This window comes from Urocitellus parryii, chromosome 13 (genome assembly GCF_045843805.1).
Source record: "Urocitellus parryii isolate mUroPar1 chromosome 13, mUroPar1.hap1, whole genome shotgun sequence".
Taxonomy (NCBI): domain Eukaryota; kingdom Metazoa; phylum Chordata; class Mammalia; order Rodentia; family Sciuridae; genus Urocitellus; species Urocitellus parryii.
The window spans coordinates 68692514-68836692 of record NC_135543.1 but is presented as its reverse complement, the minus strand read 5'-3'; the positions used below and the strand labels follow the sequence as shown (position 1 = coordinate 68836692).

Sequence of the window (144179 nt, the reverse complement as noted above, 5' to 3'; positions counted from 1 at the left end):
CTGAGGACAGGCCAGTGGGCAGCGAGGTCGCAGACTGGAAACAGCTGCTTCTCCATATACAAATACCAGCCAGTTTGAGGGAGGAAGAAAAGAAAGCGTGGAATAAAGGAAGGAAAGATGGAGGGAGGGAGAGAGGGAGGGAGGGAGGGGGGAGGGGAGGGAGAGGGGAGGGGAGGGAGAGGGGCAGGGATGGGACCAACTAAGGCAAGGCAAGTACACAGGATGCCAAACTTAAGGAGGCTTGGGTGTCAGGGTCACATGAGTGAGGGTCCACTTGACTTCCCAGCACCTCGGTCTGGTCCTGTCCCCGTGGTAGGGAATAGAACCAATGGGAGGCGAGATCCTGGAGCCAGCCTGGCCTGGGGGCCGCACCTCACTGGGTTTTACAGAGACAAAAAGCCCAAGTGTGTAAGTCATGAGTCAGTGCCCGGCTATTTCAGTGGGGGTTGGTGTCTTACTATATTAGTGCATCACTGTATTCACGGGAGAAAGATTATTCCCAAGTAGGGTTAGGACAACTGTCATACCATGAAGAAAAATAAAGAGGGATCACTTTCTTTTTTAAACTCTTTTGCCAATTCCCTTACAAATCAATTGTATTCCAACAAAAAGTCTTGGAAGGCATATGGGCATCGGGTCCATCAACACAAGACTGGATAGAAAAAATGACACTGCACCCACACACTAACATGTCAATCAGACATTTTTTCAATGAGGCAATAAAGAGCCACATGACATCTACTGCTATCAGTTCTTTGAACGAGTCAGGTGGCAATTCAGTCCCATTCTGGCCAGGGAGAAAGGCAAGACACACAAATGAGATATCATTGATAGTAGCATCAAAAAAATAAAATACTTAGGAATAAACTAAGAAGGCAAAAGATGAAGGCTTGAAGAAAATTGAAATGATGCGTTCTGTGCCGTCACTGCAAATGCTGACTCACGGAGTCATAAAGTCTTAATCTTGAGGATCTGTATTTACCCAGAATAACCAGGGCTTTCTATGTGAAAGATAAAGGAGTCAGGATCTGTGCTTTCCTAGCCAGGCTCCTCCCTGTTCCTCCACAGCCAGAAAAAAAAAAAAAAAATTGTATTTTTGCCCCTTTAGATCCTCTGCCTCCCATCCACAGGAGGAATTCTCTGGGCCCCCGAGTCCCAGCACCAGGAAATGTAGAATCCAGGGAACAAGGAAAACAAAGCAAATTCAACCAGAGAGACTAAAACATACTGCATAACAAGGAGTTCAGAGAGAAAAAGAGCAGGGTAGAGCAACGTGGCTAGGCCCCAGGGACCCGGCAGAGGTGGGACTCCTCACTGTGACAAAGCGCCTAAGGTTTGTCCAGCTTGAAGAAGGACAGCTTTCTATTGGCTCACGGTATCCGAGGTTTCCGCTCACAGTGGATCAGCTCCACTGCTTGGGGTCCCCTTCAAGGGCACATTCCAGTGACCTAAATCCCTCCACTGGGCCCCACCCCCAAAGGCTCCACCTCCAATCGCACCTTCCTAGGAACATGCCTAAGCACATGCCTTTGGGGACCTTCGAGATCCAAACTCTAGCTACCTGGGGAGGTTTTTGTTTTTGTTTTTTAATTGGTGCACTCCAATTATACATAGTGATGGGATTCATTATGTCCTATTCACACCTGCAGGTGACATAAACTTATCAACCCCCTCCCCAAGTACCTTCCCTTTCCCTCTTCTCCTTCCTCCCCCTGACCCTCTCGCTCCACTCCCCGGGCTCCCCTTCTACTACTATCATTGTTACTTTTTAATTTGTACATTACAGTTGCATAGAAACACGAAATTCATTGCAGAGTATTCGAATATGGACATGGCATAATGTGGCGGTCTTCCTTCCTCAGTGTTTCCCCAAGCCCTCTCCTCCCCCTCCCCCTCCATCCCCATCTTTTACTGCTGTTCTCACAAGATTCCTTTTTTATTCTCCTTTTTTAAATTCCTAACTCCCTTTATAGGTAGGAATATATGACCCTTGACCCTCTGAGTCTGGCTCATCTTGAGCATGATGTTCTCCAGTTCCATCCATCTACCAGCATATACATAATTTCACTTCTTTTTATTAAGTAAAACTCCATTCCGTATATATGCCACATTTTCTTTATGCATTCATCTATTGATGGGCACCGAGGCTGGTTCCATAATCTGGCTATTGTGAATGGCACTGCTATAAACACTGAAGTGCATGTATCACTACAATATGCAGATTTCAGGTCTTTTGGAGGAGAATGTCTGAGTGATATGGTGGTTCTATTCCTAGTCTTTCAAGGAATTTCCGTTCTGATTTCCACAGCAGTTGAATTTTCAGTCCCACCAGCAATGCACAAGTGTACCTTTTCCCCATATCCTCATCAGCATGTAGTGTCCTTTACATTCTTGATGACTTTGCCATTCTATCTGGAGTAAGAAAAAACTCAGTGTAGTTTTGATTTGCATTTCCCTGATTGCTAAAGATGTTGAGCATTTTTTCAAATACTCGTTGACCATTTGTATTTCTTCTTTTTGAGAAATGTCTGTTAGGATCACTGACCCATTTATTGATTGGTGATTTGTTTTTCGGGTGTTTTTCTAGTTCTTTATATATTCTGTATATTTATCTCCTGTCAGAAGAATAGCTGGCAGAGATTTTCTCCCATTCTGTAGGCTCTCTCTTCACACTCTTAAATGTCTCCTTTGCTGTTCAGAAGCTTTTTAGTTTGATACCATCTCATTTAAACGATTCTTGTTTTTTAGTTCTTGAGCTTTAGGGGTCTTATTAAAGAAGTGGATGCCTATATCAATAGGTTGGAGGGTTGACCCTGTTTTCTTCTAAGGTTGCATGTTTTTTGGCCTAATTCCTAGGTCTTTGGCTCACTTTGAGTTGATTTTTGTACAGGGTGAGAGACAGGGATCTAGTTTCGTTCTACAGGTGGACAAGCAGGTTTCCTACACCATTTGTTAAAAAGACTGTCTTTTCTCCAGTGTTTGGTTTTGGCATTTTTGTCAAGGATCAGATGACTGTATCTGTGTGGGTTTGTTGCTGGGTCTTCTATGCCATTTGTCTTCATATCTGTTTTTATGCCAACACCATGCTGGTCTTGTTACTATAGCTCTGGAGTATAATTTGAGAATGGGCATTCTGATGTCCCCAGCATTGCTCTTATTACTCCAAATTGCTTAGAAAATCAGGGGGAGATTTTAATGTGGAGCCACAAATAGTGGGAGGGATCTCCTTAGTGATTTTTCAAATTATGAAAATAATAATTGGATATATGACTGCACATATAGTGCAATACTACATCATGTACAACCAGAGAAATGAGAAGTTGTGCTGCAATTGTGTACAATGAATCAAAATGCATTCTGCTGTCATATATACCTAATTAGAATAAATAAGTTAATTTATTTTAAAAAATAATAACTGGAATTCCTTTTTTAATTGCTTTTATTTTTTTTTATTTTTATTTTTTTTAAATTTTTTAAATATTTATTTTTTTTTAGTTTTCAGCAAACACAACATCTTTGTTGGTATGTGGTGCTGAGGATCGAACCCGGGCCACACGCATGCCATGCTTTGAAGGTGATACTGGGCCCCATGGAACACTGGAGTATGGATCAGTTTGCTTAGGTAGAATTGGGTAATCTAGGATTTCAGGCCCAAGATTCACAGCTAGCTGCAAATAAAACAATCCTTTTATATCTTCATCAGAGGCAATTTTGCCAAGCCTTCCCATCTATGCGTTGGGTTCCATCAGTACAATTGTTATCATTCTCATCCTCCTATGACAAAATCAAAGACATATTGTAGAAATAACATTGAACTTGTAATTACAACTGTAGAGGCATTGTAAAGGTTAGGGATTCGTGTTTAAAGCAAAAAAAAAAAAAAACTATAATCACATGGCATTTTGTGAGTTCACTGAATTAAATACAGTTCTAAAAAGGAATCTTCCTTGTTACATTGCAGACAAAATTAACTTTCTACCACAAAAAGGTAAATAGGCAGTTTGAACATTTGCATTTACTTTCACTCTCTAATAAAGTAATTAAAATAACTTCAAAGGGATTTTTTTTTTTTTAGGTTATGGAAAAACAAAAGAAGAAACAAGAACAAAGACTCATACAAAGGCTCTGTAGACTCACAAACTTGACCTGAGCTGACACTGGGAACAGCAAAAACCTTCTGGCTTATACCACGGGATCTGTGTCTACAGACACCCCCTTGAGCACAGGCTCACATCAGGATGAGGGCAATCCGTTCATGAAGTGGTCAGATCTCTAGATTCCCTCCCTTGTGCCCTGAGTGAACTGACCTTCACCATTCCTGAGGGGGCGAATGGGGGCTGTCTTGGGAGAGACGTAGCTGAAGGTAGGATTGCCAAAATGAACTTTCATTTTCGTGAAAATATATGTGCTCCCTTTGGCTCCCAGAATGCCAACAGAGAGCCATTCTGAAGGGAGATGAGAGGTTGTTTCCTGATAAATATTATCAGCCCAAGAGAGAATTCTCCCCAACCAAATGGCCCGAGCAAGATCATTCTGTAGTGGAGCTCTGAGTCACCAAACCCTGCTGACATCCTACTTAGTCCTTCCCAAAATAAACAGGAGGGAGAAGTAACTTGGGAATAATATAAATCATAATAATATAATAATGTGGAAAGAAAACATTTTAGGAATCCTGTTAATGTCCTTCAAGAGGTATGAGAAAATGTTGCTTTTATGGAACTAGAGCAGAATGTTTTTGAAGCAGAGAGGAAAGGAGGGAGGGAGAGAGAGACGGGGAGAGAAACTGATTCAGAAACCCAGGAACCCTTCAGATTAAAATTGTGACAGCTGATAAAAGGGATGGAAGATAATTCTGAGGAAAGATTCAAAAAAAAAAAAAAAAGGAGAACCAACATAAAAAGAGAGATGGCCGGTAGAACAGAGCCATGTAAGGAAGTTGGAGGGCTGGCCCAAGATGTCCACAACATCCAAACAGTAGGAATTCCAGAAAGACAAAAGGTCACCCTGCAGCCAGACCTGTCAGCCATCTCAAAGAGACAAGAGAACTATGGAGCAGGACCTTAAAATTACTGAAGAAAAACGGCTTCCAACCTGGAATTCTACACTCAGCCAATTATCCATTCAGTATGGGTTGAATGAAGAAGGTCTAAAAGACTACCTCCCATACACCTCTTCTCAAGACGGTATTAGAGGATGTATTCCAACAGAACAAGGAGGTAAGCCAAGAAAGAGAAACACAAGAGAAGCTCAACTCCAGAGAGAGCCGAAGAGCACCCTCGGGGTGATCCCAAAGGGCAATGTCAGGTTGACCACTGGGCTCCGTGAGGAGGCTGGAAGTCTCCGGAGAGGTTTCCTCAGGAAGATGGAGTGGATATGCTACCTGGTACATCTGAGTATCTCCAGAGCAGACATCAATCAGAGGAGGCTCGGATCACCAGGGGAGGGTTCAGGTTAGATGATCTATAGGTTCTGCCTTAGTCTCTTCAGCTGCCAGAATAAAATACCACAGACTCGCAGTTCATAACCGTAGACATTTTCTGCTCACAGTTCTGGAAAGCGGAGGTCTAGAATCAACGTCCCAGCATATTTGGCGTCTGGCGAGGGCCTTCTTTCTGGATTGTATCTGGTGCTTTCTCCCTGTGTCCTCACGTGATGGAAGGGGCCAGCGAGCTGTCTGGGCCTCTTCCAAAGGTACTGGTGTCATTCAGGGGGTGGCACCCCCCATGCCTGATGGCCCCCAAGGCCCCACCTCCAGATCCACTCACCTGCGAGGGGGACGCTCTGACACTTGGACTTGGTGGGCACACACAGAGCACAGCAGGCATGTGGCAAAGGAGCGGGAGAAAAATGCCCACCACCAAACAAGTTGATTCTCGACCAAAAATGCAGGAGAGAAAAGAGCAATCCCAGAGTGACCCCAGGGCCAGAGGCGCTGAAGAGTTCACAAGTGGAGGGGACTCTGCACAGAAGCCTTTCAGCCCAAATAGCATCAGACACCCTGTTGGGAGGTGCAGATGTGGACAGGGCCAGCCAGTGCCACCCAGTGCCACCCAGTGCTGTGGGATGCTGTGTGTGCACAGCCAGCCCCAGAGCACCCACCTCCCTACTGACAAGCCCTGTTTTCCATCTTCCCTCCTCTGGGGATCTGTGTGTGCGCTGTGTCCTATGGTAGGGTGTGGCATGTGTATTTGTGGTGTGCGTTTGCTGTGTGTGTGTGGTGTCTGGTGTGTAGTGTGTGATGTCGTGTGTGTAGGTTGGATGCTATGGATACGGCTGTGTGTGCTGTGTGTGCGGTCTCTGTGTAGAGTGTGCTGTGGGTGTGCAGTGGTTCCTGTGGTGTTTCCTGTTACAATGGCAACAGCGGCTGCTTTCAAGTCACCGTGACCAGCACTTCCCCGAGCGTGTGCTGCAGGGTCCTCCTGCGGTTCACCTGGGACCTTCAGGGAGAGGAGCGGCGCCTGCCCCCAGGACTAGGGCTCAGGGAGCAGCCTGGGTTTTATTTAAAATGCCATCACCCAGGACTCAGTGGACCGACTCCAGCCGTCTGCCCACAGGACAGCTTTGGGGGACTCTGACGTCAGGGCCCTGCCCCCCGGGCAGTCTGGGCCAGATGCAGTCTGCATTTCTCACCACGCTGCCCGCCTGCTGGCCTGGGACCCCACCAAGGGTGGCAAGTCATGAAGATGACAAGCAGGGCACACTCCCTGAAAACACAGTGGCTGCCCTCGTGGAATAGAGTGTACCAGGGCACCCACCGTGGCTCTCCTGCGGGGGACAGGGTGTTTCTGTTTTTCGCGGTGGGGACACACGGCTTTTGTCACACAAGTCACACGTGGCACTTTCAGGAACAGCACCAAGTTCTACAACTTTCTGAGAGAAGGCAGGATATTCAGGAAAACTCGTGGCTAGGGACGGTGTGTTGAAGGATGTGTCTTCCAGTCACAGCACTTTAAACGGTCCATCACTCTCCCGGCCCAAGCCACGGCTGCGGGTGGAGGGTCCATGCCCTCAGGGTGGCTCAGCCATGGCGGCCTCTCCCTGGACACCTCCTTCCTTCCCAGAGCCTCAAAGCCCACAAAGAGGCCCCAGCAGAGCTCCCAGGTCTGCAACCCACGACCATCAGCACAGCACTTGGCTCCCATAGGGCAGTTCACTAAGAGGAGGATGCTTGGTTTTGGGGTTTTTTTTAAGTCTGGTTGTGGTACACAGAGAGAGAGAGAGAGAGAGAGAGAGAGAGAGAGAGAGAGAGAGAGAGCGAGCGCTTGGACATTCTACATACAAGAGATGCCCACTCGCAAGAATATGTGACCCAAAACACTGTAATTGAACTGGGTGCGGTGGCACACGCCTGTAATCCCAGCAGCTCAGGAGGCTGAGGCAGGAGGATCACAAGTTCAAAGCCAGCCTCAGCAACTTAGCAAGACCCAGTCTTAAATAAAAAGGGCTGTGGATGTGGCTCAGTGGCTAAAGGCCCCAGAGTTCAATGTCCAGTGCCAAAAAAACAAAAAAACAACAACAACAACAAAAAACACCGATCATAATTAAATGAACATGCTATTTCTTGGTTTGGAAGACACAATTTATTTTGGAGGAAAATACTGATCACGTTAGCTCCATCAAGTAGTCAACACTGGATCCACCGGATCCCAATGAAGCAGCATCTCGGTTTCCAGTGGAGAGAAGTTAACTGACAGAGCAGAGTTGAGAGGTGGAAATGAGGCTCAGAGTCCTCGCCTGTCCCCAGCTGCACCGTGCGCTACCACACACACCGCGGCCCAGAGTAACCCAGCACATTCCTCACTCCCCGCTCCTGGTCTGGGAATGCTGGGATTCCTGGGTCCAAGCCAAGGGAACCCACTGGGCGACAGTGGGCATCCGGTATCCTCTCAGTTCCAATCAGTCGGATCAAAATGAAACTGGGAAAGAACAAGAACGGCTACGCATGAGGCCAGGCAGCAGGCGGCCGTGGGGGAGCTGGGATCTGGACCACGGAACCACGGACAGCTTTCCTCTTACTGGGGGGGTGGGGGGGTTAACTAATGGATTAGAATCTTTCAAGAAATGTTGAGATTTAACCTCGAATACAGCGGAGCGTGTTGCCCAATGACAGGGACACACACGGGAAAGGCACTGCTGGGCAATTTCATCACTGTGCCAACATCACAGACGTCACCGGGGAATAGGAACTCCTTCACCCCATTACAATCTTATGGAACCATCATCATCTGTGCTGCTCGTCACTGACTGGAATCTTATGAGTGTATGTCGCCTTGGACATTTCATTCGTTCTAGGTATTTACAATGTTATTAAAAGTCAGTGTGAGAACGTGCAAAGGGAAGAAAATTATTCCAGGAAGGCACATAATTAAAAACTACCACCTCTGACAAATAAACTGGTATAAGGTTCGGACTCCCTGAATAACTCACAACATTTCTTCAAAGATTCTAATCCATCCAGTTGCTACTTTTCTACTTGGTTTGGAATAAGAATGAAATTTCTCAGGTATAAATATTTGTTTATTAAAGCTCACAGTCAGGCTGGGGATGTAGCTCAGTGGTAGAGAACTTAGATCTAACATGGGTGTTAGACAAGTTCGATCCCCAGGACTGCCAAAAATAAAACAAGAAACCATATTGTATGCAAACTTGTGTTTAATAATAAATAGAGTTGTGAAACCATATAACACACATCATCACAATGATAGACGGCCAGAAAAAATTCATCCATAAACTGATCATTTTACCTGAAGAGACTTGTACAAATAAAATGTCTGCATAGATTTCCAAAGCTAGGCAAAGAATAAAAATAACTGTCACGTAGCTACAGGATCCAAAAGGAGCACGAGGTATTTTTGCTTGTTTTTTTTTTTTTTTTTTCCTGAGCAACATTTACTTTCTGCCACGGCTTAGCACTTCTGCTCTGAAATAAAATCAGATGCTGCTTAGAGAGAAAGAAGAAAAAATGGGCTCCTCTTTCCCCTCGGGGGTCTGCACTGAAGGAGCCGCCCCGTCCGGGCTCTGTCCCTTCTCCCAGTTCAGCCTGAGAAGTTCTGGAAGACCTCGGCTGCCTCCACCCAGTTCTGGAAGCAGGCCAGCCCCCGCTCCCGGATCTGCTTCCGCCCTTTGCTGGTGATCACCTCCCCGTTGGGTTTCAGGATCACCAGCCTGGGGATGGCCGTGATGTCATACCTCCTCTTCAGCTCGCTGCAGGAGAGAACAGGGTTAGCAGAGGTTAGCACTTCTGCCCTCCTGCACCGACATGGGAAGGAAGGGCCCCACCCAGGGGACTGGCCGGCAGGACAGCCCGCGGCCAATGAGACCCCCTGCTGGGCTGGCAAGTAACTTTTCTACTGGTTGTGACATTTCTAAGCCAGTCCAGACCTGGAGAACCACCCATTTGCAGAACTGTTCTGGATCTGTGCAGCCCAACACAGTGGCCACCAGCCGTGTAGGCAGAAGGGTGGCAAGTCAGAGGGAAGAGCAGAACTTCTCGTTTGGATTCACTGCTAAATTTAGCTGTCCCCCTCCCCCACACCCAGTACTGGGGACTGAACCCAGAGCCTGGCTCCATCCTAGGCAAGCACCAGACCACTGAGCTTTGCCCCGGCCCTGTTCATTGAAATGGAAGCAGCTACAGGTGGCTGGTGGCTACAGCATGGGACAGTTCAAAATGCACAAGTAAACCCAGCAGCGTTTTCTATTCTTCTCTCAAGAGAAGGAAAATATCAGGTACACATCAGGGTAAGATAAAATCCGTCGAGTTCCAAGGACATCCGAAGCCTGTCGGACTCTACACCTTACAAATTCAGTGATGCATCAGCTGATTTGGTGGTGGACGGAACATTTCTCACTCCCCTTCACCATCACCTCCAGCCCTGTGAGAGGCCTTTGTACAACATTATTTGTGTTCATTTAGGGAAAGAAGCATCAGCCTCCCTAATTCTGCAGGGGTCCCCTCATCCTTCACAGGGATTACCTCCCTCAAGACAGGGGGCGGGCAGGGGATCCCACCCCTGTTCTCCAGTCAGGCCAACAGTAATGGGATTTCCTTCATCTGCAGCCCCCGGGGTCAGGAGGCTGAGAGGAAGCCAAGGCGCAACTGACCTTCCTATCACCAAGCCTCCCAGTGGACACTTCTAACAAGGCTGCCAGGACCCTCCAGGACCAGGTCAAAGGTCAACCTTCATTCAAGCATAAAAAAATACACATCCCTCACACTCCAAGAGAGGGTACACATTGTTTTCAAACACCTGTGAACCTGGGAACCAACTGTATTCTCAGCCACAAAAGTGGTCTCAACAAATTTCAAAACATCGATGAATCGGACGATCGTGTAATGGACTTGAAAACCAGTAAGCAATCACGATTAAGAAGGAGTTTGAAAACTAACCATAAACGGGGGCCGTGGCCCGCACATGTGATCCCAGCAGCTCAGGAGGCTGAGGCAGGAGGATCTCAAGTTCAAAGCCAGCCTCAGCAACTTAGCAAGGCACTTAGCAACTCAGTGAGACCTCTTTCTAACGAAAATATTTAAAAAGGGGCTAGGGATGTGGCTCAGCGGCTAATTGCCCCTGTTCAATCCTGTTACCAAAAAAAAAAAAAAAAAAATTAAAAACTAACTATATATTGTATGTGAAATAGCCATTTAGATTAAAAAACATTTATAACAGTATCCAAAGGCTTCTCATCTATGGGTTGAGCCAGACTTGAATTGAAAATATTCCTAAAAAAAAATCACATCTGTGTTGAACATGTACATACTGTTTTTCTTGTCCTTAGTATTTTCTAAACAATATAACAACTATTTACAGAGCATTGACCTTGTATTAGGTTTTGTAAGTAATCTAAAGATGATTTAAAATCTACTGGAGGATGTGTGTAGGTTATATGCAAAGTGTCCCCCTCAAAACCTCATGTGTGAGAGAGTGAAAAACAATTTAGAGGTGAAACGATTGGGTTATAAGAGGTTTGACCCAATCAGTGCAGTAACCCACCTGAATGGATTAACTGGGTGGTGACTGTGAGCAGGTGGGGTGTGGCTAGAGGAGGTAGCGAGACTTGGGGGGGGTTATATTTTGTCCCTGGTGAGCAGAGCTCTCTCTGCTTCCTGATGGCCAAGTCCTGAGCTGCTCTCTTCCTCCACACCCTTCTGCCACCATGTTCTGCCTCACCTTGGGCCCAGAGCCCTGAAGTGGTTCTCTGTGCATTGAGACCTCTGAAACCGTGAGCCCCCAATAAACTGTTCCTTCTCCACATTGCTCTTGTCAGGTCCTTTGGTCACAGTACAAAGAAGCTGACTAAACACAAATACCATGCTACTACAACATTTTATACAACGAATCTGAGCATCGTTGGATTTTAGTACCTTTGGGAGTTTCTGTAACCAATTCACCCTGGATACCAAGGTACAACTATACAAATGCAAACTGTATACACAAGCAAACACACTTAGGAAGCTGTACCTTAGATACACTTATCCAAAACTCATACAGCCTGGAGTCCCAGGTACTTGGGAGTCTGAGGCAGGGGGATCACTTGAGCCCATGAGTATAAGAGCAGTCTGGGTAACACAGCAAAACTCAAATGAAAAATGCAAAGCTCACATATCGATGAGTAATGTATTTAAACTCAAGAAGCTGAATAACGATGGAGGAAATGCAAAGAAAACAGAAAAAAAAAAAGGCAAAACGAGAAATAAGTGAAATAACAGAAATAACCGAAAAAAGAAATGAACCCATGAAAGTCAATATGGGGTTTAACCTAAGAAGTGCATTAATCCACTTGAATAGATTAACTGGGAGGGGGTGTTAAGCAATAAAACCCCACTTGATTCTTTGGAAATTCTAAAATGTGAAACGAATCTTTACTGAGACTGAGCCAGAGAAAAGGAGAATACCTAAGAAGGTCAGGAGTCGGGCAGGTCGGCTCGCACATGGGCCCAGCACGGACTTAACCCTCCTCGTGGGGGTACTGACAACAGGGTCCTGGCCTGTCCTGGGGTGGTGTCCCAAAGAAACAATTCACACAGCCTTCACCCCAGTCTCTCTAGGAGCCCTCCCCTGTAATGTCCATCAACTGACTCACAGAAGGAAGAAACAGCAAAGGTGGGAGGAAGAAACATGTCAACTCTGTGGAACATTGGCCTGTAGGCTGAGAAAGAGGAAAGTGTGAGGAGGTAGTGTGAGACATGGCAGTCATTCTGCCACCATGAGGAAAAACTCAATTTGCCAGCCAGCCACTGCCTGTAGAGGACACTGTGCTAAAACTGCGTTTGCAAAGATGAGACACGAAAGCCACAGACACAGAGCAGATGCAGATTCATGTCAAACTGCAGGTCAGAAACAGCCTGTCAAACTGAAACCCAGAAACCTCAGAATAATGGGGCCTGCAGAGATCCCAGAACATGCTGTGGGCAGGAGAGATGTGGCAGGGGGCATGACCCTCCCCAGTGTTTTAAGAATTCTCTGTGATGCCTGAAACTTGAAGTCTAAGGAACCCACTTTTCTCAAAGGTATGAAATTTTTTAAAAAATGAAGAGAAACAATCCAAAAAGCTTTTTTATACTTTTTTTGCATAAAAACTACAGCAAGATGGTAGTTTTGGCAAATGGGTTTTCTTAGTACCTGTACTTTGGGTAGCAGGACTGGGCAGGGCAGAGTCCACCAAGTTTCAGAAAGGGACTGAGGTCTGGCCTCAGCCAGACCTGGCAGAGCTGGGACCCCAGGAACTTGGGACCTTAGCCAGGAGTACGCAGCAAGCTTTTGGTGGGGGAATCAGTCAGTTAGGGGGAGCAGCATCTTCCCTGCAGACCCCCGAGCCCACTGAAGGGTGACCCAGCACCTGCGTTCCTGACTGGTTCCTGGGTTACCAACAGCATGACCTGCTTTTCTCAGTGGGGTCCCGGGGCAGAGCCTCAGGAAGACCCAGGGGCCCATGACAACTTCAGTCTCTGTGACCCTGAGGGGCTAGCATCGGGGTTTGAATAGCCCTGGTGGCTCACCTGGGTGTGCTCTGGGCTGCCAGCCCTGCTGGTCTCTCCCAGAACCTTCTGCATCCTCTCCACCAGAGTGGAGGGGGGAAGAGGTGGTAAGGTGCTGAGGACAGTGCCCTTGACAGTGTACGTAGTCGTGGCCTAGAGTTCGCTACTGGGCATCCTGACCTCCTCCCTCTGCTTTCTGGCATGGACCAGCTGTGCGGCTGAGGCAAGCTAATTAGCCTCCCTGTGCCTGAGATTCTTCATCTGCACCAGGGGAATAACTGAACCTGCCTCCTAGGGTTGTTGTGAAGATTAAATGAATAATATGTGAACAGCTGAACAATAAATGGGGTTCCCCACACCATAACTACTCAATAAACACTTCCCACATTGCATGGGGAGGATCTAACTCCAACTCCAGCTGGGCCGACTGCTCAGTGAACATGTCCCTTGGTCCCAACAACTGGTACAGAAATGAGTAACTAGTGGACAAAGAATAAGTAAGGCTCCATAGAACATCTGCCTGTGTGCTGAGAAAGAGGAAAGTGTGAGGAGGTCGTCTGAGACACGGCAGTCCTTCTGCCACCATGAGGAGAAACTCAAATTGCCAGGCAGCCACTGCTTGTAGCCTGAGCTCAAAGAAGACATGGTAGAAGGCAACCCATGAAGCTGGATCCTCAGCGGCCTCCGGCCTCCTGAAAGACTAGCTCCTGCCTCTGAGTTTCATTTATGTCAGCCCATAACTTTTTTACTTAAGCACTGTTATTTGAATCACCTGCAACACTAAACCAAGTTCTGGCGCAATCAAAGGGACGTAGCTAGCTTTGAGGAACAAGGAGCCTAAGGCGTCTTGCCTCACTTCGAATCCTCACCCTGGCAGCCTCTCCCTGGAAACAAACAGAACCTCGGAACCAAAGAGGAGAAGCAAACAGCCACTTTCCCCTGAAGTCATCTCCATCCCTCGGGCGCTGCGCTGTGTCCACAGAGAACAGAAGGGCTTGGCACAGGAAAGCACCGCAGACATAACTCAGGGGGATTTTCAACCATCTGGGCAAATCCCAGAGCCCCACTTGTCCTGGTCCTCAGTGCTGCTGCAACGTCTGTCCCTCCTGCACCTAACCCAGCCACATCCTTGTCCCTGACCTACGTGCTTCTGGTTGCCATGGCGACACCTGACTGACGTTTCTTTCCATCTTGGCCGGCAGCAGACTGTTGCCGGGCGAATCTCTCCAGAGCACCCTCTTTTGCTCACTTGTTTCAAACACCCATCAGACGTGCACCCTGTGGGTACCAAGCACTGAACCAGGTCTGGCTTGGTCCCGCTGCAGGCAACGGAAATCAGGAAACCCCGAGGGCTGGAGGAAGCTCCTGCTGGGCCAGAACTATCTTTGAACGAAGAGCCATTTAGATGGAGGACAGCAATCAGCGGACACTGTTAACAGTCCAGTGTCTGAATTCAGGACACCTGGAGAAGGCTTCCGGAGAGGAGGACTCAATGGATGCCCTGAGTCTAGAGGACCAGGACTGCACACAGGGCTGGAGGGAGGCAAGGGCTGGTGACAGAATCAAAACCAGGCTGCACAGGCACTAACTCCCCCCATGGCTCTACCCCAGCCACTCTCCACCCAAGACAGGAAGCCCTGGCCAGTGTGATTTTTCCATCAGAGAAGCTTAGCCTGCAAGGTGAGGTGCCCGAGAGCCAGCCTGGGAGGCAGGGGCCAGAGGCTGGGCTCCCTCCAGACCCCGGTGGGGTCCGCTCCCATTCTAGTTCCAGAGGCCGAGCAGAATGAATCTTGTCATGAGACGATCGGATCATTATAAAATCCCCACAGATCAAGTGTCTGGTGGATGGCAGCCTGCAGCAGGAATCCCTGCTGGTGAATGTAAACTTACTCCTTTTTCCTTGAGTTTGACCCATAAACTTAGTCACAAAGAAAGGAAGAGGGTGAGGTGGGATGGAACCTCATCCTGAGGAAATGCCTCCAGGGAGCAATGGCATCTGTCCCTGGTGCCTTCCTCTCAGCCACCTGCCTTAGCACTGGCCAGGGAAATGGGCACATGGGCAAGGAAATGGGCCCAGAACTCCACGCCCCCCAATACTAGCAATAAACAGCTACTTCTCTGGACTGCATATGTAACCTCAGGGAAAATGTCGGGGTTCTAGGCATTTTCTCCCCTCCCTATAGGTGCACCTGCAGCTGTAAGAGGGGAGACGATGTCTAGAACCAATCACACCAAAGGGTAACCCCAAGGGTGCCCCACAGTGATTTCCTTAGAAGCCTCAAGTTTTCTTCTCCTCTATCTTCTTGAGGAATTCTCAGGAATTGAGTGGACATGGTGATGAGCTCAGGCCCTTGGGAAAAGCAGGACAAGGGCTACTCCCCCCTCATCTACCAAGTGGAGCTTGTGACATCAGTGTCCTGGCCTCCTCTCAAGGGTACCAACCACGGGCACTGCCTACTGCACACATTAACAATTTCTCCCAATACCTCTTGGATGCTTTGTGCATTTTTAAGTTTTTCTTGGAGGTGGCTCTTTCCATATGGCTCATGACCGGGTTTCATAAGTCCAGGTTGGGATCAGCAGAATTTAGGGCATGGCTCCAACAATGCCCACAGAATGTTTACTTGGCTTCACAGTCAATGAATGCATGGCTATGCCAGGGTCGGGGGTGGGGACAAAATGCTAAGTTCACAGAAAGAAAAACCCCTCTGAGCAGGAGGGCAGACCAGGCAGAGATGACCAGAGCTTGGGGTCACCCTTACTCAAGGTGGCTCATCTGTCTGCAGCTAGAGCAACAGGCTCTGATCAGTGACCAGGAGTCAGATAATGTTGCATGGCCTCAAAAGTGCTGCCCCTCCGGAGCCCATCTGGGTGCCCCTGGGTGAAGCATTCATCACCTTCTAGGAGAGGAACTGAGTCAGGGCAGAAAGAGGGCCCCCAGACCCTGGAGAACTCTGTGCCTCGGTGACATGTTGTAAATGACATGGACCAGAGTGCTGGTCCGTAACCAGACCACTTCCAGGGGCCTTTTAATGGACCAGGCACTGCACTAAGGGTGTCCTTCAGCTCGGCAGTAAGACTCCCAACCTTCCCCCTGGGTGACACCAGAGCAGTGCTCTACGGGGCCTGAGCTCTCTGCCTGATGACTAACACCCTCACCATCTCACCCTCCAAACAACTGTGTCCTTTCAAAAGTGTACAGCTGGGGCAGGAGGGAAGTCCCATCAGACGAGCTGCTTGAAGAGATTCTCTAATGAATCTCCGTGGGAGGTTAATCAGCCATCATGGAGACACTGTCATCAAGATGAGTCCTCACCCACCTCCAAGGCTGGCTTCCTGCCTGGATCCTCCGCTTCATGGGGAATCACCAAAGAGCGAGGATTTGGGAGAATAATCAGACTTCCTCTAGTTGAGTACACCTCTCCCCGGACTCCCCGAAGTTGACTTCCGTTTTTCCAGAAAGAATATCATCTCAGAGTAAGTAAGTTAGGGGGTAACTTCACAAATGAATGAGTAACCCAAGGGGACAGTTTCGAGCCACAGGGAAATATTCACATCCGTACTAGGAAGGAGGAGGGTTAGAGCCATGTGCTCTGTGACCTGTGTGATTTAAACCTCCATCTAGACTCTCACATCACAGGAGACCACACAGGCAGGACGGTCAGTGCCCTGCCATCTGCACCTCCCCAATCCCCTGACTCCCTACTCCTCTCCAGTGCCCCTGCTGATCTAGTCAGAGCCTGTGAGCTCCAGCTGCAGGCAGGGGAGCCACTCTGAGCACGGGTGGCCGGCTCTGGTCATCTCTGCTTGTGAAGCGTCCAGTTCCTTCACAAACTCAAACATCCAGCACAGAGGAGAGGATCTCAACAAGGGCGTGGGGGAGGGGGCAGGTCCCTTAGGAGAGCAGATTGTCGCTTCCAACATCTGCCTCCTCCAGATTCTTCCAACATTCACAGCCACGAAATTTACAGTAATGAATCCAACACCTTTTGAGATTCCTTCACCAGCACCCGGGCTCCTCCAACCCTGGTTCCCCGCTTCCCACACCCACAACTGCTGCTCTGCGGGCACCGGTCACCGTTTGGACCTCCCGGGTCACACCCACCTGCCCCCAGACCCAGGCTGTGGTCCTCCACTGGCGGGGAGGAATGAATGGACACCTCCCCCCCACCCCCGCAAGCGTCCGCACCAGCTGGAGCTCCTCCAGAGAAACTCAGAGCCCCCAGCCCCAGAATCCGCGAGTGCACCGCGTTTTTGAATCTGGGGAAGCTGAAACAGACTTCAGTGTGATTTACCTGAACCGGGACCTGGACAGGAAGGCGGGGAGGGAGGGAGAAAAGGGGCGTCTGGAAAAGCCACCGGGTGCCGGAGAGGTGGCCAGCGGGGACCCGGGCGACGGCGGCGGCCCCAGCCCCAGGGCCCGCACTCACTGCCGGTAGGGGTCGTGGAAGGGCAGCGCCAGCCAGGCGCCGTGCTGCTGGCGCATGAAGTCCAGCATCTCCTGCGCGCTGCCGTCCGCCGACACGAACACGACCTCGAAAGGCGCCGGCTGCCGCGCCGCGCCCACCAGAGCTGAGTAGAAGTCGCCGAGCAGCGGCGTGAAGTCGCGGCTGGGAGCGCAGCGGCCCGCCGCAAAGTACAGAGCCACCACCTTGTTCTGCAGCGCCGCCTCGGCCTCCACCAGCGCGCCCTCGCGGGTCACCAGGCGCCGCCCGCCCAGCACGTCCACCATGGTGCGGCCGGCGGTCACTGGCGGACGGGGGACACCTGCGAGCCGAGAACTTTGGCGGGGCGGATGAAGGGTCACTGCAGACGGAGAACACCCGCCGGCGGACCGTCACTAGCGGGCAGGTGGGTGGGAGCGGCGGCTGCGCTCCGCCTCTCTCCGCACGGCCGGCTCCCGGGAGGCACAGACACGCCCCAGGGACTCCAGGACCCAAGGCGCCGACCGAACCCCAGCCCCACCTCTGGCCTCGCTTCTGGCTGCAGCAGTGGACGTGGCGCAGGGGGAGGGGGATTCACACCCACCGGCGACCCCAGTGGCAGCTGCCTCGGCGGCTGGAGCGAAGCACCAGCCTCCAGGAGCGAAGTCTGCGGCGCTCGCTCCACATTCCGGCCACACCCTCACTGCGCCCTGCCCCGCCCACTGCGCCACGCCCACATCCCTGTGCCCCGCCCCCAGGGCACACCCCCAGCCCTACGCCTAGGCCGGCTCCTCACCCCACCTCCCACCCGCAGTCTTACAAACCGGTCCTGCCCACCTCTTCCGGCGCTTCCCCAGCTCCCGCGCCGCGTTCCACCCAGTGAGCGCACCTTGGCGCCACCTTGAACTCCTGAGAGCCTCCTTCCGTCCCCCCCCCCCTGCTCCCCGCCCTAGCGCACCTGAGCCCTGCCTTGGAACTCTGGCCCTAGCCCTGCGCCTTGGAAGGAGGAAGAAGCTGGGAGGTTGAAGGCGACACGAAGGCGCAGGGCAGTGGAGAGGGAGAGGGCAGGCGGCGAGGAAGCCTGCGCTCCCTTCTTTCTGGTGGTTTACCCCGAGGTGCGTACTGGCTGGGAGGGTTCCTGGAGTCCAGGAAGAAACGTGGGGGTGGATCTCAAAGAATGTTTCACTTGGAGGAGACACTGGCCAGGGAGCACGGTGTAAGAGCGCTCCCCAAAAGCTCCGTAATCCGTTATAAATAATGATTAACTGCAATATTTTAACAATTCGAAATTAATGTTAAAAGCCCACGATGGACAAAATATTAAAAATAACAGCATAGACAGCGAAAGAAACCAAAATAAGGCGCCCCAAAATATGCTGCCTTGGTCTATTTGTGGCTTTGGTATATTGGTCATTTTGAGCCAAAGGCACTTGAAGAACAACAAACGCTGGGAGAAGCTTCCGCCTAAAGACAAGATTCTCCAATAGGAATGTCACAATCCTCCTCTCAGAAATCTCACCAACTAGGAAATATGGTCGACCCAGGCCAAACAAGCCATTGCCACCTCACCCACCCACCCTTTGTCACCATCTCTCCCAACTATTCCCCCAGGGATCTATAAAGTCAGTGTCCATTTCCCCTGTTCCAATGGAATATGCACACTTAAAATCATTGCTTTTATGGGTATTGGGGTTTTGGGGTTTTGTTCTGACAGCCCTCGTGCAAGTTATGTTTAAAGTTAATGAATGTATGTGCCCTTTCTCCTGTGAATCTGCCAGTTGTCAGGTCCTGTAACAGACCCAACTATGGATCCTAGGAGGCTCCTGCGAAGGCTCTGCGCCCCTACAACAGGTTCCACCCCACGCAGACTTTGGAAACCCACCGCTCCAGCCCCCTGGGTTCCTCCCTAGAGCTTACTTTCCAGTGCCCAGGAAAAAAAAAAAAAAAGCATATAATGAAGCGATTTTGTAAGCGCTGTAGAAAGCAAAGAAATGAGCAGGAGAGAGAGGTATAATTTAAATCCAGTGATCAAGGAAGTCCGAGATTGGAGCGTCCCTAGCCCTGGCTCCCTCCTGTCTCACCGCTAATTGAAACGGAAAGAGACGAAGGTTGATCACTGCTGGCCCAACCGGTCCGTGGGTTGTGGAAATGCACTTAGCCAGTGGAGACCGACAGCACTGATGGATGCTGCTCCGCCAGGCAGACTCCAGAGTCTCCATTCATTGTCCTCTCGGAAGGCCAGGCAGATGGTCAGTGGAATCGGAGGGGGTTAAAACAAATTGAAAAGAGCTGTGAGCAGTTTCCGTCTTAACGTGGAATCCCGAGTTCTGTTAAAACTCAGAAAGATGTAGGAGGGAGGGAAAGAGGATGGACAGGGGTACAGGGTACAGATGAAAAGGAGGGAGGACTTCCGATGTCCTCAGTAGGATAAGGGTGGTTGACATCGATTAATTGACTATTTCAAAACAACTAGTAAATAGGATTATGAAAATTCCCAGCACATTGAAATGAAGTGTGTCTGAAGTTAGGCCAGTTACCTTGATCTGTTGCCACACGCTGTATGCATGAATTGAAATGACACGCTGTGCCTCATAAACACAATTACTATGTGTCCACTAAAAGTAAAGAGATTTTAAATTGGAAATATGGGTCATGAAATGCAGCTAAATTCTAAATATCATTGATTTGTGTGGCTTTTAATCTTTGAACATGACCAGTGAACCAAAGCAGAGCGGGGCATTTCTTTTAGTTAACAGTACCACTCACCCCTGAAAATCCCCCACCCCTTGTATAAGTACTGCTTGCCCTCAAGGTGCTGTGGGAGAGGTGGGTGCCCACTCCTGGAAAGTGACCCACCCAGAGGTCGTGGTGAAGGGAAGGAGCCCCCCAGGGAGGTGTGATTCTGGGGCATGGTCAGCCACCTTCTCCCCGGCAGACCCTATGTGTGTCTGCAAACCAAGAAGAGCCCCCTTCACATTTCTGGGAACAACTCAAAGGATTCATTCAGTTCCACTTCTGAAGGGCATTCACCAGGTCTGGGGAAAACCTGGGGCAGTTTTCAAAGGGAGTTTCCTGATGCCTTTTCTCTTGCTCACTCGCCGACTTCCCAATTAGAATGGAGTTGGGCTGCAAAGGACCCAGGCAGAGTTTTCCAATCCCAAAGAAAGAACATGGAGGACTCAATGGAGAGGTTTTGGACCTTTGATTACTCATATCCTCCTTGGCAGGGAGGGCTGGGATACCATGGAGGGCTGCCCCACTCCTGCAAGCAGGGGCATTGTATAGGATGGGGGGCACATCGGTCCTCTGCACTTGTGCAATTCTTCAGCTGTTTTGTGTGCATCCTTTTACTTGACAACCAAGGTCACTCTGCTTTGATTCTCACCTAAAGGTTGGAGACAGGAAGTGGCCAGCTCATTCTTTAGAGTCACATTCTTCAGAGTTCTTATCTCATGGCAAGTTTTCCTAAGCACTTAGTAGTGTTAACTCCAAGTTCATACCAAACTTCCCTCCAGGACAGATAAAGGTGGCCAAGAGTGGCCATCCAAGACCAGCTTTACCTGCCCTGGGCAATCCCAGGGAACAGCAGCAAGTCCTGCTCAGATGCTGGCATGGTCACCCCCAGCCAGGGCCCTGCAGGCCTGCTCTCCCTGGGCCCCTCTCCCCCTTATCCTTCCCATGACTTTAAAAATAGTTTGTGACTTCTATTTTACTTTATCATACGTTCCCCACCACCTTACTCCATTTTCTGTTGTCAGAACACAGTACCACAGACTGGCTACGATATAGAGAAAAGATGTTTACTTGGGCTCACACTTCTTAAGTTGCAATGAGGAAGCTGGCATCCGGTGATGGCCTTCTTGCTGGCAGAGTCCCAAGGTGATGCAAGGGATCCACAAAGCAGGAGACAGGGAGGGTGCACGTGTATCCTCTGGCCACTGTCCTTCTTCTTACAAAGCCACCGGGATTCAATCAGGTGCCCCCACCTTGACGACCTTATGGTTGGATTAAGTCTCTACCCTCTTAATACCTCACCTTGGGGATTCAATTTCAGTACATGAAACCCGGGGGGACACACCCAAGCCATGCCCAAACCACGCTGCCCTCTCTAGCTGAAGGACAATCTTCTGCATTTTCTCCGGTCTGACCTTGGCCAGACTTTAGGCAGGATCTTCCAATACTGTTTTCAGCTAGGCCACTGCAGCCCCCGCCCTGGGCCGGCCTAAACCAAGAGTCCTGCTCAGTCCACCCCTCCCACCCTGCTGTCTGACTGCCCTGGCCTGCCTTTAGCAAGAATCCCCTGGTCCTGACGTTTCCTCTGAGTTATTTTCCATCTTCTGCCCGCCTTGCCACTGGGGCCCCCACCCTGCTCCTCGGCTGTAAGTCCCACTTGTCTTTGTATTTGGAATTGAGCTCAGCTCATTGCAACAGGACTAAATAAAATCTGTCTTATTGCCTTGACAGGGTTCTAGCTCTCATTTTGGGCCATTATCAAAGGCCGTGAAGCCAGGCACGATGGCACCTGCCTGTCATCCCCGCAGTTTGAGAGGCTGAGGCAGGAGGATGGGGATTCAAAGCCAGCCTCAGCAACTTAGTGGAACTCAGTGAGACTTGTTTCTAAAGAAAATACAATAAAAGAGCTGGGATGTGGCTCAGTGGTTAAGCACCACTGGGTTCAATCCCCAGTACCAAAAATAAATAAATAAATAAAAGCTGTGACACTTAAGTCTGCAGCAGTGACATGGACCTCAGGGCAGAACACTTCCAGAGCTGACGATATTGACTGGTGGGCAGGTCTTCCAAGACCCTTGGGGAGAAAGACCCTCAGGGGATCCTGACTCTGCCTTTCCCTACTCAGCATTCCAGCTCCACCTGCTTCTAACGCAGGGGGCATTTCTCATTAGAGGAAGTCCCCTGAGTGTGGGTGTTGGAGAGGCTCTTGGACCAGTTCCCCCTTCTCAGTCCTCTTTGTTGACACACAGCAAAGAGCTTCTCCATCACACAGGAGGATCCTGTGAAGAAAATGTGACCCTTGGCTTCTTGAGTGAAATTGACTTTCTTCGCCACTAAGATGTGCCTATGATGATCACGATGAGCCATTTATTTCTAGCACCACTTATGAATAGACAAATATCATTATGGAAATTTTTTTTTGCTCTTATCAGCATAGCAAACAAATTAGACATCCCAGAGTGCAAATACAACATTCTGGATTTGCCGGTTTTAAATATTCATGCTTGAATTATTTATTCTCCTGTATTGATACAGTATTTGTACTTAGGGATTGACATAGTCAGGTCTTCATGAATTATTTTCAGATTAATAGTCAGTCCATCACAGAAAATCACATAGAAGAGAGAATCAGAAGCCAGGGTTTGCCAGTAGGGTCCTCAGGCAAGTCCCCCCAATCGGCCTCTTCTAAGGATGCTTTATGATGACTCTAGAAGCAGCTGGTTTGCTTCCACTAGATGGATTTGAACAGAAAGTACAGGCATGGAGAGAAGATGGCAGTTTGTATTAGTCAGCTCAGGCTGCTATAACAAAATGCCACAGACTGGGTTGTTTAAATGACAGGCATCTATTTCTCATCATTCCCGAAACTGGAAGTCCAAGGTCATGGTACCAGCATGGTCAGGTTCTGGTGAGGGCTCTTTCTGGTTTGTAGACGACTGACCACTTTCTTACTGTAGCCTTACTTGGTAGAGAGAGCTCTGTCAGATCAGGGCTCTGTCCTTATGAACCTCATTGAACCTTAATTCTCCCAGAGGCCCCATCTGCAGACACAGTCACATTGGGGGTGACTAGGGCTTCCACATATGAACTTGGGGAAGATACAGTTCAGTCTACCACACAGTGCATTCCACAGTCCTCCAATTGCATTCCATACCTGGGTGTAGTATGCATTGGTTCCTTGGAGCTGCTGTAACAAAGACACCCCATATGACTTAAAGCAACAGCAAGGCATTGTCTCCCATTTCTAGAGGTCAGCGGTCAGAAGTCAGGGTGTCTTCAGGGTGGCACCTACAGAGGACTCTTTCCTTGCCCTTCCTGGTTTCTTGTGGTTGCTAAACTCTTTGGCATTCCTTGGCATGCGGCCGCATCTCTCTGACCACCCCCCATCCTCACATTCACTCTCTCTGTGTCTGGGCTTCACCTGGTTTTCTTTGTATAAGAATGCCAGTTATATTGGATCAGTGGTTTGGGTTTGGAGGTTCAGGAATGTCATCTGAACTACATCTGCAATGACCCTGTTTACCAATAGAGTCATACTCTGAGGCTCTAGAGTCTAGAACTTCCACATCTTTTTGAGAATTCACCTCAAGGAGCAGGATTGGAAAAGACTTCATAAGACCCCTCTATCTGGTGCTCCCTCTCTTTCTGACTTTGAACGTTGAGTGAGGTCATGCTGCTGGATCTACTGCAGCCATCTTAGGACCAAAAGAATTTCAGAGACCAAAAGCCAAAAGAATTTCAGAGACATCTGCTTAAACTTCTGACATTGTTGAGCCTCCGAACCCAAACAAGAAATGACCAGATACCTTATAAGAAAAATAAATCCTAATAGTAAATAATTCTCAAAGTGAACCTATTACTGTTATGTCAGCGAGAGAAATATCATTCCAGAGCCATGGGTAATAAACCAAGACCCTTAGAGGTGGTCTGTCAAGTTAACACTGCTTTTGAAATGACAATAAGATGAAATTTGTCTTCTTTGCTGGCTGGACCATCTCCTGGATGATGCAAAAGCAACAGACGGTACCATTGCTAGCATGATCAGATCGAGTCAAAAGCACCAAACTGTCCTCATTAATCACCAAGTGCTTCACTGACAAACACAATAACAATGAGACCGTTTCACTGGAGAATGTTTCCAAGGGCCAATATGGTGGAATGCCTATAATCCCAGTGACTTGGGAGGCTGAGGTAGGAGCATCACAAGTTTGAGGCCAGCCTCAGCAACTTAGTGAGACCCTGTCTCAAAAAAGAAAAAGAGGGTGGAGTTCAGTGGTAAAGTACCCCTGGGTTCAAACCCCAGTACCAAAAAAAAAAAAAAAAAAAAAAAGTTCAAGAGGAAACTGTAAAAGATATGGATTTTATTCAGTGTCACACTTTGAGTACAAGCCTTTTTGAGTCTGTGGGACAAAATGGGAAGTTTGCATAGGCATTTCCACTGTGTACTGAAGTGCAGTCCTGCTCACTTAATGCCAGGACGTGTATTTAGGTGATTCCATCATTGTGCAAACATCCTGGAGTGTCCTCTCACAGATCTCCATGGCACAGATCAATCAAGAGACAGCAGATTCGAGGCTGCTGCCCGTTTAGCCAGATGTACTGTTACAGTCCACTGTTTTTAAATAAGCGGTAGGAGTACACTCCAAGGTAACAATAAAAACATACAGTAGGCCTGGCACAGTGGCCCACGCCTGTAATCCCAGCAGCCCGGGAGGCTGAGGCAGGAGGGTTGCAAGTTTGAGGCCACCCTCAGCAACTCAGTGAGTCCCTAAGAAACTCAGCAAGACCCTGTCTCAAAATAAAAAAATAAAAATAAAAAGACCTAGGGATATGACTCAGTGGTTAAGTACAACCCACCCTCCCCACCATACCCCACCCCCCAAAACTTAGAATTAGTCATCTGGAAGATGTTATCTCAAAAATAAGTTGAAACAATAGGTTCAAGAAAAACAACTGACATTGTTTGTTGCCTGTGATATCATTCAACCTTTCAAGCAAAAATTAAAATTTTGTTAAGCTGATACCCAGGACCATAAAACCAACAACCGCCCCCCCATTGAAGACTTGGCCTGAGCGATGCAGCGCCACCTGCTGGCGACCCGGTACATCAGGTGCACGCTGAGCCTTCTGTCCACTCCCCAGCCTTCCTAGCTCTGGGCTGGGCTTCCCTTTGCTTTCCTCATCTCCTCCCAGGGCTGTGTCCACTAAGGGACCCTGTGATTCTTGTCATTTTACTGAACGATACCTGTCATCTAAACAGGGCCGGGAGGATGGGCAAAAGGAAAGCTGTGGCTGTCTAGAGCAGTGAGCAGCTGGGCTGCCCCCAGCTCTCCTGCCCCTCTGAGGTTTTGCTGTGGTGGCCTCAAGTCACACTGAGCGTCACAGACACTTTGTGGGGGCTTCCCATGCCCGTCTCTCGGCCTCCCCTCCTGCCCAGGAGAGCAGAGCCCTCTGCACCCACCAGCAACTTCTCCAACCCCATGCCAGGGAGTCTGCTCAGCTCCTCGGCTGGAGAAACTGACACACTTCTAATAATGTCCACACACTTCTAATAAGTCCACGTCTGCCTTGGAAACCTCTTCTGGAACCTTCACAAGAATCAACCACCATTTGCAAGAGCTTGGGTAATTCTTTGAAGAACCGTGGCCCCAGGGAGCAAATAAGGGGCCACATCCATTCATTCATGGCGGCACCCACTGTCAGCGTAACCAGGAGCTGATTTCAAAGTCAAGTCAGGCACACCCCATTCTGCTCCGAGGTGGCACCCTGCACTCTCGGCCCCCTCCCCCTCCTAACCACAGCTCAGACTTCAGTCTACTGTCTGAGAATGCACAGGTGCCAGTTCTAAGAACTTGGTGACAGTGTACTTGCCCCTCCTGCCCCCACCTTGTGGTTTTGGGGCTCTTGAAGCCTGCTCTCCAGTTCGCGGCCTAGATTCTGACTCATACAAGTACAGCTCTCAGGGAAGTGCTGCTGTCTCCCTGCACCAGACAGCCTGCCTGCTCCTGCCACTGTCCTGGGTGTGGCAGAGTGGCCAGTCCTGCGTCCAGTTTCCTTTCACCCATCCCATAAACCCATTCGGAGTAGAGCCTCCTAGGGGACCAGCTGGCCAGGCGGAAAGGGACCACTCAGAGGTGCCTGCTTCCAGGCAGCTCCAGGTTGGGAGGTGACCCATGTAGGTGAAGGTGCTGGAAGAGGGTGGTGGGCGCGGGCTGCGGGTGTCCAGCCTCCTGCCATGTCCCACCTGGAGCTTGGTGAGACAGAGCTGGACTCCAGGTAAGGGACTGCAAGGAGATAAGGCTCAGAGGCAAGGCGAGGTGTGAGAACAGGGCAAGAGGCTGAGGAGGCTGACCAGGACCCCTGATAGCACAGGAGCAAAAGGTCCAGGGGAGAAGGACCCAGACCAGACCACGACTATTCACTCTGCAAAGTCACTTGTCACACCCAAATCACCAACTCCTCTCTCAGTAACATACAAACCTAAAGGTTTCAGAAACACCTCGCGGTCACTGCAAAGATGCCTCCCATGTAACACAGAGCACATTCGACACACTCTGTATCTTCCGGTTCTCAACCAGATGCTCAGGGTCTTTGTGGGTGGTGTTTTCTCCTTTCTTTCTTCAGCATCCAAAGACTGATAACACCCACAGTTTGTCATACTCCTCAAAAGCATGCCAACCCCTGGGATGAGGACCGCAGCAGGTCACCAACCCTCGGGCCTTCAGTTTCAGAGCAAAGCCCAGGGCAACAGGACCATTAATACACTGCTGAGCCTGACCACAGAGCTGCCCGGTCAGAAAAACACAGCACCCTGCACCAGCCTAAACCAGAATTTCCTTAAAGTCCAGTTCCAAAATCAGCAGACATGTGCATGTTGTGTGTGAGGTGTGTAATGTACACGCACGTGTCCCAGCATCCCACCACCCTGCATGGTCCAGCTGGGCTAGAGGTCAGGCCTCACCCACCCATGCAGGAGGCCTCAGTTTCCCTCCCCAGACCCACACCGGGGTGGGTTCTGCAGGGGTCTCCTCTCTCCCAGCAACATGAAAGTGTCACTCACAGAGGCCGGGCAGTGTCCTTCAGAACTCAGTGAAGGGCAGGGCCCACCTGGGTCACACCTCTCTCTGAGACAGCTCTCCAGCCCTTCTAAGGTGTGTGCACAAGTGTGTCCCCCCCAACACACACCCTGTGTGACCTGGAGAAAGACCTTCTGTGGCTTGTGGCCAAGGCCACTATGGGGTCCCCAACCCCATCACGCTGCCCGGAGTGTCACGACATCCTAGGTTAAACCATCCCCAAAGACGTCATCTCACCAGGCAGGAAATCTGCGGAAGAGAGCTGTACAAGAACCCGTTATCAGGAATCAGGGGCACGGTTGTGGGGAGCAGTGGGGGGCAGGGGGTTTCCATCATCGGGGCTCTTGAGAGGCTGAATACCCAACAGTCCTGGTACTTTGAGAGCTGTGTTCTTGTTTTTTTGTTTTAACACTATGCCTTTATTTTTATGTGGTGCTGAGAATCGAACCTGGGTCCTGCCCCTGCTAGGTGAGCGCTCTACCGCTGAGCCACAATCCCAGCCCCAGAGAGAGCTGTCTTTACTCCGTCTTTTCATCAGAATGTTGTTGGTGTTCCCCTCCCTCCCTGACTCTGGCCACTTGTTAGCTTTTTTTATTTTTATTTTTTGCCAGTGCTGGGGGTCGAACCCGCGGCCTCACGCAGGGGAGGTAAGCACGGCTGAGCTCCATCCCCCTCCCCAGCCCCTGCTGAGGTGCTGGGCAGCCTGGCAAATGCCCCCATCCCTGTGGGAGGCCACTGGGAAGGACTCCTTCAGCTCAGAGAGCATCACACCCGACCAGGACCATGTGGCCTCCAAGCAGCTTCACGTCGGGGCACACCTGGAAGCCCTGAGAGACACACCTTTGGAGAAGAGAAAAACATAAAATGTCAGGTCCACTCATCTTCTCACCAATTCAAGCCCAAAGCAGTGCCCCCAGGAAGCCAAGTGGAGTCAGTGCCGAAGAGAATCATTTCAGCTCTTAATGAACAGGGTCAAGCAAGTGCTTTTGCCGAGACGATTGCCGGCCCTTCCCAGAGGGGACAGTAGGGCATGAACATTCCAGTGGCCCGCCAGGGAGGGACGTGTCTTCTGGTCCTTTCTCTGGCTCCGCCACGATTTCATTTCTTATCCTGGTGTTTCTTTGAGCTTTTACTGTGAAATAAAGATGGGACTCGGAAAACCACACAAAGCAAATACACAGCTACCTCAAAAAGTGACAAACAGAGGGTCCTCCAGAGTTCCTCCCCAGGAGGGAGCTGCCTCCCAAAGCCTTCTCCATCTCTCCGCCATGTCCTCCTGGGGAGCCTCCCCTGCCTGCTCTGAGACACTCCTTCACCTGTCCCTTCCCTCCCTGGCCTGACTGTCCCCTCTGGTTGTGCTTCTCAAGATGGCCCCAAATGCCTGTCTCGGGGACAGGGTTGCTTCTAAATTAGGTCCTCTCCAAGGCGGATCCTGACTCCAGAACAGGAGGTGCCCCCAGCCTGGGTCACCCGGGCCCCTGAGATGTGACGGTGTCCTGGACTGTGCCCTAGAGGACAGCAGAGGTTCCTCCTGTTCTTCTCCACACGGGTCACTCTGGGAAGGGAGGATGTGATTTCCCTTTGGAATACACAGGACTTCATGATTTCAGGGCCAGAGTGACCCTGCGTGGCCACAGAGGTTGGTTGTCAGGGTCTGGAGAGGTGAAAGGGTGAGAGACAGGCCTGGAGGGCGGATGGCTGTGGACACCCCCCTCACAAAATTGGAAGTCTGCAAAGCTGTGGCTAGAAAGCCACCAAAGATGTTTGTCCTGCTCTGCTTTTAACTCCCTGTGTCGATCACAGCTTCAGGCCTGAGGAGAGACCTGGGTCGACTAGGAAAACAAACACCAGCTGGGCCTCTCCCAGGTCTGGCCTGGTTCTGGGCTCCGTGACTCGGTTCTGCTCCTTCCAGCCACTGGAGTTAGGAGCTTCTGCGTCCCTCCTTCTTCCTGCCTGGAGATGCTTCTGGAAGACATCCCACCTGCATTCACAAGGCACCGAACATGTATGGTAGATGTTGGGGGCAGGAAGTCCAGCTGTGAGTGGTGGGAACGGAGGTTAAGGGAATGGCTCTGTAAACTGGGCCCCTGTGCTGACCCCCACATGCCTGCCTGCCTCCTTTCCTCTTTTCTTTCTCTTCTCTCTTTTGAAACTTACCTGCAGCCCTGCCTGGCTTAAGTCAACAGGATAGATTGCATTCTTCCACAAATAATCTGTCATCGGCATGAAAAATGCAGGCCCAAAATATTGGTAAGAAGAACGCAAGTGACCCCGGAGAGGTGACCTCTGTGACCCACACACAGACCAGATCCCAAAACTTGGGGAGACAAGGACAATTCTCCCCTAACCATAAAATCGGTCAGAACAGATTCCAATTGTTCTAATTTGGCCCAGTCGGCATGGGCCAAAGAGACCTAGAGTTGTCCGGGACCTAGTCAGGAGGCAGGGCTGGGGACACAGCTCAGCTGGTAGAGTGCTTGCCTCATGCACAAGGCCCTGGGTTCCATCCCCTGCACCAAAAAAAAGAAAAGTCACAAGGCAGACCTGGGCACATGCTCTGGAAACCTCCCTGGGATCCTCAATTAACACTGGAGGGAAGGAGGGGCCTGCCATTTTGCTCTGAGAAGACCCACTCTCTCCCTTGAGAGTGTCCCCTTTCCCCTTTTCCTATCCCTTCAATAAACTCATGCCTGGTACTCGGAGTGACATGTCCAAAATCTTTCTTGTATCATCACAAGAATCGGGTGCAGAGGGGACCCTCACCTTTGGGCAGGCTAGTGCTGCGTCACACCAGCATAGTATTTGACATTGTTTTGTCCCTAAGTCACAGGGATGTGTTTTTAAAAAGAGAAACCATCCCTGCTAATGTCTTTCTACCAGAAGGGTGCTCTGGACGCTGCAGTTGCTACCAGTCGAAGGGAGCCCCTGGGGTGTCAGGGTGGACACATCCACACTCCGTGGATCCCTGTTCCGCTCAGAGCCACAGCCTCTGGGGGGCCATCTCTCCAGCAGAGCCACATTTACCAATGTGCAGATCTCAAAGCAGCCTCCAAGAACAGTCCACAGGGCCTCTAGGGAGCAGCTCAAAGATGAAATCACCCTAATTAGCAGCTGGGGGAGAGGATTAGAGGAAAAACACAGAGGAATGCCCTCCTCTTTTGAAGGTAAAAGGGAACCCCCTGAATGATGTTTCCCTCTGTCCACATCAGAACTCACTGCAGGGGGCCTCCACCTCTTCCCGTGGGTTCCTCTTCCCCTTTCCAACCTGCGCCCACCCCACCCCACCCCACCCCGCCGTGCACACGCTCCCTCCAGTCTCTGTCTGGGTGTCAGCGGGAGCTTCTCCAAGGGGAAAGGTTTTCCTGGTGAAAACCCAGGAGTGGCTGTCGGCAAGCTCCCTGCTGACTGCAATCTTGCTCGTCGCACCAACCCGAGCAGTTTTTTTGTGGTGCTGGGGCACACACAGGACCCTGCACATGCTGCCCAGATGCCACCACTGAGCTGCACCCCAGTCCTGATTTGGATCCTGACTCTGGGCCCGCAGCTGGGACCCAAGCCAAGACCCTGTGGTGGAGGCTGGAGGGAGACCAGCCCACATCAGCCCCAGCCCTTGCAAAGGTGGGGTGGGCAGAAGTGAGCACCCCCAGCCAGGCTCACTGCAGAATTCACACATAAAGTAGTGGAGCAGGCTATGGGAATCAGTATGGAGGTTCCTCAGAGAACTACGAGTACAACTATCACGGGCCCCAGCTCTCCCAGTCCTTGGGATTTACCCGAAAGAATTAAAGGCATGCTTCAGAGGTACCTCTATACCGTGATTATCACTGCACACCCACAATCACCAGCTAAGACCCAGTCATGGCACCAGCCTAGGTGTTCTTCAACAGATGAGTGGAGAAAGGAAAGGCGGTGCATATACACAAGGGGGTTTTAATTCAGCCATAAAGAAAAACAAAAGTCTGTCACTGGCTGGAAAATGGGTGGAACTAGAGACTAGCACGTGAAAGCGAGCCAGAAAGAGAAGTCCTATATGTTTTCTCCCATATGTGGAAGCTAAGCTTGTGTGGTGGGAGGGGGCCGGTTCCGTCCCCAGCATTATGTCTTTCTCAGTCCACTGCTTTGTCTTATGGAAATATTGTGACTTCCTAACTCAATCCTGCCTGTAGCTGTGTTTGCTTATAAGTACCCGGCTTGACCTGATGGCGTCCGTCTTGAGTCACAACCACCATGTTTGCTTCGGAGTAACCCAAGTCTGACTTGCCCATGGAGTTTCCCATGTGGAGATTACAAGACCCTGGCTCTCTATCTCAGTGGCAGAAAGCATGCTCAGCCTGTGTAAAGCCCTGGGTTCCACCCCCGGCATAACACACACACATATATGTTTTATAATTTATATACACATATAATATAACGTGTCATTTATATACATATATACTACGTATAATTATATACACATATAATTTCCATATTATTGCAATCATCTCTCAGGATCCATGAAAGATTGGTTCCAGGACCCGTCAGAACCCCAAATCCTCAGATGCTCAAGTCTCTTGTATAAAATGGCCGAGTATTTACATACAACCTGAGAACATCCTCCTACATACTTTAAATCATCTCCAGATGGTTATAATGCTTAATATAATGCAAATGCTACATAAATTGTTGTTATACTGTATTGGTTAGAGAAAAAGACAAGAAAACACATCTGGGGTGCGCATGCAGCTAGATGTGCTCTAACAAGCACGAGGCCCTGGGTTTGATCCCCAACACTGCAAGAAAAAAAAAAAAAAAAAAAACCTACCTTTCATTTGTCCCAACGCCCAAAGGTTCAGGCTGAGAAGAGAATCTGTGCTGGATCCAGAAAGAAACAAGCCCTTGGTTTACCATCCACTGGGGGAAACCGAGGAAGAAAGCCAGCAACCAAGATAGAGCCAGAGAGGGCATCAGGGGACACAGGGCGAGGCCATCCAAGGAGTGGCACCAACCACACATGACCTAGCCTCATGACCCAGCAGGCCACCTCTGTATTTAGGGTCTGGCTGCATCTGGTGTCACTCTGCTATCCCTCCCTCCTCTTCACCCTGGGTACCCATCTACAGAGCCCTCCAGGGGACATGGTCAGGCACTAACTTAGGAGCGTGCAGGCGTGGTGGCACACAGCTGTAATCCCAGCAGCTCGGGAGGCTGAGGCAAGAGGATCACAAGTTCAAAGCCAGCAACTTAGCAAGTCCCTAGGCAACTTGGAGAGAATGTATCTCAAAATAAAACATAAAAAGGTTTGGGGATGTGGTTCAGTGGTTAAGTGCCCCTGGGTTCAATCTCTAGTGCTGGAAACAAAACAAACAAACAAACAACAAAAAAACTGTAACTCACCACATCTAATAAAATTAACCATAATCTGACTATACTATTCTAATGTCCACTTTCAAATAGCCCCAACTCTCAACAGATGTTTTTAATAATTGATTTGCTCAAATTAGGATTTAAACAAGGTCTACTTATTAGGTTTGATTTCTGCTTCTGAAGTCTTCTCTTGCTTTCTTCTTTGGTATTTTTGTTTTTTTTAGGTCTCTATTCATTTAGAACCATATCCCTTCTCAGTGTCCCCCAATTATTCTAGTCAACGCCATGAGGCCTTCCTCACCCTGAATCTGGCCGATGGCCACTCTGGATGTCCTTTAGCTTGTTCCTCTGCCCCCACCCTTGGCATTTTCCTGGCTCATGATCCACCTGGCCCTATAGGGGCTTCAGTCCCCTGAATGCAAGGCCAGACCACTGGCAGCCGGTGGGACAGGCCCAAGGTGTTCTCACTCAGAAGGATAAACTGAATTTTTTCAATTGTTTGCTTCACAAAAAAGGGATGTTTAAAAAGAATCCAGGCACCTGTTTTGGTCATCAAATTATTGTCTGTAGATTTTATTTCATTTTAATTCCTGTTGAAAATAGCATACCGCATGTGGACTTAAAACGATGTTTTCCTCTAAGAACACTGAATTAACATGTGCATTAGTGTAATTTCACATTCTCCTTTTTGTAAAATGGCTCAGTGACTGTTACTATGAGAATTTCCTTGACTCCTCTACATTTAGAATCACTAGCATTATGTGGCATTAACAAACCATGGGGAATTTCAGTTAATTTCTCTACCGCTTCCCAATGCCTGTATTTTTTTTTTTTTAAGACAACCATATAACAGCACACAGAGATAAACACACAGACACGTTTCTCTGGATGCTAGATGGAAAGTGAACAAAAATGCCCTGAATGGGCTTATTCTTCAGCATCTCATGAAACTAGATGCTACTTCAGGCTTTCATTCCATTTGCAGGGCTCCAAAACCAGCCCAGTGCCGTTGGACTGGGTCCACTGCCCAATCCCAGGGCTTTGTGCTAAATCCAGGAGGTTCTAGACTCTGGCAGGGGCTTCCAAATGGAAAAGAGGCACATTGAACAATGCATTTAGGGGAACCTAGAGTGCTGCGCCCCTCCCCTGACTCAGGCAAAGGCAAGGCCCTACTGAGGTGGATGGCGCAAGGCGTCCATCCTCTGGAGGAGCGCAGTATGTTTCTGGGAATGGGCTGGTTTGTCTTTGTATTCCTTTAATAAGTCTAGTTGCTATTTCTCATATGACTATTAAGTATGAAGGAAAAAAACATGACTTTCCCATGAATGTAACTCCTTCTAAAGAATAGATCTGTTTGCTCTAAAGGCAATGATTCAGCTGTGGAGCGTAAATTGTTAATGTTTAATGAAAAAAACCCTGTATTCCTGTCAAGGAAGTTTTTGAGAAATTAAATTAAAATCTAGAGAAGAAGAATTAATGTTAAGAAGACAGATTAGTGCTTAGTACTGGGCAACTTGTTCTTGTTCCTGTGCACAATAGTTTGTACTCTTACTCTTGTTTGATTAAAATTAATAGCCTCTTTTTTCAAGTTAACCGCTTGCCATAACCGTGGCACCGGTTCTAGTCAGTAAGTCAAGAAAGAATAGTCAAGGTATAGGCCAATAGTCTGGGACATTTCTAACTATTATTAAAAGTTAACTAAGCAGAAACAGCTCAAAGCAAAACTCGAGCTGAAAGGAAAAATGCTTGCTTATGCATAAGCCAAGATACATTCTTCTTATCTAATTGTAGCTACCCAATACTTTGTTTCTTTGAATAATGATTCCTGTTTTGTAACCACAAAGTATTGTGAGCTGCCAAAATGAAAATTATATATGATTAGCTTCACAAGTAAAGATTGGGATTCAGAACCTTCACTTTTGTGTCTGTGTTGTTTCTCCACCCCCTTTGGCCGACTCCTCACCATCCTGGGACCCCCTGTTGGAGCTGGACTCCAACACTAGAGATAATTCCCTGCTGGCATCCTGAGTGCATAGAAAACCCTAATGTTAGTAGTTAGGACCATCAACAGTTAACCTACATTAAAGGATTAGTTATGGATACTGTACATCTGAGTCTTCCTCTTAAGACCTCTCTGTTCAGATCAGCCGTGTTTCCAGGTCCAGTGGCCATACAAGGCGGCAGGTCCCTTCATACACAGCTCAGGTCCACAGGCAGCAAGGTAGCTGGGATAATTTTATCACCCCAATCAATGATTTCTATCCTGGAATCCAGACACTAGAACAACTGTTCAACAATGGCTTCCAGCTGCACCGCAGACACGCCTTGGTGTGTAATTCTCTGAATAAGCCAAGGCCAAAACCAGATATTTAGTTAATGAGTTATAGTTGACTCATGCACATGCAAAATGATTAATTAAGATAGCGCCTTTGGAACATGACCCACAATGAGAAATACATTTTAAATGGCTCACAGGCACAAGGGTCCATGGTAAACTTTGTGATAATGATCTGCCCTTACTACCTGCAAACCACTGGTATTTCCCTTGATCCTGAGGGGCAGGGGGGAGTGTCTGTGTGTGTGGCCTCCATGCTGGTTGAGATGCACCCAGGAATGGGTGTGGTCCTTCCTGTGAAGGCCCAGCTGCAGGAGGCCAGGCTCCTGGGTCTTGCTGGCAATGGTTCCTAGTGGGCACAGGGAGGGAGGCAGAGTCCGTTCCCCTGGGAGGGATCTCCCTCCTCCTCAGCAGAACCAAGACAGACTGGCCTCCTTAGGGTGACACCAGTGCCATCCTGTCATCAGACTGCACACACAGTCAATTCATGAAAAAGGTCCAGGTGACCCTGGTGTGCTGTCCCAGTCACCACCCTTTCGAGGACGTCTAGTTGTGGGAGGTGAACCACATCTGTTACCTGATGCCGCAAACATCCCACAGGATACGCCACGTGTTGTGCCCCTGATGTCCCCGCGCTGTCCTGCAGGCGGGGCCAAGCTGCCACTGCCTCTCCACCGGAGCTCCCTGGGTGGAGTTCATGCCACCTCCCCAGGCCTGACCCCCTGCCCTGTGACGGGGCACACGGTGGCTGACCATGAGGACAGGACTGACCGTTCAAACCATTTCCTACTAGGTCAGCCACTGTTGGGCGAGACATCAGGAGCTCGCCCTGTGCGTTCCCACGGGTTCCTGGTGGCCTACCTCCTCCTCCACACCGACTCTGCAGCTAGGGGTTGCCACCTCAGGGGGAGCAGGGTCCAGAGGGTGCTGCTGCAGAGGGGCTCAGGATCCCCGAGCAGATGGTGAACAGCAGGGCCCTAAATGCCCTCTCCTTTCCTGCACACACCCCAGGTGCCACACAGCGCACCCCTTACCCACACCACACAGCACAGCCTCACACACAGCACAACATCATGCACATCACACAGACCACACATGGTTCACACCACACAGCCCGGAGCAGAGGCAAGGGTCCTCCTGTCCCTGTCCCCCACACCACTTCATGTTTGGCTTTGGCAGCGCATAACAATACCTACGGCGGTCCTTCTGCTCACAGAGGTGGGTCACTAAAGGCCAGTTTTCCTCCACTGGCAGTGACATGGCAGCTGGGGTGTCACTCTAAGAGAGAGTGGCTTCCAACACCTATGACTCAATCACACGAGACCCTTACACTGCCCTTGGATGAAGTCTCAGACACATAGGGGCCTCTGGGTGGTTGGGGGGGGGGGGACATGGCTCCACCACGCCAGGCATCTGGGAGCCCTTATAAGCAAGAGGGCACCTAGAGGTCTATGTGCTGGAGATTCAAAACAGAGCTGCAGGACCCAGGTGCACACGTGTGTGTGTGTGTGTGTGTGTGTATGTGTGTGTGTGTGTGTGGTGGGGGGGGGGGAGGAAGACATACAGGCATATGAGCAGGTGTGGCTCCTGAGGACACTGATGCCATAATATTAAATACAATGCCTAAATCGACAGGTGAGGTCACACTGCACCTGGCCCCGCCCTCCCATCATTCATTCCAGCAGGTGCACGCCCATCATTTGCTCCTGGGCCTTTGCGCATGCTGCTTCCTCTGCTCCTCAAGCTAATGCACATCTTCATCCTTGCTTAAATGCCCATTGCTAGAGACTGACCTTTTCCACCTGGCCTCTGGAGAAGACAGTAACACCTTCATGTTTCTGCATGTTTCACAAGGGCAGCTGATGAGCGCTAGTTGTTAACACAATGCATTCACTCATCTTTACATTCCATGTAGGTGTATAAATGGCAGCACGTGCAGCTCAGCCGGCTCTCTGCATCCACTCTCTATGGACTGAGCTTCCTGAGGAGGGGGCTGTGGCTGGGTACAGTCCGCAGCGAAGAGAAAAAGCCATTCAGTGGGTGGAGGACAGAGCCAGACAAGAGCAGCCGTGGACACCAGGCAGCACTTCTCTCTGGAGGACAGCTGCGGGCGGTTACGACAATGCTATTCCTTGAGTGGCTGCTGTTTTAACTCATGGAGAAACTTCTTTTCCAAAATCATCAAATGCCCAACTCTCGCAGTCTGAAATGACAGCACTGAAGATGAAGCGGCCTGTGGCTGAGTCCTGGAGTCACCGTGATACAGATGCAAGTGGGCGCAAGCTTCAGAGAAGTTCCGGTCGCCCCACACCACGGTCTCCAAGGAGACCGGACACAGCTGCTCTGTCCAGGCCTGCAGTCCCTCTGCCCACGGTCCCCTTTGCTTCCGCCTGCCAACAGCACGCTGCACTGCAGATTCACCCCAATGTCACTCTCCTTGTAAAACTCTCTTCCTGTTGCCTTAGGATGCCCAGTTTCCCTTGGTGAGCAGTCTCCCTGTCTCTCGGTAATTAGTCAATAAGGGGACAGTCTTGTCCAGCTGAGAGTCCAGCCAAGTGACCCTACAGCCACTGGGACAGCCCATCAAGTCTCACCTCAGGAGTCACCTCCCCAGGGAGGTTTCAGAGTACACCCCCGCCCCCCGCATTCCCCTCCTCCCGGGCAGCCTGGGTCTGGGTTGGCCCAGCGCCTCCCCAACATCTTGCTGTGACTTCCTGGCACCTTTTGTCTCCTCCTCACCAGACTGTGAGCCCCAAGGCTGCCTGGCATGTCCTGCTCCCCATGTACCAGGACAGAGCAGAGGTCCCAGCAAGGTCCCAGCAAGCCTTGGAACATCAGGGCAAACACACGAGGAGACGGGACACTTGGGAAGAGGAACACAAGCCAGAGGACAGAACAGCCCTGTGGGCCTTGCAGGCCGATTCTGCAGTGTGTGCAGGACCGCGGGCAGCCGGGGGGCAGTATGCTCTGCACACTCTGTTCAGGTGAGATCATGAAGATTTTAGGTGCTGCGATGTCACCCACATAGAATATGACTCACCTTCTTAAAGACCACTCCTCAGACTTTAGTAGATTCATAGGCTGCTACCAACACTTTTCCAAAATGTGCCCACAGCTCTTCAAAGTATTTCCAGACGCCACCTGCCCCTTCCCCAGTGCAGGGAAACCGCGACCCACTGTCTGTCTCTACAGACTTGCGAGTTCCCTCATTCCCCTGGCGGGGTCATGCACTTGGACCTGGGCCTGGCTTCTTTCACTTAGCGCCTGGGGCTTCAAGGTTCCCACGTGTGGCAGGTATCCACAGGTCTGTCCTTTGAAAGGCCCAGTGCGGTTCCAGCCTGAATCCCCACACTCTGTCTGCCCATCCATCGGCCGGGGAGCCCGTGGCTGGGTTTGACTCTGAGGCAGCTGGGAATCAAGCTGCTGTGGACTTGGTGGGCCAGGGTTCGTGTGCCGTGTTTACACTTGACCTAGGAGTGAGTGCCGGGTCACGGAGCAACTACGTGGACATTTTTGAGCAACCACCTTCTTCCACGGCGGCTGCACCATTTGACATTCCTGCCAGTCATGTACCAGGGTTTCATTCCTTGGGATCCTCAGGGGGGGGGGGGGCGGGGGATAGAGGTGCAAGTACCAGGGATTGAACTCAGAGACACTTGACAAGCTGCAGGGCTCAGATTCCTGCCGCCCCCCAGCACTCCTCCCACCTGTCACGGTCCCCTCTGTTCCCCACCAGCTACTTTCCTAAAGAGAACCCTTTGGTTTTTCATGACTGAAGCCCTGACACTGGTCACCAGCTTTCCCACCAGAGCACCACACTGGCCCTGTCATGACCAAGGCTGGCTCTGGGGAAGCCCCTCATTCAAACACACAGCAGCATCCTACAAGACAAGGCGCAGGTCTAGCTGTGTCCTGAGAGGAGGCAAAACACCACCTGGGAGCTTGTTAGAAACCAGATTCTAAGGCATCTCCCCAAAGCTCTAGGACCACAAGCCCCTCCTTCCCTTTCCTTCCTAGAATTCACACCTTGGTAGCTGAGAGCAGCTTTGTTGTGGCAGGATTGACAGAGATGCCACAGAAGTTTAGTGCATTGGTGTACAACCATGGCTTTTGGGGGTGGGTGCAGGAGTACTGGGGATTGAACCCAGGGATGCTTAAGCACATCCCCACCCACTTTTTTATGTATTTTATTTAGAAACAGGGTCTTACCAAGTTGCTGAGGCTGGCCTTGAACTTGTGATCTTCCTGCCTCAACCTCCAACCACCAACCTGCCTGGTCATACCTGATTTTCCCTCATCCCCAAAAGGAGGCCAGTCCCCAGCTCCCCTTTCTCTCCCAGTCCCAGCCTATCACTCGTCACTCATCTCCACTTCAGGACATTTCACACACCGCGAGGCCCTTTCCATCTGACCTCTGCCTCTCTGTGGTGGCTCACCAACATTGCAGCAGCAGCACCTGATTCCTTTTCTCTGACAGAATCTCACTCCAAAGTTGTGCCACTTTGTGTTTCTCAGTCACAGCACATCTTAACAGAAACAGTCTTTTCCACTTGGGGGCTATAAATCTGATTGCAAAGACCTATATGAGCTGTGTGATGTGGCTACAGATATTAGTTTACAAGTTTTCCATAGAGAATTTCAATTTTCATGGTTACATTCCTAGATCTAGGGTCATATGGCAAAGTTACATGTAACCTTAAAAGAAACAGCCAAAGGATTGTGCCTATCACTGGATTAGTCATTCTGGTGGGTGGGAAGGGACAGCTCATTGTAATTTACATTTCTCTAATGGCATCTTTCGTGTTTATTGGTCATCTCTATCTTCTTTACAGAGAAATGACCTTGCAGGTACTTTGCCAACTTCTGCTTGGGTTGTTTCTTGAAGAGTTCTTCATATATTCTGTATACAAATCCTTCATCTATGATTTGTAAATATTTTCTCCAAGTCTTTTTCCTAAAGATTGCTTATGATACACATTCTTAATGTTACACGTCCAGTTTACCAAGATGACCTTTCATGGATCATGCTTTCAATGTCACATGGGAAATCTTTGCAAACCCAGAGTCATGAAGATTCTCACTTAAGCTTTGTTCTCGTTTTTTTATGGAAGGTGTATGGGTTTAAAGTAATCTTTTGCACGTGAATTATCAATTTCTCTGCCCTCATTGGTTGAAAGGGTGATCTTTTTTCCATTGAAATGCTCTGGCGTCCCCAAGGAACATCTATCAACCATAAACGCTTAAGTCAATTTCAGAACCTTCAATTATTTCCCGTGTTTTTTTTTTATATATATATTATTCACTAATGTGTATTCATCCTTATACCAATACCACATTGCCTTGACTACTATACACCTGCAGTACATTTTAAAATCAGGAAGTTCTCCAAATGTATCATTTTTTTAAGAGCATGAAGCAGCTCAGTGAGACCGTCTCTAAATAAAATACAAAAAAGGGCTAGGATGCTGGATAACACACCAAACCCTGCCACCACCACACCCGGCACTGCCCCCCAAAAAAAAAAAAAAAAAAAAAAAAAAAAGTTAAGATCAGCCTGCTAATTCCTGCAAAAAAACCTGCTGGGCTTTTGACAGGAATTTCTATTTGGATAATGAGGCTTCAAATCTCTCATTTAACTCTTCTTTCACTTCTCTCAGCAAGTCTGCAGTTTTCAGGTACGAATTTTGTACTTTTGTTCAATTCCTAGTATTCTGACCTTTTAATGCTGCTGGAGAAGGTACAGGTTAGCCAAAGCTTGTCCTTTGCAACTTTATTCAACTAGTTGTATTGTATGTAGCCCTTAAGAAGTTCTATGTATAAAATCATGTCATCTTCAAATAAAGAGGATTTCATTTCTTCCTTTCCAATTTGGATACTCTTTTCTCATTAGAATGCCTTGGTTAAATACAATAGGATGTCAAATGTGGTTTGGATGGCCAGTTTTGATTTATTCCTGACCTTTACACAGTTATTTCATCACTAGTATGAAGTGAGCACATTTTTTTAATGGATGTCTTTTATCAGGTGAAGCAGATTTCTTATATCTCAGATTTTTTCACAGTTATCCTAACAGGTATTAGGCTTTGTACAATACTCTTTGCCCATCATTTGAAATGATTCCTGCCTCTGTCCTCTATTAAGTGTGTAGTAACACACTAATTGGTTTCCTGATATGAAATCTCGATTGGTCATGTACCAAACCTTCCTATATGTTACTGGATCTGTTCATGGTCTTTTCCTGTAATATTCTGGGGGATATTAGCCTATAGTTTTCTCGTGATATTTTTGTCTGGCATTGGTGTCAGGATAACATCGCTTTGCAGAATGAACCGGTAAGTGTATTAGTCAGGCTATATTACTATGACAAATTACTTGAGGTATTATAAATAATTGAGATGTCAGAGAAAAGATCTAAGACCATATGGCCCTGTTTCTTTGTGCCTCTGATAAGGTAGCACATCACAGAGGGAGCAGATGGTGGAGCAAAAACTGCTCACTTCATGAGCCAGGAAGCAAAATTAGAGGAGTAAGAGATCAGGGTCCCACAGTCCTTTAGGGGCACACTCCCAGTGACCTATAGTATGACCACCAGTCCCGACCTTTAAAGGTCAACCATTCCTAATAAAATTATTATATTAATCTGAAAAAAACCTGTGGGACAGGTAATTTAGGATTAATCAAATTATGTGAATATACAAATATGGCATAATGAATCCTCCATAATAAATAAATTATAATGCATCAATAACAGAGAGACTATCATATTGATTAAAAAAAAAACAAAAAACAAAAAAAAACAACCTAACCTGGAGGTTTTAAACAGGAAGGTTCGAGTCAAGATAACAGTGCCATCAGGGGGACCAAACTTTTCAAGTTGACCTTTAGGGATGTCACCCAAACCACCACACCAGAAAGAACGCCCTCCCACCTTTTCTATCTTCTCCCTTAAATGTTTGGCAGTACTTACCAGTAAAGCTGCTCCTGGATACTAGTTCAAATTCTTATTTTAGTACTCTGAATAGTTACATATTACCATATTTACCAGTAAATCCCTTCCAGCAAGGTAACGAGGAACTGAATATAAAACAAAGGGGCTGCTATTACCCAAATCAAGCTCTGCATCTCAGACACGGCAAAGTGACACCAAGCATATTACACTTCTATGCTAAAAATCAGAAGTAGAGCCCAATAATCAGACTGCAAGAAGTCTCAGCACACACCCATGTCATGATTTTGATATACTGCAGACCAAGTTGCCACTTCATGACAAACTGGAACTCTGTGAAACCTACAGCTAGAGCTGTTGTGCAGAGAAACCCCAGTGCACCCAACAAACGAATTATGACCAATTACAGTTTTGTTCCTGTGACACATGAGCACAAAAGGAATGAAGCACAATGAGACACTTCTATATTTAAAAAAAAAAAAAAAAAAAAAAAGGTTGTTTTGGAGCTGACAGGGGCCCACAAGCTCATCTAGTAACTTATACCCCAAGAGTAGTTGATGAAGACAGCTGAAGGTTTTGTTCCATCAAGAACATGGAATGGAGGGCTTCTAGGGGTGTAGCACAGAGGTAGAGCACTTGCCCAGCACACATGAGGCCCTGGGTTCTATCTCCGATGCTGGGGGGTTGGGGCAATAAGGAATATGGAAGAATTTAACCACATTAACACATTAATAAGCCACAAGAACAATATGCAGTGGACTTACATTAGAAATACACCCATCTCATGACTAGAGGATATTTCTCTTCTGTTCCTGGGACTGATATTCTGAAGTCAACTAAGAGGCATTCACAAATAATTATGATTTATAATTAATAATTATCATAGTTTTCCAAACACATCTCAATGCATTTGATTCTGAGTGAAATTTACCTTTTTGAAAACTTGGTGTGTGCCAGCCACTTTGGATTTATTATTGCACTCAATTCTTATCAGCAATAACCAGTCACAAGGAATTAAAAAAAAAAAAAAAAGAGTGCTTGTTTCATGTCAAAAGCAGGTTATCTTGCAAAGTCAAGCTCATTTTGGTACAAAGTGATTCTCCGTCCTATGGCATTTTCTATTTTTTCGGATTCTTTTTGTATCCTTTCAGGAACTAAACAGTTTCTGATAAGCAATCCACATTGAGTGGACACTGAAGCCTAAGGAGTTTTACCCCTTTTGGAAACAAGTATCAATGGACAAAGGCCCACAAGCAACACCCTGCAGGGGTTATAGGAGCACTGGCCCAGCCTGACTCACTGACAGGTGAAACCCAGGCAGTACCCCATCTGCCGACAGAGAGAATCTGAGAGGCCAAGACTCACACACAGAACTGTAAGCTCATAGCTCGGATCTCTTCCACAGTTCCAATAATTTTAAGGAATAAGACTCTTATGTTGATATAAAAATTTGGAGGTGTAAAACAGAAAGATTCTGGTCAAGGTCATTAGACAGTTTGCAGATCAAGTTCCCACCTCATCCAAGATACAGCCTTGCACATTAAAAAAGAAAAAAAAAAAACACACAAAACACCTCTATGACTTTTAACTATCCCTAAGCCAAGATGGTGAGTCGCAAACTTGAGTGATGGTGAGTCTCCAACTTGAGAGCTGGTAGGTTGCCCTCAACAAAATTACTTAGGAGTGGGGCAAGTGCTTCTTAAATTGTAGTAACCTAAGCCTAAATTTCAGGCTACATGTAGCTCAACATGTTCATATTAATTCCCTCTGCATTACTGTAACAAAATATTTAATGTTTGTTTTAGCTCTCAGTTCTGGTCCCAAGGCTGAATCTGGTGATGGCCTTCTTGCTGGCAGAGTCCCAAGGTGATAGGTGACATGGAGTTCACGTGCATCTCCTGTGGTTTCTTTCTCCCTCTTCTTATAAAGGCACCAGCATTCAATCATGAGGTCTCCACTCATAATGAATGACCTTCTCAAATCCTAATCACTTCCCCTAAAGATCCAATCTTTAAAAACCACGGCGAGACTTAAGCTTTCACCCCAATAGTAGGGACTACATTTCAAATGCCTCAGGGACACACAAACCACCACATCCAGGAATCTACACCACCATTAACCCGCTCCCTGATGTGCAGACTGGTTCTCATGCCACACTCAGCACTGGTCCAGCACAGGTCGGCACTGACAATTTGGCACACTTGCTGATCATTCCTAAAACCATCCATCTTTGGTAAGAAACAAAAAAATGTACAATGCATTTCTGTCTCAGGGATCCTCACTCCCCTTTTATCCCAGAGGAACAAATACCTAATTGGGAATCAGAAGCACAGTATCAGGCAATGATGCCGTGAGGGGACCAGACAAAATGCCATCATAGGGAGGCGGGGTGGTAACCAGGGATTGAACTCAGGGACACACAACCACAAAGCCACATCCTCAGCCCTATTTTGAATTTTATTTAGAGACAGGGTCTCAATGAGTTGCTTAGTGCCTTGCTATTGCTAAGGATGGCTTTGAACTCACAATCCTCCTGTCTGCATCTCCCAAGCCCCTGGGATAACAAGCGTATGCCACCTCACTGGGCACAAAATGTCATCTTTTAAGGATCTAAGATAAACAAGTCAGTTTTCTGGAAAGGCTTATATGAGTTCATGTCCTTTTTAAAAAGTTTTAACTGCCAACAAAACATTCCCAACTGTCAACACAAAAACTTGTTCTTCATTTGGGGGTCACACTGTGTCAGTTTGCAAGGTGGTGACATGGTGATGCAGAATTCAAATGTGGCTCCTCTGTGAGCCCCTTTTCTTCAGGGTCCTCCTGACCACTCACAGCAAGAATTTGACTGTAGCCAGTTCAGGGCTTCCTGGTTCCTCCTCCTAGTAATCAAGGGGGTGGGTGGCAGCAGGACTTTCAGGTCAGCGAATAGCTTTGAGGATCAGCAGAATGCATTCTGTCAAGATCCGTGTTTCTGCTGCACCAGAGACTAGAATCTTCCTGGCCACAAGGCCAGGATTCCTCCTTAGATGTCCCAGAGACCTCCATAGGTGAGGATGGCAATACCCCGGTGGCATGTTAATACCAACCATGACATATGGGAGATGCGGTATTTGACAACTCTGCCTTAGGTGACAGCATCATATGGAGGTGGCCAGGGGGAAAGAAGACCAGCCTATCGATCTCAGTGCCACCAACTTCCTGACCTGGAGACCTATGTAAAGACGGACTTTCTGCTGAACTTCACATGAATTTGCCCAGAGCATTTATTTATTTTAATGCTTAAAGGTACCTCGGGCACAGCATGAATTAACTTATCCCTTTCCTTAGCAATGCATCCCCACCCATTTCCCTTTTCAGGGATTTTTCTGCTCAAACTCACTTAAACCCAGCATGTTTCAAAATGTCACTAACTCTAGATAGTATTTCTCAAACAATGAACTAGAACTTAATAGTCTGAAATATTCATAAGACAGGAGTTTTTAAATCTTGCCTTTAAAGATTAAAAAAATATATACATACAGTTATGTATTTCATGACCCTTAGGAAGGATCCTTAAAGGTATGACAATTTTACTTTAATTCATAGACATGATGATTTTCACATCTGATATCATGTTTAGTTATAAAAAGACCCTTTTCCTTGGAAATAATCAACAATTTAGCCTCAGAATAAATCAGTTATTAACAAGTGCCTCTAATACCAACTCCAAGTGGGGAGGATCAGCATAAAATCATCATCACTAGCATTCTTTCTACAGTGTTAAGAGAACACTAAAATACTCTGGTTCACTGAAGTCACATTCTCGTAGGGTTTTTCCCATCAAAATTCAGCCCTTTTTGTTGGTTTGTTTGTTTGTTTGTTTTAATCTGTTAAATCTCACAGTATCCCATCAGAAAGATCAAGCTAGCATCTTCTCGCAGGCAGTAGAGAAAAGAGCACAGACCTTTGTCTAAGTGGGCAGTTCATCCAATCACCTTGAACACGGCATCCAGCCAAATCATACCATGGCACCTCCTCCTACTCCAGCTACACATGGTACCCAGGGCAGCTTTACAGGGTAAGAAAACAGGTGCAGAAGAGTTTAAAGAAACTTTAAATAGTAAAGACATAGAAACTAGCCAGGTTCTTGGATTTTTCTGACTGTAATGGGAAGTGAACTGAAAATTCACCTTTCCATTCATAATAAAACTGAAGGACTGTGCAATCGAACCTGAGGAGCAGCACAGTGCTTGACAAGTCAATGTTCCGCCACAGCCAAAGGGGTCCTGCTCCAAGGCAGAAGGTGCACCTGTGCCGTTTTTGGGCTTTTTAGAAAGCTTTGATGGATTTCAAAGTATGAACATTCTGTCCAATAACAGCCAGCTGGGAGAACTGTGACTGTAAACTGAGAATATGCTGTGATTTATATTTTACTTTTATTTTCTGTTCCTAAAAGTTATACCATACTACTCTTTGGATTCACAAATTTTATTAAAAGGCCTAAAGGATCATACTCCAACAAGCGGGAGGGGGGGAGGTAAGGATATATGGTGCTAAGTAAAACATGCCTGCGTTGTCCTAATGTTCCCAGTCCAAAGACTGCTTCACTGCTGATTTTAAGGAATCCATAGTGAAAGCACCTGGCTAAACAGCTGGCAGTGGTTAAGCTTACAATGGCCTTACTCAGAACAACAGTGACTTACAGACAAGAGCCTGTCAACATCTGCCCCCTCCTTCCCCCTTTCCTCTGGGAGCCCCAGGATGCTCCCCTGCTGAGCTACTTTCCCAGTCTTCCCAGTCGCCTTTCCCTCTGAGGCTAAGTTACCCAGGCTGGCTTCACACTTGTGATCATTCCTTCTCAGACTCTTAGTAGCTGGGAGCATAGGATTATGCCACTGTGACCAGACATCTTAGCAGTTTTATAGGCAATAAGGGTTTTCATTGATTCTGACAAAATTATTTGCAAAAAAAGTTCATTTTCCAAAATGCTTCTGAAAAATTAGAAATTATTATTATTAAAAATGCTACAAGGAAAGAACTGAGACATAGAGATATTATAAAATAACCCTAGATTCCAAAATCTCTGTCCAGGACTCGTCCTTCAGACTGTAACTCAGACCTTATTAATCTATCTGCAAAGTCCCCAGCACAGCATCTCCCAAGTCCCAAGTCCCAGAGAACTCCACTAATTGGCAAATTTAAAATATTATGAAATTTTGTGACTATGGATTTTAGAAACCATTTCTGTTAACTGCCTCTCTGAGGGCTGGTGATGCAAAACGATGTCAGTTCACATTTACCTGGTTAGAAAAGGCAATCTTCAACAAGACAAACTAAGAAGTCATAATTAAATGATGGGTAATTTGCAAGGGCAAAATAACTATTTATATCACTTTTTTAAGATTTTTAGGTGGCTTACAAAATTACTTGCACATTCAAACTTTTAGAAAATATATTCAATAAAATAAATATTTTTGCTACTATCTGAGTAGCATTAAAGCCAAAGTAGAAGTGGGGCACAGTGGCACATACCTGTAATCCCAGCAACTCAGGAGGCCAAGGCAGGAGGATCCTGAGTTCAAAGCCAGCCTCAGCAACTCAGTGAGGCTCTAAGCAACTCAGCAAGACCCTGTCTCTAAATAAAATACAAAAAAGGGCTGGGGATGTGGCTCAGTGACTAAGAGCCCCTGGGTTCAATCGCAGGTATCTAAAATAAAGTAAAATAACAATAAACTTTAAAAGGGCTGGGATGTAGTGGTAGAATGCCCCTGGGCTCAATCCCCAGTATTGGAAAATAAGAACAAAGAACAAAAACAAAACTAAGGTAATTTCAATTAGGCATTTTTTTTTCCCTTAAAAGGTCAAACCTTTGAAACTTCCCCCAAAGACAATCAATTTCAGATTCTATTAGAAAGGAAAAAGTTGTAATTAAATACCCAGTGCAAAGGAGGCCCAAGGGTGATAGCTGGACCCAGGGTCCTAGCTGCAGGAATGCAGCTTCCTTCTGTGGGAATCCCATCTGAAGGTGGACCTGAGGTTGAAATCACTGCTCAGCTGGCTGTGAGCTTACACTGCAAACTCCAGCACCATGTTTTACAAAAGCATTCGGAAATCAATTGACTGTTTCTGAATGCCATTGACAATGTGAAAACAAACACAAAGCACAGATGTGCACCTTCTTTTAGAAGGGTTGGATTGTAGTCAACTTCTCGGTTACAAAAAAGTATAGAATACGAAACAGCCCACTAACCTTTCCATTGACACACTGCTTATTAAAATTCTATCTATGTTGGAAGAGGCTAGTGTTCTAGGTAACGATGAAAATGAGTAACTTTCTAACTGACATTATATGACAAGTCAGACTGTGGAACTGAAAGCAAGATGGCAAACATCAAATCAAAGCTAACATGTAAAAGGCCATAAAAGGACAGAACTGGTACCTTTCAAGTCCTGGATGACAGAAAGGAGAGTGTCAGACTGGGTTGAGCCAAGATCACCTGCTAGATTTTACTGGAAACTTGGGAAGAAGGTTCCCCATTCTGCAGACAAAGAAAACAGGTCAGAGAAGCCAACTTGCCTGAGATGACACTAAACAAGTGGTCTGAAGCAGCTATTTGTCACTTTCAACGCTCCTTTTTAGTACACTAGTTTCCCTAGTCCCTTTTATACCCAAATGGAGTATTAGTAATAGTATTAAAAATTATAAGTCTCTGCCAAGAATAATGCTCTGACAGCAAGATTTCTTAGAAGAGATTAGGGCACAGATGCACACAGAGGGACGCTCATGTGAGGACACAAGAAGATGGCCATCTGCAAGTCCCCAAAAGGCCTCAGAAGAAACCAACACTACCAGTACCTTGATCACAGCCTTCCAGACTCCAAAGAATAAATGTCTGATGTTCAAGCTGTCGATGTGCAACTTTGATGCTGCAGCCTGAATAACTATGGTGTGCAGAGTACAAACACAGAAACAGTTCTTTAGACTATGGTGTGTTTAAACTGAATATGACCCTCATTAAGGATATAATTAACAATACACATCACTGATAATGGCTAAACCATTTCTGCATTTTTTATAATAAACTAATGGCCACCTAGGTAACAGGATGTGATTATTACCCACAGACACACACTCATTTTGTATGCACTGATACACCCCACCCCCAGACCCCAGTAATCTCTACCCTCTGCAGGGTACTCAGAGATGATTCCAGTCCTGATATGATGCACATTGTGACCTCTGTCATCTCAATTCATCTTTTTTGAATTTAACACACTCTTCACTTCTGCAGGAATATTCTAAAATTGACCACAACTTTGTCCTTCCTAATATGATCTATCAGATTTAGGTTAAATTAAGAAAACACACATGGTTAGAACTATTTTACCATAGAATTACAGGAAAACTTAAAGCAACACTTTGTTAAAATCAGGTGCCCCAGCAAAACCAGCACAAAGTAAACACAATACAGGATAAGACCTATTGCGATTTCCTCCCTCTTAAGCAGTAGGTAGGGACTTTCCTCATTTTTCTAGTGAATGCCAGAGACCCTCACACCTAGGCATGTATGAAAGGCAGACCCGGTGGAAAGCAATTATCAAACTTCTTACCAAGGTGGAGGAGACAAGTTCAAGGCAAAGAGCATTAAAGCTAATTTTACAGTGTATATGTAAAGACAGCTCAGAATGCTGAAATTTAACCCTGGATTGCTGATAAGTTAACTTAGTAGAATTAAAAGAGGTGTTCTGTCCTTTCACAACCTTTCATGATCTGCTTCAACATTTCTGCCAAAAAAACAGTATTCTGAAGTTGCATACAAGCAGCCTATCTAATGAAGGATTTTAGGTAGAGAGTTCACATGTGCATAAGCTAGGTCACAGCAATGCAAATGCAAGAAAACCACACCAAATCTCATGTAACAATACTGTTTACTGTTCTTATATCTAGGATGTCAGGCTGGATGGCTCTTCTCATCTTTGCTTGGCTGACTCATACTGCTTTCCCCAGGATGCACAAATTCAAAGTAATGGCAGGGAAAGGAAGATAATGAAGTAGAGCCAGAAGTAGGGCCAGTCAGCTATTGTGATAAGGCAATGCAGGGGTACCCAAGTCAGAGCTGGCAAGGGCAGACACACTGCATGGCCCAGAGCCCTGGCTTAAAAATTAAGCAGAGAAAATGCCACTACCATATTTTTTTTGGCAAACTTATATGCCAAGAGAATACCCAAGACCACCTGTTACTTGGTTTACCAAAACCAGTCACAACCAGAAGGGCAGAGGAGACTAGATATGACCAGAGAAATAAAGACTCACTAAATTCTCTGAAACTCGCATTCCATAAACTTAGAATTATGAGACACAGGGCAAATCAATTACTGTAAAAATAAGATGTACATTAAGAAACCCGGGATTTATAAAGACATTAATTTCTCTAAAGAGTAACTTTGCTACCAGTTGTAATTCTTAGTATACAATAAACAGACACCTATATTCTAGTGATTGATGTAAAACCTTCTATGAGGCTCAATTTGGAAATAAAATACTTTCATGCTATTAACTCATGAAATAGGGTTACAAAACATTTTTCATGGTAATTACATGATGGTTTATTCAAATCATTCCAATGAACTTTTTTAAGTTGACCTTTATTTAACACACAAAAATCCCACTGAACTAATTTACCTATTAGGCATCCACAGAGCCATTCACGGCATAAAGCTGAGAGGGGTGGAGTTCCGCTGCCCCTGTAATCCCACACAGTAGCCTCCAGTCCCCTCCCAATCCTCACCTATAAGGCAGGAGGAGAGTGGTATCCTCTATGCTGAAGTGCTAGAAACTAACAATGAAATGTGTAGCGCATGTTTAGTAAGGTACTTATTAAGCATTTACTAATGCTTTATCAATGTCACATTCTCTTATCATCATTGAGCTTTATCACACCAGAAATTTCAAAAAGGAGGGTCCATCCCTCCAACTGTCCCATATGTACCAGTTGTCAAATTTCACCCTTCAGACGAAGCTTTGTTACTTTATAAGGAAACACGAAGCTGTGCCTTCAACAGACACCAGACAATGACTAATGTGCCCTCAGCAAGGAAGGCCAGGGAATCTAGACTGTGGTGAGTGAGCACCTGTGCACCCCAATGACTTCCAACCTCCCTGCATCCTTCACTCCTCAAGCCAGGTGGACTCTGCCCTCCACCTGACTCAGAGGCTCCTGTGGTCTCGGGTGAGAACTGTCATACCAATACAAGCCTAGAATCCAAGGGCCCTGAAACCCAGGCTCACATTTATCCCTTATCAAGTACAAATCATTCTCCTAAAAGCAGGGAAAAGGTGACCTCCCTAACGTGGCCTTCAGCATTAAGTCCTTTGGCCAGACAAAGATTAAAAAAAAAAAAGAATCTAAATAAAGTGCATATCATAAACTCTGTATTCAACCTGATGAATAAAACTAGCAAAATAAAATACAAAACACACATAGGTGTTAACATCACCTTCATTTCTTGATCCTTAGCACGGTGGACTGACTTTTCACTGTAGAGTCTCACATGGATTTTTAATAATAAATAAAGATATATCTAAATATGAATAAAGGTATATTCAAAGGAAGAATAGATATGATGGTATAAAATACACATTACTTAATTCTACTTAAAATTGTTTAAAATTACGATAAACCAAAAATTTATTATTGATAAATCCTAAACTATTGTTAAGTTAAAATTCCTGCAATATTGATTACTGCCCCCAGGCTTTCAAGTATTATTGAATGTTATCAAACAAAACTTCTATTTCTTTGTTTCTATTCATATCTGACATTTACACATGTTAAAAAAGGTTATTTGGCTTAAAAATATTTCTTAGTAGCAGGTTTAACACATCACATTTTGCTCATGAGCACAAAATTTACAGTCAGAAGTTGCACATAAAGGGTTTATTTTAAATGTTTTAAGGATAGGATAGAGTTACATCATAATTATAAAAATTACTTACAGAATTAACAGATTTATATTGTGTATACTTCTAAATGCAGAGAACAGGGAACTGTCTACACATTGTATAAAATAAAATTAAAATTAAAAATGAATTCAAGCTCGAATGATGAGGTCATTTACCTAGTTTTAAAATGTGAACACGAAGACCTCTGAACTCTACACATTCATTCAAACTGCACTAATGGTGGAAAATACAAAGAGCGCAGCATTTCCAAGGAACCACAGTCATTTCAATCATAATTAGTCATAATAATTGTTCCTGTTTTGTCTTTGGAGAACTTTCATTTTTTTAAGACAATCAGTTTAAGAGTGTTTTCAGGCACTACAATTTGTGACAATCAGAACAGTCTTCAAATGGGTCTACAGTGTTCAGAGATTCAAGCCCAATGCACTTCAGGGTTTGGCACATAAAACAAGAATAGAAATGAAATCTGATTTAGAAGTAACTGTGATTTTTTAAAGAATGCACAGTCCCTTCAAATGCTGCATGACATATACAACTGGAAAATCACCTTCTGTTGGCACTACATTTGCTTCACCAGTGCATTTTTATCTTACAACCACTAGAACAGCACAGTAAGCAAATATACAGGAAACTGAAAGAAAACAAAAAGAAAGAAAACAAAACCTAAATATCTTTAACATGCAATTTTAGTTATTACATTGAACATTCTACTTAGAATAGAGCATGCAAAAAAGGATGGTCTGCTTTTACGGTTCTCTGAAGTTTTACGTGGCAGCCTGACATCACACACGCACGCACACACGACACAACACTAGAGCAGGTAAATGAGAAAGGCCAATAAATTTTATACATAGTCATGTCTTGTGTTTTCACAAGTCCCATGAAAATTTTGGAAATTAATGTTGAATTCCTAGAACAAGGAACCAACATTCAGATACCAGAAAAATGCAAGCAATGCATGCAGATCTGAAACATGAGCCTAAGACGAAGCCCAAGATAAGTGGGCGTGGGAGCAGAATTAGTCACAGCGTCGTTAAGTGTGGTGTAAGCCACAAAAATTAAAAAATGGGGAAAAAATGGAAAAACAACCAAAAAACATACACATAAACAAACAAAAAACCCTTCCCCTTCCCTCAGTCCCAAAGGCAACAAATGGAACAATGATTAAAAACATTATCATTATCATCATGTTGCATTCCTCTAGAGACTGGGAGATCGTGGGTATATTAAAAGTCGCTAAAGCAGCTTGCAGAAAATACCACAATGCAAGTCATTAGGTAATGCTAGAAGTGTTTCAATTGACCCAACCCTTAGAACACTTCAAAAGAAACTTTATTTTCCGGCCTGAAGTCACTGCACCATATTCTGCACACTGTCTGTGCGTGCTGGACACACTTGCGGACTTGTGCCACAGACGTCAGTATGGGGCTCTGAGAGCCAGGCTCAGCTTTGAGATTTACATGCAGGGGAAAAACAGCAAATCTGCAGGACGACACCTGCTCACATATGCACAGAAAGCATCTATGACTAGGGTATCACAATGCTTTGAGAAGCTTGTCCCTGGCTGCCTGTGGTGAAGTCCTGAGCACAGGGCAACTGCAGCCAGGGAGAGAAGAAAACTGAGGTACTGTGTTCACATGGTGAGCAGTCATTACCATCCAGAAGCACAAGGCACAAGCCCTCGTGAAGGCTAAAAAGGGCATCGAGCAAACCATGCGTTGTGAGGCTACGGAATGATTTCTAACATCAAGAACAGCCCAACAGAGATCGTTCAGGCCCCTCGAAAACCTCTGGTGTTTGGCTGACAGCATGCACGCGTAGGTTCTGCCCAAAATGCAGGTTAAGGTTTCCACTAGAGACCGGTTTCACATATTGCCTTTATCCTGGCTGTCAAACCACCAGGTTCTTTGAAAACAAAGGGAGAGTAGCCATTTGGCTGATGAACCAACCACATTTGCGATTCTATTTCAGTTTCAAACAACCTTGCAGGAATAAACCACAAAAGGACTCTGTGGTGAAGGGCTGCTATCACACTCACAAGCCAATGCAGACGACTGGGCTTTCTATGGTGACACATCACTGACATGCAAACCCCGAGGGGCCACTGAAGGGCATGAACCCACCTTGACAGCACACCTGGAAGTAAGAACATACACCACCATAAAAGATGTCAAGAGATCAAGCTCTTATTTGTCCAGACATTTTTGAGGGGGAAAAGCAGTGGAGAAGAGACAGGGGACAGAAGAAACCTTCTGATCATAATTGTATATCATCAATAATAGTAATAAAAATTAGAAAGTCCCAGAGAACTCGTTAGAAGGCAACAAGGCCATCCTTAAAACTCACACTTCTAATATAAAAGCACTGTTCTTCCAGGAATTTACCACATACTCACAAACCATTGATGTACTGTGCCTTTAAATCCATGTACTAAATTTAAGATTACTGGTGTCGAATAACAAAGCAAAATATGCCTTCCAAAACACACCTACATTATACCATGTGAACCAAGGACCTGGGCTTTGCTGAAAGTATTCATAATTAAAATGTAAACAAAAATTTTTTTACAAAGCTTAGAATTAAAGGCAGCCTTTTACCCAGATTTCTCACCAGTTTATCAAATTCTAATGTGGGTCATTAACTGTTCAAAAGTAATTCATTTTTGGACTTGTGGTTTAAAGCCTCCAGACTGAAAAGGTGCTCTGAACTTCTGACTTTCAAAACAACTTGAACATCCCTATGTGCTTCCTGTGCCTCAATTTCATTTTAAATAAAGAGCAGGAATATTATAAATATGATTGACTTATGTCAAGCATTCCTGTTAAACTGGAGAAAACAGTATCACCCCCATCCCAATCCACAAGGAAAGGACTGCCAGTGGCGCGCATGTGCACGTGGACCCCTGTGTGTGCATATGCATATTATACACACAGGCACACAGATACATAGAGACAAGTAAATATCGATACACATTATCTCAAAAAGGCAGTAACAAAAATACCAAACTATGCTTGCATTGTGGCAGTGGAATAAGACAGTGTTAGAGTGAAGGGGGAAATGGTTAGGATCTATTACAGATTTAAATGACTATGATACTAGCTTAATTTTTACCAAACTTGCCTGTAACTCCCCTCCCAACAGACTTCTTATGAGGAGTCCTCCTTACACAAAATGCTTTGTGTTCACATCAATCTGTACTATTCAGAACAAAACCAGTTCTGCTGGCAGAGATTGTGGGTTCGCAGGGACATTTAAGCTTTCATTAAACTGGAAAGCAATCAAGTCTTTATGTCTACAAATTATACATTTAATAGTTCCACAAATTTGGCAAAGTTCATGATGACATCTAGGATGTTTTCACCAAATCGTAGACATAAATATGGAAATCATCATCAAACTTGATGAAATAGACGGATGGTTTGGCTTCTACTTGATGAATGACCATGCCAGTCCTTTTCGAGCCATCTTCTTTGGCATATTCCACTTGTTTGCCTACCAGGCTGTCCACAACTTCTCCTGGTTCCCTTTCTGCTGGAGGTGAGTCATCTGTATGTGACAGAAAGAAGGGAGGAGGGGAAAAAAAACTTAAAATCAATTTTAGATAGCAATTCATGTTTATTGTAATAATTTTAAAACGTCTTAAGTATCCTGAATCCATCATCATTATCTGGACCAGCAGTCAGATAACTTTTTATTGCTGGGCCTAATGGTTTCTGTCCCCACCATTTAACTCTGCAACTGCAACAGAAAAGCAGCCAAGGATGAGACAGCAATGATTCAATGTGCTGTATTCCATTAAAACATTTACAAAATGGTTTGTCAAATGACCTGTCTAGATCGATATATAAACAACTTTAAAAACGATGACCCAAAATTGCTTTGGCTCATGTTAAATTATTGCTAAAATTACTTAAAAATTCAACAGACTCTGAAATATAATTTCAAAGCAGATAATTCCTACAGAGAATATGCTACTCACTTTAAAATATCTTAGGTAATTATTAGTTTTATTGTCAACCTCAACTTCAATGCATTTTACATGATCTTCCTAAGCAACTTTAAAATTAAAAAATCTATTAAAATAGATGCTCTCTGAACTCTATCCCCAAGCCAAGTATAACAGAATGTCTGAAGATAGTCCAGATATTTGTATTGTCTACCAGGGCCCAAGGGAAATGCAATGGTTGTAACCTCTAGGAAAAACAGAAAAAAAAAAAAAAATTCAGCAGCAAACCATCACCATCAACAACAAAAGATACAGTGGAAAAAGAAAAGGGGGTATGTGTGATACAAGGCAGTTACAATTTGAATAAACTCTGTATGGGTTCTGAATAACTCAAGGTTCCTTTCCTGACAGTAACAGATGGTCTTCAGGTATGGTGACCAGATTTCCACAAGACAGCTGTGTTGCCCTGGTATAATTAGTGCACCACTTCATTTTCACAAGTGTCCTAGTTTGGATCGTTTAATGTATTTAATTAGCAGTAGTTTGTCTCTTTAATTACAATAAATTCTCTCACTGAATGACACTCCAAAAACTGCTATTCTGCTTTCATACACAATACAAATTAAACAACTGCAAATATTCAGTTCTCTAAAACAGGGAAACGGAAAAGCTATCTACTGCATCATACTGCCATACTTTCACAGAACTTGAGTTTAAAAGGATTCCAAATATATAACTTCACACAAACTTCACAGGCTTACTTTATCAGTAACAGGGCCAGGATTCAAATCACAGTGATAGGACCATTTCAGAACTCCTTATATCAGAGCATCGCCATGGTTTCTAATGATAAATAGACTTCCACACCATTCACAAAAAATTTAGAAATTTGGAGAAAGGAATGAGAAGGGCAAGAAGCAATCACAAAGGTAATTGTGCACTATCTATCTTTAGGTTAAGAGCACTTATTTTGACTGGCTGTTTCTCTGTTAAAATGTTAAAAATGAACTTCATACAGGGTGGAGAAATATTGTCATATAAATATTAAAAAATTTAAAAAAAAAGAATTTATAGTTTTCGGGGGAATTTTTAGTTTTCGGGGGACACAACATCTTTGTATGTGGTGTTGAGGATCGAACCCGGGCCACACGCATGCCAGGCGAGCATGCCACTGCTTGAGCCACATCCCCAGCCCTGACATACAATATTCTAATGAAAATTTAATTTCCAATTATACACTATTATTCCTTTATAACAAATGTAGAAGCACTTTTTAAAAAATCTTAAGAAGTAGAAATTCGAGGCCAGATGAGCAGATGATTGTCAGACTGCTAACATAATGTCCTAGGTCAGAGATCAATGTGTTACAGGAAAGGCTAAGAAGTAGTTTTAAAAAGAATAAATAGGTTTGCCCCCCCACCCCCCAAAAAATATTTCATTCACAACAGTAACAAAAAAAATATTTAGGTGCAAGTTTAACAACAACAACAAAAATGCAACCCTTACACTCAGAATATTATAAAACATTATTGAAAGAAATCAAATATCTCAATAGATAAAATAGCATTGATGCTTATGAACTGGAAGGCTTATTAATATTTGTTAACAGAGGCTGAGGTCATGGCTCAGTGGTAGAGTGCTCACCTAGCACGTTTGAGGCCCTGGGTTCGATCCCCCAGCACCACAAAAAAATAAATAAATAAAATAAAGGCATTGTGTCCATCTACAATTAAAAAAAAAAAAAAAAAAGATGTGTTAACAGGATGGGGATATAGATCAGTTGGTAGAGTGCTTGCCTCACGTGCACAAGGCCCTGGGTTCAACCTCCACCATAAACAGACAGACAGGTAGATAGGGAGGTGGATTTGTTAACATTGCTAAGATGGCAATACTCCACAAACTTGTCTATAGATTCGACACAAATCCTCTCAGAGTATCAGCAGACTTCTTTGTAGAAACTGACAGGCAGATTTCAAACATTGTACAAAATTGCAAGGGACCCAGAATAGACAAAGAAACCCTGGAAATGCACAAATTAAGAGCCTCATACTTCCCAATTCCATATTTTACCGCAAAGCAATGTAATCAAGACAGTGTAACCGACTAAGGAATGGAACAGAACTGAGAGTTCAGGAATAATATACACAGCAAACTGATTTTCAACAAGGGAAAGAGGAAAGTTTTCAAAAAATGGTGCCCAGACAACTGAATAGCACACGAAAGAATTATGGAACTTTTACCTCAAGATCATACACAAAAGTTAATTCAAAATGTAAAAAGCTTAAAAAAAAAAAAAACTTAGAAAAAAACACAAGAGTAGACCTTGGATTTGGCAAGAGATTCTTAAGTATGACCCCAAAAGTACAGCAACAAAAGGGAAAATAAAGATAAATTGGACGCAAAAGTTAAAAACTTTTAATGCCTCAAAGAACACTATCAAGAAAGTGAAAAAAGACAACCAAAGAGAATGGGAGAAAGCATTTGCAAATCAGGTATAAAAAAACTTGTATCTAGAATACTGACTTACAACCTGTAATAAAAGAAACTTGAAAATCAGCAGGGGGCCAGGAGCAGTACAGTGACTTCTGGGAAGCACAAGAGGATTCCAAGTTCAAAGTCAGCCTCAGCAACTTAGTGAGACCCTGTCTCAAAAAAGGGGGGATAAGGGCACCCAAAGGAGAACTTAATAGACATTTCACCGAAGCAGATACCCAATGTCCAATAAACACATGAAAAGATCCCTTTGACATCAGTAGTCATCAGTAAAATACTAATCAAAACCACAATAATATACCACTACATATTCACTAGTAGAATTGCTTGTGGGGTAAAACCAAGCATGGGTGAAGATGTAGAGAAGGTAGAACCCTCATCAACTGCAAGTGAGAATGTAAAATGCAATTCTTTGAAAATTAGCATGGCAGTTCACCATGATGCATCGAGTTACCGTTATGAACCAGCAATTCTACTTCTTGATACATTCTCAACGGAACTGAAAAGAATGTCCACACCTAAACTTGTATACAAATATTTATAGCAACAACATTCATAATAACCAAAAGGTGGAAACAATCCAAATGTTCATCAATGAATGAACAAACAAAAAGTGTGGTATTATGCATACTAAAGAATCATATTTGGTCATTAAAAGAAACCAAGTAATAATACGTGCTGCAACATGATGAATCCTGAGAACGTGCTAAGTGAGAAGACGCGAGTCACAAAGGACCCCACGCTACATGATCCATGAACATGAAGGCACAAAACAGGAAGATCTATACAGGAAGTTAATTATTGGTTGTTTATGGCTGTGAGGTGGGGGAATAAGGGAATAGTAGGTAAAGATACAAAGTTCCTTTTAACTAGAACTGACTGCTGTGAAGACTGGATGTCTTTTTGAGGACACTGATGTTCATAAAAGCTACTGTATTGTAGCTTTTTTAAATTGGTTAACTATGAGGTATAGAAATTAAATCACAATAAAACTGTTTTTAAAATCAGGCTTGATAAAAGCAGGTTATAGTGTTTTCTACCTTCCCCACATGAATTCAAATTACCTGAAAGTACTTGTGGAAGCAGCACAATGGTCTGTCTAAATATTGACCCAGTGATCTAGTTGCTACTAAAAGCTTCCCCAATTTAACAGTTTTCTAAAATCAGTATTCTTTAAAGTCAAATATGTTCAGATAAAATGATCAGCCTATAAAAATTAGTTTAAAATAATTCAGTTGAAAGAAAACAGATAAAACAACACTGACAATGAGTTGTTCAAGCTGAGCCATATGAAACTATTTTACTGTTCCCTACATCTTCATATATTTTTCAATACAAGAAATAATACATAATAATGTCAATAATATAACTTTAAAATAATCTTCTTTTACAAAAGAACCAAAGGCCAAGCAAAAGTAATCATCAAACATTTTCTAATCTAAAATTTATGATGAGAGGTTAAAAACTGTGCCACTTATTCTTGTGAATGACTAAAAAACCAACATATTCAAAAAAATATATAGGGGCTGGAGTTGTGCTCAGTGGTACAGCGCTTTCCTAGCATGTGCAAGGTGTGATTCTCAGTACTCCGTAAAAAAATAAAGGTATTGTGTCTATCTACAGCTAAAAATATTTTTAAATTAATAAACATAGCTGGAATAGTAAATTATCTGAAGTTAAAATCCAAATTCTTTTTTGAATTATCAGAAATAAAAGTTGCCAACATGTACTCACTGGAGTCTGGCATGATGCGAAGGTCGCCTTCTTTGTAGTCGTCTAGCAGCTGGTACATGTACAAGACAGGGTCCTTCTCATAGGTGATGTAGAACCAGGTGTTCATGACAGGTGCCCGTGCTAAGACCATTCCCCTCCACTCATCTTTAGAGCCATCCTCTGTCTCAAACATATGTTCCACCGCTTTGCCAATCATTGTGTCTGCTAAGTGTGCATCGCTGATTCGAGATGTTGCTGGGGATTGAAAGAAAAAAAGAGCGAGGGTTCGGCAAAGTGTCTTGCTGTGTATTTATTATGAAGACTGAATTTTAGAAATGAGGCTACTTGAAATTTTGTCCACGCAATACATTAGAAAACATAAAAGTCACTGAGAGGAGGACGGGCTTTCAGAAGACAAATGTGATGGGAAGTATTTTGGATTAAATCAGGACTCATCTGTTCTCAGTACTGTGCCTAAATTAGAACTTTTAATTGTTCATTCAAGGTATGAAGTATTTTTGTTATTGCTTGACAGTTATTTTAAATAGAGATAATTTCAGACTTACAGCAGAGTTGTAAAAATAGTGTTCTTATAGACAGTTGACCTTGCTTCCCGCTTCACGTTGGTCCCCTTCATATATCCAAAGAACATTTATTGAAACAGATTAACATATTCAAGGCCTGAGATTTTTTGCTTTAAATGATTCTGTGGTTTTTCTCAACCTTATTTCCATCTTCTGTTAAAACATAGTTTTTACTTTTGCCCCTACAATCTATTCTCTATAGCAACAGTGATCATTGTGGCATTTACATCAGATTGGGTAATTTAAAATGTTCCCATGTCTGCCCTGCATAATTTAACAACCACTCCTGCCCAAGGCCCACTGACCTGGGCCACCTAGCCTCTGCCCTCAGATTTACCATCTTCCTCTGCACTGGCCATATCTCAGTTAACCCTCCACTATTCCCAGATGACCCTGCTAATAGCGCTCCCAGGTTGGACAAGTTCGCCTCTTCCTAGAGCACTCCTTCTGCCTCATGTTTCCCTCTTGGGGGGCTCTCCATGACCCCACCAATCCTAGTCATGTTATCCAGCTATATATATATTTTACTTTTTTTCAGTTGTACTTGTGCACAATATCTTTATTTTATTTAGTTAGTTAGTTATTTTTACGTGGTGCTGAGGATGGAACCCAGGCCTCGCACGTGCTAGGCAAGTGCTCTACCACTGAACCCCAGCCCTTACCAGCTATTTTTTTCTTTTATTTGAGAGAGAGAGAGAGAGAGAGAGAGAGAGAGAGAGAGAGAGAGAGAGAGAGAGAGGAGGGAGGGAGGGAGGGAGGGAGGGAGAATTTTTAAATTTTTTTTTTGAAGTTTTTGGTGGACACAACATCTTTATTTTTATGTGGTGCTGAGGATCAAACCCAGTGCCAGGCGAGTGCGCTACCGCTTGAGCCACATCCCAAGCCCCTACCAGGTATATTTCTTAACAATATTCCCCATCATCTAAAGCCACCTTGTTTTATGTATTTGTTTACTGTCTGAACATCCTCATGAAAGCAGTGGCCTTCCCCTGATATTTGTTTTAGTGAAGTAGGACGGAAGAGGCTAGACACTGGAGGAATTTTTAGGAAGCAGGTTTACTGAGTGCAGTCAGTCCAGAGAGGGCTCTCACCTAAAAGTCTCTGAACTAAGACTTTGGAAGTTCTTTGAACTTTATATCCAGTGGGAGGAAGGGCTTAGAGGTTTTACATAAAAGTAAGTTTTCTTCTTTTGAGTTCTCAGAAGGTGCTCTTCTCCCCATTTCTTAGAACAGTCAGGGATTTTACAGGATATACCACAAAAGTAGGGTATATCCATCAAGTCTGCAGTTAAATTTAGTTTTTGCAAGACAGAGCAGAGCAACAGGAAATAGGGCATCTAGCCACACTGAGCCCTTCTGCAGAGATCTCAACTGATATTTTATTAACTAGAACAACTGTGATTAGGGTCTTTGAAGAAGCTTAATTAAGATGCATTGGTAGAGGAGGGCCTGCCACTACAACAGGATTTCATGAGGCAGCCCATGTGGCTGATGGCACAGGCTTCCCTAGTAGTACACTACAGCCCTACTCCATGATACTTTAGAAAGTAGGTAGAGTGGACCACATCTGTAATCCCAGTAACTAAGGAGGTTGAGGCAGAAAGATTCCAAGTTCGAGGCCAACCTCAGCAATTTAGGAAGGCTGAAAAACCATTTAGTGAGCCCTTATCTGAAGTAAATGAATAAAAGGAGCTGGGTATACAGCTTAGCAATAAAGCACTCCTGGGTTCAATCTCTAGTACCAAAAGAAAGAAAGAAAGAAAACCAAGTAGGTGGAAATTTAGTGCCTTCATTTTTTTAAATACGAGGTAAAAATTTATGGAGGATCCTCAACTTTAAGGTTTCTCTAGTCCTCAAATTTCAGATTACAATCTAAAAACAGATCAGCCCCCCCTTTACTCATTCATCAGGTTACCTCTGTTAAAGGGAACAAAAATTCAAGTTTCTTAATAAATGTTTTGGAATTCAATTTAATCAGGATACTCAAACATACATGGTGGTACGTTTGCTTACATATGCAGTAACAGAAATTACACAGAATTACCCTCTGCATCACACCAAAAACAAAACCCATCAGGCTCGTCATGCCAGCAGATCTGAGACTATGACTCTCAGAACTCCATTATATTCTCAAAAATTACTGAGAACACAAAAGAGCATTTGTCTATATGGATTATACCTATCAATATTTACTGCTTTAGAAAATGAAACAAATTTCAAAATATTTAAAAGTATCTACATAGAAAATAGTTCTTTAAAATGCATTGCTAACAAAACTTAGCTCAAGGGCACAATCTTAAATTCTGTACAAATCTCTTAACATCTAGCTTTTAAAAGTAAAACTTTATTTCTCATATATGCATTACCATTCATCCTGTTGTGATCTGTTAAAATTATGTGTAAGCATCCAACTTCACAAAAATATGCTCTTGAGAAAAACTATCCTAATTGTATTTCAGATAGTTTCCCATATTCTATGAAATTACATCAAAAGGCAACAATTGGTAGTTTCTAAAGGTCAGCTGCAACACAGAATCTGAAACAGTTACCAATAAACTTTTCATGCTCCCCACAATAAAACCCTTTGTCTCCAAAATATATAAAGAACTACAATTCAACAAAGAAACAAAATGACTGGATTACAAAAGGATCAAATGACTTAAAACATTTCTCCAAAGATGATACACAAAATCTAACAAGATTCTAAGTGAAGCTCAACAGGGCTACTCAACTTCATTAATTACAAATCACAATGAAGTATGACCTCCCACCCATTAAGTAAGGAAGCGGGGAGGTGGGCAGAGAAATGCCAGCAAAGAGATGGAGAACTGGAACCCTGGTGTACCACGGATGGGCTTGTAACATGGTGCAACTGTGGAGGAAAACAACATGGCAGTTCTGTTTAGAAAATTCAAATTAGAATAACCACATGACTGGCAGTCCCACTTCTTGCACATATAACAAGAATCAAAAAAGGAGTTCAAAGAGAGAGTTGTACACCCATGTTCACCGCAGCGCTATTCACAACTTTACATGCTACCAAGAAGTGGGTGCAACCCCAAAAGTTCATCGGTGGGTGAATGGATAAACAAATGTGTCATGTCAATGCACTGGAATATTATTTTCAGTGTTGAAAGGGAAGGGAATCCTGTCATGTACTACTACAGGGATGAACCCTGAGTACATTACGCTGTGTGAAATAAGCCAGTCAGAGAAAAGAAAATCTGTATGATACCACTTACATGCAATATCTAGATTAGCCAAATCATAAGATAAAAAGGAGAATGGTGGGTGACAGGGGCTGGGGAAGGAAGGAGAAAGGTGGAGTCATTTAATAGTCATAAAGTTTCAGATTTCCAAGATGACAAAGTTCTGGGGATCTGTTTCACAACAATGAGAACATAATGCCACAAAAAAAATGGTTAAGATAGTAAATTTTACATTTTATGTGCTTTATACCACAATTTTTGAAAACTGTCTACTTTTAAAACCTGTCAGTCTTGCCCTTTGAACACATCTTTTACCAATATATACTTTGGTAACATTGAGCACTGCCTTGTGTCTGCTGAGCTATACAGTAGAAAACTCCACTATACACATGTGAAAGAATGATGAAGACAGAAAATTCTCTTAATATTACGAAAGCAATTTGGACCCAGCAAACCTCATGAAGGGTCAGGGGTCCCTTGACCTTGCCATGGAAACCACACTGCTCTAGACAATACACCCCTTTCAGCTAAGACTTTCAAGGAAAAGGTAACTACTGTAGCTATAGTCCAATGGCAAGCCTGAACCTAATTAAGGAAGGCTGGTTTCTTCCTACACTGAGCATAAATAAAAGGCAAAATTTTTTTTAACCCAATTGTTGCAGTGACTACTAAGGTCAATGGCAGGTGGTATGAACTGCATTTAGGCACACTACATGTTGCTAACTTGCAGTGACAGTTTTGTATTTCTCTTTTCTAACTGCTTTACCATTTACAATAAGCAGTCCATATTTCTTATTAGAAACTGGAGTAACAACATTACAAAGAACAATATTACATAACTCTTGATCCTGCCATCAGAGATAGGGTTCCATGATGAGAAAAGGATTGGGTCTTGTAGTAACATGCAGGAAGTGAGTAGTTCCAGTGACCTAGGAGTCTTGCCTTGAAGGGATAGACTAAAATGCTGGGTCAGGAAAAAATGCATAACAATTAGCATAAAAAATTGATATAAGTGTTTGAATAAATTTTTTGGCAGAGTTAGTAACTTGTTGGGAAACTCTTGTCCTGAGAATACAATAACACAATCGAAGAAAACAAAAAGATTAGTTTCTTCCCTTGACAATTTGACCCCAAATTTCCTAGTCTCCAAGTCTAGATCAGCTGAAGCTTTTTTAAATGGCACAGACTTTCAAAAATAATTCTAAAGCATAAACCAGTATTTTAGGCAATAGCAGCATCACTGTGATGAAAAAGTTCAAAGTAAATACTCTTTGAGAAAATAACATTAACTTGTATAGCCATCCTATTAAATTCAGTCATTTTTATTTAACATTTGCAAGGCAAAACCAATAGGGTATAACAAAAAGAGAGACAGAGACAGAGAGAGAGAGAGAGACACACACACACACACACACACACACACACACAGACATTCGCTTCCACAAACCTTGTTCAAACAAGCCCTAGAGAACATACAGCAAAGCTCACATCCTGGTTGCTTACATTTTGGCTTAAAGTACAAATAATTATCATTCATGTAATACACAATGAAAGAAATAACGTTACACAAAGACTTTATGATAAATTCCTTACGATAAAATCTAACAATTTGCCTGTCAAGGCCCAGATAATGGGGGTGGGGGCGCAAATGGTCAAAAATAACCACGAGAGATTATTATATTTTATATTTCAGGAGGAAAACTGTATCCATCTTTATATCCTTCTCAATTCCTTGAACTGTGGTTTCAGAACTTTGGATCAACTGTTATGGTTTTAGATGACTGACTGAAATGCTTACCAAACATGTCTCAATAAAAGTTAAAATAGCAACAATGTAAAAGAAAAATCAAACATGTATTTCTATTTTAATTATCACTTTTAAAGCAATAATGCACAAACAGTAAAAGCAACTTACCAACTCTATCAGGTAGGACTTCAAGCGCAGAAACTCTCTCATCTTTATTAAGTTCTAGTCCGTAAACACAGTCAAATCCATCGTACTTTATAAGATACAAAGAAGGATTCACGGGCACCTGGTCCAGGACGGTCCCCTTCCACTGGGTGACAGGGCCGTTGCCCTCTCTCCACCCATGCTGGATCCTGCAGCCTACGATGTTCCGCCGGGGCTGAGACACAGGCTTGCTTGGCCCCACACTGCTCCGATGTTTTCTGTATTCACACACACACACACACACAAGGTATTATCTCACAAGTATGCATGCCTAGATCCAACACAACCACTGACTTGCAAGTTCTATTACCGAAGTCCCCAATTTGAGCACAAACTCCTGTATGCCACAGTGCCTCTTCAGGTAACTTACGGTGCTCAGCTCCTACCCCATAGCAGTGCTGCTTGCTCACAGGTGTTGAGGTCTCCTCCAGCAACAAGTACATAACATAATTCATCAGCAACAGGAACTGGCTGAGCCGGTGAACCATGTACTGACAGGGAAAAAACTACTTGTCCGTAGGAATGTGGGTCCCACTCATAAACACCAGTTTTACAGGTTCTGCGTTTCCTTTAATTCAATCAAACTACAACTACCCAACTTAAAGAAGGGCTGACCACGTGAAATAGATTACAGCAATCACCACAAACTCATATTCTTATGTAACATGGATTCATTTCAAATCAAAAGAAATTCATAACTATTCAAGTTTGCCCATTTTAATGCCCTACTAATTCTGCTCCTACTGGCTTCAACAACATGAATAAACTACACATTTAACTTGTACTTAGACCAAAGTCTAACAGACACTGATACACACCAAGAGTGAAAATGTTAAGGGAGCTGAAAAGGTCTATAGGCATGAAACTCATTTGGTATCCCATGAGGGAAGAGACTAGTATGTGACATAGGTTAAGTTAAAAAAAAAAAAAAAAAAACAATTTATGTAGGTTATAATACTTAAATCTATAGGTGTATGTATATATATATATATATATATATATATATATATATATATATGGAGTTAGTCTAAGTCGGAATAATTTATTCTGGGATGGTTATATAAATTCAGCCAAGTCAGACTTCTTGGAGGGGAGACACCAGAGCCAACAAAAGTACTTGCCTCAAGAGAAAAACTCAGCATGGAGCCTAAGCTGGGAGCCTGGAAAAAGGGTCACAAGTTAAGTGCAGGAATGCTGGGTTGGGAAACCACCCCATCTTACCTCTACCCACAGAGTTCTGGAAATACCCAGCACACCCTTTCTTCCAAGGAGGCAGAGTCCTGCCTTGAGGACACCCCATTAAAAATCTAATCCCAACTAAGCAAGGTAAGGGCAGAGGAAATGAGAGCAGAAGGTAGAGGAATGATCCACCTCCTGAAAGAAGTAGACAGAGATGCCTACAGGAAGGGGATTTGTTTTAAATATGTCACAGGAAAACAGCAGAGGCAGCCTCAGAGCTCTGAAGCTAGTGAAGTCATCCTGCAATCTTCTCACCCCTTCTCAGAGACATAAAGATCACGGCTGTACAACACACAAGGAGAGCTTAAGAAACAAACACCCTTGATGGACGGTCTCATGGGCAATGAGGACAAGCAGAAAAATATGTCCATGAAGCAGATGAAAACTGCTATCCAGCATTAAGCAAACAGAAGGCACTGCAGGAAGAACTGCGGTGGGTCCATGTTACAGGTCAACTCACAGTGTCCCAGGGTGCCAAAGCAGGGTTTCTGGGGGTGACTGTGATAGTGTTTTAAAAAGAAACTAGCATTTGAATCCCTGGGTTGAATAAAGATCTGCCCTCACCAGTGTAGGTGGGCCTCAGCTAGTCTGTTGAGAGCCTGAACAGAAGGAAAGGGAAAGAAAGGAAAGAGGGAGGGATTCACTCCTTTTCTTCCAGTCTGCTTGCCAGAGCAGGACACAGTTCAGGTGCAGCAGGCCCCCCCCCCCGCCCCCATGCTTCTCAGGCCTTTGTACTTCAACCTAAAGACACCACCAGCTTTCCTGGGTCTCCTGTCTGCAAGCAGTAGTCTTCCATGGGACTTGTCTGCCTCCATATCACATTAGCCAACACTGCATAATAAATCCCCTTTATATTTATCTATCTCCCACTGGTTCTATTTCTCTGGAGAATCCTAATATAGGAATAGATATCAAAAATAGAAAAGCTCAGAAATAAGACAGCTAGACAAGACACGATGTGAGAAAAAGTCAGACAAGGTAAAGAAACAATTAGCAATTTGAAAAATTCTTTTAGACATGAAGACTAAACTAGATGAATAGGAGAAGAAATAACACCATGGGAGCTTTGTAAGGAAAATGCATGAAAAGTTAAAAGAGATGGTCACACATAACCTCTATAACAGAAGTGTCACAATCTTAAAAAAAAAAAAAAAAAAAGGAGGAAAGCAGCCCTTAGAAACACTAAAAACAATAGTTCACATTAACTTTCCTAAAATAATAAACACTTCAATAACACACACAAGCCCTGGAAAATCGGGCCCAGAAAGACTGATGTTCAAATATATCCCAGTAATTAGATCTTAAAGAAAATACCACCCCTTTGGGGGGGCATCATGTGTTAGGTAAAGAAAATGTATATTTTGGCAGCAACACTTTGTGCCAGATGACAATGGGTAACAGATGGGAAAGGGGACCCTAGTCCAGGATTCAACAATCATCTAAGAATGTGTGTTTACCTTCAAGTATAAAAGCCAGATAAAACTGCTGCAGACACGTGAGAAAGTAAAAACACTGTCCCAATAAATGTTTTCTAAAGAAGTTATAGGTCTTTGCGCTTTGAATCATCAAGGGCTCATGGAAGAGGCATGAGAATAGGACTGGTAAAAGCAAAGGATGGATGTATTTAACCACAGAATGACAGGGACAAGAAAAAGAACAGGAAAACAATTAGCCCTTGAAAAATGCAAGGGTAAGTAAGGAAACCAACCCCTAGTGCAGTTAAAATGTCCACATACAGCCTACTGCTGTCCAGAAGCCTTCCTGATAACATAAACATATAGTTTGTACATGTATTATGTACAATGAAAAACGTGCAGGAACTATGAGTAATCGTTCACTCTCTGCTTGACCTAGGAAAGAGGAGCTGCTTGCTCACGTGGAGATAAATGCCAAGTGGTAGTTTAAATGGATGATCACCATACTTACATGGCAACAGCAACAAGAGGGGACTATGAAATCACAACAGCAGAGCAGCAGGTAAACACAGTACCTTTATGCAGGTATGACTCAATGCTACACCTTCATACTGGTTCACATTTCTCTCACTTGCAAACCATGCATGGATGGTTCTCTCAGTGCTCGTGACCATGCATTTTGATAAATTTTACCTTCTAAATTGGAAGGTAAGTGCATTTTATACAGTAAATGATAAAACAGACAATAACCTACATGCATCTTATGGTATTCATGATTACATTTCCCCAACTGTTTCAGTATTTCTAGACTCCATGGTTCATCTAAAAGTTTTGTTTTTCCCAAAAAAATCTCCCATAAAAACACCCTTGCATAAATAGACCAACCCAGTTCAAACTCATGTTGTTCAAAGGTCAACTGTAGGGTGCAATTTTCAGCTGTTCTGACATTACAGATTTAACACAATTCTCAAAAATAAGAGGAAAGGAAATGCAAAATAGAATAAGGGGGCTGACCCCTAATCAACTTAAGACAGAAGTGTATTCGATGGAGAAAGACAGGAGAGGGCAAAGAGCTCAAATCAATATTGTTCACAGTAATATCACCTTAAAAATGATTTTGCATTCAATCCCAGCAACCAAAAAACACTGCAATCTGAAACTCAATGGAGAGGAAAAAAGCATATATGAAGCACTATCAAGTATGTAACTTCTAAAAAGTATACTTCCAGGTATTTTCATAATTTCTAGGAAGAGGCAATGATATCCAATTGGCTTCTTAGAAAACAGCTGGTAAAAATTACATTTTTTGTTTTGGAATACAGGAATCCTAGCAATATCTTTTTTTTCCCCTTCAAATAAAATAATCAATTACATATCTTCTTTTGATTTTTAGGCAAACGTCCCTGTAATTTCCCTTTACAAGACTAGGCTTTGGGGCTGGGGATGTGGCTCAAGCGGCAGCATGCTCGCCTGGCATGCGTGCGGCCCGGGTTCGATCCTCAGCACCACATACAAACATAGATGTTGTGTCCGCCGAAAACTAAAAAATAAATATTAAAAAATTCAAAAAAAAAAAAAAAAAGGACTTGGCTTTCTTCACACTTAAAGCAAAGGCTAAAATAGGTTCCCAGATTTCATCAATCTGAAAGTACATGTACCATTTTGTAGTTTTCAGACATTTCATCATAGCCACCAAAATGATTCGGCCACTTCACCAGTGTGCTAGTTAATTTTACACATGTCAACTTGGCTATGTCACTGCACTCAAATATCTGGACAAGCAACAGCATAGAAGGCACTGTGAAGGGTTTTGTTATGTTTTGAAGCTGGAATTAACATTTAAATCTACACACTCTGAGCAAAGCAAATTACCCTTTAAGGTAGGCAGGCCTCATTGGGGGGGGGCGGTTTGTGGGGGGGTGGGTGTCCTTCACAGAGACTCACAGAAGGAGCTTCCTCTCAGCTTTTTTATACTGGTTAGCCCTGCAGATTCCAGATTTGCCAGGCCCCCACAATTGTGTGAACTAATCACTTAACCCCTGTGTATGCACATGCTCTCTCCCCAGAGAAAGGTTCTCCTTTCATTTTCTTTTCTCACAGAAAATGAAAAGAAAACTTCTCTAGCAAAGAAATAGTTCCCTACGAGTTTCAGAGAAATAAATTGACCACTTTGATTTTCAACAAAACCACAAGAAACTTAGCCAACAGCAACAACATTTCCAGTTCAATCATGCTTCCTTCCCACACTTACTTCTGCACAAGGGGAATCTGTAGTTCCTCCAGATAACTTTTGATATAGGTCACTGAATCACATTTCAGTATAAGCCAATTTCATGCCAGGCATCTTCTGGGGTGGGAATAAAGTCTCCTCCTTCCTTTAAGCTCTACCAGCAGCTGGAATCCTTCTCAGAACCCCTCCCATGTACTTCGATTTTAAAGATGTGCAATCCTTCTTTTCGGGTAGATTTTATTTCCTTACATCCTCTTAATAAGAAAACTTTAAACATTAATTTTTGCTGTGATAAACAATATTAATAGTGTTATTCTTCACATTTTGCTTCGTTCAATTTGACTTTTGTTTTCATTTCCTCTTTTTCCATCTATGTAGTTATAATAAATGAGGTTCCTTCACACCAAATGAAGCTTCTTGTATAAGCAATTTATCTTTTTTTCCCTAATATTCTGGCAATTCCAAATATACCAAAACTTATATTTATCTACTAAAATCTATATTCAACCTGAACCTGTTCCATTTCTCCCCTAAATAAGATAATTCTAAAACCAAAACAAACAAAAATCCTTTATGAAAGAGGGAAAAAATAAAGTCATACATGTCTACTTCTATAGCACTATCTTAAGAGTATTTTTAAAAAGAAAAAAACTGCTGTATTTAGAAATAATTTAGCGAATAAGGTTTTTTGTTTGTATTTTATTTCTTTGCTTATGTGGTCATATTTTTCTAGAAACATCCTTTGGTAGTAATTCTTTGAGAGTTCAGAACTTCTAGAGATTCACGAAAGCTTCAAAATTTTATTTTGCCCTCACCTCTAAACTAACTGCATATACACAGGAGGTTCAAAACCACGGGGCGGGGCACAGCTGAGTTGGCAGAGTGCTTGCTTTGCATGCATGAAGCCCTGGGTTCAATCACTTGGGGGAGGGAGCGTCCCTCACCTCAGTACTTTGAGAAAAAAATTTTTTTTTCATTTCTTACTCAATCTTGAGTTACAGCTAATAGATGCTAATCTGATTCTTGTTCCTTTAAGACAATCTGGTTTTCTCTTAAAATTGTTTGTAGAATTTTCTTTCTTTCTTCCTAGATTGTGAAATGTCACCAGCATTTTTGACATATTTTAAATTATCCCTCACCAGAAGCTGGTCATGAGCAAATTTTCTTCCATATTTATTCTTTTTTTTTCTCTGCCTTCATCCATTAGGATCTGATTAGACAAGTGCTGGCATGTGTAGATCAATCTTCCATGATTCATTCAAGTGCCTTTGCACACTTTTTCATCTTGAAGAAATCCTGAGATCAAATGTTCTTGAGTTCAGAACTCTATTTTCAGCCCCTCTCTTGTATATCTTACATAATATTTTTAATTTTTATAATCTAATCTTAAATGATTTTAATAAACATGCTTTCTAGTCTGTGAGGAGAGTCTCCATTTTTTCCTGACTCTTCCATAAAAGAAATTCTTCAGGTTGGTCTCCTATGTGTTGGGTTTGTTCTTGTTGTTGTTGTTGTTGTTTTCTACATATTTGGTGAATACTGGTTTGTATATTTTTCAGAATTAGTAACTTTCTTTCATAAGCTTAGTGCTCCTTAGATACCTGATGATTCCTGTTGTTTCTATTTATAAATGTCAAGACTGAGTGCCATTTGTACCAGCAATGTATGTCAACAGTCTCTGGCCTTGAAGCTCTGACCCAAAGCAAATGCACAGCAGCCAGGAAGTAAGAGGGGACTCCACAGTTGAGTGGGTGATGCTAGCACCTTCCATTCCAATGCCAACTTATTTCTATACAATTGATCTTCTCACCCATGAATGAATGATTGCAATTGTGCCCAAGCCATTCTGCTGTGTCGTCTAGGATCAACATTGTATGTTTACTTTTGGGAGACTTTTTGTTTTTTAGACTTTTTTTTCCCGTTGCAAGCACTTAAATTCCTCAGCTCAGCGTACCTCCCACTTCCCCTCAGTTCAGGGCTTCACAAATACTGGGAAAGCACTTTCCACTTAACTACATCCCTGGCCATTAAGTACAATTTTAATATAGCTTCTTTCCTTGTACTTCAAACATTCTAGAATATTTTCAGTGTCTTGATCTGCTAATAGGAATACTTTTCTATATGACTTTAAAAACAAACAAACAAAAAAAACTTCAGATATTGATCATACCATTTTCTGTTGCTTTATGTAAGAGACAGAGCCTTTCCAGTGAACACTCTGGCAATGTATGTCCAAAGTGTTACTGTCTAAGGCTGGAGATACAGCTCAATGGTACAATGCCTGCTTAACATGCATGAAGCCCTGGGTTCAATCCAATTTTTTTTGTTCTGTTTTGTTTTGTTTTTTGGGGGGTACCACCCACAAACCACAAAGTCATACCATCTATAGTATTCATGTCCCAGTGAGTCCACATCTAGATCACTGAAAGAAAATAATGGATGTGAGTAAAGATATAGCTAACAGAGGAAACTGAAGAAAAAAAAAAATTCCCTGTTCCCTCTACTTCCTTGCTGCCAGGTCCTGAGCTCCAACATGCATTTCCACCATGATGTTCCGCTCACCTTGGGTCAAGAGCTATGGAGTTGGATGACCATGAACTGAACCTCTGAAATCATGAGCCAAAATAAACCTTTCTTCCTTTAAAATTGTTCTTGGCAGGTATTTTGGTCATAACAGTGAAAAAGCTGAACAGTCATGTTTGACATTTTTTCACATAAAAATTTTCATTTAAATGAATAATTTTAACACTTAGCATTAAAGTAAAATCATTTGCTTTAAAAAAAAATGTTCAAATAGGCCCCAGTGATTAAATCATTAGCATATCACTACAACACTGTGACTGTAATGAAATAACTACATAGCTATTACATGCAGAGAATAATTTAGAAAACATTTAAAAATACAAATGTAGAAAACACAAAGTTTTTATACAAAATTATCCATAAAAATATGTAGGAAAAGACTTTCAATGGCATTAGAATTTTTTTTTTACTGATTTTCTTATTTTTTAGTAGAATGCATTCTGACACATTGTACAAAAATGGGTAATTAGATATTTTTTATTTCCATTGCCTTTTTTGGTGGAAAGCAAAGTCTACTTTTAGAATTCCATTAATTCCAAAAGAACTAAAGTAAATCTAATTTAGATAAACTTATTCCCAAATTAGAAATATATAGAAGCCTTTCCAGTAACAAAAGCTGAAGGTAAACATGAGTAGTAATTAATATTGACATAATACTTATTAAAAATCAGGAGTCAACTTTCTGATTGGGCCTTGAATGCACAAGCTGCTCAGAGCCAAAGCTAACAAGCAAGGGTGTTTTCAAAATATTAGGCCATACTCTATATTAATAAGGCAGGCATATGTGAGTTAACAAATAAACTTCCTCCAACTAGCACCTATTTAAAAACAGGCTTAGAACTTCAATAACAAGTGACATATGAAGCATATTTATTTGACAAAATGCCAGTATTTTATTTTTTGTGGTGCTAGTGATTGAACTTAGGGCCTTGCAGATGGTAGGTAAGCGTTCTACCTCTCAGCTACATCCCCAGCCTAAAATGCCAATAATTATTAAAGCTGGGTAAGGAATGAAAAGTTTATTGTATGTTCCTTTTTTTTTTCAGTCTCTTCTGGATCATTCAATCTAAGATAATCACAAGCAGAGAATTGTAAAGGACAACTGAAAATAATTTCAATTTAAAATCACAATTGAATGTAGTAATTTTAAATATAGTGATTTTCTTTGAATACAGTGACTTTGATTTAAATGCTCTCTCAATATGCCTTTTAAAAAGTCCTTCAATCTTGTCATTTCTTAAGAGTTTAAACAACAACCCTCATGAAGGGCAATATTATAAAAGAAAGGCCAAGATATATCCATTTAACCTAGGACAACCTGATTCCCGTTATTAATGAAAGGCTATACTGTGTTATGACTGAAACAATTCAAGCAAAAAAATAGAGGAAGCCACAAATTAAATATCTTTTATTGTTTTTCAATTTCTAGAAACTCTTTCTTAAATGATTTCAGAAAAAAGTAAAGTGATGAAAAGGCATCAAAAGTGATCATCAGGCATGAACTGATAATGCATTAGTTAAAATGCTATTTTCCTATAGTTTGTAATGCAACCACTCTTCATTGACATAATTTTGGTCATAATCTCCAACCACAACTCAATTTAGTTCTCCAACATGACCAAGATACCACTTTCAGTAACAGTTCAGGCCTGTTATATCTGAATCACTTGGAGAGCTCCTGCAAGATTCCCACTGTACTCCCAGTCCAGAAAGGCTCTGCATCTGGCAGCCTGTAGAGGATCTAGGAAATCCTAACAGGCACCCAAGTGACAAGGTCTTCTGTGATCTACACACCACACTTTGGGCAGTACTGATTTAAAATAAAAAAACAACTTCTGTGTCCATGTTCCAAAAGGGTAAACTGAGACTGTAGGTGACATTGACGTATCTGCTCAATACTGAAGTTTTAAATTCTAATGACTTTGTCATCAAGAACAGAGTTCTGCCAGGCGTAGTCGTGCACATCTGTAATCCCACCACTCAGGAGGCTGAGGCAGGAGGATTAAGAGTTCAAAGCCAGCCTCAGTAACAGATAGATGCTAAGCAACTCAGTGAGATCCTGTCTCTAAAAAAAAAAAATAATAATACAAAATAGGGCTCAGGTCAAGTGCCCCTGAGTTCAATCCGTGGTACAGGAAGGCAAGTAAGGGAAGGAAGGAGGGGGAAAGGAAGGGAAGAAAGAGGGGGGAGGGGGAGGGGGGAGGGAGAAAAGTCCTGTGTTGAAAATCATTTTTTTCTATCCATTTGGTTTAATATCTTAATAATTGTAAAAAGCAATTTATGGTGGCCATTATTTTAAAGCATTATACATGTAAAATTCACTTGTCAATTATTACAATTCTACTATGAATCAATAAAAGCCTGTCACATACTATGTACTTTGATGTATGAATTAATTATTGCTGCTCTTTCCAGTCTAGTTAGTATTATTATATAAAAGTAACTCCCTTAAGAGATCCAGCAAATTTTACAACAAAAAATTGGCTAAATCAAAATAAATGTCTTTTTGCAAGATACAAGCTAGCAAGTAGAGAAAAAATTGCTTTGCTGGTAACTGTTATTTTATAAAAGTTCTATAATGGCTACTGTCATTCCCCAGCTTAAGGTGACAACATAAAAATAAGGTGGAGAAAAACAAGTCAGTCTTCCATTCAAGTCATTGAAAGTCCCTCTACACACTGTGCAGCAGCACTCTGATAACATGAGAGTTGTTTACTGCAAAATTTCAAATGTCCAAAGGATCTCCACAACTCACGGCATGACAAGAGTTATTGCAGGTGACAAAGTATTAACTGTTCTCACAAACTAAAGACTGTCAATATCACCTTTATAATCTGGGTCTGGAATATCTCCCAAGTTTGTGTATTGAAGGCTTGGTCCCCAGTGGAGCATGTGCATAGGGGGTGGCTCTGAGAAGGGCCTGGATCATGAAGGATCTGACCTCATCAGTGGATTAATCCATTAGATAGATTATAATCTGAAAGGTCTCTCTCACTGTTTCTCTCCCCCATGCCCCTACTCCTACCCCTGCTTCCTGGTTGCCAGGAGCCTCTGGCACCCTTCTGCTATTACATTCTGTTCACTTCAGGTCCAAAGCAATGGACCAGTCGACCATGAGCTGAAAACTCTGAAACTACAAGCCAAAGACATGCACTCCTGGAATGTACTTTCCTCCTTTAAATTGTCTGGGTCAGGTATTTGTGTCACCGCTCAAAAAGCTGCCTAAGACAACCATGGTGCATTTAGACACCTGCACCAAGCGTTATCTAGTCTTCATATTCACAACTGAAATAACCCATTTTCCAGATGAGACAATAAAGCACACAGCTCTGTAAATATGGTGTGGTAGTTGGTAACATAGGCTTTAGAATCAGACTGTCCCACTTCTGAGTCCTAGCTCCATAAATGATTAGATGTATAACCTTGGATAAGTTCTTTAATGTCCCTAGGTATCAATTTCCTCATTTATAATAAAAGATCCATAGTTCCTATTCTACAGTTACCACAAAAACTACGTGAGAGCACAACAGAAATTAAAAAGGAGCTGAATGACATTTTCTATCAGTAGTTAGTATTTGTCTCTTATAAAATGGAAGGAAAAAAATCTCTACAAAAAATTAGTTAATTCTACTCTATTTTCTAAATGTAAAACACAGACCCCGGGCTGGGGATGTGGCTCAAGCGGTAGCGCACTCGCCTGGCATGCATTCGGCCCGGGTTCGATCCTCAGCACCACATACCAACAAAGATGGTGTGTCCGCCGAGAACTAAAAAATAAATATTAGGGCTGGGGATGTGGCTCAAGCGGTAGCGCGCTCGCCTGGCATGCGTGCGGCCCGGGTTCGATCCTCAGCACCGCATACCAACAAAGATGTTGTGTCCGCCGAGAACTAAAAAAATAAATATTAAAAAAAAAAAAAATTTAAAAATAAATAAATAAATAAATAAATATTAAAAAATTCTCTCTTTAAAAAAAAAAAAACACAGACCCCTTTCCAATAGTACATGCAAATGAAAAACTGTCCATTATTCAAATTCAGGGAATAGGGTGTTGATGTTTGAAAGTGAAAATAAAGCAACAGTATAACTTATTCTTGGATACGGGTATTTTTCCGATCAAGATGTACTTTTAACGCAGCAGCTTTTCTGACTTTGCGGAAAGCCCAAAAAGGTTCATCCACCAACTTTTCCCCAAACACAGCAAGGTGCCCAGCCCAAAGGAAGCACACAGGTTGATCTCTATTTACTTAGAAAACAAATTCAAGGGCTGGGAATGTAGTTCAATCATAAAGGACTTGTCTAATATGTACAAGGCCCTAGATTCAATTCACAGCACTGTGAAAAGAATGAAATAAAGAAATGAAACAGACAAAAAGTCATCCACACACAAGCTACTTTAGTCTCAGTACTTCAAACCCAATTCCTGAGTGCTCCTAACACCTCACAGGGTCAGAGGTGACTGCTCTGAGCACAGCTCTATGACTCTCCCTCAAACACCCTGGTTCTTCCTCAGCCCTTCCACACTAGCTTAGTAAGTGACAGAAGGGGTGACCAATGGGAACCCAATGTCACCAGGCCAAAGAGTAGGAGGGGCCTTACTCCTTGCAACCTCTCAAGTCATAGCTGAAGGGGGGGGGGCGCAGTTCTGCTTCTTGATATTTGTTTTCCACAAAATTTTCATTTGTAAAAAGCAATTTATGCCCCAAACCTCACCATTCTGGTCCAACACACATGGGTAAGCTGAGCCCTGGCCACATTAAGGAAGCTGCGAAAACCTCAGTCCGCTCCAAGACCAGCCCCAGGAAGTTCACCGCCACAGCAGCCTCTCCAAAGCTCCATGCACCCACACCTACTCATCACTTCACTCAAAAAACATTAACAACCATCATTTGTGATTTTTGTTTCAGTTTGTTTGTTTTGTTGTTTTTTGTACCCTCTACCCATCCTTCAGAATTACAGAGAACAAAAAAGAGGACTGGTAATTTCTCCCTTCTGCTACACAGTGATGTGTTTTAGTCTTTGAAACAAGTACAACCTGTTAAAGAACCAAATCAAGTTCTCTGAAATGTGTAACATGAGATTAATTTAGTTGCTATGAATATGAATTTACAGTTTTTAATAGGCATGTTTATTTCTTTTGCTTTTAAGGAATTCAAACCTGTGAGATAATGAGTACATAGTATTTCTTACAAACAATATCAGATTTGGAATCTACCTTATACAAATGCAATAACAAAGGGCTCAAACACATGAATGTCAGAAATCCTAATAATATTAATCACAAATCATTATTTGAACACATGTAATAATAGCTAAAACAAATACACAATAACATTCCCACAGTCTTTTAAATGGCAAAAATATGTTTGGAATGAACTATTTTGGCCTTGCCAAATTGATATTTCACTTGCTTTTTTCCCCCATTAGCTAGTATTTGACTTATCTTTCTCTCATTATCATCTTCTAGTTGAGACAGGAAATGGCTTGCCATTTACGGTAATAACATAATAATGACAGACATATCACATAAATTATCACATCCTCTGACGTGGTAAAATCATAAAGGAATGAGTGAAATAATGAAATCTGATTGACAATTTATTTATTAAACCTCAGGGAAACAAGTAAACTCATCTAATCTTCAAATTTTTATTTTTTCAGGTCATTTCTTAAACTGAATATTATTATAATTAATATTTAATTATACATCATGCATTCATCTGAATGGGAGATGGGAGATGGTTCAAGTATTAACCATTAGAGAAGGGCAATCCTGATTCATCCAGACCTTTCATGAGCAAAAGGCTTCTCATGCTCTTCAGCCACTACAGGGTGGTAACTAATGAGCATAAATAATTTGGAAATAACTGCTACAATGAGGGCCTCAGGTGGTGGTAGTAGAGTGAAGGAGGGCTTTCCACATATTGAATAATCTACAACTAAGAAGACTTTGAGTCACAACAGGGTGTTGGAGTGATATTTACAAGATACAGTAGCAGAGTCACCAGTGCATGGTGCAGGGGGAAAAAGGAGCTTAGTACTGGGGCACTGAAAATACACACCTGTCATTTTAAATACATGGCTACTGAAGCATCTCTTAACATGGGTATGCTTTCTCTAAACTACAAGCTTTTAATTCATTTAACAATGTTATAAAACAGCAAGCTGGGCAGCCCTCCAGCATAAGACACATTCTTGTGAAAAGCAGCTCCCGGTGTAACAGTACATGGGGACCAGGAGAGGAACCCTGTTACTCTCATCATTACTGCTCTTTCCTGCCATCAGGTTCAGTAGGCTAGAGGAAAGATCAGGACACAAAGGACTTTCCCTGTTCAAGGACAAACCTGGAACCCTTCAGCCAGTGCAATAAGAGGAAAGGGACTCTTATTTATTAGGCATCAGGTGAGGTGAGCTACCAACCTACTCACGCAAGAGCAACTCCCACTTGCTAGGCAACCAGAGGTCACAACATGCTATCTAAAAACAACATGCTATTTCAAAGTTGCTTACTTGTGAGATGTCCTCTTCTTCATCATGTTTGCAGACACTCCAGCATGGCCTGAAAGGGGTGAGATACAATCAGTGAAAAGTAGACTAAAAATTAGCATCCAAATAGCTGCTACAGACAATGTGTAAGAAAGTCTTTTGTTTACTTATTCTGAGCAGACTAAAGGCAACAGTTCTCCACTCCAAGTCAGCCAACGCAAAGTCAGAGTTCTATAGCTAAAACTACAACTACAATGAGCAATAGAGAACTTGTCTTCCTGTCATAAACAGCTAGAAAAGAGAACACTGAGGTGATAGGCAGCAAAGGTCTATAGGACCTGAGTACAGAAAAAGAAAAGCAACAGTCCTGCACTGACCGGGAATTCATTCCCAAGAGCAATTTCTGGATGATAGTGTATGAAGGGGGAGCTGGGAAGAACAATGTGGTTTTGCCAAGTGGAAAGTCAAACTGCAGTTAGGAATGAATGGTGGTTCGAAATGAGGACCAGATTGTGGTAAGGAGGAAACTACTCAGAAGTTCAAAGCTCTTCATTCAGGGGAAGAAGCTTAAGTCTTTAGCTAAACACAATTTGTATATAAACAATTCTGAGCAATCACAAAAGGATAAAGTTATTCCAATTTCATCTAGCCATCTCTTGAACACTTGTAACAATTCATTAAACACACACACACACACACAAAGGATGACCCCCTTCTGAGAAGTCTGCAGTAGGACTACAATACAGGTTACTACAAGTCCATACACAACATCTACTTGCCAAAAGAAACTTCAACACTCTTTAATATTAAACAACAAAAATCCCAATGTTCATCAACATGGTGTTTCAAAACACATGATGTGAAATGAAAAATTCACTGTATGTAATTAACAGCAAAACAGACCTGCACACTCGCAATCCTAGCAGCACAGGAGGCTGAGGCAGGAGGAGCATGTGTTCAAAGCCAGCCTCAGCAACTTAGTGAGGCCCTAAGCAACTCAGTGAGAATCTCTAAATAAAATACAAAACAGGGCTGGAGATGTGGCTTAGAGGTGGAGTTCAATCCCCAGTACCCAGAGTTCAATCCCCAGTACCCCTGCACATAAAAAAGATCAACAAACTTGATAAACAGCAGTACATGCTACCCAAAATGGCACACAAAAACAATAATGTGACCAAGGGGGAGAACATGTGCTCAAGACCGTTGCCACAATACTAATATAGGAAACTAAACTCCAAGAAAGAGGAGAAAGGAGTAAGGAGAAAAAAATGATGAAAGAAAGCTTTCCAGATGTAATAAATAAAGCACAATACCACACGGCCAACAAGTGCAAGGAAAGTGGAATAAGATTTCAGATAAAGTAGGGAAAACAGCTAGAAGCGATTCCAGATTTGCTTGTTAAAAACAATGTAAGGCAGAAAGTAGTAGAATAAACCTTTAAGGTGGCCGCAAAATGAGCAAACCAACTTACCTATAGACAATACACAGGAGAAGTATCTTCCAGCCCAAACACAAAGACAATTATATTAAATGCAAAAAGTCCAATTATGGGCTGGGGTTGAGGCTCAGAGATGGAGTGCTCGCCAAGCATGTGTGAGGCACTGGGTTCAATCCTCAGCACCACATAAAGTAAAATAAAGACACTGTGTCCACCTATAATTTTAAAATTTATTTTAAAAAGTCTAATTATACCAATTAAGAGGCTAGAAAGGAAGAGCCAATTACTGACAAATTAACTTCAGTACAAACACTATTCTAAGAGATCAAAAAGGATATTTCAAAATGATAAAAAGGTCTGTTCATCAAAAAAGTCATAAGATTATTATGACATACATACATATAGACCCTGAGTACTAAAATTCAATCAAAAACTAACAGAATTGAAGACAAAGTCATGTGTGTAACTATACCTATACAACTTTCCTCTTTTACCAACTGATATAATAAGATCAAAAGTGAAATAAAAATCTTGAAAAATTAAAATTAAAAAAAGACAACTTGTGGTTTCTGGTTTGGCACAAAAGGAGTTTAGAAATTGCCAATCTGTCCTGAAAATCAAGTAACAAACAGAACAAACTAAATTTTAAAAAAGAAAAAGAAAACGACTCTTCTTAGATTAGCCAGAAAATCAAAGTCACAGCAAACAACTGCCCCTAAAACTGAAAGGAAAGACAGGCAAATACCAAGGAGTATACCTTAATCTAATCAGATATCTCCATAGGAAGCAGTGCTACAGCAGGAGACCTAAACTGGAGGAGTCAGGACCATTGCTGGAGGGTCAGTAGGGACACAAGCAAAAGACTCTGGAGAAGAGGGAGCACTCTTGGAAGGGTACCCTCATTTTCTCTAATTTTTACTTCCAGAAGACTGAATATCTGGTTCAGACATCCTGCCCCCTAAGAGGGAAGAGGATTATAAAGCGCATGTGATGTTTACAGCTCTGGTGCACAGAGTCACTAAAAGATTTGAGAAATGACCATAGGAATTCAGAATATTCTAATTTTTTAAAAAAGTATTCAACACACAAGAACAGATGGGTAGTATAGAGAGATGGAAACTGGGGGGTGGGGGGAATCTAGACAGATACAGACCCTTCACAAAAAATTAAGTACAAACGGATCACAGACCCAATACAAAATGATAAATGCCTAGAACATAATGGAAGAAAAATCTAGATGACAGAGGTAGAGTACCAGGTAACTTTTTAGATACAACACTAAAGATACAATGTATATATAAATAAGTTAGAAGTTGGACTTCATTAAAATTGAAAATTCTTGCTTGGTATGACAGTGCACGCCTGTAACTCTAGCAACTTGGGAGGCTGAGGCAGAAGAGCGCAAATTTGAGGTCAGCCTCAGCAACTTAATGAGATCCTGTCTCAAAATAAAAAATAAAAAGGGCTGTAGGCTGGAGATATGGCTCAGTGGTTAAGCACCCCTGGGTTCAGCCCCTGTTAGCCCCCAAAAAGAAAGAAAATTCTCTACATATGACACTGATAATACAGTGAGAAGACAAATCTCAGACTAAAAGAAAACATTTGATTAAAAAAAAAAAAAAAAAGAAAGAAAAGAGAAAGAAGAAGTATTATAGCCAGGTGCAGTAGCACATGCTTGTAATCCCAGTGGTGCAGGAGGATGGCAAGTTCAAATCTGCCTCAGCCACTTAGCAAGAGCCTGTCTCAAAATAAAAAATAAAAAGGACTGGGGATGTGGCTCTGTGGCCTTGGGTTCAATCCCTGTTACCAATCAATCATTCAGTCAGAGTTGCCAGAGGTTAATGAGGAGAGGTTAATGGGGGCCCAAGGTTTTTAGGTCAGTGAAACTGCTCCATACAATAGTACATTGATGGTACAACATGTGTCCAAACCCATAGAATATACATTCACTAGAGCAAAGCCTAGCCAGGTAGGGTGGCGCTCACCTGTAATCCCAGCAACCCAAGAGGCTGAGAGGCTGAGGCAAGAGGTTCATGAGTTCAAAACCAGCCTCAGCAAATCAGCAAGGCCGTAAGCAATTCAGCAAATCCAGTCTCTAAAGAAAATATAAAAAGGGCTGCAGATGTGGCTCAATAGTTAAGCGCCCCTGGGTTCAATCCTGAGTACCAAAAAAAAAAAAAAAAAAAAAAGTGAAGTGGAATGTAAGCCTGTGAACTCTGGATGTTAAATATCAGTTCATAAATTATCATAAATGGGTCACTGTGAATACAATGTTGATGGGAAGCCTATACCTGTGAGGGCAAGGGAGATACAGGAACTCTCTGTGCTTTCCACTCCATTTTGCTGTGAACTAAAAACTGCTATTAAAATTCTTTAGAAATGAGGCATCATCGTAGGTCCTCTATACAAACTATTTAAAAAAATTTTTTTCAAAAAAGCATTACTCTACACTTACTTTTCTGTCATCAACATTATATTAGAATAAAAAGATCTGCAATATGTATACAGGGTAAAAATGGGAGTTCATAATCTGCTTGAATCAAATGTATGAAATATGATATGTCAAGAGCTTTGTAATGTTTTGAACAACTAATAATAAAAAAAAGAAAAAAGGTAACATTAAAAAAAAGAATAAAAAGAGTAAGTGGTACTTTCAAACTTGAGGCAAAATTATTTTGAACCCCGGAGACATTTCCACACACAGGATTAAAATTTCCATCTAACATATTATTTTCTTTGTTAGTTACTGGAAGATAGGCTTCAGTTTAAAAAGACAAAAGAACATAAACATACAGAATCCCAGGAGCGGGAAAAATTCAACCTCCAAGTACAGAGGAAAGGTTTCAGCATGATGTGTTTGATATGGCCATCCATATAGATGGGAGCAAGAGATTAAAGATTCAGGGAAGAAATCTCTTTATGTACCTGACTCAAAAAGATGATGGTAAATCACCCATTCACAGACAACAGAATAATAACAATAGCATAAAAAGAGAATAGAAAAAGGAAAGCCAAACAGGCCCTTACAAGTTATTCAGCACACGAAACAGCATTAAAACACCATTTCTTACCCATAAGACAAACATCCAATATCTGATAACATCTGCCACAGAATGAAAGAAATGTTTCCATATTGCTAGGAGAAATGCAAAATGCTACAGACTCCATAGAAGGGATTCTGGTGAGTATATCAAAATTATATGTACACTTTTTGACTCAATTCTACCTCCATGCTGGGGAAGTAGCTCAGTGGCAAAGCACTTGCCTAGCATGTATGAGGCACTGGGTTTGACCTTTTGTACCACATAAAAATAAACAAATGAAATGGGGAAACTTTTTAAAATTCTACCTCCAGAAATTTATCCAGTGACACACTGGCAAGACATATGGACAATGCTATTCACCGCAGCTACTATTTGCAATAGCAGAGAGCAGAAACCCCAAATGTTCAGTATTAGTGGTTACTGAATAAACTAATATGGGACCTCCATACAATGGGGTGTTGTTCAGTTGTAAAAAGTAATTCGGAAGATCTCCATATATTGCTTAGGAGTAAACACCAATACAAATTGTTTAAGAAGGAAAACAAGTAATGGAAGAGTAGAAAGCACATATATACTAACTGGGCACTGGTATGAGTCTGTCACTAAAAAATGGCATTCTATCATCTACCTAAGAATCACTGGCTTTCAGGGGAAAAAACTCCTTTATTAGGTAGCATCCTTATATCCATTTGCAGAATGAAGAAACAGAACCATGATTTACAAGATGAGCTAGCTATTCTATTAGTCAGAAAGTTAAACTGTGGCTGGAGATATAGCTCATTGATAGAGGACTCAGGTAGCATGTGTGACGCCCTGGGTTCGATCCTCAGTACCACAAAAAAAGAATTGAACTGTACTAAACAATTAGGCACATCAGAAACAACATACACCTGAAACTGTTTTAACAGAGGCTCATTCACGTGCATGCTCCAAAATAAGACAAAACTGTTTAATTGAACTTTGTATAGACTCAGATGTTCCAATGATAGAGACCAATGCCTAATTCAGCAACTCATTCAGACTAGAAATTCTAACCAATCCCCATCCACACCAACCCTGACAACTTCAAACCTATGACTCAATCTTCCCTGCGACCACTATTCCTTTTTTGAAAGTCAAGACCACACGCTCCCTCCTGTTTTCAGTGAATTTACTATATATAAGCTCAGCTTTGTGAGACAGGCAGAGGTCACGGGTACAGTTTTAAAAAAGTGTTACAGGAGTATGACTGAAATTTTAAGGGAGAAATCAGGAAATCTGAAATGTAGAAAATCTGAAATTTCATCTCTATGCAAAACACCCATAAATACAGACCCATGAAGTCCCCAATAATTTAAGTGAAGCCTACCAAGCCACAAGGGTCACCACTCCCACACCGCTTCCCACCCTACAACTTAGTGGCTTGCTAGAGGATCAGTATAAGACCATAAAAGACTTAGGGAAAATCTCCAGGCCAAAACCAAAAGCTAAAAGCAAGACAAACTAAGAAACTATTAAATAGTACAGCTTATTCCAGAAAGACTTTAAAAAAATGTAAGCTATATACATCTATGAAAAAAAAGTATGAAAATTTAAAAAGAGCTCTTACGTATTTAAAATGATGACTGAGATTAAAAGAAAAAGGTTGGAAAATAAAAGTCAATAACCACCCTTAGAAAGAATAAGATGAAATGAACGGAAAAGGAAAAAAGAATCAACCTAAAAGATCTGACATCCACACAGCATGTATCCCAAAGAGAAAAAAATTAGAAGATAAAAGAAACAAAATTCCACAATTATAGTATGAATCTACAGACTGAAAACCTGAAACAACACTTACATACATTACCATAAGTTTCACAACACATAAAAGGGAAATTTTCTAAGTTTCCAGAACAGGAAAATAATGATAAGAAATAAAAATGACACCCAACTTTCCTAAAAAATAGAACCCCAAAGACAATACAGCAATGCTTTGAAGATTCTAACTGAAAAGTACTTCCAACCCAGACTTTTACCCAAAGTATTGAGCATAACAACTGAAGACAATGCCAATGTGAAGTCTCAAAAACTAATATTCTAAGAGCATTTTTGAAAAATGTTACTATAGACAATTTCAAACACATACAATAGCAGAAATATGAATGAATTACCACAATTGCCATTCGTAACTTTTAACAATCTATTCATTCATTGTCTACTCTTGACACTTCTTAAGATAAACATGCTTTGTGCCCAGAAAGAATATACATCAAAAAAGGGAAAACATAGCATCTAGGAAACAATGAGATTTTAGCATAAAAGAAAAAAATTTCTGAGGTTGGGTTGTGGCTCAGAGTACAGCACTCAGCTAGCTAGCATGCATGAGGCACCGAGTTCGATCCTCAGCACCACATAAAAGAAAGGTACTGCGTCCACCTACAACTAAAAAATAAATATTTTTTTAAAAAGAAGAAGAAAATTCCTAATTTGGCAATTCCACATCAGGTCTACGGAAAAAAAACCACCTAAAAGAATAAAAGGGCCGGGTATGGCAGTGTACACCTGCAATTCCAGCAGTTCAGGAGGCTGTGGCAGGAAGATCAAGAGTTTAAAGTCAGCCTCAGCACAAGTGATGTTCTAAGCAACTCAGTGAGACCCGGTCTCTAAATAAAATACAAAATAAGGCTGGAGATGTGGCTCAGTGGTCCAGAGGCCCCCAGTACAACCTCCACGCAACCACCGCAAAAATGAAAAAGGTTCTAAAAAACACAAATGAATCATCACCTTTGACTGTGCAGGAAATCATACTCAGAGTTTAGAAAATTAAAAAAGGAAAAGAAAAGCAATCAAAATCCCAAGGGGGAAGGGGAAGGTTGTACCAAAAAAAAAAAAAAGAAAAGAAATTACAGTGCATTACTTGGCTCAATATTCAATATTTACATAATCAAAACTACTACTAGGGGGTTAGTATAAGAGGAAGTTATGTTAAAGAGCCAAATTACTCACCAGAAGCCAATACAAAACATTTAATACAGGAAGATCAAGAGAACTTTGTATATATTTACTTGCAAATTTTAAAATGTAAAAACCAATGAGTAAATGTAAAAATGTAAAAACCTATGCAATACTTTCTGCATTTTGTTACAAGCCTTTTAGTTGGGGCCTGCCGAAGGTCATAAGGGTCACCATACCAATTATGGAATGTTATTTGAGATGAATCAGCCTCTTTTAGGATGAATCTTTTTGCACATGGCCATATCAGTAATTGATAGAGGGATTTAAAAGCAGCATAGCATTTCTCTGTCAAGAGGAAGAATGAATAAAACTTATATTATCAATAATACTGATCAAGAGGTCAGCACTCTTTTTGAAACAGTATAGTACTATGCCATTTTGAAATACCTATCTGGTCTCCGCCAGCTACCTCCAGATACATAACTCCTAGAACAGGGATCACTTTATGTGTCTTTTTTATGTTTAAGGAGATGCCTGGTGGCTGGGGGGGTCCCTAGCTTCAGAATGGGAGCTAGCCACTGAAAACACTGAGGACTAAACAGGAGTGTGTTTAGGAAAGCCTCCCAACTAACACCTGGAGGTATTGGTAGGGTGGTGCACCCTTGATAGTGCATGCATCTAGCTCATCTGTTTCCTTTGTTAATATCTCTCATAGTAAACAAGTAAACTTAAGCATTTTCCTGAGTTCTATGAGCTACTCTAGCAAATGGGATCATGGAAAAGCAAATTTATAGCCAGTTCTGACACAATACTCAGATAGTATCTATCAAAACTGAATTAAGTGGAAGATACTCAGCTGGTATCTGCTGCAAAACTGCTTGGTTGCTGGTGGAGGGAAACCCCACCATTCCACATGCTAGTGACCAGAGATGCTGTGTTATACTGACTATATATAGAGAATGAGGGGTAAGCACTTTGTTCCCTTCCCACATACACTTTATCTCCTTATCCTCACAGTGAAAAAAGAAGAAATAACCCCATTCATGCTCTCTCATGATAAAATATCTTAATGGGTCAAATAGAAACTCTTTGGCCCTATGCTATAGGAAATACTGAAAAATAAGAGAAATCAAAATACTTATTAGGATTAACTTCCCACTTTATTTAAAAAGAAAAACAATCAAATCACTTCTACTACTATACACATCTACACATCACTATGACCAGCCAGCCTTCCACCTAAGAGGAATTTTGTTGTTGTTGTTTAAGTTAGATTTTGGAATGGTATATGTAAAAGAACTATGGGAAATAAGTCATTATTTCAAATAATAGAGAACTGGGAGATCATACTCACTGGCCAATAAAATCCTGAGAGCAATTTTTTTCACTTAATGAAATAAAAATATTTTATTCTAAACAGTAATGATCAATACTACTACTATTACTAAATGTGCCAGGCACCTAGGGAAACACTTGACACACAATATCTCATTTAGTTCTTTTTTTTTTATTCCTTTTTTTTTCCATGTAAATATTTTTCTTTTTTTTTTTTTTATTGTTGGTCGTTCAAAACATTACATAGTTCTTAATACATCATATTTCACAGTTTGATTCAAGTGGATTATGAACTCCCAATTTTACCCCGTATACAGATTGCTATATCACATCAGTTTCTCATTTAGTTCTTAACCTAAACAGCTACAGTAACAGCCTCATATTTTAGATGAGAAAACCTAAGGCTGAAGAAAACTTAAACACATCACATCAGTGTTTATACAGCAAGTAAGAGAAAACTGGAACTCTAAAAGTTCTCAGATGGTCAGGCATAATGGCACATGCCTGTGATCCCAGTAGCTGGGAGAGCTAAGGTGATGATCCCATGTCCCAGGACAGCCTTAGCAACTTAGGGATACCCTGCCTAAAAAAAAAAAAAAAATTAGGGATGTAGCTCAGTGGTAGAGCAATCCTGGGTTCAATCTACAGCACCACCAAAAAAAAAAAAAAAGTCTCAGATGACTTACAGGTCAGTCATCAGTATTCTAAATAAATATTTCAAAACTATATTGAACACTGAAATCAATGTTAGCTTTTAAAAGGGGAGCTAAAATTAAAAAAGGTAATAAGGGGTACTTAAAAATCTAAATCCCAGTCAAGCTAGTTCTCAGTCTTATGAGGTTAACAGACATACCAGAAAATTGACTTAAAAAGCAAACCAGTCTTCAAGGTTGTGGAATTAAAATAACACACCTGGAGGCAGCAGGTTGGGAAGTCAGCTCAGTTTTCTAAGACTATGTGATCAGCAGAGATACCAAAAAGTCAGAGCCAATTAAGCTAAAGAAAGTATCATTTACCTAATTTATAGCATAGTTCTACACAATTTTATTTTTGTTTGGCGTGGGGGGGGGGAGTGAGTGAAAACCAAGCAAAGGCCAGGGATGGTGACTCACATCTGTAATCCAAGAGGCTCAGGAGGCTGAGACAGGAGGATCACAAATTCAAAGCCAGCCTCAGCAACTCAGGAAGGCCCTAAACAACTCATGGGCACCCTGCCTCTAAATAAAATACAAAAAAGGGCTGGGGATGTGGCTTAGTGGCTCAGCACCCCTGGGTTCAATCTCAGGTCCAAAAAAAAAAACAAGCAAGATCCAAACTTCTGTTGTACTAGCTCTGTGCCACAAAAATTGATAATTACTATTAAATATTCATTTCATTTTCATACCAGTATACTTCCTTCAAATAAGCACACTAAAAGCTTTCTTTTTAAATCTATTCAAAATCCTAACTTCATTAAATACAATGCTCATCTAAGGCCTCATCACCTTCTTTGAACAATATCTCCTAGGTTTTAATGTAATCCTAAACACATATTTAGTGAAATCCCTTCCTGTCAAGAAACTAAAGCTGTTTTTTCACATGTGTATGTGTATAAAACACTGGAAATCACCATGCTTCAAGAGCAGCAAACCACTAGGTATTATGTGAAAGTACTCCTCGATTTCATATCTGTCTTTAAAAGTGTATTACACTAGAATATGCGCAGAGCTGCAATGCTTACCTGCATCAGCTCTGGACCGCTGGCCAGGTGTCTTTCCGAATGGGGTCTTCATTCATCTGTATTTATGTGAGCAGCAGAGCTGCTAGACTAGGGTGAAAATTCAATATTCTCCAATTGGAAAGTTTCCACAAAATGTCAGTTTTCTTGTTAATCCACCATCCAAGTGTCTCTTTTAAAAGCTCAGCAAAAATGTGAGGAATCACAAGTGCTCTGTAAAATAGTGAAATAGTTAATTACTAGAGCAATCAAAGCAGCAAAATGCCTAGTGAGCCATTAAAATACAACCTAAAATTTAAATATTTTAACTAAAAATGCACTTTTCCCCCAAAAAATGAATTTTGATTCCTAAGACCTGAATTCCTAACATAGGACAAAGTAGAAGGGCAAAAACAAGGCAATTGTTCCATTAAGACAAAGTCTAGGATAATCCCAAGACCCAAATGTAGTTAGTGAGGAACTATCCTAATGCATTTGGCTGGTAGAAAAGAGTGAATGCTGGGATTTCAGAAAGTCTACACTGGCATGGCCCATCTTCCTGGTAGGACATAATGAACGAGACAATGGGGAGAGCCAACAGGGATGTGTGGTCACTGAAGGGGGCACAGTTAGTAGAAAATGAGTAGACCAGTGGCCCTGGACAGGAGAAAGGATTCTGGCCAACAAAATTTCACTTTCCCGCTTCTCCTCCCAAGTTTCCAAAAACCAGAGGAAGGGTCCAGAAACGCCTTACCCATGCAAGTGTTAAGTCATTTTATGCAAACAGCTTTATTATTTAAACAAATCTAGTTCCAGGAATTTACAGTCCACAGTATATACTTCCATATATATTCTCAGAGAGCATAAAAAAATCCACTATAAATTTCACTTATGATGCTTGGTTCTTATGTTTTAGTCTTTATGTCTGCAATTTATGTCCAATTTAAAGAACTGAAGGGAAAACTTAATCATCTAAAAGACTAAAATATAACCAAATCATTAAAATAGTTAAGATGTCTGATGAAAGAAGGAGAAGACAGTTTAACTTTTAAGGTAGAAATTCTCCACTATGCAGGAGTGGCGGGCGGAGCAGCCTGTAGTCCCACATCTCAGGAAACTACCACTGAGCCCAGGAGTTCAAGGCCAGCCTGGCTGACATTGCAAAACCATCTCAAAAATAATAAATAAAATCCAAATTACATAAACCTTTTATATTATTCAAGGAAGACAAGAGTTAAAAAAAAAAAAATCAATGATTTCATGACTAATTTCTTCCAAAAATGTTCAGGGTGCCTATTGTTGGAAGCTTAGGGTAGACGGGGAAACAACAAACAAATAAGCAAAATAAATTGTGTGTGTGTGTGTGTGTGTATGTGTGTGTAATAGCAATGTAAAGTACTGAGAAAAACACAAAAATAGCACCTATTCTGTAGGTGATACCTCTCAGTGTTGAGGCTTAAGCAAACTCTCCAGTGCTTCAGATAGTATCTCTGGGAAGCTATACCCAGTCTGCCTCCCATCCTACCCAACTAAAGAAACCAGGCCTATGATGAAAGATATCAGGACAACTGGCACCCACCGTCCCCCACTAGCCTACCCACCTGCTTCACTATCGTGATGGCAAAAAGTACGACTTATGCAGTCAAGGGGGAGAAATAAACAAGGTCTACACTTCTTCCTTTCTCAATGCTTTATTCACTCAAGTCACTCAATACAATTTCACTCTATAAATTCTTAATCAAGAAAATGACAATCTAGGCACTGCAATAGACACAATCAATTCACAGCAAACAATTCCAGATTAATTCTAAGCACTGAAAACACACTCAATCTTGACAGGCTCATGACAGACATTCCCTCTGCATGCTAAATTCAAGTGCCAGACCAAAAGTCTCAACCCTTAGGCTCTAAGTCCAGCAGATGCACACTCCTTCACACATGGTGATCAGGTCAGGAACCAAGGCAGGATTCTCCTGGGGTGAAGCTGATGGCTGGTTGAGGAGAGAGTTATAGGGAGAAGTTGCGGCTCTCACCAAAGTCAAGAGTCAAGATGACAGCAGTGAGGAAAATGCAGAGGATCAGGCAAACAATGAAAAGTATTAGGATGTCAGTGTGGGCGTGGGGGGCATCAGTATCACCTGGCTGAATGTCTCTTCATTTGCTCCACTATTTATACCAAATTTTGGAGCTTTTGACCCCCCTTCCAATCGTTATCAGCTGCCACCTGAGTCTCTCAGAGATGTCATTTACCCTGAGGTTAAAACATCTGGTCTGGTGGTCCCACCCTTATCAGCAGGAAGACAACATGCCAGAGGATTCACACTGAGTTTACCAGAGTGAGAAGAAGTGACTTCTTTGTGCCTGAGGGCCATACTGGAGGGCCCATTAGGAGTGTCTGGTGAGACTGCAAGTTTCAAACTGGGGTTTTAAAATGGAGTTGCTGGGCTGGGGATGTGGCTCAAGCCTGGCATGCATGCAGCCCGGGTTCGATCCTCAGCACCACATACAAACAAAGATGTTGTGTCTGCCGATAACTAAAAAATAAATATTAAAATTCTCTCTCTCTCCCTCTCTCTCTCTCACTCTCTCTTTAAAAAAAAAAAAAAAAAAAATGGAGTTGCTTAGGCTCAGGACACACACAAACTCTCACATGGCTCATTTACCTTATTCAGCCTGAGCTTTCTTCATTGAACTCTTTCCCGTGGTGCCATATCCAATTAGATTGATCTCCCTCTTCTGTGTGCCTGCCCACACCTCTCCAGAAGGCAAAGACCACCTTCAGCAAAGTGCTACCTACTACCACCAGAGACCTTCCCCGTTCACAGCTCCCTCCAAAGGCATCTGCTTGTATCTCTCACTGCATTCCATTCTCCAATCCAAAACTTCCATTTAGAAACACATCCCATACACTAGTACTAACAGCTACCCCTTTTTGTTGGTCTCCTGGTCATCTGCACATCTTTACTGAAGACTTTGGTACTGGTTTATTTCCTTTCTATCAAAAGAAACCAATATTCTTGGCAATCCCATCATCCAAACATATGATCTTTTCAATGCCTTCCCCTGGGTTCTGATACACCATCACTTCAAACTCCCTACCATACATAAGCCAACTATTCCCACAGTCAGTCACAACCCAGACCTTTTCTCACCAATAACTATGAATACCTCCAAAATTTCATTTCAAGCATCCCACACTCAATATCACCTCTGATCACTCCAGGTTTCTTACATTAACACTGCCATTCTAACAATTATTTGAGGCAACTGACAGAAGAATTTCAAGATGTTCTAAATTAAGTTATAAACCAGAGGATGGAGGGAAGAAGAGTTACGAGTTCATTTTACACTGACAGATTTGGGCTAGACCAATATAGTGTGGGGGGAGAGGCACCTTCTCCACATTCCCTTCCTCTATTTTGAAGATCAGCCATCAAGGAAAGGCAGCATTGTACTTGTAGAACCAGCAAAAAAGCAAAAAGTACTTCTCCTTATGGAAGGTCCTCTGATCGCAGGACTTTGCTGCATCTTGTCATTATTATTTATAACCAATGTAATCCCAATGAAGTAACTTATACTTCTTTTTCACAGATCATCTTTCTTTTGGTACTGGGGACTGAACCCAGGCCCACTTAACCATTGAGCCACATCCCTTTTTTTTTTTTTTTTTTGGATACAGTACGTGGGAATCAAACCTGGGGCCTCGTGCATGCCAAAGCAAGCTCTCCATCACTGAGCTACATCCTCAGCCCTTTTATTTATTTTGAGAGAGAGCCTCACTAAGTTGCTGAGACTGGCCTCAAACCTGTGATTCTCCTGCCTCAGCTTCTGGAGTTGCTGGGACTATAGGCATGCATCACCATACCTGGCTTCCAGGATTTTCATTATAAAATATCTTGGCTTCTTGGATCTAGAAGACATTTTTCCAAATGCTATATGGCAATGACGCTGATGCTGGTATTTCAAGAGAATTTGTTGTAGGCCCAATCCTTTAACTTTGGCTAACATCTGTAACAGTTTAGTAACCCTTTTATTTCGGCTATTTCTTGGTTTCTAAATTTTAACACAACCATTCCATACTTTTATCATTTCTGCATTGTCCTATTATGAACCTCAGGAACTAAATGACCTATCGCTGGCTAAGATTTCAGGGATGGTACAACCACAGTGGTTGCTCCCTTGCTGTGCTCAATTTTCCTGCTTCTTTTCCTTCACTATAATGTACAAAGCATCAACCCAACTCCCTTTCTGCTATGCTTACAACTAAAGAACTAAATATGGATGAGAAACATACAAACTTTCACTTCAAATGTGTCAGGTTGTAATCTCAAAGCACCTTCAGCATTACTGCCCAGACAGGCTTGCTATCTTCTAGGGGAAGAGAGAGAGAGAGAGAGAGAGAGAGAGAGAGAGAGAGAGAGAGAGAGAGAGAGAGGGAGGGAGGGAGGGAGGGAGGGAGGGAAACACGAACTACACTACCATCCCACCACCAAAGTGCCCTTTGCTCCTGTAATAAGATGAACTGTCCTGAGCCATGTACAATTAGCCCTGCCAGTTTTTACCTAATTTCATCCTTGCCATGTGCATATCTCTCTCAACCACTAGAACATTCTCAGCAGCTTACAATAAATGTAGTCAGGGACATCCCAGGGCACCACCCTGTTTCTCTATTCTTCTTTCCAAAACTACTTTAAAAAGATTAAAGAAAATGTTAATCTACACAAATCTAAATTAATCCTAACTTAAATTTGTTGTGTGGAATGTAATTTTTCACTTACTAATATTCTAAAGTGTGCAACCTTTTCAATGGCAGATTTAAGCTTATCTTGGCAATACTTTCTGCATCTTTCTACTTCATTAAAATTTATAAGTTGAACTTGGTTAACAAACTTTTAAGTAGAAGGAAAAACTGCAGTGGGGGAAGGAAACAAGGGGACTTTTTGAACAATGTAAGAATACAAACTGGGCACATGGGCACACACCTGTAATCCCAGCAACTCATGAGGCTGAGACAGGAAGATCATGAGTTCAAAGCCAGCCTCAGCTCAGTGAGACCCTGTCTCTACTTAAATAAAATAAAATACAAAATAGTGTTGGGAATGGCTCAATGGTGGAGTGCCCCTGAGTTCAATCCCCAGTACACACACACACACACACACACACACACACACACACACACACTTACTTTGATCTGTGATATAAAGAAAAATATCTGTGACATTAGAAAAACACATTTTGGTCTTCCTCTCATTGCCTAGCACACAGCTCCTAAGATCCTAGAATACAGTTTTGTTAAAGGAATGACTGATGCCCAAGGATACATGGATGGCCTCAGGGATTTCCAGGGCAATCAACCACCGTCCAACCACCGTCCAACCACCGTCCAACCACCATCCAAACCCCCCCACCCCCCCACCCCACCCCCCACCCCTGCGCAGCGCTAGAGACTGGTCAGTAATCATCAATGGTCAGTAATGTGGTCAACCGTGCCTAAGAAGACTTCCATAAAACCCCAGTTCAGACAGCATCCAAGTGGATGAACACATGGAGATTCCTGGAAAAGATTTAGGAGCTCCAGAACTCTCCTCCAGAGCTTGCCCTATGCAACTCTAACTGTTCATCTTGAGCTGTAGCCTTCATAATGGACCTACAATCTAGTTAAGTACACTTTTCCTGAGTTGTGAGCCATTTCAGCAAATTATTAAACTCAAGGGGGGAAATCATTGAAATTTCCAATTTATAGCCAGTGGATAAGAAAAACAGGTTAAGGTGGTAAAGTATTTGCAATTCCTAAATCTGGATGAATATGTAGATATCCAACTGCCTATTTCAAGTTTTCTATAAAAAAATTTTTTTTCACCACAAAAAGATAATTACTCAGCAGGCTGAAGCAAAAGGACCCATGTGAGTCCAGGAGTTCAAGCCCAGCATGAGTAACACAGCAAGATTCCACCTCTTAGAGAGAAGGAAAAGGAGCCAGGTCCAGTGGTGCACACCTGTAATCCCAGCAGCTTGGGAGGCTGAGGCAGGAGGATTGCAAAATTCAACAAGGCCAGCTTCAGGAACTTAGAAAGGTCCTAAGCTTCAGGAACTTAGAAAGGTCCTAAGCAACTCAGAACCTATCTCAAATTTAAAAACAAAAAGGACTAATGATGTAGCTCAGTCGTAAAGCATCCCTAGGTCAAATCTCCAGTACCAAAAGGAAAGAGAGAGAAAGGGGGTCGGTGGCTTTAAATTTTGTAACTATAAACGGTGGGGGAGGGGGGGATCACTGGGAGCTGTGTGCAGGTGCCTGCCTGTAATCCCAGAGATTTGGGAGGCTGAAGCAGAAGGAGTCAAAGTCCAAGTCCAAAACCCTGTCTCAAAATAAAAAAGACTGGGGGTATAGCTCAGTGCCCCTAGGTTCAACTTGAAGAAGAAACAAGAAAAGAGGAAAAGGAGGAGGGGGGAGGACTCAATTCTAAACAGCAGAATTACAGTGTTCAGCTATTCAAGGACCTTGAAAAGTGCTACCACACCAAAGGCCTGCAAAGCTGAAACTCTCCCATTGATAAAAACAAAATCATTAAACAGTCTAAACAACTAAACACTACCTTTTAATAAAGAAGCTCTTATGCATGGATAAAATCTACAAGGACCACGAGTTTGGATGGGAGATGATTTCTACATTTCTTCCACACTCCTTCTGAAATAAGGCTCTTCCTTCCTTATTTCCATCCTGAAGGTATGCAATACCTTTAGCAGTACCTCTAACTTTATGAACAACAGAACAACCCACTGCATCTGTTGCAGATCTCAAAATATATCCCAAATTCACCAAATATTTCTAGGCTGAAAGTATTAGACCTGCCACTACCATTAAAAACCAGCTTCTTACTAGGACTCAGGTACAGCATAAGCCAGCTGTTAGGCCTGGTCCTTAGCCACCACTAAGGAAGCATAATTAGTATAACAAAAAGCCTGAATAGCCTTGGTTCCAGTTCCTGGGAAGTACCCTCTAAATCCATGAAATTTCCTGAGGACAACTCAGGAGTGTCTGTAATTCTAGGTGAGCTCCCAGACAGCCTCTGCTAACAAGATGACTCAAAAGTTCTGGCCACACCAGAAAGATCAACCATGGGAGTAGAAGATTGGAGCTTTGAGTCCCATGAAAGCAATCCAGGAGTTAAGAGACTGAGTTCAAGTTCTGACCAATGAGTCGGTCAATCATGGGGATGTAAAAGAATCATCAATAAAAACCATGGACACACAGACTCAGGTGAGCGCTTCTGGCTGACAATACTCTGCATGCTATAGTAACACATGGATGGTCCAGGAGGGTCAAAGTGAAGCCAGATTTAAAATTAGGTAGTCAGTGTAGTTAGGTAAATCGGGTCTAATAACGAGTGAAATCTAAAATGGAGGCCATGCTGAGGAAAAGTGGAGCAACTCTCCTGGAATGTTAATGAACTCCAGGAAACAACCCAACAGATTTGAAGATAGCCCATCCCAAAGAAATGTTAATGAACAGCAAACTTGAAGATGCCCAGATTACTTCTTTGGCCCACCCGTGTCCCACCCCTCTGGCCTTCCCACCTACATTCCATCAACTATAAAATGGAGAGACAACCGCACTTCTTGGGTCCCCTTCTTCCTCCGGGAGAAGTCTTTTCTGCTGTCCTCTAATAAACTTCTAATTTCTACTCTGACCTTGCCTCAGCGTGCTTCTCTGGTGTTATTCTTCAACATTGGGGAAGCAAGGACTCCTCACCCGTCAACAGCGGTAACAAAAACTGACTCAGTAGGGAACAGCATTGCACATTTGACCCTTACAGGTCTTGCCCTAGACATTTCTTTTTGTAACCTTTTCTAATTTAAAAACTATAATCATAAATACTGTACTCTCTGGAATTCTATAAATTTTTCTAAGTGCATGATCAAACTTGAGGTGGGTTATAGAAATCTCCAAAATTTGTAGTGAACCCAATCAGTATGCAAAAGGTAACTTGGGAACCCCCCCAAGTTTGTAGCTGGTGTATGAAATGGGGTCAATCTTATAGAAACCTGTGAAGTTTGACCTAAATGGGCAGTTAATTAAGTGCATTCTGGAGTCTGAGGCAGGAGGATTGGGAGTTCAAAGCCAACCAGCTTCAGCAATTTACCAAGGTCCTAAGCTACTCAGTAAGACCCTGTCTCTAAATAAAATACAAAAAGGGCTGGGGATGTGGCTCATAATTAAGCACCATGGGTTCAATCCCAAGTACCAAAAAAAAAGAAAGAACTGCACTTACAATGACACACACATCTAAAACATCTCCTGTACTCCCTTATCACTCCCTTATTTGGTAATTAGTACGTAAAAGGAAATAAGCTACAGACCACCCTATAATCCATTTCTTTTCCAAATACACATCAAAAACCTTCCTTTTAATCCCTTAAAAAACAAAATTTGAAGTACGTATATGTTAACTATATGCTATGACCCATATATTGTCTTGTCACTTATGTTACCAAAGTACATTACACAATACAGTAATATTTTTATAATTCTTTAAATATAATTGGTTTCCCTTGTTAGCCTGTGTAGCTTAATTCACCGTGTTCAAAAACATTCCAAATAGTTATCCACAGGTTTCACTAAAGATCACCTCCAAGTATCATCAAAAAGAATGGCCAACTCCTGATAATTATAAACTAGTAATCCTAATAGCCACATAATAAAAATAAAATTTAAAGGTACCCCTAGCAAAACCTATTAGGAACCAGAGTTTCTAGCAGAAAAAACTAATTCTAGGTCACAGGAGCTTGGAACATCCTGCCATACCAGAAGCAAGGAAGCTATCAAAGACTACTGGAGTTTTACCAAAGAATTCTTTTGCACTCTTTACTCTTATATATGAATGAAAACTTCCATGATGAGAAGTTGAACACATACACTAAACATATCTAAAGACATCAAAGAACTTGAAAGAGAAAGATAGTACAACACCACAGAGGCAAAATCTAGGATGGGAAATTCTACAGCTGAAACCACTTTCATCCTTGAGACTAACTGCCAAGTGTTAGGGGCAGTTGAGAGACTGACAGTTTTAGCAAGGTTAGGAGACAGAGGGCTAGAATACAGGGGCTACCAAGGGGAGGGCAGCTGGAGAGGCACTGGGAAACTTGTGTCACTGAGTTGGAATCCTGAACAGCTCCCTTAAGGAGCTGGGGGAAGAGGGAGGAGGCCAGGCTCTAAGCATAACTCATCTTCATCCCCACAACTGAACTGCAGGGACAAAGAATTCCCAGTCCCTCAAATGCCTGCCAGAAGCAAGCATGAATCTTCCCAGGGAATATGATTCTAGACCCCAAATTATTCAAATAATATTTAAAATATACTCTACTAGATGTGCACATAAACAAAATGAATAAAACCCACAGAAAACAACAAATAAAAACTAGAAAAAAGCCACAGAACTGACAGGATTGAGTTTCAAAATCATACTAGGAGAATGGTACATTTTTTTTGTTATTCTTTGCTTGCTTGCTTGCTTTTTATATTGCTGAGGATCAATCCCAGGGCCTCACACATGCTCTACCACTGAACTTCACCCCAGCCCCAATAAACATAATTATTAAATGAAAAAGGAAATAGCTATAATTACTATGTTCAAAGAGATATACAACTGAAAACTTTGGTTAAAAAAATTAAAAATCAGGTATTCCAGAAGTGGAAAAAAAATACAACAAATTTAATGGACAAGACTAACAGCAGGTTAATATGATAAAAATTAATGACTTAAAAAAAGAAAGAATAGTAGTGACTAAATAGACAGCAGACAAAAAATATCCAGATTGAAGCAAGAATGGGTAAGAGATTGAAAAACGTTTAACAGGGTTTAAATGGGTTCTCAGAATAGGGGTGGAGAAGGGAGATAGCAGAAACTCTTAAAAAATGAACACCTTCAAAATTAATGAAAGAGCAGTTCTCTGTGGACCCATCCCAAGCAGGATTTTTAAAAAACTGCACAAACTCCTAGAAAAATGATAGTAAAATCATGGAAAATCAAAAACAGGAAAAACAGCCAGGCACAGTGTCGCACACCTGTAATCCCAGCAGCTCTGGAGGCTGAAGCAGGAAGATCACAAGTTCAAAGCCAGCCTCAGCAATTTAATGAGGCCCTGTCTCAAAGGTGGGATGGGGTGCTGGGAATGTGGCTCAGGGTTAAAAACTTCTGGGTTCAATCCAATACTATACACACACACACACACACACACACACACACACACACACGCATCTTTCAAAAAGGAAGATAACTTCTAATATTTTTACAATTTTTATATTTATACACATTCAGGATTGATGCACTATAAGAACTCAACACAACAGGTGAAAAATGTAAAGGATGTTATGATAGCTCTTGAGACAGAAGGAAAATGTTCCAAGATGGAGGACCAAGTTACAACCAGGAATGAAGATCAATGAAATGGGTAAATTTTGTGGGTAAATCTAAATAGGTATTGACTGTACCTATTGACTGACAATTAATTAATGTTTTAAAATAAAATAGATTTAAAACAGCAAAAATATAACATTAAAGTAAAAATAAAATAAATGGAGTTTAAGTGTCCAGGAAGAGACAGGAAGTGCCAAATAATATTAGATTCTGATAAGTCAAATAGACATTTTAACTAACTTCCAAGTTCAGAGGAAAAAAAAACAAGTAAATAAACAATAAGAATCCCAGGCTGAGGATACAGCTCAGTTGGTAGACTGCTTACCTCGCATGCACAAGGCAATGGGTTCAATCCCCAGCACCACAAAAAAAAAAAAAAAAAAAAAAAAAAAACACAAAAGACAAAAGGTGGCGACATCAACAGGAAAAAGTGTGTAAGAGAGGAATAAGGAAAATGAACTCATTAACATATTTAAACCCAACTAAGTCAAATAGATCAAATGTTCCAATCATAATAACAACTGACAAGGCTTTTAATATCCTACTATATGGTCCTAACAAGAGAATCACCAACAACCTAAGTATATACACTGACAATAAAAAATAAAGAAGATACTCTGCAAATATTAAGAAAATGATATTGCAACATTAATATCAAGTTGATAAATTTACCTCTAATGTTTTTGTCTTAAAGAACATTTAAGATAAACAACTCTAAATATGCGTGCAACCAATAACATATCCTGAAAATACATAAAGTAAAAATTATCAGAACTAAGGAAAAGGAAACACAAAAACAAAGTACAGTTTGCACTTCTCTAAACAGAAAATACAAAATAAAAAACACTTCACTCAAGCCTGGTGCAGTGGCGCAGGCCTGTAATCAAAGTGGGTCAGGAGGCTGAAACAGGAGAATTTCCAGTTCAGAGCTAGCCTCAGCAACATTGAGGCACTAAGCAACTCAGTGAAACCCTGTCTCTAAATAAAAAAATACAAAATAGGGCTGGGGATGTGGCTTAGTGGTTGAGTGCCCGAGTTCAATCCCAGTACCAAAAAAAAAAAAAAAGATCAAAAATTTGACCCATTTTGAGTGCTGACATGATGCCACAGTGGAGAATTCCACACCGTAAAACTGTTTCAAGCAAAAATTATTATAAATATTGCATAAAATCACCTTCAGTCTATGTGGTTATGGGTAATTTCATGTTTGAACATGGGAGAGATATATATATATATGCAAATCTCCACTATCAGGGTGGAGGGAGGGCAACCCAAAACATTTCTGGTTCCAAGCATTTTAGGTAAGATACTCAGCCAGTATTAACACATCTACCTCAGTAATCAATAGAACCAGTAAGCCAAACCATGAAAAAAAAAAAATTTTAAGGCTACAATAATTTAACAAGATTAATCAACTTGAATTGACAAAGCACTATACCCAACAAACAGAAATACATTCTTTCCAACCACACATAACACTTTAAAGCTACAAACTAGTTGTTTTAGTCAATATTTTGTCTCTGTGACAAATATCTGAGGGAAAAAAAAAACCTGAAGAAGGAAAAATCTACTGTGGCTCACAGTTCCAGAGTTCCAGTCCATGATTTGTGGGTTCCACTGTTATGGGACTATAATAAAGCAGAACATCATAGCAGAAATGGCGCTGAAAGCAGAGCAGTTAGGGCTCAAGGACAAATTATATCCTTTCCAGGGCAAGCCCTCATTGACCCACCTCCTCCAAGCAGGTCCTACCTCCTGCAGTTTCTACCACATCCCAACAGTTCATTCAAATACAAATCCCTCAATAGATTAAAGCCATTGAGGAGACAACAGGCCTTATAGTCCAATCACTACCCAAAATCCTCACTTATATACACTGCTGCATTGGGGACCAAGCCTTCAACATGACCCTTTGAAGACATTCCAGAATCAAACCTTAACAGTGATACAGTGCTTGCCTAGCATATGCTCTGGGTCCAATCCCTAGCACCACAAAAACTGCACATGTGCTGGGCCATAAAGCTTCATAAGCTTCATAAGCTTAAGTGTTATGCTTTTTTACTATAATGGGATTGATAGAACTCAGAGAAGACCACTATGATACTATAGTAGTGGGTACAGGTCATTTTGTAATTGTCAGAAGCCAAGAAATGCAAACTATTCTGTGGGTGATAAGGATGTATCAGGGCAGGTTTATCAACTGTAACAAATATACCAATCTGAAGGGAATGTTAATGACAGAGGTTATATATGTGTAGGGTCAGGAGATATATGAGAAGGCCTGCATGTCATGCTCAATTTTGCTATGAACTTAAAACTTCTCTAATTCTACTTAAGAAAAAGGGATGGGGTGTACCTTAGAAGTGCTTGCCTAGCCCCCCGCCATGCTCTGGGTTCCATCCCCAGCACAAGAGAGAGGGAAAGGACTATGAACAACTTCAGAAATCTTAGTTGATTAAGACAGACAGACAGACAGACACACAGACACCCTGCCCAGCTTCCTTCCCTTGCCCTCCCCCACCTCCTCCTTTTCTCCATCCCCCCCCCCACACAGTTGGGTCACCTGTCAACAGGATCACTCTGGCAGGAAGAAGGGAACATGACAAATCTCACCACTGTTCTTACAGTTTGTGTGACAAAGTCTCTTCTGCTCACATTCATTGACCAAGGCAAATCCCATAGCCACACCTAACTTAGAAGAAGGTAAGAACCACAGTAAGATACCTGTACATAACAGGTGGAATGTCTAAAATTGGATACACTAACAATACACATTCTCAATGAGGATATTGGAGCCACAGAATATTCACTGCAATGGGAAGAAAAATTGGTGTAACCACTCTGGAAAAGCTTATTTCATCAATTAGTACCTGTCACAGGCATAATATATGACCCAGTGATTCCATTCCTTAATTTACCCAACAGAAAACCTGGCAAAAAAATAAGAACATGAATGTTTATGTCAATACCACTCACATTAGCCTATGACATCATACAAATGAGTCTCACAGATCACCTACCACGGGGAGCTTAACCAAATGACTTAGAGGAGGCTCTGCTCTGAATCCATCACTGCTTTCCCTCTGGCCTCATACTTCCCACAGGTTCTTTCAGCCAGTGACTGAAGTAGGCCTATTGCTACAGAACAAAGGACTCCTCTAAATGGCAAATGGCTGAAGGACTGCCTGCCTCAAAATGCCTTGGAAATGCACTATAGCCCTAAGACCTTTCCTGAGATTCCCTCTTTCCCTTCCCCCTTCCTCCTCCACAACCATCAGATCTGTGTGGGTCTCACGGCTCTAGTCAATCTAACCTCAACTTGCTATCCTCTTGTTCCTGGGGAAACCAGAACTAATCCAATATCTGTCAACAGGAAAACAAATTAACTACTATGCAGTCATACATAATGAAACAAACTACCATCACAGGGAACCCATGATGGACACTCATGATGAAATGAGTGGTAGTTACACAGTCAGTGTCCGTCAAAAACCAGAATTCAGGGCTGGGGCTGTAACTCAGTGGTACAGCACCTGCCTCGAATGTGTGAGGCATTGGGTTCATTCCTCAGCACCACATATAAGTAAGTAAATAAATAAAGATATTGTGTCTATCTACAACTAAAAACAATATTTAAAAAGAATTTTATAACTACTTCTGTACTTAAACATAATGATAAAAATTTTTTAAAGTTGACAAGGAGAAAAAAACTACAGAAGTCAACAGTGCTCAAACCAAAGGGGAATTTGCTATTAACTCAAAGTTTAAGAAGTTATTTACAACTGAGCACACAATAAATACCTTCTGTCCCCTTTGCTTCCTCCATAATTGTAAAGATTGCTATGAATCTAACACCAAGAGCACATAGTTTTATCTACACCTGCTTCTCTTATCAAATGTTAAGTTTCTCATGAAATAAATTTCCTGCCAATCTTTTTCCTTGGAAAATACTTCTGGCTATGTTGCCCAGTCTGGCCTTGAATTTGTGGTCTCCTTCCTAAGCCTCCTGCAGCTGAGATTACAGGCACCTGCCATCAACCTCTTTAATTTCAAAAGTGGCAGAACATTCTGGTATATGAATACCATCATTTATTTTCCCTTAATTCCATTATTGAACAACTGTTTCTAATTTTTCATTATCACAAACACTACTGTGATGAAAAACCTCATACTTATTTGTATACCTATGCAGATTTATATATAATAAATTTCAAGCAGTGGAACTGGGTCAAAAGTGTATGTGGATTTTTAATCCTGTTTAAGTTTAGGGAACCATCCTCCAAAAAGGACTAAATTATAGTCCCACAAACAATATGTCATCTATTTAAAGACTATGTAATTCAGGCAAAACTTACTTTATGGACTAATATTTTAAAGATGGTGATGAAGAGTAATCATGAATAAAAGTACACAGAATTACTTTTATCTTTTGCTGAATCTATTTAAAAGGAAAATCTCACAAGATTAAACACCAGGATAATACAAAAAAAAAAAAAAAATGACCGACAGCTTTAAGTCAGAGATGAATTCTAAATAAAAAAGATCATTCAACAGACCTTATTTAACAGTCAATTAATGTGTGCTTGAAAGGTGTTTAAACACTGTTTAACTTCTTTCTAAAAATTTTCAGAAAGTTCAAGAAACCACTACAAATACGAATTATACCTCTACACAAAATGTTTTTAATTAAACATTAGCTGCACTTATGAATCACTGTTAGAACGAAAACAATCTCATAAAAATTAAACCTTCAAAAAGTCATTTACCAAACTGGAACAAAGTATTTAAAAACTCAATCTAAAGAATGGGTATAAGAAAATGATACTTCTTTAATAATGCTACCAGCATTCAAACAGAAGGGGAGGAGTGTGAGCACAGTGCACACCAAAGACACTGGAATCTAATGTCTTGGTTAATTTGGAGTCTATATTCTGGTTTTTTTGTTTGTTTGTTTGTTTGTTTGCAAACAGTTTATCAAATATTTTGTATAGTAATTATAAATTAATATCATCCCCAGCTATACTTCAAAAGTTTTCAGGAAGAAAAAATAGGCAGATCCAAAATGAAGGCAATACTGGGTCAATAAACACTTATAGAAAAGGAGAAAATGTGAGCACAGCATCAGCACAGAGACCTGCACCTGTAAGAAGAGCAGGCGCACATAGGGCAGGGACATAAGCACAAATGGGAAAAGCCTCTCAACTTGCAAGCCCTCTTTTCCTATCCAGACTACTTAACAGTAAACTTTCTTACCACCCACAATTATCAATCTAGTTAAGCAGAGGAAGGCCATTTCTCTGGTAAATAAAAATGACATGAAGAGATAGCACTGTTTTAGGCCCCCAAACATAATGTTATTAAGTCTCTCCTTTCCACTCTTTCCCTCACTCTTACAACTGTTCAAAATTTCCTTTATCCTTTAACAATCCTTCACTTGTGCTAACCAACTGAAACATGACATTGTCATTAAACAATGACTTTCATGTTGCCTATGATCTCATCCAACATCACTGGATTTTACTCCTGTATTATTTGTTGTATTTTATATTTGTGATTATATCTCTTCTTCCCCTAACTCCCAAAGCCTCATCCCAAAGCTTTTTTTTTTTGGCCTATTCACTGGATTTGAGAAAGGCAAAAACTTGGCCTCTGATTCATGAAGCACATAATATTGTTTCTGGGAAAAGGCTAAAATAAACCTCTTTTTTATGTGTTCTTAGTTTACTTAAAACTCACTAATTCTGGAGATCACACAGTTGGGCAATTGTTATTAGTCTCCCACTAGCTTTTTTGTAGGTAACAGCTCTTTGACTTGTGGGCGACTGTGGTAATGGCCGCCCAGGTTATTTTCCAGGGACCATAAAGCAGCCTCCGCTGAAAACACTCGACTCCTCACCCAGGCCTGACAAGCGTTCTGTGGGAGACTGGACAAGATGAGAACACTTTGTTCCATTTTAACCTTTGGGTCAGCTCTTCGTGTAGACATGCTGATCATTTGAAAAGTATTTTATCCAAAACTATAATATACGGTTAACCTGACTGAGAAATAGAAAGTTTGGTGGCCCATTTTCAGAATATAATATTTAGCCTTAACTGGGATAAGAGGTCCAATTATAGCCGATCCCTTTGCCCACCCCAATTTTAAAATTAGCCAATCAAGTAGATTGGAACCCGGAACTCCTCGAATCAGAGCAAGGGTATGTGCTGCATTAGGAATAAGAGCAGGAAGGAGGACTGCCCACCCACCCAAGCCCTTGCTAGCCAGGTTCTATAGCACACCCTTCTGGCAGAAGTAAAGTCTGCTTTGCCCACCCACTTCCAATCACATGTTTGATTTCTTGCAGCACCTTGGTAGTTGTAACACTAACCTAAACTTGCCTTTCTTTCAAGGCTAAAGGCACCTGCCAGTCACCATGACTGGAAACACCCAAACCATGAAAGGAGTAAAAAGAGGTGGCACCAGTCCACTCACTCATTATTCCTAGACTATACCCATAACTCTTCAACCTGCTGGAATTGTTAAGAAGTTGATCTGCAAGCAAAGCTCCCACTTCTCCATGGGGATTGAACCAAGGGATGCTTTACCACGGAGCCACATCCCCAGCCTTTTTCATTTTGAGACAGGGTCTCAATAAGTCGCTTAGAGCCTTAGTAAGTTGCCAAGGCTGGCCTGGAACTTGCGATCCTCCAGCCTCAGTCTCTTAAATCTCTGGGATTACTGGAGTACCAACAATTCTCCATTGTTTAGCCACCGAATAATGCCTTTCTCACCAAAGCTTATCTTTCAGACACTGGTTTTTCGTGAGATGAGCTTCCAAACTTGAGTTCAGTAACATTATGCAAAATTACATGCATCTTTAGTTTTTACAAAGAAATGTACAGTGGAACATGCCTGTAATTCCAGCAGCTCGGGAGGCTGAGACAGAAGGATCGCATGTTCAAAGCCAGCCTCAGCAAAAGTGAGGCACCTGTCTTAAAGAAAATACAAAATAGGGCTGGAGAGGTGGTTCACCAATCCCCCAATCCCCAGTACCAAAAAAAAAAAAAAAAAAAAGAAAAGAAATATAGTCGGAAGTTAGGAATTATTACAGGGTACACTATTACCAATTCAATTAGCAATGTTATCTTGAACCATCAGAGAAAATTCTGATACATTTATACTATACTGTTATCAATCGCAGTAGTATTAATGAAAAATATTTAACCCCCTATGGATAAGAAATGGGCAAAATAGGAATAGAGAATACACAAATGATGAACTAACCCCATTAACAGGTTGTATTTTCCCCACCCCACCTTCAAACACTCTAGTAAAGAAGGTTTTAAAAAAAAAAAAAAAAGTTCTTTTGAGAGGTCTGGCTTCGCCCCCCCTTCATTGTCAGTTTATAAATTAAGCCTGAAAATTTAACACCAAAACCTCTGCTTTGACAACTTTAGTAAAAATTCTGTTAACTAGATCTAGTTTTTTTTTTTTTTAACTTAAATCAAGTAGGACTTCAGTGTACTATCCCTTTATTTCAATTCTAGGAATACTATCATCAACCAGCCAATACCATACTCCAGATTGTTTGATTACTGCTTTGGCTCCTCTATCCTCATCTTTGTTAATTAGGTGGGGCCGCTGGGCTCCTGTCACCACAGGTCCAGTTATCCCCATTGCATTTAAGGATCCCAGTTCAATGGCAATAGTTCCTACAGTCATTTCAGACTTTCAAAGAGTGACCACAGAGCTCACGGTCACTGGTGCTCTCCTCTCAAATTTATCTCTTACAGAAACAATCTAAGACATGAGCTCCAAATAAATCCTCCCATGCAAATATCTCTAATTTTTGGATCCCTTCCTTCTACAGTATACCAAGATAGTTCATTTAGTACGGGTCACATTTTGGCTGTTTTCAGCCAACCAACAAAGTTACTCAGGCACTTTTCTATCCTTCAAGTTAACACACTGAATCCAGAAACACTACTGTCAACTTACCAATACACTGATCCAGCTTTATGTTCCACAATTAAGATCTAGTCCCACAACCAGGTTCCTATCTATATAGTGTCAAAACTATTCAACAATTTGGAGTATTACCTCACTACAGGTCTAGAACAAAGATAATGGTTGCTCACATTCTCAGGAAAAGAAGCCAATGCAGGCAGTTCAGGCACAGAGAGATGGAAGTTCTTCAGGAGGGGACTGAAAAAGCTATTCCTACTAGCCAAGGTAGTACAACAGCTCTCAAGGTCTCCAGCTTAATTGGATTTTGACCATTTCACTACCATAACAACTTTCAGGATTCAATTCCTTGGGGCTGGGGATGTGGCTCAAGCAGTAGCGCGCTCGCCTGGCATGCGTGCAGCCTGGGTTCGATCCTCAGCACCACATACAAACAAAGATGTTGTGTCCTCCAAAAACTAAAAAATAAATATTAAAGTGATATTCATATTCTCTCTCTCTCTCTCTCTAAAAAAAAAAAAAAAAAAGGATTCAATTCCTTAAAAGTCAATACCTTCACCCATAAATTAGGAATTTCATTTGCACCATCTTTTAGGGATGTCACTGAAACTTCCAGGTTCCTATGTGCAAATTGAGCTGAGAATTTACAATCCTGAGCTCATCCTTCTGCTTTATGATGTTTTAATTTGGCTAAGCTGAACTACATTCCCCTGAATTTCCTTTCCCTTATGTTTCTGACCACAGTCTTGGGCAGAGAGTACAGAAGGAGAAGCCATCCCATGGCTCTGCACACACTGTTGTGCTGAATTAACTAGCCTCTCCCCTGGGGTGCTCTGAGCATCTCTACCTCCTGGACAAAAGAGGTAGGGGGTTGGTTAGTTTTTGAGATACTAGGAACTGAAACCAGGGGTCATCTGACTATGAGTTATATCACCAGTCCTTTTTAAAATATTCTCAGAGAGGGTCTCACTAAATTGCCCTGGTTGGGCCTTGTAATCGCCCTGCCTCCACCTGTCAAGTTAGCTGGGATCACAGGTTGTGTACCATCATGCCTGGCCTGAATATGTATGTTCAGCTACCTGCCAAGGGCCCTCCCTCCTCTTCCAGGCCGCTCATACAACTAAGTCAGTAACAAGAGAAACTGGCATTGCTTCCCCTGTACCATTATTGTGGCTTCGAGCTTGTTCTTTCTCTTCACTTCACATTGATCCTTCTTTCCCAAATGTCTGTCTGTTCTTCTAACTTCAAATCAAGCATGACTACAACAGCCTTATGGAAACTACTCCCAGAGTTACTACATTGGGTAAACTTAATTCACTATACAAATCCCTCAAATAATACACACACACACACACACACACACACACACACACACACCTTTTTTTTCTTTATTCATCCTAGTGGTTCTACTTTCTGACTGAATCCTGTGATTCTGGGGGCAGGGGCAGGGAACACAAAGCTGGGGGTGTAATCCAGTAGTAGAGCACTTGTCTAGGAGTGTGCAAGGACCCGGATTTGATTCCCAGCACCCCCCAAAATTACAATTAATATTTATTTAATAACCACTATATGATAGATACCTGTATAGTAGACCAGACTTTTAACTTACACAGCCTCAAACTCCTATTTAATCCTAGCTACTGCAAAGGGTAGTTTGAGCACTTGCAATCCAGACACTGAACTAAGTACTAGAAAAGTAATTATAGGCAAAACCCACTCTCTGCTTTTATGGAGTTGAACATTTTGAGACACTAAAATTAATTTATTTCATAAATCAATGCAGTACTAATTTTGAAAAGCACCAGGAGGACTTCAACTTCAAGGAAGGCAAGGGGGAAAAAAAAGAATTTCAGGAAACTGATAGTTGTTGTAGCAGGTGATAGACTAAATGGAGACTCTTCTCTCTACTTCTATTCACACAAAAAGAAATTCCATGAAAAATTGATGTTTGAGCCAAACTCTTAAGAAAGACTTCCTAGGAATAATTTTTCAAAGCAAAGAACAGCATTCCAGGCAGAGAAAAAGAACAAGTGCCAAGATGCCTGGAGAAGAAAAAAATGGTGGGCAAAGAAGACTAAAGGCCTCGTACAGCTGGAACAAAGAATGCAAAGGAAATGCTGGACAGGATGGGGATGCAACCAAAGGGAGTTACACACAGTAGTCCCCCTTTATCCATGATTATACTTCCCACAGATTTGGCTACCCACAGGAAACCATGGTTTGAAAATACGAAGTGGAAAATTCCAGAAATAAACAATCCATAAGTTTTAAACTACATACTGTTCTGAGTGTGATGAAATCTTGTGCCATCCTGCTGTCTTGCCCAAGACATGATTATTCCTTTGTATAACATATCCATGTTGTACATTACTGCCCGTTAATCACTTATTAGCCAACTGGATGCACTTATCGAGATGCACTGTTCCAGTGCTTGTGTTCAAATAACTCTTACTTAATAATGGATACAAAATGAAAAAAAAAAAAACAGTAATGGAGGCAATTCAGATATGCAGAAGACATAAACTGCATCCTCTAGTGAAAGTTCTAGACTTAAGAAGAAAAAAACTGTATGCTAAAGTGGCCAAGATCTAGATCAAAAATGAATTATCAGTAAAATTGTAAAGAAGGGGGAAAAATTGATTCTAGTTTTGCTGTTGAACCTCAACCTACAAGTTAACAACCATGATGCAATAAGGTGGGAAAGGTGTTAAACTTGTTGGTGGAAGACAAACAGAAAATGTATCCTGACTGATGGCAACTTATGCCAGAAAGCATTGAGCCTACAAAGACTTTAGTCAACAGATTCCCTGAAATGAGTGACACTAAGCCATTTACCCCAATAAGGAATGATTACGCACTCTAATTTATTAAGAGTTATCACAGGTTTGTACAGTAGGAAAAAATATATTATACACCACATTACATATTATAATATGGACTATGTGCAGTTTCAGGAATCCACTGGCGGTCTTAGAACATACCCTCCAGATATAAGGACTACCTCTTATACCACTGAGGCCACATTATAAATTTCTGTCCTCAAAACAATGAGAAGCCATTGAGAATCTTAAATAAAACCATTGACACATGATCAGATTGACTTTCTTAAAATGTAATTTTTTGACAGTAACAAAATTACACATGTATTTACCTTTTACTCAACAACTTCATTATCTTAAAGCTAGTTATACCAGCACAAATACAAAACAACACATGCAGGCAGGGGACACAGTTCTGACATAGAATGCCTGCTTAGCATACACAAAGGCCTTGGGTTCAATCTCCAGCACCACAAAAAATAACATATGCACAAGGTTAATTCATTGCAACAACTATTTAACAGCAACAAAACAGACAACCCAAATGTTCATCATTAGTAAATGGGTTGTAAGCACAAAAGGTGGCAGCAGAACTTCTAAACAATGATATCCAGAGCTAGGCGTGATGGCAGGCAGACGCCTATAAATACTAGGGAGACCAAGGCAGGAGGATGGCAAGTTTAAAGTCAGCCTCAGCAAAAATCAAGGCCCCAAACAACTCAGTGCGACCCTGTCTATAAATAAAATACAAAATAGGGCTGGGAATGTGCATGCCCCTGAGGTTCAATTTCAGGTACCAAAAAAAAAAAAAAGATCTCCAGAATACAGTCATTCCTCCACACACACAGGGAATTGGTTCCAACACTCACCCTCGCAGATTCCAAAATCCTCAGAAGTTCAGTTCCCTTATATAAAATGAGCTTTACTTGCATATAACCTGAGCAAATGGTCCCCTATAATTTAAATCACCTCACTTACAATACCTAATACAATGTAAATGATATGTAAATATCTGTTACAGTGAGTTGCTCAGGGAATGACAAGAAAAAATCTGTACTTGCTGAGTCCAGATGCAATTTTTTTTGAAGGCTGAATCACTAGATGCACGACTATGGATACACAGGGCCAACTGTATTAAAAATTACACTATGTGTTATCTATGGCATAAGAAAGGGAAATAAAAATATGTATTGCTTTTATTTGGAAAACTGAAATCCTGGTGGAGTGGAAACTAATGTAACTGGGGCAGGAGGCGTCTGATGAAGGGACAGAATGAACTTCTTAGAACAGTTCTGATTTCCAAACACACAAATGTCCATGTAAATATTTTACATAGTGAAAAAATACAATACAAAATTAAAGCAATTGTTAAAAGTTAAGGACTTCAGGCAAATAAACCAAATTAACTATCAAACTGATCAAACAACCTAAAATAAAATATTTTCAAATAGCTATAATTCAGAATACAATTGTACATCCTAAAATGATGTGTTATTTTTTAGAACAAAAAAAACTGTAACTAGCCAGGTACATGCCTATAATCCCAGCTACTTCAAGAGGCTGAGGTAAGAGGATCTCAAGTTTGAAGCAGAGGCCATCCTGGGCAACTTCGAGAGACTGTGACTCAAAAATAAAAAGAGCGGGGGATACATACTTAGTGGTAGAGTGCTTGCCTAGCATGCTCTAGGTCCTCGGTTCAATCTCCAACACTACAAAAATAAAAAATTAAAACAACAACAAGGGCTGGGGATGTGGCTCAAGCGGTAGCGCGCTTGCCTGGCATGCGTGCAGCCCGGGTTCGATCCTCAGCATCACATACCAACAAAGATGTTGTGTCCGCGGAGAACTAAAAAATAAGTATTAAAAAAATTCTCTCTCTCTCTCTCTCTCTCTCTCTCCCCTCTCTCACTCTCTCTTTAAAAAAAAACAACAACAACAACAAAAAAAAACTGCAACCAAACTTACACCTACAGTTGCTTCAGTGGTCATTAGTGTTATTTTCAAACTTCAACGTCCACAAAGAATAATGAAATTATATTGACATTACAAAAATGCAAATTTTCAGTGTTGGAGCAAAAAGACTTAAAGTTAAAAACCCTATGACAGTAAATCTGTACTAAAATCAAAATGAATACTTCCCAAGTCCAGAGCCCGCCCTCTGGTATCTAAATTACACCCTCCAATGAGAAGAACTGAAACAGATAATATATAAATTTGACAGGAAAAGAACAATGTTTACCTCAGACATCTTGAATCAGAAAGCAAGAAAAACTTCAAAGACTCATGTATCATGTCAAAGAAACAGGAAGTAGCTTGAAAGGACCTGGACACACTGTAGTCTTGACAAGCTGAGGAAAAAGAATGACTATTTAATTAAAATATACTGGCTACCTAAAAAGCCATGTATCTACAATGATCATCAAAAGAAAAAAAAAGCAATTCAATGCCAGCCATGGTGGCACACGCCTGTAATCCCAGCTACACTAGAGGGTGAAGCAAGAGAATGACAAGTCTGAATCCAGTCTCAACACCTTAGCACGATTCTATCTCAAAAAATAAAAAGGACTGGGGATGTAGCTCAGTGGCAAATAAAGCACACCTGGGTTCGATTCCCAGCACCACAAAAAAAAAAAAAAAAAAAAAAAAAAAATCAAACCTTCCGGCCAAAAGAATCTTGTAAGCAGGATAAAGCATTCTTTCTTCTCATCACCTGTATCAAGACCCAAATGCAGTTACTAACAGTAATTCAGATATGTATGATTAGTAACATCATTTGCACACAGGCCCAAACATTAAACCTATTAAACATAAGTCATAAGGGTATAACTATGGGAAACCAGAACAATTTAACTATAAACAAATATAATCTATATTATTTTAAAAGTTCTGCCTTTTTAAAAAGAACTATTATAGTCTAAAAACATACACAGTATTTTTCGAAATACCTTACTAGTGTCTTCATTTACACTAACATTCGGATACTATCCATGTTTACTGGATCACACGTTTAATCTAACACTAAACCAACTCCCCCCTTTACCTCAAATGACTTCATCTGCTTCTCTTAACAGACTCCCCTACAGATTAGAGGTCCTCACTGGCGGTTGTCCCACCCACCTTCCACAGTGCTCTCAAACAGAGGTCCAATCCTGGCCTAGGAGCCTTCAATGGGTCTCCTCCAGACAGCATTCATGTCAATGTGGAATTTAAAATGTGACCCCAAATTCATCCCTTAAACAACCAACCATGTGAAACTCCAAGTGGTGTTAACAATTGTAACATCATCATCATCAACACCCACTGTATATTTCACTGCAGTTAAGGTTAGTTACATCTGATGAGGCAAGTCTCATTCCACAAGAGTGATAACACACAGAAAGAGTAAAAGATAACTGGCAGGGGCCAGGTGTGGTGGTGCACATCTGTAATCGCTTATAATCCCAGCAGTTTAAGAGGCTGAGGCAGGAGAATTGCAAGTTCAAATCCAGCTTTAGCAAAGATGAGGCACTAAGCCACGCGGTGAGACACTGTCTCTAAATAAAATACAAATTAGGGCTGGGGATATGGCTCAGTGGTCAAGTGCCCCTGAGTTCAATCCCCAGTACCTCCCCCAGACCAAAAAAAAAAAAAAAAAAAAAAGATAATTGGCAGAGACAGGGGCCAAAAACTGTCTTAGAGACTCAAATCCTGGATAGTCCTTTCTCATGCAGGCCTCTGCTCCACCATCCCTTCTGCATGTTTGTTTATGTCTAAAGTCATACAGAACCTGTAAAAAGGAGACACCAAGTGAAGATTTAACTTAAAAATTGAAAAGCAAACTTTTAAAACTTTTAAAATTAAAAAAAAATACAAATAAGTACCTCAAAGTTGGGTCAATTTTATTTGGGGGGGGCTGGGGAATTGAACTCAGGGCCTCACACATGCTAGGTAAGCACTCTACCACTAGGCCACATACCCAGCCCTCAAAATTGAAAAGGGGAAGGAAATCAATGTTTTACTAGAGCCGGTTATTATATTTCAGGAACTATACTGAGAACTCTAATGAATCCCTTTCATTTAATTCTCATCATAGTCTTATAGGACAGGTTTCATCTCAGTTTGCAGCTAAGAAACTGAATTTTAAAAAGGTCATGTGATGAATCAGCTGTGTGGCTCTGGGCCAATAAACAGTGGGGCTGATTCCAACCCAGAGGGTCCTGACTTGGTCACCAACTCCAGAGCCTCTATGTTCTCTTCATGATACCACATCTTCCAAACTCTACCAGATAACTGAGCAAAAATCTCTTCCTCCAATTTCTCAGTCAGGAAAAGAGAAAGAAACACATTTAATTAAATATCTAATAAAACAAGTATTTATATTTATATACTCCTCAGCAAATTGAGGTCCCTAACAGTTATACCAAAAGAAAAGCTTGCAGGCATTATTTTTAACTTCTAAATAATCCACAACTACTCCAAAAATAGTATTCTTTTCATGTATTTATAACACACTTTTGAAAAGATACTAAACAACTAACAGCTTAAAGAGAGCCTATAGAATAAGAGAAAGTCTTTGTTAGCTACTCTTCAGAGGATTAATATGCAGAATATAAAAAACTCAACACCAAAAAACTAATAACCTATTCAATAAATGGGCAAATGAACTAAACAGACACCTCAACAATACAAATGACCAACACTTACTTGAAAAAATATTCAAAACCTTTAGTTAAATCAGGGAAATGCAAATCAAAGCTACACTGAGCCAGTAGGTGGTGCAAGCCTGTAATCCCAGCAACTGGGGAAGCTAAAACAGGAGGACCACAAATGCAAGACCAGCTTCCGCAATTTAGGAAGGCCCTGTTTCAAAATTTAAAAAGGACTGAGGAGGGCTGGGCTTGTGGTTCAGTATGAGACACTGGGTTTGATTCTCAGCACCACGTAAGTGGTAGAGTACTCCAGGGGTCAGGAGACACAACACCAGACCTACCCTGAGATTCCATGTAACTCCAGCCAGAATGCAACCATCAGGAACTATAAATGAGTGGGGGGAGGGGTTCTTAATGTAAATTAGTACAGCCACTTTGGAAATCAGTGCAGAGGTTCCTCAAATAAAAATAGAGCTACCATATGAACCAAATGTACCACTCTTCAGTATTTATGCATTTAATCAGCATACTTTAGTGACAATAATGTATCCATGTTCATCACAACACAAATCAGAATTTCCTCGGTGTCCATCAAATGACTGGACAAAGAAAATGTGGTACAAATATATAATGGGATTTTCTATTCAACCCAAAAAAGAAAAAAAATCCTGTCATTTACAACAATGCGGATTAACCTAGAGAACATCACATTAAGTGAAATAAGCCAGACTCAAAGACAAGTATCGAATGTTTTCTGTGATTTGTGGAAGCTACAGGGGAAAAAAAGACATCATCATGAAAGCAGAAGGTAAACTATTAGGGTAGAGGAAAAGGATCAGAGGGAGTTAGTGAGGAGTAAAACTCTTCATACATTATGTTACATGCATGTACAAACATGCCACCATGAAACCCACTGTTCTGTACTACCATGGACCAGTAAGACACTAAAAAAAAAAAAGACACTAAAAATTAGGAACTAAGTTGTAACAGCGTGTGCAATCAGGTTAGCTACTAAAAAGTAAAAACACTGTAATTAAACTTCCTCCAGCGGAAGACCATAACTCTACTGATGGATGGTGCACACCTGTAATCCCGGAGCAGCTCAGGAGGCTGAGGTAGAAGCGCCAGTTCAAAGCCAGCCTCAGCAATTTATTTAGCAAGACCCTAAGCAACCTAGTGACCATACTCCCTTAAAGGGGGAGGGGGGAGCTGGGGATGTAGCTCTGTGGGAAAGTACCTTTGGGTTGAATTCCTGGGGGGGGGGGAATTCCTTCAATGTAAGGGCCACATTGCCACATTTAAGAAACTATCCACAAGATTGAGAGGTAAGCACAAACCTCATCATTAAAGCCTCAAGTTCACGAGAAAGGGATGGGGAACCACTATCTAGCTACAGTGTAATGACTCTGTTGGATTAAAAACTACCAGAGGCCATTGTTTTTGAGTAGGCTTCTGCCTCATTCAAAATGGAGCCATTCATATTAAGGTTAACCAAACTGAAACTAAGTTATTATCTGACTTTCATAGAAATCGCCTGAGCTAAATTTCCCAAACCAGCTAGTTTTAAACCCAATGACAATGAATTTCCCTTTGCTTTAAACCTGACAAAAATGTAACCTGAAGAAATCTACTGCTAACCAACCCATCAGTTATTTCTCTGTTGTTTCCTCCCTGTACTGGCCTTATAAGGAAAGTAACTTTGCCGCAACTAGACCAATCCACTCTCCCTTCTTTCTACTTTGGGCAGCCCTAGTCTGCCTATAAACCCAGTGCAGTGTGGCTGCAGTCCCAGTATTACTATGAGTTCAAGACCAGCCAGGGCCACATAGTGAGAAACAGACCCAGGAAAATAAAACCAGCTTCTTCTGCTCATTTTATTGGAAAACGTTCTCTTCTACAGAATGAATTGTTGCCAGATTCTAGAATCACAAAGCCAATTAAGATCTTTAAACTATCGTAAATTAGTTCTTCGATAATAACCATGACCCCAATTTCACCATGGCTATTCCAGGGAACATCCCTTTACTGGATTTCATGGGTATTCACTGGGAACAAAGGGTTCTGGGCCTACTATGGAAAACACTATGGCAGTATTTCTGAGAGCCTCCAATATGGTAAAATGAATTGTGATGCTCAAGAGAAAAGTATAGACCAAACTGTTCCCAAACCAAACTGTTCAAGGAAACCTTCTTTTTCCTATTGCATCTGGGAGAACTAGCTTCACAAAGAATGCCACCTTAAGCCACAATGATTCCAAAATTATTATCAATAATATCTTATACTGCTATTTTGTTCTGAATTGGCAATTAAGGTATATCAAAAAAAGGACAGTCCAGCTTTCCCATTATCTGCACAACCAGAGATTCAGGGAATCTAACAGAAAATATCTGGGGGAAAAAAACAGTGTCTGTACTAAACCTGTACATGCTTTCCCTTCTTGTCCTTATTGCCTAAATAAAACTATTTACATAGCATTTGCCCTGTATTAGTTTTTCTAAGTAATCTAGAGGTTACTTAAAATATATGGAAAAATTGCAATGTGTGTAAACTATATGTAAATATTAGACTTATGTAAGAAAGTTAAGCATCAGATTTTGATATCTGAGGAAATCAATGAAAACAGGTTTTTTTTAAATTAGCATAAGGAGATAAATTGAACGTATCCACTGACCCTTTTGCACGATCCATTTCAAAAATCATTTTTAGTGGTAACTACCACTTAAAAGATTAAAACTAAATGTCACTTTCTCATAAGAAACTAAAACCCACTACCCACAATTTGGACATAAACACATTGTGCAATCTTGATATGTAATTATCAAATCTGATAATGAACGTTCTGCAAATTACTAGTTGCAATTTTAACTAAAGCTGAAGTGGGGGAGAAAAGCTGACACAAGCCTCCTGGTCTCACTTAACCTTTCCAAAATTTCACAACCTCTAAGGGTGTTCACGAGTGCACAAGATGTACAGGTATAAACCCCCAAGTTTAACAGTCACCGCCTAACAAAAGCTATGCTGAAAGCAATTACTGTACTCTCCATCAATCCTTTCAGACTGCATAGACTTCCTTCCAGAAAATTCGAACCTCACAAAGTTACTGAGGCTTTCGCGTTTCGGTGTGGCTCTCGTCGTAGCACCAGTGGCATTACATAGTGGAATCCTGGAAGCCACTGACACGTTACCTGGTCTGGCGTTTGGATGTACACGCTAAATAGCCCAACGAGCTGCTTCACCTCGGGCAGAAACACTTCAACATGGATGGCAAACCCTCCCCCCGAACCCGATGCACAAATTATTAGAAGCAAATCCACAGAAAAACAATTGCGTAAACAAACTTGGAGACGCGCAGGCAACGCCGCTGACCGTGGCCACTGCTCACACGAACCCCGATGCGGAGAACGCACCCTCCGCGCAGGAGGCGCCGCGGACCGCGACCCCGCGCTGCGCAGTCCCGGCCCCGCACCGCCATCCGGGCGCATTCCTGCGCGCACACCCAAGGTCACGCAGGATGGGGTACCGCGCCCCCCGCCGACACGCACCGGGCGGGGGTGTCTCCGGAGCACGCCGCCCCCGGCAGGCGCCGCAGCGGCCCGCCGCGACCCCCGGCCTCGAGGGGCGGCCGGGGCGGGTCCGCGAGCCCGGAGCCCGCCGCCCTCGGGGGTCGCGCCACGCCCCTCCCCCAGCCAGCCGGGGTTACGCAACGCTCCCCCGCCCGCGCCGCCGCCGGCGGCCGCCCCCGCCCCCCGCCCAGCTCCGAACAAAGCGCGCGCGAAGGGGCCGGGGGCCGGGCCGGGCTGGGGGCAGCCGCCATGTTGGCGGGGGCGACCGGGACGGGCGGGGGCCACGAACAAAGGAGCGCGCGCCCGCCCCAGGCCCAGCCCGCCGCGCCCGGGCCCGCCGCGCCCGGCCAGCAGGGGGCGCTGAGGGGCACCGCCCGCGGACAATGCGCCCCGGGCCCGCGGGCCGCGCTCACCTGAGTCCCGGCCACTGCTGCGTCGGCTGCCCGCTCCCCTCACAGCCCACGCCTGTCCCGCACTCCTCACCTGCCGGCCGCCGAGGCCGCCGTCCGCAGGCCCCGCGGGTCCGCCGTGGCTTGCTCGCGCTCCCGCCGGCCCAGCCCGAGCCAGACGGCGCCTCCCCGCCCCCGCTCCTCGCCGCGGCCGCCGCCCGCCCCCCGGCCGCCACGGCGCACGCGCACTGCGGCCGCCGAACTGCGACGGCCGCGCCGCCCCGGCGCCCGCGCCGTCGGCCGCACTACGCAGGCGCGGAGTGGGGCCGGGCCCGAGCGAGGGGCGGGGCCTAACGGAGCTCACCTGGAAGGTGGGGCGCCGGCTGGCCGACCAGGTGCGCGCGGGAATACGGAGGCGGTCAGAAAACAGACCCTGGGAGCCCGCGGGGGCGCGGCTTCTTCCGGAAAGCGGGCAGTCGGAGAAGCCCGGGGTTTTCTCGCAGGAGGAGGGCTGTCAGTGACCGGCCCGCGGGGTCCTGGGACGTCGGCCGCCAGTCGTTCCGAGGCTGGCACGCTGCAAAGATGGATGCAGCTGGAAAGGGCCGTGGGTCGCGGCCGCGCGCCGGACAGGTGAGCGCTGAGCAAAGCTGTGCACCGCCGCTCGGCTCCGACGTCCTTTAATGCGAGCCCTTTAAAAGAAGGAATTGGCCTCCCGTGAGTCCCCCGAAGACAGCCTTCCTCCGCCACCGCACTGCGGAGAGGCCGCCCCGGCGGCGTGGCCACTCACCGCGCCGCCGCCGCCGCCTCGCAGAAAGCCTGGCCCAGGGAACCCGGCAGAATCCCCAGAGCCTTGCCTACTGAGCCTGGACCAGGGGGGTAGGGACGGGATGGGACTTGTACAAGGCCCGAGGTCTCCCTTTCCAGCCCCCATTCCAGAACTCACCCAACTCTTCTCGCAAGGTTAGGAACCGAAAATTCCCAAGATCGCACAGGAACCCATTTGACTTGAGTTTCAGTTAGGGTGCCTTTTGAGCATTTTCTTAGGTGGATGCAGGAGGGAGGAAGCATCAGAGGGTTTGTATTCTTGCAAAGCGGAATGCAGGACTTGGAGTCTGAATCCAGTCTGGCGTTCTGCTCTCCCTCCTTCCCTCCCCTAGCCTGGTGTCCAGAAGCCAGTGACCTCCTTGGTTCCTCGAGTGCGACAAGTCAGCCGCATCATAATAAACCGCCTCCCAAATTGTTGTCAGCTCAAATTACAGGACATGTTATTGGAAAGCACTTTGTACACTGTAAACTGCAGCACAATTGTCAGTTAGCAATGCTCTTTGGGATTTTGATGGCACCTTTTTTTATTTTTTTTCAAAAAAAGATTGATATGTGCCTGCTCAAATAAATTAAAGTGCTGGTCTCGGATGACATACTTGGCAGGTACACGATGTTCACAGGCCAATTGGAGGGCTAATTTCAATTCAGAGATGTAACCAGTTGGTGAGTATTGAGAAATGATTAGCTTTCATTTGTGTATTTGATATTTCATCGAAGAGCATGACAGGAACCAAAAGGATAGATGTTGTTGGCAAAACCCCTGGGTTTTCCACCACAGTACATCGACATTTGGGGCTGGATAATTCCTTTCTGAGGATTGTCCTATGCATTGTAGGACATTTGGCAGCATTCTTGGTCTCTCTTCACTAGATGCAAATAGCAGATGCTTCCCCACCCCTAACAAAAACTATCTCCAGATTCAAATGTATTGCCCAATTTTCTTTCCTCACTCCCAAACACTGCTTTAACTTTTGTCTGTTGTGATGGTAACGTTCGGAGCCTTCAAGATTGCATAGGCCAGAGACATCAGAAAGGGCCACACTCCAGGGCTCTGAATGTCCCTATTGGGTTGTTTAGTTTTATTTTGTTTTTCTCCACACTGGGAAATGAACCCAAGGGTACTTTACAGCTGGGCTACTTCCCCTCCTTTCTTTCTTTCTTTCTTGCTTTGTTTTTTTTTTTTTTTTTTAATATGAATGGAACACAGGAACACTTGGCCACTAAGCGAAATTCCCAACCGTATTTTCTTACTTTCACATACCGTCTCACTGAATTTGCTGAACTTCCTATCCTGGTTCTGCTTCAGCCTTCTAAGTCCCTAGGATTACAGACATCTCCAGCTTCACACTGGGTTTTGATGTCACATATATACCTGCCAAAAGGTGTTTTAAATAAATCTAATCAAAATGGGTGGTAAACATCAGACACATCCAAACTGAGGAACACTAAAACAATTACAATGAGCTTCTCAAAAAATCTTGTACAAAGAGTAAAATAACCAGGCAGTCAGGATAATGGGCCCCATTCAAACACACCTGGAGGCTAGACATATTCTTGAGCACCATCGAGGCCTATTTCAAAAGTAAAGGACCTTGAGACTCACCTGTGGGAACACCTTCAGCCAATTCCTTTGCCCTGGAATCGGAAAACAGAAGGTGAGTGTGAACCCAGAGGGAAGAAAGGTTGGAAGTGAAAGTGAAAGATGGCCTGGATGCCTTTCTCAATACCTATTTTACATTGCTTTTGTTCCATGCTCAGCCCAGAACCACGTAAAAACTTCTAAACACACCAAAATGGTTTTTCTGCTATCAGGCCCCCTCCCTTCCTGCTTAACTAAATCCTGTACCATTTACTCTTCCCTTCTGATTGTCCATGAATTTTAGTCTTCAACCCAGAGGAAAGCAAGGAATCAGATCATCTCAAAATTCTGGTTTCATTACCAGAAAAAAAATACAAAAAGCTAGGGAATTAATCCAGAAAAAGGAGACCACAACTAATCCATTAGTTGAACTTTGATCTAGCTCTGGGCTGGGGGGGGTGGAGCTAAGAGATTTGAAAGATAATTGGGGAACTTTGTATATACTGGAGAATATTACCAAATCATTCAGTTTTGTTATGACTTATAAAAATATCTGTATTTTTAAGAGGTGCTTCTAAATCAGAATCCTGATGACTACAATTTGCTTTCAGATGTCTCAGAAATATTGTATTTCATTTGGAAAGAAAGCAAATGTAGCAAAATATTAACAATTGATGAATCTAGGTAATGGATATGTGAATGTTCATTGTGTAATCTCCAGTTTTTCTAGAGAGCTGAAACTTTTCAGAATAAAAAGTTGGATAAACAGAATCCGAGTGTTTTTTGAATGTCTACAATACTAATCCACATTGGTTCAACTCCCCAGGCAGCCCCTGCTCTCCTCTAACTTGCTAATCAAGTACTTCCAGAAACTCAAATGTATAGATCTCTTTACAGATAACCACACTCCACTTTGGAGATTGAGTCAGAGGGACTACATATATTTTTCTTCCCAAAGTAAAATGATTAAATGCAAATTAACTGACAGTTTTGGCCTTTATCTTTTAATTTGGGGTTCCTGGAGTCCTCTCTAGTGGTACTCCACTTCCACCAAGGAGTCTTAATTAAGCTTCTCCAGAGACCCTCACCATAATTGTTCTTGTTAACAGAATATCAGCAAAAATTTCTGCAAAATAAAACTCAGTGTGGTTAGGACTTAACTATTTTTTGTGAGGACTAATTTGCTCTGTCTTGTAGTCTGGCCACAGATGTGATTTTTTTTTTTTTCTACTTTTGAGGTAAAACTTGTAAAACCTCTGACTAATCTGAAAAATGGGATTAAAAGCACTTTTTGTGAACTCAAAAAAATATATATGTGTATACTTTTATGTAGACTCCTGCAAAAATGTAAACCTCCAAGTCATGTATACCCCCCCATGACTGGGTATAAAGTTCCAAGAATTTCCAGACTTGGGGTCCATAGAAATCTTTCGGTGCAAACCTCACTCTGGATGGCTGCATCCAATAAACCTGCTTCCTACTAATTCCTCAGGTGTCCAGGCTCATCTGTCCTACATCACTACTAGCAGGGAAGGATCCCCTTCCCTCAAGAAATCCTTGTAATGTGGGGAGGGGAAAGAGGAAGAGTCAAAGGGTGGAGGGGTGATAGACCTAAAGTGGACCATAGTATATTGTTAACCAAGTATTTCCAAGTAACATTTTCACCCCACTGGCATTGACATAATTGGAAACCTACCCTCAAGGTCCTTATCAATTATTTTTTATAGAACACTTCAACACAATTGAAAGTATTCAGTATGGGCCTAGTGTATACCAAAGCACTTGATTCATTTTTTGCACTGGCTTAACCTATGGGTGGGTACTATGGTGTGTCCTATGAAGATTTATGTGTTAGAAGCTTGGTCCTCAGTATGTGATATGAGTACCAGAAATATTATAGGATTTTTGACTGTTGATAGTGTGTGTTGGATAAAAGACTATAAGCAATATATATGCCTATGATGTAATGTGAACTGCAAAACTTAGATAAACTGCAGAACTTAGATAGACTTCAGTTAGTGATATACGAGTCTACACCCCAGGCCTCACCCAGTTAAGTGCCATGAGCATTAACAAAATAGATTTGATTGAATCTACCTGCATCTCAGACCAAGTCAATACCTAACCGCTCCTGATAGTATGGTGATGGTAAGAAACGGGAGGAGCTTTAAGAGGTTAGGCCTAGACTGAAGTCATTAGGTCATTAGAAGCACTAACCTGGAAGGGATTTAGAGGGGAAGGGTTCTCATAGGACCCTGGTGAGTTCTCAAGAGATGTGGTTATAAAAAGAAAAAAAAGCCAGACTGCTGGGAGCGGTGGTGCACACCTATAATCCCAGTGCCTTGGGAGGCTGAGGCGGGAGGATTGAGAGTTCAAAGCCAGCCTTAACAACTTGGCAAAGCCCTAAGCAACTCAGGGAGACCCTGTCTGTAAAGAAAAATATGAAGGCGCTGGCGATGTGGCTCAAGCGGTAGCGCGCTCGCCTGGCATGCGTGCGGCCCGGGTTCGATCCTCAGCACCACATACAAACATGTTGTGTCCGCCAAGAACTAAAAAATAAATATTAAAAAAAATATATGAAAAGGGGTTGTGCTTCAGTGGTTAAGCGCCCCTGGGTCCAATCCCTGGTACCAAAAAAAAAAAAAAAAAGCAAGACTGGCCTCTGTCTCCCTGAGTGATTTCTCCCTCTCTCATGTGCACAGACTATGATGCCATCTGCCATGATGTGACTCAGTTGGGGATTTGCACTAACCTATTTGGACTGTCAACCTCCAAAACTGAGCTAAATAAGCTTTTCTTTCTTCTTTTTTTTTTTTTAATAGCAACAGAAAAAAAAAAAAAAACACAGATTAAACCATGGGTGAGTTTGATGGTCCACCTTGTAAGTAAGGATCTTCTCTTATAGCTGCATAGGTCATCCCTGAACTCATGACCACTCAGCGTGATTGAGGTTCATGCTGACTCTCATACTCCCACCCACAGCTACAGATTTATAGATCGGCGGATCAGACAGTCCTGACCTGTGAATCCTGGCAAGATCGTGGCTGGACTGGTTCAGAAGCAGCTCTTCTCTGCTGGTGCTGAAGAGGTGCTGGGGCTAGAATTCACAGAGCCAAATTTGTACCTTTTTAATACTAAGTTGTGTGGCCTAAATCCATCTCTGCACTTAGGTTATAAAGTGTTGCCCAAAGCAGTCTCCATACATAATAACATATAAGCAAATGGAAATCTAACCTGAGAGTATACTCAAGTAACCAAGCAACTGAGTCTTGGCCAATCATGGCGTTAATCTTCAGCCAAGCACAGACTACCAACTACTTACTCCATGCCCATAGAAGGCAAATGCTCACTCCAGCTAATCAGGTTGCTTGTGTATGTCACTTTTTCTCTGGCTATAAATATAACTTGCACATTTAGTAGGGTGGGGGAGTACCCCTGAGTTCAATCCCTGTACCAAATAATAAATAGATAGGGCTGGGGACATAGCTGGGTGGCAACATGCCCTTGGGTTCAAGTGCCCTTGGGTTCAAGTGCCCTTGGGTTCAATTTCCACTACCAGAGAGAGAGACACATCTATAAAGAAAATGTGGATTCCTAAGGGTGTCTCCCTCTGTGCTAGGAAGAAAAGAATGTAGTCCCTTTAATCTGCATAATACACCTGGCTTTGGTTTATCAGGCTTTTGGGGACATTGAGTGATAACAAGAGGGTGAACAGTCTCCGCCACACCCTTCATTCTTTGGGAATAATAGAATTAAAGTCTGAAGTTAAAAACCAACTCTGAGAGGGGCTCTTGAGGTCCACTCATTTCTCTGGTTTATCTGCTAGGTATTCATGAGGTGCACATCTTAAGTTATGTTGGTTTTTCTTTCATTAACCTGCCTTTTGTGACAGAGATGCAACCCAACTAAAAACTCAAAGGGTGGAGGGAAAATCATTTCTCTTCCCCTGCTCCAGCCTGTCATTTTTCTCTCGGAAGTCCAGCAGCAGCAGAACTACAAGGGGCAGACAGGACTCCTCTCCTCCCAGGATCCCTGTTTCTTCAAGAGGACTCCTCTTGGGGCTGGAGGTGTAGCTCAGTGGTAGAACACTTGCCTTTCTAACAGGCTCTGGGTTCAATCCCCAGCACCACAAAATAAAATCAAAAGAAGCACCCTCTCTCCACAGTCATTTTGTTACTGAAAGCTCTGTCCTTGTCCCTGATGCCAAGCCAATGACAAGGACGCAGTTTTCAGAAAACTGAAAAAAAAAAATAAACCTTCGTTTATTGCTTTGTTAGCAAAGGAGGAGACTCAGGGGATTATGGTCCCAGAGGCTATGATTCTGCCCATCAGCAGGAACAGGGGGCTTTTAAAGAGGTGACTCAAAGGCTACATTCCACAGGTTCTGTCTAGATGTCTAGAGTCGACATTCACTTGTTAATTTGGGAGATAGTCATTTCTGAGATCTTCTGGTGCCATCCCCGAAGCCTAGATGACTTTGTTCCTATGGTGGGTGTCTACTTCAGACAGATAACTCTGCCCTGGATGGAGAAGAAAGGTAATCCTGTTTCCCCTGAGATTAGAGAGAGAGGGGGAGAGATATCTGTTTTTAAAATAAGTGACAGTGGCGGAGCAGCAAGGGCTACACTCAATTAAATCATGGTGGGAAACAGACTAGAGTCCAGATTTTATCTTACGCTGGCAGGCCCAGAGAAAAACAAAAACTCCTTATTCTGAGCCCTGGTCCCCTGTTTCTCACAATATTTATAATTACTTGACATCATCTCAGACCCATCCTATCACTGGGAATTTTCTTTTTAAAAACAAAATTCCATGCTGGGGATGTGGCTCAAGCGGTAGCGCGCTCGCCTGGCATGCGTGCGGCCCGGGTTCGATCCTCAGCACCACATACAGACAAAGATGTTGTGTCCGCCAAATACTGAAAAATGAATATTAAAATTCTCTCTCTCTCTCCCTCTCTCTCACTCTTTTAAAAAAAAAAAAATTCCTGGGCTGGGGATGTGGCTCAAGCGGTAGCACACTCGCCTGGCATGCATGCGACCCAGGTTCGATCCTCAGCACCACATACCAACAAAGATGTTGTGTCTGCCGAGAACTAAAAAATAAATATTAAAAATTCTCTCTCTCTCTCTCTCTCTCTCTCCTCTCTCACTCTCTCTTTAAAAAAAAAATTCCTAATCTATGTGGCTGAAGGCCTTGTGCAGGGTCTCTAACAGAAAGCAAGTTCACAGAAACAGGTAAAAATCTGCTCTTTTCAAGGACATCACGAAATAGACCACTGCTCTGTGTGTGTGTGTGTGTGTGTGTGTGTGTGTGTGTGTGTGTGTGTACAGGGATTGAACCCAGGGCCTCATGCATGCAAGGCAAGCACTCTACCAACTGAGCTATATCCCTGGCCCTAGACCACTGTTCTTTTAGACCACAGCTGAATGCGTTGATCCTGGAGCATCAGCACATTCCCAAGTCACTATGCCATGCACCTCCAGACTTCTCTCAGATACTTGAAACCATCTGTGTGGCAGCACTGCTGAATAGCCCTTCCATTCCCTGTCTGAACAGGTATCAAATAGACTCCCAGCAAGCATAAGGCACCCAGTATGGACAGACAGTCTACATATACAAGAATGGGTGGTGGTGGTGGTGGTGGTGGTGGTGTGTGTGTACTAAGGACTGAACCCAGAGGCACTGAACTAGATATCCCCAGCCCTTTTTACTTTTTGAGACAGGGTCTCACCAATTTGCTTAGGGTCTTGCTAAACTTGGCCTCTGTTAGGGAGAACTTGACTTAAGCAATGCCATTTTGAAATATATCCTCCACCTTAGAACAAATGTTGCCCCGTGGTCACTCCGACCTAGAACAATGGTCAACTTGACCTAAACGCCAGACAATACCCTGTAACAAGAATTGTTGTCTGGGACTGAAATCTTGAGAAATGCCTCATTGGACAGGGAACTGTGACAACCACAGAGAATGATAATGAGGACCATAAGGACCCTTCCCTGACAACCCCCTAACCCTTTCACTTCCCTATAAGGTCCTTAGGCTGTCAGCAGAGAATGCGCTCCAAGCTGCACCAGGATTTCCCCTTTGCAGATTTGTTTCAAATAAAACCATTCCTGTTTAGCTGCCTTGCCTGTCTTCCTCTTGATTTCCTTACAGCATTGGACCTGTGATCCTCCTGCCTCAGCCTCCTGAGTCACTAGATTACAAGCATGCATCACCCTTTCCAGCACTCACAAACACAAGAACGTTCATGCTTCACAGAGGGCCTAGCACATAGTGCTCAAGAAATGTCCACGGAGTGAAGGACTCCGAGAGACACACAGGGACAGGGACAACCATCTGGTCACCCACCTTGCTACTTTTCTGCCCTTGGGCTCTCTTCCACTTCTGAACCATGCAGGTAGTTTTCTGCAACGTAGTAGGCAAATAAATGCTTTTAAATGTCACCTCCTCAAAGAAACCTCCCTTGACCACACATGTGACTAGAATGTCGATGTATTAACTATATTCTGTTACTTTCAAGCATCCATAAAACTGATCACTCTTGTAATTATATTAGTATCAGTGGGTTTTCTTGTGTATCTTGGTGCCCCCACTTCATTATAAAGGCCAGAGGGTAGCAACAAGAACCATTTTTATTGTCAAAATGCTCCCTACATGACAGTGACGGTTCAAAGACTATCTACCCTATGTGAATGCAGGACTTATTCTGGAAATACTGGGTCATGTGGATTTAGTAAAATATAGGGCCTATGAAGGTCCTTGAATATCAGAACATTGGAGATTTTAAATACTCTTTACCCACTGTTAGGGAGTTCTGTCAAGGATCAAAATAAGTTCTAGCCAGGCACTGTGGCTCATGCCTATAATCCCAGCTATTTGGGAGGTTGAGGAAGGATACCAGATTCTCAGCGACTTTATAAAACCCTGTTTCAAAATAAAAAATGAAAATATGGGGATGTACCTCAGCGGTAAATCACCCCTGGATTCAATTGAAAATATTCAGTAAAGTTTGTAGGATAAACTGTTGAATTAATCTGGTGCTATCTAGAGAAGAATTTAGAGAGTTAATTTTGAAATATGGGAACCACGTAAAGGCCTGTTGTAGTAGTAGACATTTGAGGACAGAAGTGGGACTGATGGAGTGCTCAGGGAAAGAGAGCCTCACTTGACGGCAGACGTCTGTCATCCCAGCTACTGGGGAGGCTGAGGCATGAGGATGGCAAGTTTGAGTACTGCATTGTCAATACTGCAAGACCCTCTGCAACACCCTCAACTTAGATCCTGTCTCATATAGGACAGGGGCGCCTGGGAGGCTGAGACAGGAGGACTGTAAGTTCAAAGCCAGCCTCAGCAAAAGTGAGGTGCTAAGCAACTCAGTGAGACCCTGTCTCTAAATTAAATACAAACTAGGGCAGAGGATGTGACTCAGTGGTAGAGCACCTCTGGGTTCTATCCAGAAGGGAGGAGTAGGTCATTTGATCCTAAAGAAGATACTATAAAACTATTAGAACTTAAAAAAAAAAAGCTACTAGAACTAATAAATGAGTTCAGCACTGTTGTAGGATATAAGATCTATATACAAAAATCAATTGCATTTCTGGGCTGGGGATATGGCTCGGTGGTAGAGTATTTGCTTGGCATGTGTGAGGCCTTGGGTTCAATCACTGCTACCATACAAAAAATGTAAAATAAAAATCAATTGCATTTCTAAGTAAGTTAAAAAGCATCCCAGGAGCTGGGGATATACATAAGTATTAGAGCACATGCTAGTGTATACAAGGCCTTGGTTTTGATCCCTAGCTCCAAAGAAAAACATAAGCAGCATCCAATGTTTGTAGATTAGAAGACACATTTATAGAGACAAAGTAGATTAGCTGTTCCAGGCATGGTGGTGTAAACCTGTAATCCCAGCAGCTCAGAAGGCTGAGACAGGAAGACTGTGAGTTCAAAGCCAGCCTCAGCAACTTAACAACGTCCTAAGCAACTCAGCAAGACTCTGTCTCTAAATAAAATACAGAAAAGGGCTGGGGATGTGAATCAGTGGTAATGTGCCCCTGGGTTCAATCCCTAGTACCAAAAAAAAAAAGTAGATTAGTTGAAGAACTGAAGGATTGGGAGATGGTGAGGTGATGGCTAAGGGGTTCAGGGTTTCTTTGGGAGATAAAAAAGAGGTTCTATAATTGTGACTATGGATACGTGTTTAGGCAAATATACTAAAAACCATTGAATTGTATAGTTTACATAGCCAAATTGTACAGTACGTGAATTTTATTTCCAAAAAAGCTATTAAGAAAGAACAGAACGAGCCAGGAATAGTAGCGTATGCCTGTATCCCAGCAGTTTAGGAGGCTGAGGCAGGAGGCTCGCAAGTTCAAAGCCAGCTTCAGCAACTGTGGGGCCTTAAGCAACTCAATGAGACCCTGTCTTTAAATAAAATATAAAATAGGCTGGGGATGTGGCTCAGCAGTTCAGTGCCTGTGGGTTCAGTTCCTAGTACCTGGCTTTAAGTCAGAGTGTGTGTGATAAGCGTTCAGCCTCAGGAGGGTGCTGAGTCTGACCACAGCTCCTCTGGGTACAAAGATGAATTGCAGTTGTGCAAAACCTGCGACCAGGCAATGGAGACTCAGCATTCCAGCAGGTAATACACATCCTAGATAATACTCAGGGGACATATCTGTTTGGCCAGGACAACACCCTTGCCACCTAAGACAGCCAAGAAACAAGCCACCAGGCAATGCCAGCAAAGGACCAGAGAGGCCTCCCACCAGAATGCTCAGCCCGAGTCCTGACCCAGGGCCCTCTCTCTCTCCCAGCATGGCCAGTCTTCTGCCTGGGAGAAGGAAGGTGTGCTTATCACACAGGACAGAGCAGTGTTGGTACCAACTATTCTTACCATATTCCAGCGTAGTATCTTCTCGGGACTTGACATTTGGGTCTCCAACTCTGCTTCTAAACTTCAAAACTTTGTATCTCCAACTCAAATCTCTGCCTTGAGATCTGAATTTACTTTGTAAACCAAAAGCCAAGAATGTTATCTTCAATCTTCTAATCAACTCTTCTTTGCAGCAGAAGGGTTGAAATATTCCACATAGATGAATTCCGCTGTGTTTAATCAGTTAAAAGCCTGTACTTTTAATGTGTGTATATACATATTAATATTATATTAACGTGTCAGGCTGGGGATGTAGCACAGTGGTAGAGTATATGCTTAGCATACACGAGAACCTGGATTTGATCCTTAACACCGCAAAAAGAGACCAGACACCATGCCACAGGAGTGTAACCCAACAAATTGGAGACTAAGGCAGGAGGACTGCAAGTTCAAAGCCACCCTGAGCAACTTACTAAGCCCCTGTGTGAAAATAAAAAATAAAAATGGCTGGGGGCTGGGGATGTGGCTCAAGCGGTAGCGCGCTCGCCTGGCATGCGTGCGGCCCAGGTTCGATCCTCAGCACCACATACCAACAAAGATGTTGTGTCTGCCGATAACTAACTAACTAACTAAATAAATAAATTAAAAAAAAAAAAAAGATGTTGTGTCCGCCGAGAACTAAAAAATAAATATTAAAATTCTCTCTCTCTCTCTCTATCTCTCTCTCTCTCTCTCTCTCCAGCTCTCACTCTCTCTTTAAAAAAAAAAATGGTTGGGGATATAGCTTAGTGGTAGAGTTTCCCTGGGTTTAATCCTTAGTACAAAAAAAAAAAAAATAGGAGAAAGAAACAGCATACATTAACATGTTGTATTAAAATACACATTTCTGGGGCTGGGGATGTGGCTCAAGTGGTAGCGCGCTCGCCTGGCATGCGTGCGGCCCGGGTTCGAGCCTCAGCACCACATACACAGATGTTGTGTCCACCGAGAACGAAAAAATAAGTATTAAAAAAAATCTTAAAATACACATTTCTGTTCATTTGTATGTAAAACTTTGGCAAAATTTAGCTGGTTTTCTCTACCTTCAATTTTATTTTATTTTATTTTATTTATTTTTTATTTTTTAATTTTTTTGGTACCAGGGATTAAACCCAGGGGTATTTAACCAATGAGCCACATCCCAGTCCCTTTTTTACATTTTAGTTAGAGACAGAATCTTGCTGAGTTGCTTAGGCCCTCACCAAGTTGCTGAGGCTGGCTTTGAACATGCGATCCTCCTGCCTCAGCCTTCTAAACTGATGGGATTACAGGTGTGCACCACTGCACCGGCTGTTCTGTCTTCAATATTAATTAAGCTAAATATGTCAACCCTCTCATCCCCACTTCCCCTCAACGCATGCAATTTAGAAATCATTGCTCTGGATCCACGGGGTTGGGTGTGGACAGCTTCAGAAACAAGGAAGTGGGGGGAATTCAGTAGATACTCTATAGTGCGGTCTGCACATGGGGAACCAGGTCTAGCTAGAGGAGTTTGTGCTAACGTTGTGCTAATGATGATAGTGAAGCCAGATTTAAAATTAGGTAGTCAGTGTAGTTAGGTAAATCGGGTCTAATATCGAGTGAAATCTAAAATGGAGGCCATGCTGGGAATGACTCAGGGAAAACAGGACAACTCATGGAATGTTAATGAAGTCCTTGAAAAGGCCCAAGGCCAGAGCCCATCCCAAAGAAGTGTTAATGAACAGCCCCCAGCAAACTTGAAGGTGCTGACTCAGAAGTCCTTCCTGCCCAGATTACTTCTTTGGCCCACCTGTGTCCCACCCCTCGGGCCTTCCCACCTACATTCCATCACCAAAACTATAAAAAGGGGAGACACCTGCACTTCCTCGGATTCCACCTCTTGGGTTCCCTTCTTCCTCCGGGAGAAGTCTTTTCTGCTGTCGTTTAATAAACTTCTAATTTCTACTCTGACCTTGCCTCAGGGTGCTTCTTTGGTGTTATTCTTCAACATCGGGGAAGCAAGGACTCCTCACCCGTCAACAGCGGTAACAATAGGATAATAGGGAGTTAGAGGCTTAGAAGAAGAATCTTGTCATTATGTCCTGGACAGATGGATTCTGGTCTGGAGGACAAATGTCAACTGGCCTCTGGAAGCTTGTCTTCGAGCAGTAAAGGGTGAATCACTGGGGACCAGGGTTGCAGCTCAGCGGAAGAGTGCTCGCCTAGCATGTGGGAGGCACTGGGTTCGATCCCTGGCACTACATAAAAATAAGCAATTAAAATAAAGGTATTATGTCCATCTACAACTAAAAAACGTGTGTGGGGGGGGAATCATTGCCTTTGTCAGCCAGTACTCAAGCCATGAGCCAACTTCCTGTGGGAGGAAATTGTTTCAGATCCCTTCCCTCGGGACTGCAAATGAAGTCTGCCATTCTGGGTTAGAAGCATACCTTTGAGTATGTTTGTTTTTGCAAGACTGGGGATTGAACCCAGAGTCACTCTACCATTGAACTACATTCCCCTGCCTCATCTGTCATCTGTCATCTGTCTGTCAGTCTAGCTAGCTTTCTATCCATCCATCCATCCATCCATCAAGACATGGCTTGACTTGAACTTGCGGTCCTCATAAAATTAATCATCACAGCACATTTTTATGTTCTTGTTTGCCATCTACATAACTCTTGATGATTTTTACTCATTTTCTAGTTAAATTGTTCAGGATTTTGATTGTTGATTTGGGAGAGTTCTTTATTTTAGGTACTAGTCTTTTTTTTTTTTTTTTTTTTTGGTACTGAGGATTGAACTCAGGGTTGCTCAACCACTGAACCACATCTCCAGCCACATCTTTATATATATATATATTTTGTTGCTAAGATGCTGAGGCTGGCTTTCAAACTCAAGATCCTCCTGCCTCAGCCTCCCGAGCCCCTAGGATTTTAGGGGCTCAGCTAGTTACTAGTCTTTTGTTAACTATGTGGATTGCAAAGATTTTCTCCCACTCTATAGCTTGTCCTTTATCTTCTTAATAGGGTATTTCATAGATCAAAAGTTTGGATTGAATTGTGCCTCCCCACCAAGAAGATATGTTGAAGTCTTAACCCCCGGTACCTATGAATAGGACCTTATTTGGAAGTAGGGTCTTTGTCGACACGATCAAGTTAAGAGAAAGTCAGAGGATTATGATGGGGCCCTAACCCTTGGATGTTGTCTTTTTATGAAGACAGAGACTCAAGAGACAAAAAAGACACAGAGACACGCAGAGACAAAGAAAGGCAGAGATTGGAGCTGTGTCTGCCAGCCTGGGGAAACCTAGAACTCTCAGCAACTGCTAGAAACTGCAAGAAGCAAAGGACTCTCTCTCCCTAGTCTCCAGGGGGAGTGTGGCCCTGATGACACCTGATTTCAGCGAGAGAATAGGTCTGTTTTTGAAGCCATCAAGGTTGTGGTCATTTGTGATGAGAGCCCCAGGAAATGAACTTTTCCTTTCACAAGCTGGGCTTTGGGTTCCAAGTCTAGGAAACCAATGCCTTGCTCTAGATCCTGAAGGTTTTTCCTCCTTAGATCTTCTCCTAAAAGTTTTATAGTTTTTCACTTTACATTCAATTTCATGATCCATTTGAGTGAATTTTTCCCTAAGCCACGAGACTTAGGAGATATATATATATATATATACTGGCTAATGTTGTGTAGCTTTTAGCATCCAAGTCCTGTCCATGTTTTAGATCTGTACCTCAGGGTTTTTGTTTGTTTTAAAAGATGGTTGTTGCTATGTTTCGAGGTTGGAGCACAGTGCCTGTTCACAGATGCGACCCCACTGCTGATGAGCACAGGAGGTTTGACTTCTTCCATTTCCAACTGAGCCAGTTCACCCTTCCTTAGGTTGCTTGCTGGTGCCTGCCTCCTGGGAGATCACCACACTGACGCTGAACTTAGTGAAAATACCTGATAAACACAGCATACTACAGCCTTGGGTTCCAATGCTCAAGGGATCTTCCCGCCTTGTCCTGGCCCCTCACTGAGACTGAGACTCTAGGTCCGTGCCACCAAGCTCACCTAGACCTCAGCACTTGAAGAATGGCCTGAAGTAGTTTCTGAATTTTTCTAGAACCAACTTTCTTTCCTTCTGTTTTCGTCAGCTTTTTTTTGCTATTATAACTAAAGGATCTGGCCAGAACAATTTTAAAGGAGGAAAAGTTTAGTTGAGGGCTTACGGTTTCAGAGGTCTCAGTCCATAGAAGGCCGGCTGCATCCCATGGGGGCCCAGGTGAGGCTGAAGATGGCGGAGCCAGAGTGTGGCAGAGGGAAGCAGCTCACATCTTCAGGAGGTAGAGAGACTCCCCAGGCCAGATTCAAAGGTCTACCCCAGAGCCACACCCCATCCCCACCCCCTCCAGCCACACCCACCACTTCAGCTGCCACTCAGCTAATTCCTAGCAGGGGATTAATTCCCTCATTGGGTTAGGACTCTTACTACTCAACCTGTTTCTCCTCTGAACCTTCTTGGCTTTGAGGGGACACCTCACTCCCAAACCATAACACTCCCTTTTTTTTCTTTGTGTGATGATAGGAATTGAACCCAGGGATACTCTACCACTGAGCCACATCCCCAGGCCTTTTAATTTTTTATTTTGAGACAGGGTCTTATTACTGAAAGCTAGGTCTTTGTCCTCTAGGCCAATTCATGCCAATGTAGTAAGGAGGATCAGGTTTTGAGAAACAAGGAAAAAAGTTTTGTTGCTTTGCTGGCAAATGAGGAGCACAGCAAACTCCTGTCCCAGAGGCTGCGATTCTGCCTGTCCTAGGAGAGAACCAAGGTGTTTTCTTGTTGTTGTTGTTGTTGTTTGTTTGTTTGTTTGTTTTTAAAGAAGATAGTCAAAGGCTACAGTCCAGGCGTTCCCTATAGGGGGCTGGTGATTCACTTGTTAATTTGAGAGTTAGCTGTCCCTGTCCTGTGGTGGGTGTGTGTTCAAGGACTGATAACTAGGCCTAAAATGGGAAAGAAAAGATAACCCTGTCTCCCTAATCCTTCTAGGGAGGAGGAGAGGAAGAAGGGAGAAAAAAAAAAAATGTCTCTTTTGAAATAAGCCTCAGAGCAGAGTAGCAAGGGCTGTCTTCAAAAAGCATGAGGATGAACCACTCACCAAGTTGCTGAGTGAGGCTGGCTTCAAACATGCCAGCCTTCTGCCTCAGCCTCCTGAGTCGCTGGGATTACAGGTGTATGCCACTGTGCTCAATTTGTAGTTTAATTTTGATATGTACAGATTCATGGCTAGTACAAAGAAATAAAGTTTCTACATATAAAATCATACCCTCTTCAAAAAAGGACAATTTCTTTCTTTTTTTCTTTCTTCCATTTTTTTTTTTTCCTTTTTCAGGGCTGGGGATTCAATGAAGGAGTAGGCAAGCACTCTACCTCTGAGCCACACAGCTAGCCCCTCATTTCTCCCTCTCTGATCTAGGTCATCTGTATGTAGCAGGGGGTCACTTGATGTTTTGTCTACATCTCTCATCACTTTGAAACTTACATGTTTTTTTTCTTTTTCCTAAACTTCTCCTGAAAAACCGGCCTCTACCTCAGAGCAAAGCCTGTCCAAGGAAGGGGGCGTGACCCTGGTCCTTGGAAAGACCCACAGAGCACTCCTAGGCACATTCCCACCCTGCTGAGTTGTTTATCTACAAATAACAGGAGAGATCTGCTGTTATCTGCTGTCCCTGACTCAGTCAGGCTAGGTGGGGACCCATAGCAACCCCCTAGCAGCCACCAATCAGCATGAGACAGGGAAATACCTGGGGTGCCAGGTGACCCTCCCAGTGGTTTATGGTGGTTGATAACATGTTGGGAAACCACGTAGTTCAGCAGGAACACCCCTCTTGGCTCAAACCAATCAGTTCAAACCAATGCCCCCTACCCAACTTGTTCCCGACAGTGAATGTGCTAATCATGTTTTAGAGTTGTTATTTGATTTTCCCCACGGTGTGTGATGATTTGCTAAGAGATGCTATGATGTATGTGAAGTCCCTGCCTTCCCCAAAGAATGTATAAAACGGCTGCAAACCCTCTCAGCGTCACCAGTTGCTGTGTGCCTGGAGGACAGAGCTAGCTCGCAATAAACACCTCTTTGCTGCTTACATCGATCTTGGTCTCTGGGGGTCTTTTGGGGGTCCCGAATTCGAGCATAACATCTCCTTTGCTAGCAAAGCAATAAAGCTTTTCCTTTTTCTCCAAACCATGTCCTAGTTATTGGATTGCCATTGGGGACAAGGACCAACAGCCTTTGGGCAACATGTATGTATGTCTTTCATTTCCATTTCTTGCCTTTTGCGTCGCAGAGGATCTTCAACACTATGTTGAAAAGGACTCTGGAGAGCTAACATCTTTTCCTTGTACCTGATTTTCGAGGGAAATTATCGTTTTTCACCATCAGGAATAATGTTATCTCTAGGATTTTTTTTTTTTTTTGTAGATGTGCTTTATCATGTTAAAGAGGTTCCTTGCCATTTTTGTTTGCTGTGAGTTTTTAATCATTAATGGATATTGAATTTTGTCAAAAGTTTCATCCTCATCAATTGGCATCATGGTGTGATTTTTTTTTCCTTCATGTTACTGTGGTGAATTACACTGACTGATTTTCATGTGTTAAACCAGTCTTAGATTCCTGCAATCAACTCTATTTCATCATAGCATATAATTTATATATATAATTTCTAGTTGCTAATATTTTGTTAAGAATTTTTGCATCGGGGGCTGGGGATGTGGCTCAAGAGGTAGCACGCTCGCCTTGCTACCTCGTGCGGCCCGGGTTCGATCCTCAGCACCACATACCAACAAAGATGTTGTGTCCGCCAATAACTAATAAATAAATAAATAAATAAATAAATAAATAAGAATTTTTGCATCTCTACTCATGAGATATATCAGTCTATAGCTTTTTTGTTATCATGGTACTGTGTCTGGTTTTGGCATTAGGATGATACTAGCTTCATAAAATTTGTTGGTAAGAGTTCCTGTTGTGGAAAAAATTGTATGCAATTGGTGTTAATTCTTTAAATATTTGATAGAGCCAAGCACAGTGGAGCAGGCTGTAATCCCGGCGATTCAGGAGGCTGAGGCAAGAGGATTGCAAATTCCAGACCAACTTCAGCAATTTAGTGAGCACCTGTAAAAGGACCCTCGCAGAGTCCATGCACGCAAGAGATTCACTGTCAGTAACATGACATATACCCACAAGGCTGCCCCTCCAAGGGGAGCAGCAGCCTGTCGGCACTCACGGAGCAGCTTTCTAGCCTGCAAGAGGAATCTCATAAGCTGCTTCGGAGTTGAAGCTGGGGTGGGGTTGATAGCAGGCCAATATTGATTTGATGCCAGTACCCTGAGAATTTAGTGAGATTCTGTGTCTAAATAAAATATAAATAATCACCCTGATACCAAAACCAGACCAAGACACATCAAGGAAAGAAAGTTTCAGACCAATATCCCTGATGAATATAGATACAAAAATTCACAATAAAATGCTGGCCAATCACATATAAAAACATATTTTAAAAGATAGTGGGCTGGGGATGTGGCTCAAGTGGTAGTGCGCTTGCCTGGCATGTGTGTGGCCCGAGTTCAATCCTCAGCACCACATACAAACAAAGATGTTGTGTCCAACAAAAACTAAAAAATAAATAATAAAAAATTCTCTCTCTCTCTCTCTCTTAAAAAAAAAAAAAAAAAGATAGTGCGCCACAATAAAGTGGGATTCATCCCAGGAATGCAGGGTTGGCTCAACATATGGAAATCAGTAAATGTAATACATCACATCAATAGACTTAAAAGACAAGAATCATATAATTATCTCAATAGGTGCTATATTGTATCAAATATATATGCTATATTGTATCAAATATATATTTGATACAATATAGCACCTCTTCATCTTCAAAACATTAGAAAAACTAGGAATAGTAGGGTTATACCTTAACATTGTAAAAGCTATCTATGCTAAACCCAAGGCCAACATCATTCTAAAGGAGAAAAATTGGAAGCATTTCCTCTAAAAACTGGAACAAGTCAGGGATGTCCTCTTTTTCTTTTTCTTCTTCTTTTCTTCTTCTTCTTCTTCTTCTTCTTCTTCTTCTTCGAGAGAGAGAGAGAGAGAGAGAGAGAGAGAATTTTTTTAATATTTATTTTTTAGTTTTCAGTGGACCCAACATCTTTATTTTATTTTAATATGGTGCTGAGGATGGAATCCAGTGCCCCGCTCATGCCAAGCGAGCGTGCTACCACTTGAGCCACATCCCCAGCCCCAGCCCCTCTTTTACTACTTCTATTCAACATACTCCTTGAAATTCTAGCCAGAACAATCAGACAGAAAAAAGAAATTAAAAGGATATACATAGGAAAACAAGAACTCAAAGGATCACTATTTAATGAGGACATGAGTCCATATTTAGAAGATCCCAAAAATTCCACCAGAAAACTTCTAGAATCAATAAGTGAATTTAGCAAAGTAGCAGGATATAAAATCAATACCCATGAATCAATTGCATTTCTGTACATAAGTGATGAATCCACTGAAAGAGAAATTAGGAAAACAACCCCATTCAAAATAGCCTCAAAAAATATAAAATACTTGGGAATCAATCTAACAAAAGAGGTGAAAGACCCCTAAAACTACAGAACACTAAAGAAGGAAATTGAAGAAGACCTTAGAAGATGGAAAAATCTCCCTTGCTCTTGAATAGGCAGCGTTAATATTGTCAAAATGGCCATACTACCAAAACCGGTACACAGATCTAATGCAATTCCTATTAAAATTCCAATGTCATTCTTCATAGAACGTGAAAAAGCAATCATGAAATTCATTCGGAAAAATAAGAGAGCCAGAATAGCCAAAGCAATCGTTAGCAAGGAAAGTAAAGCAGAAGGCATCACAATACCAGACTTAAACTATACTACAGAGCAATAGTAACAAAAACAGCATGGTATTGGCACCAAATACCATAGACATGTAAACCAATGGTACAGAACAGAGACTGACCAACCCATATAACTACTGTTATCTCATACTAGACAAAGGCATCAAAAACATATACTGGGGAAAGAATAGCCTCTTCAACAAATGGTGCTGGGAAACTGGAAATCCATTTGTAGCAAAATGAAACTAAGCCTCTATCTCTCACCATGCACAAAACTCAATTCAAAGTGGACCAAGGACCTAGGAATTAGACCAGAGACCCTGTACCTAATAGAAGAAAAAGTAGGCCCAAATCTTCATCTTATCAGATTAGGCCCTGACTTTCTTAACAAGAGTTCTAAAGCATAAGAAATAAAATCAAGAATCAACAAATGGCGTGGACTCAAACTAAAAAGCTTCTTCTCAGCAAAAGAGACAATCATTGAAGTGAAGAGAGAGCCTACGGTATGGAAGCAATTTTTTAACACACATACTTCAGGTAGAGCACGAATCTCCAGGATATATAAAGAACTCAAAAAACTTAATATCAAAAATCCCAAACAACCCAATTAGCAAATGGGCCAAGGAACTGAACAGACACTTTTCAGAAGAAGATATTCAAGCAACCAAGAAATATATAAAAACAATGTTCAACATCTTTAGTAATTAGAGAAAAGCAAATCAAAACTACTCCAAGATTTCATCCAACCCCAATCAGAATGGCAGTTATCAAGAATACAAGCAATAATAAACGTTGGACAGAATGTGGGGAAACAAGTACACTCATACATTGCTGGTGGGACTGCAAATTGGTGAACTTTAGAAAGCAGTGTGGAGATTCCTCAGAAAACAGGGAATGGAACCAACATTTGACCTAGCTATCCCACTCCTTAGTCTATACCCAAAGGACTTAAAATCAGCATACTACGGGACACAGCCACATCAATGTTTATAGCACCTGAAATCCCAATAGCTAAACTGTGGAACCAATCTAGATGCCCATCTTTAGATGAATGGATAAAGAAAATGTGGCATATATGCACAATGGAATATTACTCAGCATTAAAAGAGAATGTAATCATGGTATTTGCAGGTAAATGGATGGAGCTGGAGAATAGCATGCTAAGTGAAGTTAGCCAATCCCAAAAAACTAAAGGCCAAATGTTTTCTCTGCTTAGTGGATACTGATCTATGATGGGCAGGGGTAGGGGATATGGGAAGAATGGAAGAACTTTGGATTGGGCAAAGGGGAGGGTGGGGCAGGGTTGTGAGAATAGGAAAGATGGTGGAATGAGATGGACGTCATTATCCTAGGTACATGCGTAATTGCACAAATGGTGCATCTCTACACTGTGTACAACAGAGAATTGAAATGTTGCAATCCATTTGTGGATGATGAATTAAAATGCATTCTGCTGTCGTGTACAACTAAGTAGAACAAATAAAAACTAAAAAAAAAAACTTTAAGTAAAAAAGGGCTGGGTGGCTCAGTAGTTTAGCCACCCTGGGTTCAATCTCCTGTACCAAATAAATAAATAAATATTTGGTAGAAGTTTCCAATGAAATCATCTGGCCTTGAATTTCTCTTTTTTAAGAGGTTTTAAATTATGAATTGAGCTGGGCATGGTGGCACATGCCTGTCATACCAGCGGCTCAGGCGGCAGGCTGAGGAAGAAGGATCTCAAGTCCAAAGCCAGCCTCAGCAATTTAGCAAGACCCTAAGCAATGTAGTAAGACTCTGTCTCTAAATAAAATATTTTTTAAAATTTTTTTATTAGTTGCTCGTGACAATACAATGATCTTGACATATTAAATAAAATATAAAAAGGGATGGAAATGTAGTTCAGTAGTTAAGCATCTTGGCATCCAATCCCCAGTCCAAAAAAGAATTATGAATTGAGTGTCTTTAATAATTGTACAGCTATTCAAATTATCTGTTTGATAATGGACGGAGTTGTGGTAGTTCCCTTATTTCTCCCATCAAGTATCGTTAAAACACCTGAATATGACCTATGGCACAAACAGCACAAGACTCTGTGAGACATTCAGAAGACACCCAGTGACTCCAGAGTGGTTACCCAATAAGTCAGATTCTCACGCCCAATATGTAGCTACTAAAACTGATGCTCGGAATAGAAAAAGTTTAGTCAAGAACATAAGGACAAACAGAGTGTGGCAGCACACAGCTGTGACCCCAGCCATTCAGAAGGCTGACGCAGGAAGATCACAAGCCCAAGGCCAGCCTCAACAACTTAGTGAAACCCTATATCAAAATAGAAAATGAAAACAAACAAATAAAGGGGTGCCGAAAGCCAAGTGCCAATGACTCGGCTTGGCACAGAATCACGAGCCACCACACAGCTCTGTAGGTTCAAACAGCAATTCTTTATTCCGGATCTCACACCAGCCTCCACACACGTTCAGGGGCAGTCTCGTTCTGCCGCACACTTCACCTACTCCACGAGGCTTTTTCCAAAATCCCATTTGAATCTCACGAGAACTCAACGGGAACAAGCAACAGGAACACCCTAATCCCAGCAGCAATAATCTTCAACCTCAACTTCCCTAAAACCCATATTCTTAAACCGGGAAACGCCTTAAACCGGGAACACCCTAAGCCCAAGGACCGGGATACTTCCTCAAACCTGCAGGATACTTCCTCAAACCTGGATCCACCCTCGATCACCTTGAGCAGGGTCATCTTTCTCAAACACACAAGCAAGGTCGCAGCAAATTTCCAAGGCAAGTCCATTTAACATGGGGTACACTGGCAAGGATTACGATGCGTCAATACCTACTTGGTAATGGCCCTCAGCATCTCTCCCCTTCTGATTAATTAAACAACAAGCAATGTGGCTTAGGACCGTGCCTGGTAGGTTGTCCAATTCAACATGTGGTTCTTACCCGTCATGGGAGAGCTGACCTTTGGGCGTCAACTTCCTGTCTTAGGTTGAATCCACTGCAACCAGATCAACCCGTCACTGACTACCGGTCCAGCATTCAACCATGCTTGTGGATAGGCCTAAGCACCAGTGGGGGGGTGAGGTTCTTGCCTCACCTCTGTTGGCCCCCAAATTTTAGACCATCACTAGTAGAAGGGAGGAAGACACAGAAATGCCAAGACACCAAGCCAATTGACGGCTCCTTTGGAAAAATTGCGTCACTGGTGACACCATCAGCAAAGATGCCAGTGTTACCACAATTAACATGGGGTGCGCTGGCAAGGAAATTGCATCACTGGTGACACCATCAGCAAAAATATGCCAGCAGTACCACAATTCACTGCACCAGACGATAGTTCACAATGCATGCAACTGATATATAGTCCAGGCAAGTTCTGCAGGCAGTTCAAAGTGGAAGAGTCTATCAATATGTCCATTTCCTCCCAAAGTAAATCAAGTCCTTGATTGAGCATTACTTGTTGAGTTATATTCATTGATGCATCAGTTTATACAGTTTACTGTGATCATAGAAGATGTAGTTTGGTTTTCTTAGTCTTCACAGGCACTGGGATGGAGATGGGAATTCTGGCAATGATGTTAAAGAGACATTATCCTGAACAGAATTATTAAATATAATGAAAAGGAAAAGTGAAAGTAAACAAACAGATCTGTTAATCACTTTTAAAAACAATAGCAAGCAAACAGATCTGTTAACCACCTTTGAAAACAATCATTAACAGCTGTTTACCTAATTTAGATTAAACCACTTAAATCACATGAATAAAAAAAAAATTCGGATCCATTATTTCATGAGCGCTCCTCATATAAAAATATGGACATACACACATACTGACATGCAACACAAAACAGTGTACACATAACATACAACACATAAGACAATAATAAAACTCCACAGTCAAAAAATAAAACACAGTCAAAAAACAAAACTGATCAGAAAAACATTAACCTAGGTTTGTATGAGCTCAAAAAATAAAATAGAACTTTATGATGTGGGAAAAATGCAATAATAAAATAGATATTGAAAAAAGGCACCGTGGTTAATCACTGTCGCAGATGTAAGAATAGCCAGGCTGGAGCTCTGGATATCAGCTGTTATGGATTTCAGTCAAATCATCTTCTTTTTCTGTAGAAATTGTTTTGGTTAACCTCTCTGGAATCCAAATCGGCTGCTGTTCT

General features: G+C 42.7%; 2 protein-coding genes across 5 annotated transcripts; both read right to left on the bottom strand.

Moving 5' to 3' along the window:
- Nucleotides 1–9014: 9014 nt before the first annotated feature.
- On the bottom strand, nt 9015–17711 carry Nxnl2 (nucleoredoxin like 2). Its single transcript, XM_026407391.2, has 2 exons — nt 17410–17711; nt 9015–9204 (listed from the first exon to the last, which is right to left on the bottom strand). Exons 1-2 carry the CDS (start codon nt 17709–17711, stop codon nt 9036–9038), a joined length of 471 nt encoding a protein of 156 aa, XP_026263176.1. The 3' UTR covers nt 9015–9035.
- Nucleotides 17712–51749: 34038 nt separating this feature from the next.
- On the bottom strand, nt 51750–119999 carry Spin1 (spindlin 1). Of its 4 annotated transcripts, XM_026407385.2 has the most exons (7): nt 119913–119999; nt 113478–113586; nt 90081–90290; nt 79652–79700; nt 65639–65892; nt 59953–60186; nt 51750–55325 (listed from the first exon to the last, which is right to left on the bottom strand). In XM_026407385.2, the coding sequence occupies exons 3-7, from the start codon at nt 90130–90132 to the stop codon at nt 55126–55128; spliced, it is 789 nt and encodes a 262-aa protein (XP_026263170.1). In that variant the 5' UTR covers nt 90133–90290; nt 113478–113586; nt 119913–119999; the 3' UTR covers nt 51750–55125. The 4 variants fall into 4 exon arrangements, with proteins under 4 accessions (XP_026263170.1, XP_026263171.1, XP_026263172.1 ...); XM_026407386.2 differs by lacking the exon at nt 113478–113586 and having other exon boundaries at nt 119913–119982; XM_026407387.2 differs by lacking the exons at nt 90081–90290; nt 113478–113586 and having other exon boundaries at nt 119913–119995.
- Between the last annotated feature and the right edge of the window lie 24180 nt (nt 120000–144179).

Coding starts and splice junctions, on each gene's coding strand:
- Spin1 (XM_026407385.2), bottom strand. CDS start 90,132: ATGAAGACCCCATTCGGAAAGACACCTGGCCAGCGGTCCAGAGCTGAT. Junction 79,701..90,080: donor GCGGTCCAGAGCTGATGCAG/GTAAGCATTGCA, acceptor CACCCCTTTCAG/GCCATGCTGGAGTGTCTGCA. Junction 60,187..65,638: donor AGTCCTACCTGATAGAGTTG/GTAAGTTGCTTT, acceptor TTCAATCCCCAG/CAACATCTCGAATCAGCGAT.
- Nxnl2 (XM_026407391.2), bottom strand. CDS start 17,711: ATGGTGGACGTGCTGGGCGGGCGGCGCCTGGTGACCCGCGAGGGCGCG. Junction 9,205..17,409: donor TTCCACGACCCCTACCGGCA/GTGAGTGCGGGC, acceptor TCTCTCCTGCAG/CGAGCTGAAGAGGAGGTATG.